At 36.9% G+C, this 121,896-nt stretch overlaps 2 protein-coding genes across 2 annotated transcripts; one reads left to right on the forward strand and one right to left on the reverse strand.

The window, feature by feature from the left end:
• Positions 1 to 33,389: 33,389 nt before the first annotated feature.
• On the forward strand, positions 33,390 to 46,304 carry LOC101739481 (lysyl oxidase homolog 3). Its single transcript, XM_004932990.4, has 9 exons — positions 33,390 to 33,874; positions 35,261 to 35,401; positions 36,616 to 36,872; positions 37,128 to 37,359; positions 40,090 to 40,241; positions 41,130 to 41,266; positions 42,468 to 42,625; positions 43,415 to 43,509; positions 45,005 to 46,304. The coding sequence occupies exons 1-9, from the start codon at positions 33,682 to 33,684 to the stop codon at positions 45,125 to 45,127; spliced, it is 1,488 nt and encodes a 495-aa protein (XP_004933047.1). The 5' UTR covers positions 33,390 to 33,681; the 3' UTR covers positions 45,128 to 46,304.
• On the reverse strand, positions 45,583 to 118,609 carry LOC101739337 (ABC transporter G family member 23). Its single transcript, XM_062676285.1, has 16 exons — positions 118,453 to 118,609; positions 84,248 to 84,508; positions 81,683 to 81,842; positions 75,188 to 75,324; positions 74,251 to 74,376; positions 73,605 to 73,698; positions 69,939 to 70,124; positions 68,827 to 69,071; positions 66,961 to 67,198; positions 65,187 to 65,364; positions 57,449 to 57,564; positions 56,436 to 56,506; positions 56,239 to 56,336; positions 52,740 to 52,907; positions 48,059 to 48,166; positions 45,583 to 47,440 (listed from the first exon to the last, which is right to left on the reverse strand). The coding sequence occupies exons 1-16, from the start codon at positions 118,569 to 118,571 to the stop codon at positions 47,247 to 47,249; spliced, it is 2,499 nt and encodes an 832-aa protein (XP_062532269.1). The 5' UTR covers positions 118,572 to 118,609; the 3' UTR covers positions 45,583 to 47,246.
• Positions 118,610 to 121,896: the final 3,287 nt, after the last annotated feature.

The following is a 121,896-nucleotide window of genomic DNA, read 5'->3' on the forward strand; positions in this document are numbered from 1 at the left end:
ATTAATAAATAAAAATAACGCACAAAGTCACTAAGTTTATTCGAGAACACCAAGACGAAAAATCAAAATAAATAAAAAAATATGTAAATTATTAAAATGTTCTAGTATTATAAACAATATTGAACATTTTTATTACGCTAAAGCTAACTGTTCACAGTCCAAACTAGTTGAGCGGACGAATTCCAAGCGCCACTACGTGACTCACTTTTAGACATAAGATTTAGATCTCTCTAGAAGTCTCAATTGCATTGGTAACTCGCTGTCTCCCCAAACCGAACCGCATAACCGCATGGCGACAATATCACCAGCTACCCTTAAAAATGTGTTTCGGAGCTCGCAAGAGCTAGTACCATTAGCTACTTCTGCCATGAAGCAACAAGCTTTACAGCTTAAATAGCCATTATACCATAATATTGAGATTTAGAACTCATCTCTCAAGACCGGCGAATGGTTTCGCGTTGATGCCTATGGGCTCCAATAACTACCAGTGAGGTCATAAATCCTTCACCGATCGATGCAATAAAGTTATATAAAATGAGAATACCATCAAAAAGACGTTATCTTCAGACAAAAAAAACATTACAATAAGTGTCAATTCAATCAACACTATCATCCAATCACTAGTTGAATTTAATATTAACGATATTTATTTTAAAGAAAATAAAAACCCATGATTTTAACCACCAATCACATTATTTTAAAGTAACAAACCCGAACCAGATTGTTGGCCGATCTTTGGTATGGCTTTCATCCGATCGCTACCAAACTGGGAGAAGGGTTTCAGCCGCTTGACCCGCTCTGAAGATATCCTAAAAGGCTTCAGCGAAGCCAATCCAGCCATTTCATTGTTTTTTTTTATGTTTGAAAGATTACTGGTAGCCCGGAGGCCTTTCCAGTTTTACCAGGGCACGTGAGCGAGCAAGGTCTCAGCCAGGAAGGGTGGGATTTACTAACAGCTACCCGAGTGCCTCCAAAGGAGACCTAAGAACTCAAGAGTAGCTGCTTCGCGAATGAATCTATCGGAATCTATCTACCGGATCGGAATCGCGACCCGCTGAGAAGATTCGGCGAGAAACTCAGCGGGCTGATGTTTAGGTTAGGTTGTACGTCGAACTTTTTGCCGAGTTCGACGAGTACGGTTACCGTAATCCCTACTCCTAGTGTTAGAGCTAAAGGTGTCTAATACAAGGGTTATTGGATCTGATGGATCCGTAAGGACGTGTCTAGGGCGTCGACGGTGACTGGCTCCTACGTGATCAGGATTCGGGAAGTAGTTATATAGTTATACGGAACATTCATACACACACATCGTTTTTAGAGATATAAATTGATAATTCTTGAATGGCGAAACGATACGACGAAATCGCTACGCTATGATGCCACATCCAGGTCAGAATTATATTTTTAGTCCAAATCCGATGTTTTTCTTCATAAATCTAAGCTTAATCGAGTTAAGACGACGAATACATCACACACGTGTGTAAGTGACGTGCAAGAGAATTAGCTTTGTTGTTTTCATAAATTCAGAACAAAGAAATTTAGAAGTCACGCTGGAATCTATTTTGGTATTAATTTCGAAAGTTTTTCTTTTTAATTAAAGCCTTCGTCAAACTGAACGCGTACTTAGCGCCGCGTACTTAACGTCGCGCTCTTTTCATGTCACACCAATTGCTAGATGAGTCTAACGCTCCTTGACGCAACGCATTCGCTAAATCATAGTGCCTTTCGATAGCAGTGTGAAAATTTAAAAATATTAAGAAATCGAGTGATTCAGATGTGGCATTGTATAAGCATGGGTATTTTCTAACTATTTATATCATTTGTTCGGACATTATCTAGTATTTTAATACACATTCACTCGGACGCTAAAATAAAATTTGTAAAAAATTACAACGCCTGACGTCAAAGCGTCCTAACGCCGCGACAGAGCGCTGCGTTCTTATAGCGCTGGGGCTCTGTTTGACGGTATGTTACCATAGTAGTACAACACATCTCGGCGTCATAGCGCGGCGTCAGTTTAGCGCTCTGACGCGCGCTAATTACACGTTCTGTTTGACGAAGGCTTCAGATGTGGACGCGTCCTCGATCCATTGTATCAAAGGACTACCGCGGTCATCGTCTGATCCTAAACTGGTATCAATATTTTTTGTTCAATACAATATTATGAACATAGCCAATACCTATTTGACACCAATACATCTACTATATTATGCCAACATGCCCGAATTACGTACGTATAGTAAAAAAACCATAAACAAATTTAAAACATACAAAAATCTTTATAAATAGCCATATTCAACTATTCACCTTACCAACTCTTTTCACATTAACTCTTGTGAAAGCTTGCGAGTCTTTTTCGGGCCTAGAATCGCGATTACATACATAATATGACCCGGTATAACGTTTAGTGTGTGAATACGGTTAAATTACTGAGGCAATAAAGGATCTGACTCGTCTTCTGTGTAAACTTGCAACGACAGACCACGCCTCGAAATGAAATATCACTGTTAGGGATGAAACGATTTTGAAATAGTGATTTCTTTTAGTGAGATGAGAGATATGACATAATTGTACCGTTATCTGTGGCCTCGACGTTTTTTTTATTATTATTATTAACTGTTGCATAGCTTTTATCGCGGGCTTTGAGCGCGGCGACCGAATCAAGAAATTCCGTAACGAAAATAAAACCTAACACCCTCCCACTCCGCCTACCATGTAGCTCGTATTCAACACAATCACACGTTGCGCTTATGTAGTGTTTGTGAAAAAGCTCGCGGCTTGACGTCGCCCTGCATGCGCATCATTAAAAGTCTGCCCATCTCTCTCTCACGCGGTCTAGCTTATGAGTGTGAAGGGGACAGTTAATGTTTTGCTTTTGTTAATGTTTATAAATATAGCGTGGTCTTATTTTATTATTATTTTAACATTAAATTATTATTGTCGAATTATAATTGCATAAGTTGATAAAAAATGCTACGCATTAGCTTTACAGCGGCAGTCCCCGAGAGCCACACGTGTTTTTTTATTCTATGCACAGTGATATAGCACCAGCCATCTATGCGTTAATGCCGTGAAAAGTGATTTGACTTGATTTCATTCATTGATTGACCGGGAAATAAATAATAAAAGTCTTTATATAGCCAGCAATAGTGATAGTAGGCAGCGCCTTGGCTCTGCCTCTGGCATTGCTGACGTCCATGAGCGACGGTAACCACTTACCATCAGGTGGGCCGCATGCTCGTCTGCCTACAAAGGTAATAAAAGAAGAAAAATCACATTGTATCTCAAAACTTTGTCATATTAAAATATTATACACACAATAAAATTAATTCATGAAGAGGTGTGATCTCCCTTTTTCTAAGCTTTTCCTATTCTTTTTTTATCCTCTACTATCAATTTCATAGTACATGAAAATTATTGAATTTTTGGTTTCTGGTTTGAACTCTGAATTAATTTTACTGTCTATATAAATAGGCAAAGATAAAACTGTTAAGTAGCATACTGTTTGTTAAATATGTCAATATCAGACACAAAATGAAACGAAATCTTGAAGCGTCAGGTTAAATAGTGTCATAATTATTATGCTATCTATGTCTCTCCATATGTATTACAAAGCGTCAGTATAAATAGTCTTTTATTTTTATAACTATTATGCTATATTTTTATTGTTTTTTTTTTAGGATGGAAGGATTACTGGTGGCCCGGAGGCCTTTCCAGTTTCACCAGGACAGGTGGGCGAGCAAAGGCTCAGCCAGGAGAGGTGGGATTTGCTAACACCTGCCCGAGCGCCTCCGAAGGAGACCTAACAGCTCAAGAGCATCTGCTTCGAGAATGAATCTACTACCGGATCGGAATCGCGATCCGCTGAGAAGATCCGGCTAGAAACTCAGCGGGCTGATTCATAGATTAGGTTGCACGTCTCTTTGAGCTTTTTGTCGAGTTCGATGAGTACTGTTACCGGGGTCCCTAAGCCTGCTCCCAGTGTTAGAGCTGAAGGCGTCTAATGCAAAGGTAATTGGATCTAATGGATCCGTAAGGACGTGAATGCCATCTTTGTCACTCCATAAGTATTACAGTTACAAATGCGCATAAGTCTTAAAAACTTCGTGACCCACAACCCTGAAACTTAATATTCGTCGTGGTTTCACGGTAGACAGGTAGCGGGAGCGAAAACGTTTTTATTTCAAATATCTCTTCCGACGTTTTATTTTTTATTATTCACAACGCATATTTACGCGACAGAGTCTCGCAGAGATTTACAGATTAGCATTTATATTGAAATAAAAAATAAACTTTAATTATCTGTGTAATGATTGTTGTTTGTTTACAATTTTATCTTTGTCTGAACGTGGACATTATTGAAAACAATGAGGTTTAAAAAAATATGGAGCTATTTTTAAATTATATAGTTTTATTCACAAAAAAATGGCCGCCCTCAGATATTCTATCACAGTATACCAATCACCCACGGATTTTTCTAAAATTTGTTTTCGCAAATTACCATCTACATATAATTATATCTACTACGACTGTCCTTTACCAGCTCCATCCCGTCCCACATACCCTGCGCACCCCCAGGGATGAGAACCTAGCAGGAGGCCCGAAACGTAAAAGGGGGTGTCTGAACGTGAGGATGGTCTCCCGTAAGGTGGACTGACTATATCAGGGCTGCAATGAATCGAAAGCATCAGGGGCGCACCTGGAAGAAAGGAGTAGGGTCGGGTTGTAAAACTTATCATTGCCACTGCCTAGAGTGTAGCGACAAAAACGAATATATTATATCTATACTAATATATAAATCTACAATGATTTTTACGGATGTTCCGTTATAAGTACTGGACCATGCATCCGATTGACTTGAAACTTGGTATCCATGTAGTAAATACATGTACTTCATGGCTAGGCTAATATTTACATGAGTGCTGGACTCCCTAATAATAATGACAATATAAATAATAGTGTTAATTTTAAATGCCCAGCGAAGCGGGCGAGTACGGCTAGTAAGTATATCTATAAATCTGTCTATTACCTTTTTTTACAACTTTGGTAAGGTAAGGCGTGGCGTTAATAAGAAGAACCTCAATTTAAATTTTATTCCTGGTCTGAAGAAGGGTCAAAGCGATTAGAAAACACAGTGATCGGAATTTTAGAGTCATGCGGCTTTTTTTTTATTGCTTAGATGGGTGGACGAGCTCACAGCCCACCTGGTGTTAAGTGGTTACTGGAGCCCTAAGGTCTCAAGTAAAGTTACAACGGCTGCCCCACCCTTCAAACCGAAACGCATTACTGCTTCACGGCTGAAATAGGCAGGGTGGTGGTACCTACCCATGCGGAATCACAAGAGGTCCTACTACCAGTAATAACGCAAATTATAATTTTGCGGGTTTGATTTTTATTACACGATGTTATTCCCTTCACCGTGGAAGTCAATCGTGGACATTTGTTGAGTACGTATTTCATTAGAAAAATTGGTACCCGCCTGGGATTCGAACACCGGTGCATCGCTCAACACGAATGCACTGGACGTCTCATCGCTTAGGCCACGACGACTTCATAACGATTCCACGATCGCATCGATTTCAAGACATAGGCATGAACTCTGCCTCGGTGGACTATTTCTAGATTCTAGACCATCTCTAGAGTGGTTACGCAACCTTTCGAATTATCTAGCCTAAACTCAACTAAAACGCACAAAAGCCCTTAGCAAATTTCCCCAACAATGCACACAATTTATTCCACGTAATAAGATCCCGTAAATTCGTCCGGATTTACGGCTCTTATTCAACCGCTACGTTTCCTTTTGCGTCCGATGTTACATAGTACTACATTTCCCGTTCCGATAAACGAAGCTCAATGATGAATACAAATAAATATTACGTTAGATAATTTAAGAATTGCGTATTGCCACATAATCTGTTGGCTGATTCGATGAGGCAAAGGATTTATTAAAAATAATAATCGAAAAACAATGTCCGCACTGTATTGTGAGTAACAATAAAAACTAGTTTTACGATTTAAATTCGCGTTTATCATTTCGGTTTTAAAATTAGGTCTTTATTTACAAAATTTGCGTTTAGTATACAGAAAGCAATTTGTTTTTATTAAATATTTTTTTTCTTCATATTGTATATCAAAATTTGCACCCATGGTACCGATGTATGTATATCTGCCAGCACATCTCTAGTTTTTTAATTAAATTTTGTCATAATCAAATTAATTTGTATTTTAAATTTAGTATCAGCCATGCGTTAATTGCGTTTAAGCATTCGTCAAACAGAACGCGTAATTAGCGCGCGTCAGAACGCTAAACTGACGGCGCGCTATGACGCCGAGATGTGTTGTACTACTATGGTAACATACCGTCGAACAGAGCCCCAGCGCTATAAGTACGCAGCGCTCTGTGGCGGCGCTAGGACGCTTTGACGTCAGGCGTTGTAATTTTTTACAAATTTTATTTTAGCGTCCTAGTGAATGTGTATTAAAATACTAGATAATGCACGAAAAATTGATAGAAATAGTTAGAAAATACCCATGATTATACAATGCCACATCTGAATCACTCGACATCTTAATACTTTCAAAGTTTCACACTGCTATCGAAAGGCGCTATGATTGGCGAATGCGTTGCGTCAAGGAGCGTTGGACTCATCTAGTCAATTTGTGTGACATGAAAAGAGCGCGACGTTAAAACGCAGCGCTAAGTACACGTTCTGTTTGATGAAGCCTTCAAAGTTTGAAATTTGCTACTATTGTAAAACGTCAACTTCATAGATAAAGATCTATTATTTGGAACATTTTACCACGTAACAGCACGCTTAACAACGAAAACCGTAAATCATTTGAAAAGCGGGATTAAATCTTAAGAGTGAATTTAATCATTTTAATCATGTCTCTCCGACTCGTAGAGATGGAAGAACATACTAGCTGGTGGTAGGACTTCTTGAGAGTCCGCACGGGTAGGCACCACTGCCGTGCTTATTTCTGCCGTGAAGCAGTAATGGGTTTCGGTTTGAAGGGTGGGGCAGCCGTTGTAATTATACTAAGATCTTAGAACTTATATCTCAAGGTGGGTGGCGTATTTACGTTGTAGCTGTCTATGGGCTCCAGTAACCACTTAACATCAGATAGGCTGTGAGCTCGTCCACCCATCTAAGCAATAAAAAAAAATCCGCCGAGAAACTCATTGAATAGTGTCTATGAGTTAAGTCGCATATCACACTTTGTGTAGCATACGAGGAGTTTGACAGGAACGGTGAGCGGTAGAGAGTCTTATAACTCTTATTGTAAATTAACTCATTTTATTCTTTTATATTTGTGTCTAATAAATACAATCTTGTTAATTTTAATTTGTTTCTTTTATTGGTTCAACTCTCCCAGAGCGGTAAGTGGTGGCGCCCTGAGATCCTCCTCACAGAGTCTCCTGTTCACCGGTTGTCTACCGGTGGTGACGTGTCACGAAGTGGTGAGTCGCCCCGTGTCTCTCGACCCATAGACCACATTTTGGGGAGTGACGCGACTGGGCCTCATGTTACATCGGTATACCCAGGGGAATCCTCAGACACAGACACGTTATACAAGTAAATTGTTGATTCATATTTCTATATACTTATAATATTTTATTGGTTCTTTCCGCTTGACAGCTTCCGGCGCAATAAACCTTTAATGTTATTTATGTTATACAATTCGATATTATTAAATAATAATTAAAGTAAATATTCAAAACAGTAAAGTAAATAATCAACAGAATAATTAAGATAAACAATGTCTTTTTTTTTATTGCTTTAGTGGGTGAACGAGCTCACAGCCCACCTGGTGTTAAGTGGTTACTGGAGCCCATAGACATCCACAACGTAAATGCGCCACCCACCTTGAGATATAAGTTCTAAGGTCTCAAGTATAGTTACAACGGCTGCCCCGCCCTTCGAACCGAAACGCATTACTGCTTCACTGCAGAAATAGGCAAGGTGGTGGTACCCACCCGCGCGGACTCACAAGAAGTCCTACCACTAGTAAATACGCAAATTATAATTTTGCGGGTTTCATTTTTATTACACGATGTTATTCCTTCACCGTGGAAATCAATCGTGAACATTTGTTGAGTACGTATTTCATTAGAAAAATTGGTACCCGCCTGAGATTCGAACACCGGTGCATCGCTCAACACGAATGCACCGGACGTTTTATCCTTTAGGCCACGACGACTTCTGGGTGGATCACGATTTCGGTCCGATAATAGATTATAGACCACCTGATGGTCTGGCGCTACCAAGGGAGCTACTGGAACCCCCGGCTATGGTAAGATAGTCGGCTTAATCGGAGTGATATGGGAGTGCTCATAATGAGTGCCCCCATGGGACTGAGCTGTCCACACTCGTCATTTCCCCCCACATCGTTGGGGTGCCCCCTTATGGGGACCCATTTCCCACCCCCGTTGGGTGGACCACTCCCCCGTCTGGGGAGTGTTTAAATCGGTCCCTCCCCGCGATGGTCTTCCCCTTTTGGGGAGCCCGGAGCGGGTGAGCGCCTTACTAGTGCCGCGGCTCCCCCTCTGATTTGTAGAGGCGGGGCCGCGGCATGGGGCCGGTGGCGGGCCCCACGGTTGCTGACTGTTGTCCTGGCTTATGTATATAGTAGAGTAGTTAGGTTTTAGTTAGTTTAGTTAGTTGTGTAGTTAGTCTTAAGTTCCTTAAGGGAAAAAAAAAATAAAAAAAAAAAAAAAAAAAAAAAAAAAAAAAAAAAAAAAAAAAAAAAAAAAAAAAAAAAAAAAAAAAAAAAAAAAAAATACAATTAGGAAGCAGAGGACAGCGGCCGGCGCCGGGGTGACTTCGCCACGGGCATCGAGCCGTCAGCAGACCAGCCCATCGTATTATGTATAAGTATATATGTTTTGTCGATGTAGTGCAGCCGTGCGCGCTGCGAACAGCGTACCTCTCCCTAGTTCCTCCTGCATCCATACCACCCCTGCCCTATGTGGCAGGGAGCTCGTCCCGGGCAGTGGGGTTTGCCCCGAGGCCCGTTCCGTGCCCCCGAAAGGGGGTACGACGACCCTTCTTCTCTCTAATAGATTCAGCGAAGCACAGATATTAGTGAATCCTCTCAGACTGAGTCCCGTGAGCTCGCCCACAAGTCACAGTAAAACCAGAATAGCCTCACGAGTGTTATCGAGTAATACTTCCGGCCTCACGTAATAAATTATTTACGAACTAGTTAAAGTACATCCTAATGATTAGGCAATAATTATATAGAACTTATTATTGTCTTATAATATAATTAGTAATTTCATTATCAAGTAAATTGTTGATTCATATTTCTTTATACTTATAATATTTTATTGGCGCCTTCCACTTGACAGCTTCCGGGGCAATAAACATTTAATGTTATTTATATTAAAACATTCGATATTATTAAATAATAATCTATATATTAATACGTGAAGCCAAAACTTTGTACCCCTTTTTTCGAAAATAGCGCGGACGGAGGAGTATGATATTTCCCACACTTATAGAGAATATAGAGGAGTGCAGATTGCTAATATTTTTTAAAATTATGCATAAAAAATACATTAAATCAATTAAAAAAACATTACACGCACTACCATGTGTTTGACACACACATGTATGCATACTATTTGCTTATTGTCATCCTTTTCTTATTGCATATAGTCTGTGGTAAAATTGAGAATAGATTAAATATTGTTTGTCTTTATTAATATTTGTCTAAAGTATAATCTTAGCAAAATCCGAGAGTAAAGAAGTATATTAGTCTTTGACCATACCTAATAGTGTACAAGCTTATAATTTCAATTAATTATAGTCTAATTTCGACTACCATGAGACCACTACTTAAAGTAAATAATCAATAGAATAATTAAGATAAGCAATGTTTAATATTACCCACTAAGTTTGTATTAAAATATTCGTGTATATTATTGCGTGTGGATGTAAAGTGTCTCAATTGTCGCTGCCTTATAATCCTTCTACACGAGTCTGACGGCAGATAGGTAGGTGAAAAATAAGCTGTAATTTCAATTTTATTTGCACAAAAGCTGTCCGACCCATCAAACTGAAACGCACGAATGCGGAAACATGCCCGCTAATATAACTTCTTCTGTCAGTTGTATTATGGAAATTTATAAGCCGGTTGTGATTTTACACGCTATATATTAGCTTCACTTGTATGTATGTTTGTAGATTGTAAATATACTAGAGGTCCCGCAGTAGTCGAAATTCGACTATAATTAATTGGAATTGTAAGCTTGTACACTATTATGATTGTATTTTATACTTCTATAATCACAAATTTCGCCAAGACTACACCATAAAAAATATTAACAAAGACAAACAATATTTAATCTCAATTTGACAACAGACGTCAAGAATAAAAGTTTGAAAATAAATAGTATGCATGCGTGTGTGCGTCTAATATATGGGATGTAGTGTGTGTAATGTTTTTTTTATTGATTTAATGTATGTTTTATGCATTATTTTAAAAAAATATTAGCATTGTGCACTTCTTCTCTATATTCTCTATAAGTGTGGAAAATTTCATACTCCTCCGTCCGCGCAAAATTCGTAAAAAGGGATACAAAGTTTTTGCTTCACGTATTAATAAATAGATTTTATTTAAAAAAAAAAAGCGTGGTGTGCTTTTTAACATATTATCGAAATAATAATTCTTCTACTCATATCTGTCAGAAAAAGATTTATAACTAATAACAACATGCACCTGACGCTTTTTTTACAATAAAATAAATTTTAAACTATTTTCAATTTAAATTTATTAAAATTGATTTTCTATTTTGTAGTTGAATTTTATATAAAGCGTGTTTTTTTTTGTTTTTTAAACTATTATTTATTTATAATAATACCATGCTCTTTTATTATTATTGAAGTCATCGCTGGACATGTGTAATGTATTTACAGGTTTATTAAGATAATAGTTACGTGCCCCAGAATTTTTGCATCGAATTAGTGACAGTATTGGATACGATTATACGTCTTATCCTTAAGGTCACATAAAAAAAGTGTGTGTGTCTGCTCCGACGCACGACTGGAGTTTACTGGATATAAAAAATTAAACGAAACAATACGAGAAATAGTTCTATATTACGACAACACGATACACTACAGATTATTAACAAATTAACGAGACACAAAACAAACGACTAACAAATATATGAAAATACAATAATGAGAGAAACGCGCGATCAGTACGAGGCTTTGTGGCGGACTGCCGGCGCAGCAGCCCGGCGTCACCTGCGATAACGCATTTCGTGTGACATGCGCAATCAGGCGCATAACGCATTTCGTGTGACATGCTAGTACGATTTTGGTCCCCATAATTTTCATACCCCGGGCCTATATATGTAAATCGATTCTAAAGGAGTAAACTCCAATAAAATAGTACCATTTTTGTCATATCTGGTGGTCACATTTTACTGGTAGTAAGACCTCTTGTGAGTTCGCTCGGGTAGGTTTTTTTTTATTGCTTAGATGGGTGGACGAGCTCACAGTTCACAGCCCATCTAGTTGATATTAAGTGGTTATTAGAGCCCATAGACATCTACAACGTAAATGCGCTATCTACCTTGAAATTTCTAAGGTCTCAGTATGGTCACCACCGCCCTGCCTATTTCAGACGTGAAACAGTAATGCATTTCGGTTTGAAGGGTGGGAACAACCGTTGTTACTATAAGAACTCATACCTCAAGGTATGAAGAAGAGTAGGTATCAAGAAGGCATTTATGTTATAGACGTCTATGGGCTCCGGTGACCACTTAACACCAGGTGGGATGTGAGCTCGTCCACTCATTTATGCAATAAAAAAAACATCGTCTTTTTTGCTTTAGACAAGTTCGCAACCCCACCTGATGCTACAACGCTATTAAAGTTCCTAGCCATCACAACATGTATGCCATCAATCTTGAGACGTGACACCCAAATCTTGACCGCCCCTTGAAACTAAAAGGCGGCAGTCTGTTATGCGGCAGAAATGCGTTGACATCTATAGAACTGTGCAGTGCGTGCTCTCAATTCGCACTGTAATCATAAATTAGACGTAACATTTGTAATTATAATTAACTAGCGACCCGCTCTCGCTTCGCTTCGGAAACTGTAATTTATTATTGATTTCTCCACTATTTAATGGATGCTATTATAACTAGTCAGGTCATAAGTATTGTCACACAGTAAAAACTTTTCTTTTAGAATGCTGGCCACAAAAAAGTTTATTGAATTCGAATTTCGAATTGTTCATGACAATAAAAATGTATAACTTTTAGAATTTTACTCATTTTTAAATATGGAGTGGACGCTTAAACAAGACCGTGTTGCAGTTATTGCGTTGCATCGTTGCGGTTACGCGCCAATTCAAATTTTTAACATACTGAAAATTTTGAATATAACCAAAAGATTCGTTTATCGTACCATCAAACGATACAATGAAGACTCTAGTGTAGATGACAGGTCAAGAAGTGGTCGCCCTCGGTCTGTTAGGACTCCAGCAGTGATAAAAGCTGTGAAAGCGCGAATTCAAAGAAATCCCAAACGTAAGCAGAAACTGTTGGCCCTTCAGATGGGATTAAGCAGAACCACGATGAAAAGGGTGTTAAATGAAGACTTAGGGCTTCGGGCATATCGAAGAAAAACAGGACATCGTTTGAATGCTCGTCTAATGGACCTGAGACTGAAGAGATGCCGCGCTTTGTTGAAGCGGTACGCGGGAAAAAAATATCGGGAAATTCTTTTTTCGGATGAAAAAATTTTTACCGTAGAAGAGAGCTACAACAAACAAAATGATAAGGTGTACGCACACAGTAGTGAAGAAGCGAGCAACCGTATTCCGCGTGTCCAACGAGGTCATTTTCCATCCTCGCTCATGGTATGGTTGGGAGTTTCTTATTGGGGCTTAACAGAGGTAAATTTTTGTGAGAAAGGTGTAAAAACGAATGCAGTTGTGTATCAAAATACAGTCCTGACGAACCTTGTGGAACCGGTTTCTCATACCATGTTCAATAGCAGGCACTGGGTATTCCAACAAGATTCGGCGCCAGCTCATAGAGCGAAGAGCACACAAGACTGGCTGGCGGCGCGTGAAATCGACTTCATCCGACACGAAGACTGGCCCTCCTCCAGTCCAGATTTGAATCCGTTAGATTACAAGATATGGCAACACTTGGAGGAAAAGGCGTGCCCAGAGCCTCATCCCAATTTGGAGTCACTCAAGACATCCTTGATTAAGGCAGCCGCCGATATTGACATGGACCTCGTTCACGCTGCGATAGACGACTGGCCGCGCAGATTGAAGGCCTGTATTCAAAATCACGGAGGTCATTTTGAATAAACTTTAGTGTCATAAGAATCTATGTTTTGTTAAGTTCATTTTGGTAAATGAATGGTTACATAATGAATAAACTTGTTTCAATTATTTTGCATTAAACATGTGACAGAATTTATGACCTGACTAGGTACATATAAACCTTCCTCTTCAATCACTCTATCTATTAAAAAAAAACGCATCAAAATCCGTTGCGTAGTTTTAAAGATTTAAGCATACATAGGGATAGACAGATATAGGGACAGAGAAAGCGACTTTGTTTTATACTATGCAGTGATTCATGTATTCTAAATAAATATATGGCTATTTTAAGATTAATAAGATTATAAGCAAAACTTAAATTATCCAAAATAAAAGTCGAGACCACAACAAAATAGTTGGAAACAACAAAGGATCAAAGACTTTATCACACTTCTGAATGTCTCGATATTGTACTTGTAATATATGAAAAAGAATTTTTCCAATAATAACAAAACGTGTTACGAAAAATAACTATTTTCTATCTAACAATACATCGTAAAAGAAAACTTGTAACGTAACATTTAACATAGAAAACTATATACAAGGCTCGTACATTCGCTACATGCTCCAAATTGAATTCCATTCAACACCACACATGAAACATTGAAAAGGCATTTCAATGCGAGAAGTCAAGTACAGTTGAAGACAAAAAAATGGTCCACGTTTTCGAAAATAAATCTTTCACCAATTAAAAGACAAATTTTTTTTTAGTTTGACCGCTAAAGTTTTTTTTTTACTTTTAAGCAATACTAATTTACTTTTGCAGTATTCGTCGATGTCCAGAAATTGTAAATAGAGCAAAATAAACACCGAATCAAAAATAGGGCTTTGAATACAAGTCTGGTAGGCAGCGACTTGGATGTGTCCCTGGAGTTACTGACGTTCATAAGCGACGGTAACCACTCACAATCAGGTGGGCCGTGTGCTCGTCTACCTACATATGCAATAAAAAAATCGATGGCACGCGACAGCATTAGAAAAACAAAAAAAAAAACAGAATATTTTATTTATATTTTCATTAATCGTTATTAATAAGCAATTTCCATGTACCAGTAGATATCAAATATAGAACAGAAGATATTTGAAAGATACTTGTATTGGGTCAACAACATTTTCAAGATAACTTTTAATAAGTATAAGTATTTGCAATAACATTCAGACCAATCGGACGAATGGGTCTATCGAGCAATTTCAACCCCTCGGTGGAAAATATTTACTTTGTCGATACGACCTACCAAACCTACTATTTTTTTTCTATTAAACATAATTAAACATTTTTAGAATTAGCTTTAAGCTTGATAAAACAACTGCCAATTGTATAATTATGCCCTAAAAATAAAAGAAAATTCAAAATATATCAAATCCAATTTGTACCATTCTTCGTGTCCTTAAGTGTACCTCATCTCGTGCGTTTAATATTTCATAGCTTACAAACTGATCGTTTGTTCTCTGCACTTTAAGATTCTTCACACAACTTGACTCCCATATCTCGATTCATGTTTTTAGTTTTGACTAGAGGTCCTGCAGTAGTCGAAATTCGACTATAATTAATTGGAATTGTAAGTTTGTACACTATTATCATTGTATTTTATACTTCTATAATCACAAATTTCGCTAAGGCTACTCTATAAAAAAATATTAATAAAGGCAAACAATATTTAATCTATTATCAACTTGACAACAGACGTCAAGAACAAAATGTGTGTAATGTTTTCTTTATTGTTTTAATGTCTCTTTTATGCATTATTTTAAAAAAATATTAGCATTGTGCACTTCTTCTCTATATTCTCTATAAGTGTGGAAAATTTCATACCCCTCCGTCCGCGCAATTTTCGTAAAAAGGGATACAAAGTTTTTGCTTCACGTATTAATATATAGATAAATAATGAATGCGCGCAATACGAGTGCACTTCGATACAAATCTGATTAACGTCATTGCAAAATGTCTTCGCAATAAAAGCTATAAAAGCCTCGAGATGTGAACCGATTTCATTAAATCTCAAGACGTAGCTCCAATTCTGTACTTACAGTGATTAGTTCAGAAATAAAGTGCTCAATTTTATTAGGCTATTAATTCGATGAGCTTTTTAATCTACTAACTGCAGATTTCGATGAGAGTTAATTTTTTGAGAAATCGAAACTAAAGTGACTTTATTTTTAAACTTTGCGTACTTTTTCTAGCTAACGATGACTACACTTACAGCCAATTTGTTGTTAAGTTATATATGTACGTTTAGCAAATATACACTACACTACAACATGAATTCAACTTGACATGTGCAGTCTCATTTATATTGTACCACTCTGTCAAGAAAACATCAGAAAAGGTCATTAATCAAAATAAATAAATGATTGGGAAAAAATCACGCACGGTCAACCGGCCCCAATTCAGGATTCCCCGTGTTATGGGTACCAAAGACTGACAAACTTATATACGTTTAAATGTATAATCCATCGAGCTAAAGCTTATTGTGTAAGATTGGAAGCCCATCCGAATAACCTTGCTAAGCATTTAATGGACAACCAAATGACTACAAGAAGACTCAGAAGAAGAGTGCCTCAAGATCTACTATGATCTACTGTAGATTAATTGATATGGACATGTCAATGGACATTGAGCATGTACCGCCGAAATTGTTTTTCTCAAAACTACGGTTGAATGTCTTACGACAGCTTAAGGTACAGAATAAAAAAAAATGTATATTCGTGTCCCGATCCCACGGCCCTCGGTACAACAGTTAGGAGTGCTAACTACCGCTCCACCGAGTCAATTAAAATGTTAGTAATTCATCCAAATTTATTTTATCACCTTCAAAGTGATACTCCTTCAGAAATGATACACTTACGCCAACGAATAATCCAACACGAAAACCTGTTTTAAGCGCTTTTTCCGGAATTAAGTTCAATTCTCGCCCTGAATTCTCATTCGCGACAAACAAATCATCCATTCCGATTATCTTTTAACTGAATGAACGCCGGCTATCTCACACTTCGAACCGGAACATTGACTGCTTTGTTGCAGAATTTGACAGGATTCCAGTGCCGCCTGCGTACGATACTAAATAAAATCAATAAAAAAGCTTATTTAAAAAAAAAGTACTTAAAAAAACTATTCTAAATTATGTCCAGCTGTCAAGAGTAAAAACATACTTTCGTAATCTTCAAATTAACAAAGAAATTTAATCTATTAAAAAACTTTACCCTCGAAATTCGTGAGAAGAAAAATTCATCTTATTAAAACAGCGGTCGGCAAACACTCCCAATTTATAACTGCCAAGTGCCACCTCCAGACTTGTGTAGATAAAACTAAAATCGATCCGTTGGCCAAGAGTGAGTATCCTGAAACTTTAATGAAAATTTTTTTATTGTATCCGTCTGTTCATTGGATACTTGAGCAGTTTTACCCATGACTGCAGCTGCAAAAATCGTATTGAAAAAATATAACACAGCGCAATTCAGAGGAACTTTAATGAATTTATACTTAATAAATATATAACCGTATTTTCTTCGATTTTCGCGAGTCGCAAAGACAATTAAAACTAACTAGAGGTCCCGCAGTAGTCGAAATTCGACTATAATTAATTGGAATTGTAAGTTTGTACACTATTATGATTATATTTTATACTTCTTTAATCACAAATTTCGCCAAGACTACTAACACTAACACACTAGACTATTAAAAAAGACAAACCATATTCTATTCTATTCTCAATTTGACAACAGACGTCAAGAGCAAAAGTTTGACAATAAATAGTATGCATGCGTGTGTGCGTCAAATCCATGATATTATTATGTAGTGTGTGTAATGTTTTCTTTATTGATTTAATGTATCTTTTATGCATTATTTTAAAAAAATATTAGCATTGTGCACTTCTTCTCTATATTATCTATGAGTGTGGAAAATTTCATACTCTTCCGTCCGCGCAATTTTCCTTAAAAGGGATAAAAAGTTTTTGCTTCACGTATTAATATATAGATATGGTTTTCTCATGGATGCCATTATCAGAACTGCATTAAGTTGCAGTAAAATTTTGCACTAAATTGCACTAAAATGAGACCACACGGGAAGCGTCTAATAAAAAAAGAATCATCAAAATCGATTCACTCAGTCAAAAGTTATGAGGTAACAACAAACATAAAAAAAAACATACAGTCGAATTGAGAACCTCCTCCTTTTTCGAAGTCGGTTAAAAACTTTCATCGCACAACTATTTTCATTCGATCGACCGCCGTCCAAATTTTATTGTTTAAAATTGGTGTGTTATTTATGTCAGCAAATAATTTATTAGTTAAAGAACCGCTAAGATTCAAATAAAGTTAAACTCTACTATTTTATTGACTCTTTTCTAAAAAATATTCTTATTTTAAAATTCCCCCCATAATTATTATTTTTTTAGTTTAACCACAGATATTATCTAAACGACCTAAAAATTGAACGAACTTTTGTATTTGACTGTATTTTTTTATATGCTATTTTAGAACGTATTTCTTGGTGAATCGATTTTGACGATTCTGTTTTAATTAAAAACTCTTTCTTCTCATGTGGTCCCATTTATATTTTATCGAAATCTGTTAAGCAGCCACTATAGTTATCCCCAATAATGCATATATAAATAACTTCAACCACTCTTTCAACATTCACATTGTATTCCATAGAAGCTGGGTTATTTCTTATTAAAAATTTATATCGTCAGATGCTAATACGTAATTATAATAAATATGATGTATAATGATAAATAAAAGCTTACGTTGCTTGGTACACGGTCGTTGGCCCATCTGACTCCATTAAGTACTGACATGTGTAATACATTGTCACATTATTTCTACATGCACCCTTTCAAACCAGTGCTGTAGATACGGCACGTTGTTGATATCTTTACAGACTTTTTTAAGCGAAGCAAGCCTTCACGGCAGACTAAAGTTGATAAAATGATTTCTTTTAAGCGGCCGTGGCCTCAACACTCACGTGCCCAATGTACTCGATTTATCAACTAGTCGGTACTCATGTAAGATTATTATAACAATTCATAGGATACTACCTACCAAGTAGTAAGATTCGCAGTCATTGCCTAGCACCAAAAGTTCCGTTAAGATATCCAAAAATGTGTAAATAAATAGCTTTCAACCACTTCCAAAAAAAAAAATATATATATAGACACGAAATCACAACTCTTTAAAAATTTAAGATTTCAAATATCCAAAGAAAAATTCGTTGCCCCTAAAAAAAAAAAGTTTAACCATAAATTATTTGATATTAAAGTCCTCGAGCTCACCGTATGATCCGACATTAAAATTTCACTGAATTACATCGAAACGCAGAATGAAGAAAATAAAATAAGAAAAAGTTTTTCAATTCCACCGGGGATTGAACTTTTTTAACGGCAGACCGCACCTCCGGGAGGCGTCTACTTGCATTACTTTATACTTTTTTATAAGCTTAAACGAAGCAGACATGATTTTTAATTTGAATTATTGGACAGATCGCATTTTGACCGAGGCACACGTGTTTTTTATTCGTTTTTATTAGCTTCAGACGTATGTACGTTTGTAACGGAATCTTTGAACATGATTTTGATCCCCTTCAAAACGTCGCATTAACTCGAAATTTGGTACACTTATTAAGCACCGATGACAATTCAATATTTAAAAAAAATATGAAAAAATTTAAATTCAACTAAAAAAATAACAATAAATAATAGTTTAAAAAAAACTAACAAAATAAATACGCATTTATAGAAAATCCAACTAAAAAATAGAAAATAAATTTTAATAAATTTGAATTAAAAATAGTTTAAGAAAAAATGATTTTATTGTAAAAAAAGCGTGGGGTGCATGGTATCATTAGTTATAAATATTTTATGAACAGATATGAGTAGAAGGATTATTTTGATAATATCCTGAAAAGCACCCTACGCTTCAAATAAAGACTTGTATGGGTTATTAATTTTTTAGTTTCTGTGTTTAGTTATACAATAATTAAATGCCTTAACTTTAACAACATATAAGTTTAGGGGCATCCGCTACAAGATGTCGCTAGTTTCCATACAAAAAAAAATTGTCTTAAAGTATCACAGTTTCAGATCATAGGTGAGGACCTCTCGCTGCCGCGCGTCGTGGCTACGATGCTCGGCAGCGACGCGTCCTGGAAGGCAATGCTCGACTTCTGCGAGTCCACCATCTCGCAGAAGGAGGCGGCGGAGCGAGAGAGGGAGAGCTCTTCCCTTTCCGCACCGATCCGTCGCCGTCGAGCCGGGGGCCGGAGGCGGGAATACGCCCGCACGTCCCGGCCCCTGTAGGTGGCGGCCTCCCCCCGGTGAAGGTCAAGGGGCGACCTGAGGGGGTGAGACGGCCGACGTTTCAGAGCCTTCGATTCGCCTCGAAGGCTCCGTCGGCTGGGCGTCCTTGGGGTGAGCCGCGCCGTCTGGTTGTAGTGTTGACCGCGGTAGCCCCCCTACCTCATCCGGGTTCTGACCTCGGAGGGGATCGGACGTCGGGTGTAAGAGTGCAGAGGAGTCGTTTAGTGGGTGGGCTCTAAAATCCTTGGGCCCGCGGTCTGCTCACAACACCATGCAGATCGTTGAGTCTCACATACCCCGCGCGCCCCTTTTGCGCCGGGACCTCGTAGGAGGTTCGGCCCTCTACCCGAAAAAAAAAAAAAAAATAAATCACAGTTTCAGAGCCCTGACCTACGGGCCAATATTATTGTCTATTCGTTTTTGAATATAAGCGCGTGTGGTGATCATATTCATTCAGCGTGCTTTATAAAATTGACCTGACCAATACAATTAATAAAAACCTCGCCATTGTTTGTCTTCCGTGCACTGCTTCACGTCCGATTTGTTTTGAATATTATGCAAAACAATAAATTGCAAGTGACAGTTAGCTTAATACAGACAGCCCCTTCAATGCTACAAAACAACACAGAACCAAAGCTTCTTATAATATAAGATTCAAAAAAGCCTCTCTCTCTTTTTTTGTATCAACTAGACGTCTATTATATCTCGATCTCAACTCTGTTAGCATTGTTGAACAACTGAAACAAGTCTTGTGCTGTAAGAAATATTTTACCACATAAACAAATATACATTTATCAATGCCAGAATAAAACATTTATTCTATCGAGAGCACCTAACTTTTTGCCTTCCGAATAACCATTACTGAAGCTTTTGGTGCTGTCAAGTTCAATTGGCTGAGTGCTTTTGGAAGACAACTTTATTTAGTTACACTGTGCGGGATAGCGTAGAATAATTTCTTGCTGAAAACAAACACTTTTTTTTGTTCGTTGTTGAAAGAGAAACAGCTAGTTAATTATTAAGGTCGCATTAAGATTATATTTTTCTGTCTACAAGTTGTGATATTTGAGACGGTATCTTCTCCTACCTCAACGGCTTTCTCCAAACGTCAAAGCAGACAGCGGCTGCACCCCAGACATTGTTGATGTCCATTAGCACCGGTAATCACTTAGTATCTCAATCATATACCTCGCCATTCATATATAGGTATATGTACCTCGTTATTAATATACATACATGTTTTTCTATTCTATTGAAAGAGGATTTTTTTTTATTGCTTAGATGGGTGGGGTGGACGAGCTCACAGCCCACCTGGTGTTAAATGGTTACTGGAGCCCATAGACATCTACGACGTAAATGCGCCATCCACCTTGGGATATAAGTTCTAAGGTCTCAGTATAGCTACAACGGTTGCCCCACCCTTCACACCGAAACGCATTACTGCTTCACGGCAGAAATAGCGAGGTGGTGGTACCTACCCGCGCAGACTCACAAGAGGTCCTACCACCAGTAAAAAACTCAATGGACTCGCATTATGTTATACTACTATGAAGTTGTCGTGGCCTAAAGGATAAGACGTCCGGTGCGTTCGTGTCGAGCGATGCATCGGTGTTCGAATCTCAGGCAGGTACCAATTTTTCTAATGAAATACGCACTCAACAAATGTTCACGGTTGACTTCCACGTTGAAAGAATAACATCGTGTAATAAAAGTCAAACCCGGAAAATTATAATTTGAGTAATTACTTGTGGTAGGACCTCTTGTGAGTCCGCGCGGGTAGGTACCACCACCCTGCCTATTTCTGCCGTGAAGCAGTTTCATTCAGAAAAATACTCTCCTTTCCGTACTGTCTTCTAAATCAAATCAAATCAAATCAAATCAAATCAAATCATCATCATCTTCTAGTCCCATATCACAGGGTTTCGCACAAAACGGGACTTTCTAGGAACATATCTATATTGAACCTGAAAATTTGCCCGTTCGCCAACATCCCATAGTATTTCTACCATAATTTGAGACAGTCGCTATTCAATACAACAAGACTTAGCACTAGATGAAGTAATATCAAACGTGTTTTATTTTCAATGTTATATATGCCTTCCTTATAAATTACAAGTGTTTTAGAATGGAGTTCCTTATGAGACGATGCGGAGGGGTACCCTAACCGGGAAAAAACGTCCGTAACGTAAGATTTTTGTTAATAATGCACACAGTGTACGACTTAACTTTGTAATAACGTACAAAAAATAACATTGTAACGTGCGGAACCAAAATATAATAAAAAAATCCTCGCACGCTAAGCGGAACCCTAAAGTGTCGACCAACGCCGCGCGACCGACACCTGCGCAGGATTCGTAAAAATGCAGTCAGTGAGTTTCGAAAAATTTGAATAACGCGCATGCGCCGGTCGCTGCACAAAATTATTAATTTAAAAACTATCTTGTTATACCTTGTTGTACCTTAAGTTGTAACGATTAAATAAAGGATTAACATTAAAACATATTTTTTTATCATTCATTGACCACGATCTCAGAGCGTTCGTTTGCACAATACACTAACTCTTATATAAACAACCGTGAATGAAGTGTACCACAATAAGTTCGCACGTTACCGAATGACCTTGGGTTGTTGCGAAACCTCCAGTTTTATTTTCTATATACCTCGAATAGAACTTAAAATAAATATTTTTATAATAAGGACCTTTTTATTTTATTACTTAGATGGTTGGACGAGCTCACAGCCCACCTGTTAAGTGGTTACTGGAGCCCAGAGACATCTACAACGTAAATGCGCCACCCACCTTGCGATATAAGTTCTAAGATCTCAGTATAGTTACAACGGCTGCCCCACCCTCCAAACTGAAACGCATTACTGCTTCACGGCAGAAACAGGCAGGGCGGTGGTACCTACCCGCGCGGACTCACAAGAGGTCCTACCACCAGTAAAAAAACTTCGTTCCTATCCGGTATCCCACGACACCACACATCCTTTTTAAATGCCTTTTTAGTGTAGAAAAAAGTAATAATGTGAGAGCACGTTCCAGGTCTTTTGTTTGGTACGCAGTAATTCCACGCACCGACGCCGGCGTGTTTCCTTTTCGCAAACCTTTTTTCGATTCCCCCCCTAAGTGGTCAAATTGCGAAATACCAAATCGACGACCGGAAACTTTGATCTGCGTGATCGATATTTCTGACACACGGCCCTATTTTACCCCAAGATTAAATTATTACAATTATTAGCCTATATTTTTTGTTGATGTTCTCATAAATATATAAATAAATACATATGTTGATTTTAATAATTTAATTGCATTATGACGCAGAGTAAATAATGTTTTTGCACGTGAGTGTACCATGCGCAAACTTACCCCCACTACGTCAACAAATGCTCAAGAAGTTTGCCGGCTATTATACTACCCGATATTTTGGTACTGTTCCAAATTCCTTGATAACGGAAGTATGAAAATCGTGCTAAGAAGACGCCATAGTGTAACATAAATATCCACAAGATCTTAAAGCAATTAGGAACAATATTTTATTTTTAAAGGAACAAACATAATTATTGCATTAGTTCGTTCAAATTTCGTGGAGGCCCAATGGAACGAAAAATTCAGTAAGTCGACGCTGTCACGTGTCGCATGATCGACCATTCGCTGGGTCCCCAGAACGGACTTAGCACGTTTACTTATCACAAGGGCGAATTTCAAAAATGGCAGCCTGATACTAAGCCAGATCAGTCCTGTTGTTTAGAACATTTAACTATATTAAAAACGGTAAGCAATATCGAATTTACTAGTGTAATTCAATCTATACAAGCTCTATGGCAGAATTCGACTAAAACTTTAGTTTTTTTTCCCTAGCTAAGCTAGTAAAACCTTTTAGAGGTCTTGACAGCGTAATCAAGCAAGTAAGTAAGTGAACTCGCGGGGCTCTAACCTGAGGTCGTTGCTAACACTAGCTCTAGCAAGAGCAGTGCTTCGCAGAATCTACCACCGGATCGGAAACGCGACTCACTGAAAAGATCCGGCGAGAAACTCAGTGGGCTGTGTCTGTAGGTTAATTTACTCGCCCAGCCCTTCGTCGCAAACGACGGGTTCGACGAGGACGCTAAGCAGTGATTGAGATAAATATTAACAAAAGTGTTTCTGTTTATATACGTCGTGCACAAATATTAAGACTTCATCCATAGTTTACAACACCTGAAATAAATACATAAACATTAAAAATGATCACGTCGTATGGCGGCCACACAAGACCCCGAAAAACGCTCCCGTCACCGCCTTCGTCGCCGTGCTTTTCCGATCCTTTCATAAAAACGTTGACACAAAAAGAAAATATTTACTCAGTCTCCGAATTGAAAGTCTGTGAGTCGCAATCACACAAATCTCAAACTTTCCTCATATGCGACAGTACAATAAAACTAAGAAATAAAAGAAAACTATTTCCAACCGCTATGGCTTATATTTTCATCGAAGTCAAACAAACAACTTTTATCTCTATTACAGAAACTGTTCGGTTTAAAATGTTAAATGCTTAGTCGTTTCACCGACAGTTTTAAATACAGTTTCCTCCAAAAATATCACATTTATAATGCATTATGCTTGCGTTTAATTAAAGTACGTAGAATGAAAAAAAAATAAACACAGAACACATTCCTATTATTGTAACCCATACAATTATCTATACGGACGTTTAACGTACGGAATATATAGTAAATGCGGTTGGGATGTAATCTCCAAAGCCAGATTTCCTATTTGCGATCAGGCCTAGCACGTATCCGACATAAACACGTAAAGTTATATCATACTTCTGACCCTATTCTTGATATTGGCTAAAGTTCAGCAAGAACAATAGACTGGGTATAATCTGAAAATAAGGCAGCGGATTCGCGTATCCTTTTAAGTGATTAATAGGTTGATAAGTTTCTGAGGAACCATTACACACAATCACCCCGTAACTATAAACGAACTGGATCTGAATAAATAAAAATAAAAAACAAATTGGAGAAGAGAAGTAGCCCCCTCGACAAACAAAGAAAAAAGAAGATAAGTGAAGAAGTAGAATCCCACCCGCCATCAGCTCAGACCCAACGAGCTCAATCCCATAGCTCATCACCCCTGCTTTAATAGGCAGAGAGTTAAAAGCCCGGGCAGAGGGGCTTATCCGAGGTCCTTCCCGCGCCCCCTTAAGTGGACGCGACAACCCGATAGAGATAGAGGAAAACTTTTCGATGCTACTTAGGGACTTTTAATGCTAAGCAGTGGACCTCATGGACAACGTACAACGTGAACTCGACCTTACCTTGAGACATAATATCGGACTGTGCATCATAATATATTATATCACGACTGTTCCTCCCTTTTATCGAGCATGTGTTTAGTAATAAAGCTGGATATAGATGTTTGCATTATATTTCTTCATTTATTAACGAATTCACGGTCCACCTAGTGTTAATAACCAGAACTCATAGACATGCCGCCGCCCGTCTTGAGATAAGAGTTCTGAGTATAAGGCTTATAATTCAACGGCTGCTCCACCCTTCAATCGAAACGCTTCAGGGCTTCGTGACAAAAGTACGCACGGTGATGATACCTACGCTCGCAGGCACACAAGACGCCCTACCACCAGTAAAAAACCCATCCTTAATATTATAAATACAAAGGTCTATTTCTTGAGGCGTTTCCTAACTCAATGAAGCAATTTTGATCCAAATTCGATACGGTTTTAATTTCAGGGTTAAAACTTTCGTTTGAATGTTAGCCCGGCGTTTCATTTCACTGCCGGCCCGGGTCTTCTCCGCCCGCGAAATACAAGTTATGGTTCACGTTAATGAAGCTGCTGATCCGAAAGCTAGTATAGTGTTACGCGCTGGGGTTCGGGATAAATAAAATTCCACCAAAGTACCACTAAAACTGTATTCAACACTTAAAACATTTAAACACTTCACAAACACTTTAAATTCTCAATTCGGTTCTTCCGCTTCGCTTCAGGTGATCCGTTCGCTGTTTCGCTTCTAGTAGTTCCGATTACTGACTGACTGCGTTCCATTCTTGCAACGCTTTTTTAGTCGATACCACATCCCTAGAATTATCGAGAATATTCCACACATCTCTAGTAGTAGTTTCCGCTGTCTGACAATAGATGGCGTTGTACTTATCGAGCGTTGTAGTTTGCTACCAGATCCTTCGATATTCGTTCGACTATTCGGCGATAGATGGCGCTACTCTCACCGGCGTAACAATCGTATACTTTTTAAATTACTTAAATGAACAGATCAGCTCTGGGGTGCTTCATAGTAAATACATAGTTACAATAAGTCTGGTTAGTGAAATATTTTATGATGGTATTCGAGTTATTAATCACGAAAACGTTTGAGCTTCGATTGATTCATTTTTGCTATCATCGAAGCAAGATGTTGTTAAAATGAGTATTGAAAGCAGAGCAAAGGTCGCTCGTATACATGAAGAAATCCACAAACCTTCACTATTACGCACTTTCACATTAATTTATAAAAAAATAATCAAATGCATGATTTGTTGAACTCGTGGCGCAACTAGAAACTATATAAAAGGTTAATTAAACAAGCCACTAGCGTTTGTTAATCTAGATCTAAATGAATTATTATACATTCGGAGTTCGGCTTTTCCTTAACGCGAATCCGTGTTGAGAAAGGACTGTTGTTGTTTTGTGTTGTTCGTGTGCCTTGAGATGGACTTATACTTATTTTTTTTATTATCTTTGCTGAAAGACTTTTTTGTTCGTTGAGAACGTACTTCAAACAAAATCTAAATAGACTAAATACTTATTAGGACCGCTCATTGTGTACCATATAAATAGATTATAATATATAGTTTGATATTATATATTTAGTTTGATTTTCTAATCTAAACTTGTTTATAGATACACTAGCTGGCACGGCAAACGTTGTTTTGCCATATAAATTATTTCTAGAAAAGATAAATAACCTAGATGCCGACTGCAGCGCCATCTGCCGGGCTGATTTGTAAATCTAAACCATTCTCGAATCCACTTGAAGGTTCACAGAAAATTTCATTAAAATCGGTCCTAGCCGTTTAGGAGGAGCTCAGTGACAAACACACGCACAGAAATATATAAAAGAAAAACTAGCCGAAAAATAGTCACCGTATTAGTGTGTACAAACTATTTGATTCTCAACGTTCAATCTAGTCACGTATTTTATTACCACTTATACTAAGAATCATATAATTGGATCTCCAATGAATAAAACGCTGTTTGAGGGTTTATCTTATTGTTCATTTGCAAATTATAAATGATCACTGCTGTGAACTCTATTGAACTTATTTTCTTGAAACTTCGACTTATGATATTCTAGTAACATTGTATTTCAAATTAATATTCTATAAATGAATTCTATATTAAATTTTCTAATTTATATTCTAAACTAGTATAATATTGTATTCTAAATAAAATAAAATGTGACGAAATAAAATGAGGCTTGAAAATCTTTTCTGCGATTTTGTGGCAATAATTTATTATCGAATAAAACGATTTTGCTGTCACATAAATTATTTAAAGAGACTATGAAATGAAGACCTCATGTGCAACTTTAGAGTTCCGCCTATTATCGGCTTCAAAATGTTAAATTACGAGCTTAGGTTCCAGATAGAATATAGACATATTTTAGAAGACATATCTATTGATAGTTCTCATAGAATAAACAAAAACACGTCTGGCACTCGGAGACTGCCGCGGTAAAGCTATTGCATAGCATTTTTTATCAACTTATGCAATTATAAATCGACAATAATAATTTAATATTAAAACAACAATAAAACAAGACCACGCTATATTTATAAACATTAATAAAAGCAAAACATTAACTGTCCTCTTCACACTCATAAGCTAGACCGCGCGAGAGAGAGATGGGCAGACTTTTCATGATGTGCATGCGGCAGTGCGACGTCACGCCGCGCGCTTATTCACAAACACTACACAAGCGCAACGTGTGAACGTGTTGAACGCGAGCTACATAATAGGCGTACTGGGGTGTCAGGTTATTTTCGTTACGGAATTTCTTGATTCAGTCGCCGCGCTCAAGGCCCGTGATAGAAGCTATGCAATAGCTTAAACAGGACATAAAATCGCAAGTTCACAATCATATCGTTTCGTACTCACTAATATCTGATACGCACTAGTATTCACTATACTACACTAGGTTGCACTGCACTTCGCAACTTCCGCGTTCCTATAATGTTAGATGAATAGTTGCTGTTGGCCCGAAGGCTTTGCCACATAACTAGGACAGACCTACTTTCTTAATTTACTGTCTACGAAATTGCGGGGCCGATCAGAACGAAACTGAGTCGGCTGAAGGGGCTCGCGCAGGCGCTTGGTATGGAAAGTTTACTGATTCCATTGAAAAATTCGAAGATTATAATTATTTAATTATCGACCAAAAATGAAGTTTCGATTGAAAATTGTTTCTTAGGGATGAAAATTAGGTGTTTTTGCAACGGAATCATCTGTTTCAGGATCGATGGCATGCGTTAAGCTGGTAAATAAACAAAATAAAATAAAAACCATTTGATTATTAACATTTGTTTGACTTTTGCTCAGAGTTACAAAAATATTACTACGTAGTTTTCCGTGGTAATCTGAATCCGTTCATCTCGAATCTCGTTTCTGTCGCAGCATCGAGGCTTAATTCCAGTCGTAATAAGGATACTAAGTAGAACAAAGTGTTGAGGAAACTAACAATGATGCAATTAAGAATCTGTTAGCGAATTCTTGTGCAGCATTATTTTTTTTATTTTTTTTATTGCCTAGATGTGTGGACGAGCTCACAGCCCACCTGGTGTTAAGTGGTTAGTGGAACCCATAGACATCTACAACGTAACTGCGCCACACGCCTTGAGATATAAGTTCTAAGGTCTCAGTATAGTTACAACGGCTGCTCCACCCTTCAAACCGAAACGCATTACTGCTTCACGGCAGAAATAGGCGGGGCGGTGGTACCTACCCGTGCGGACTCACAAGAGGTCCTACCACCAGTAATATAATAAAATATGTTATAGTATCAGTAATTCAGAGCAAAGACTCCTAGTCGAAGTATATCTGTATTTAATAAAACAATTACATTTTGAACCCTGTTTTGTGACTATACTTCTCGGCATTAGTTCGACCATAAATACACCAGAGGACCAAATTTATTCGGATGGTAATAAAACTTTTGCTGGGCGTATAAATTTCGCCCAGAATCTATAGAGCGACATTTTTATTACAGTTTGCGGGTACCAGGAATGCGTCCTCTGTAGCATCATTACCTCAGGGTAATTTAGGGTCTGAATAAGTTGAAGGTGAACCTGCCAACTCCGCGTTTGTATTGCATACAATTGTTCCCTAAATAAGGGAACAATTGTATAATATTAATGTTATTGTGGTTTTATAAATACTAGTGATCCCGCAGTAGTCGAAATTCGACTATAATTAACTGAAATTATAAGTTTGAATATTATTATGGTCCAATTGTCAAAAACTTATTATACTTCTTTAATCAGAGATCTCGCCAAGACTACACTTTAGACAAATATTAATAAAAACAAACATATTAATCTATTCTCAATTTTACCATAGACTTTATGCAATAAGAAAATTTTGACAATAAACAAATAGTATGCATGCGTATGTGTGTCAAATACATGGTAGTGTGTGTAATGTTTTCTTTATTGATTTAAAGTATATTTTATGCATTATTTAAAAAAAAAGTCGCATTGTGCACTCCTTCTCTATATTCTTTATAAGTGTGAGAAATTTCATAGTCCTCCGTCCGCGCAATTTTCGTAAAAAGGGGTACAAAAGCTTTTGCTTCACGTATTAATATATAGAAGTCCTTATTAACTATTCGAGATGATACCAGCATCTCGTTTTTACCATCGCACCGCCCGCCACCGGAGTAGAGTTCATCCATACTACCTGGAGCCACTGCGGTCATCCACAGTGCGTTTCCAGATATCTTTTCTGCCACGTAACATCCGGCTATGGAATGAGCTCCCCTCCACGGTGTTTCCCGAGCGCTATGACATGTCCTTCTTCAAACGAGGCTTGTGGAGAGTATTAAGCGGTAGGCAGCGGCTTGGCTCTGCCCCTGGCATTGCTGAAGTCCATGGGCGACGGTAACCACTCACCATCAGGTGGGCCGTATGCCCGTCTGCATACAAAGGCAATAAAAAAAAATCGTTTTGTTTTTTGGTTGTTGATGATTTACCTTGTGTTTATTACTGCTTATATTGCGCCTCTGAAATTTTGTACTGAATTCCTATCCTGGTGAGCGAGTAACGGAAAATAGACTTCCTAAGTTATTCTTGTCATTGGACTTATTGCACCTTGTTCTTTTTTTTTCTTTTTTTCCTACCTATGCTGATAGCCTTGAGAGGCTATTGTGCACCTTCGATGCGTCAATTCCTATATAAATACTAGCGGCCTGGTCCGGCTCCACTCGGATCTTTAACAAAAATTTCAACGATATTTGACGTTGTTTTATTTTTTTAAACAAAAGAACACTTAATGCGGCATAACTATAATAGTTAGACATACGCTGTTGCGACACTTTTTGTAAATAATAATGTGTTCTACAAAGTCGTAGTACATTATTTTATTCTATCATCAATAGTTTTCGCAGGGCACGCGATATAAATAATATTTTAGGTAATTTTTTTACACCTTAGGTTACATTATTGGAGTAGCCTATGTCACTCGGGGATAGTGTAGCTTCCAAATAGTGAAAGAATTTTTCAAATCGGTTCAGTAGTTTCGGAGCCTATTCAATACAAACAAACAAACAAATCTTTCCTTTTTATAATATAAAAATAATTAATTAATATTAATATTAGTATAGATGAAATAATTGTGGCTTCGACCTCATGTCTCAAGACGGATGATGGCATTCACGTTGATAATGTCTACGGGCTCCGGTAGCACTCACATCACTAATTACTTTAAGTCAAACCAAAATAAACATATTCTAAAATCACGGAATATATATATTTTATAGAGAAGTTTGACTCCAGCGCCTCTGGCATTGATTTGCTAAAGTCACAGTATGCACAAAAATGACTGGTGCTTAGAGATAATTTTTTTACAAAATACAAATAAGTTTGATCAGTTTTTCCATACGCAAATCTGTGATTTTTAGAACATAAACAAATATATGTTAGACTAACTACTTTGTAAATAAATATTATTAGCACATAAAACGTTACATAGAATATTTACATGTTTAGAATAGACTAAAGTTAATAGAGGGGATGCCTTTTAGAAGGATATCATAAAGAGGGGATACGATATTGGGACAGTCGAAGAAAATGAATATTATATGAAAAGGTGTAACATTCTTTTTCATTTCTAATTCGCTTATTCAATTAGAACTATTTTTCCGACTGCTTAAATTTTATTCAGTACATATGTAACTTTATTATGAGATGTATGTTAAGAGACCATGACGACCCTACATAATATAGTCTAAGGGCAAGAAGATATGTAAGTTCACCTACAAAGAAAGATATAAAATTTCTTCATATTTAATTTCGGAATAAATTATACCATTTACTGGTGGTAGGACCTCTTGTGAATCCGCGCGGGTAGGTACCACCGCCCTGCCTATTTCTGCCGTGAAGCAGTAATGCGTTCCGGTTTGAAGGGTGGGGCAGCCGTTGTGACTATACTTGAGAACTTAGAACTTATATCTCAAGGTGGGTGGCGCATATACGTTGTAGATGTCCATGGGCTCCAGTAACCACTTAACACCAGGTGGGCTGTGAGCTCGTCCACCCATCTTAACAATAAAAAAATAAAAATAAAAACCATAAAAGAAATTAAATAAATAAATATTCCACCCTGCTCCATCAATCAACTAATGCACCGCCTTAAATAAAATCTTACGTCATATTTTCTTGAAATCTTCACTCGCGTATTTTTTTTACTGAAATGCGCGTTCTTTATTATTATTTTTTCTGCTTTCTACACTGTAACATCAACTCTATTGTTCTAGATGTTGATGCGTTTTTTGTTTGCAACGTAACAAATAAACAATCCGATCCCGTACATTCATACGCGACAGAACGTAAATTAGGTCAAATGGAATAAGTTTCTTAAATTGTTCCGCGTGCCTGTTGTTACAATTAAGGGGACGCTGTTGATACAATAAAGCGTGATAGTTTCACAAACAGAATTAATTTCGCATTATTTCTTCTTTGAGTTTTTTTTTTATTGCTTAGATTGGTGGACGGGCTCACAGCCCACCTGGTGTTAAGTGATTACTGGACCCCATAGACATCTACAACGTAAATGCGCCACCCACCTTGAGATATAAGTTCTAAGATCTCAGTATAGTTACAACGGCTGCCCCACCCTTCAAACCGAAACGCATCACTGCTTCACGGCAGAAACAGGCAGGGCGGTGGTACTCACCCGCGCGGACTCACAAGAGGTCCTACCACCAGTAAAGTTGAGTTGAGTTCTTGAAAATCGAAAATTCTTGGCTATATTAAATGCATTCAAACCATTCTCATAGACGAAGTGAGCTAAGCTAATACATAAAAACGTAAAACATCATTCATTTATTAAAATAATGACTGGTTATTAAAAATTTTACTGGTGGTAGGACCTCTGGTGAGTCCGCGCGGTTAGGTACCACCACCCCGCCTGTTTCTGCCGTGAAGCAGTAATGCGTTTCGGTTTGAAGGGTGGGGCAGCCGTTGTAGCTTTATTTGAGACCTTAGAACTTATATCTCAAGGTGGGTAGTGCATTTACGTAGATGCCTATGGGCTCCAGTAACCACTTAACACCAGGTGGGCTGTGAGCTCGTCCACCCATCTACCAATAAAAACAAAAAAACACAATCTTCTGTGACCGAATATTTTATGTTTTTCCGTTTATCTAATTGGAATAATCTCTAATAATCGTCCATGGGCTCCAGAATAGTAAGCATACCACGTGAAATATAAGTTATTCCTTCCTTTTAGAAGATTAAAATAACTTTACGAGAATTAAGGTACTAAAAATATTTAGATTCGAGTTTTTGAATTTTTCAATAATCAGCCTATATTAAATTACTGAAACTGATAAGAATATAGAAAGTACTGTTACAATTTTCGACGGAGTTAATAAAGTGACGAATAATAATAATTTTAACATCTAAGATAAAAAGAAAACGCAAAAGCCTTGCTTTTATTATTATTATATTTTGTTTGAAGTAGAGAACAAACAATACTATGTGTCTACAATAATCTATATCGTACAAAACATATCCGAGATAGCGTATCTATACATAATAATGAGGTTTAAAAATATAAGAAAATAGAAAACTCCTTAGTATGCGTGCGTTTGAAACACTTTTGATACTCTTACTGTTACAATTTTCGACTGAGTTACGATAGTGACGAAAAATGCCAATTTTAACATCTAAGAAAAAAATAATACACAAATTCCCAGCTTTTTTTTTTACGTGGAGAACAAACAATACCATGTGTCTACAATAATCTATACCTTACAAATATGCGAGACAGCGTATCTATACATAATAATGAGGCTTAAAAATATAAGCAAATAGCAAACTCATTAGTATGGGTGCGTTTGAAACACTTTTGATACTGCAGCTGACATCTTGATATAAAACTGCATGAAAATAAATTTCCCCTGAAACATACTACTACTCCTTAATGAGCCAGTGCGACCCAAATACGTCATCATTATCTTGACATTGAAATTGTATTGTGAACACGGTTCAAAACATTTAAAACTAAGGCGCGTCCGAAGCAGTCGCCCCAGGCCTTACTGAGAAGCAACATTACAATATCTGAATTAAATTTTACCGTGAAAGGAATACTTATCCTGTTTTGCTGTCCTGTTTTTGTATTTTGCAAGACAACGCGAAATTTAATATTAATTAAAAACTTGTTTGATACAGTTTCCAGTTTCAAACACTCCAAAATTTCCACATGAACGACAAAACTAAACTGAATTTTCTATAATTATCACGTTCAGAAATACAATTATGAAAATGAAAAAGCATCTAGTGTTTAATTCCACATTGCTGTTTGTAATGTTGATCGAATCTATTGGAGTTTCGGGCAAAGATTTGAGTGAAAATGAGCGGGCTGGCCGAGCGGCATTTGTTCAAAGACTATTGAATAAAAAAAAGTATTTGGAAGGGAGAGTGAAATTAGTTGGCGGGAATAAATATGAAGGTAAGATTGTCTATATCTATACTATAATATAATATTATAAAGAGGAAAGATTTGTTTGTTTGTTTGTTTCGAATAGGCTCCGAAACTAATGGACCGATTTGAAAAATAATTTTTCCATTAGAAGCCGACATTGTCCCTGATGAACATAGGCTACTTTTTTTATTATTTTTTTATTTATTATTTTTGGTTTCATGTGTGTTTTAATGTTTCCGAAGCGAGGGCGGGTCGCTAGTAATATTATAAAGAGGAAAGATTTGTTTGTTTGTATTGATTAGGCTCCGAAACTACTGAACCGATTTGAAAAAGTCTTTCACTGTTTGGAAGCAACACTATTCTCGAGTGACATACGCTATAATCTTTTTTGAAAAAAAATAGGGATCCTTACTTAACTCCAATAATGTAACCCAAGGTGTAAATAATTATCTAAAATATTATTTACATCGCGTGCCCTGAGAAAACTAGTAATGATAGAATAAAATAATGTACTACGACTTTGTAGAACACATTATTATTTACAAAAAGTGTCGCGACAGCATATGTGTGACTATTATAGTTTTGCCGCAATAAGTGCTCTTTTATTTCAAAAAAATAAAACAACGTCAAATATCGTTGAAAATTTTGTTAAAGACCCGAGCGAAGCCGATACGGGCCGGTAGTATTTTATATTCCTAATTCAAGTTGGTATAACGTCTTGTACCTTTAATCTCAGCAATCCGATGTCAGTCAATCATTTGGTCTGAGAAAATGTGGCTTGTCCTTTTTCTGAATCACTAACTTATTTATTTACTTTTTGTTGCTCGTTCAGGTGAATGAACTTACGAGTCACGGAGCCTATAGACATCATCAACTAAGCAATAAAGGAATAATAATCCTTTTTGTCTTTTATCGTTTCAGCGGTACCACCACTCCTTATAATATCTTGTCCATATGAAGTCGTCGTGGCCTAAAGGATAAGACGTCCGATGCATACGTATGTAGCGATGCACCGGTGTTCGAATCCCGCAGGCGGGTACCAATTTTTCTAATGAAATACGTACTTAACAAATGTTCACGATTGACTTCCAAGGTGAAGGAATAACATCGCGTAATAAAAATCAAACTCGCAAAATTATAATTTGCGTAATTACTGGTGGTAGGACCTCTTGTGAGTCCGCAGGGGTAGATACCACAATCCTGCCTATTTCTACCTTCGGTTTAAAGTGTGGGGCAGCCGTTGTAACTATACTTGAGACCTTAGAACTTATATCTCAAGATGGGTGGCGCATTCACGTTGTAGATGTCTATGAGCTCCAGTAACCACTTAACACCAGGTGGGCTGTGAGCTCGTCCACCCATCTAGGCAATAAAAAAAACATACCATTAACTTCTACGATTACATGATTCAAGGCAACGTGTACATCTATCACGCCGGTCGTTGGGGAGCTATTTGTGACGACAGCTGGGATGATGCGGCAGCTCAAATCGTATGTCGCGTGTTCAACAGGACTGGTTTTGCTACTCACGGAGGGCAATACGGTGAAGCAAAAGGTTTGTTTTATTCATACGCTTTTATTAGCTTCAGACGTAGGTATGTATGTTTGTAACGGAATCTTTGAACATGATTTTGACCCCCTTCAAAACGTCGGATTAACTCGAAATTTGGTATACTTATTAAGGACCGATGACAATTCAATACTAAAAAAAAATATTGACAAAAAAATATATTGAAAAAATTTAAAGTCAACTATAAAATGAAAAATAAATAATAGTTTAAAAAAACTAACAAAATACGCTTTTATAAAAAATCCAACTAAAATATAGAGAATAATGAATATATAGAAAATAAATTTTAATAAATTTAAATTAAAAATAGTGTAAGAAAAAATGATTTTATTGTAAAAAAAAGCGTGGGCTGCGTAAAAAAAGCGTTATTTCTTCTTCTCAGTCGCTTGCACTCTTGGCAGAGTGGTCTTGGTCATCATTTCGGATGGTGGTGCGATTCACAAGACGTCGTGCATCTTGCATTTTTTGTGTATCTTACCTAATTTATATTTCTAATACTTATTCACGTATATTTATCTGATGCTAGGTAACAACTTCTATCATTTATTTAACTCTCCAGAACGTGTTATTAGCATTTTACCACAGGTCCCATTCTGGTCCAGATTTGTCTATATCCACTTCCATATCAACTACCAAAATCTTTCCGAAAAACTCAACTCTGTCAGCCATGATGGCCCTGAATTCACTTTAGAATAAGTCTATGAATACAAATGTGGAGAGGGCGTATGGTAAAGCCCGCCAGGCTAGCTATCACCATCCTGTCTATTTTTATCGCAAAGCAACCATGCGTTCTGGTTTGGAATGTGATGCAGCTGTTACACAATACAATTGAGGCCTCGTGCCTCAAGACGGGTGCCAATATTTAACTTGTTAGGTCTATGGACCCCGGTAACCACTTAACCCAAGATGGACCGTGAGTTTTGGTTAAACACCCACACCCAGGAAACTCCATCCACTCTTTTATAAAGCAATACACATATGACGTCTCATCGGCTAGTCTCTAGATTCCCATTTCAACCAGCTAATCAGCGTCGAGGATAATATTATCGCTATAGTTTCGGTAATTGAAAATAAGCTTTAAATGCGAACGACATACACCGGCAATGATCATAACAACATTCACAGCCCTCCATTTATTTACTCTACAAAAAAGCCACATCTACTAAAACACTTATATTTGCTCTCCACTTTTTTTATAGAACAATTTTGGATGGATGACATGGTTTGTCAGGGTGATGAATCTTCACTGACCCAGTGCATATTCTCTGGCTGGGGTTCTTCAGACTGCACGCCTACTGAAGCAGCTGGAGTCAAATGCCGCAAACAAGAGACACATGTGCCATTAAATCTTTCCTCAAAGAAAAAAGCAGGAGTCCCACTACATGAAGTCTTAGATATTAGGTATACTAGTTTGAGACTAGTTGGCGGAAGAAATGCTCTGGAGGGCAGAGTGGAGGTACGACATTACTATATATCTGAAATCTTGCATTTCTCGAACTATTTGAGTGATAATATGAGTGATAATGTTGACTAATCCTAAAATCTAAACTAATCATTGACTAGCAGTAAAGCATTAGTAGCCACTAAAGAAGGTAGATAGAAATGGAGCATGCTTGGTTAGTTTAGTGTTTAGAACCAAATCAAAATGGCGGAGCGGTTTGAGGTTATTTTAACGCGAGGTTTTAAACTAATATTAGAACTCAATCTCCAGATCTATCACAATAATTACTGGGGAAGCCTATGCCCAGACGGCTGGACGATCTATGAAGCTGCAGCTACCTGTCGCCATTTAGGCCTAGGATATGCGGAGCAAGCCCTACAGACGGATTATTTCGGAAGCTCAAAGATTGTTCTTAGCGGAGTGGAATGTCAAGGCAACGAGACGAACCTATTAATGTGTCGACATCAGAAATATGGCAACGTTACGTGCCCAGGGACAGTTGGTAAGTCAAAAATAGATTTCGATAAACTTAATTTGAAATGAGAAGAGCGGCTTATGGAAAACATTATATAAAAACCAGCGAATAATCTACCTTACTACAAACTTCTCAATTCTTTGTTTATTTTTTCATAATAGATGAGATGACACATCCCATGAGATAAAGCAGCACCTGATTTTGGGTGATTACGGAACCCATAAATATCACTACATAAATACCGCATGGTCATGAGGTGTCGTAAAAGGCGACTAAAGGATTTCACTGAAAACTTTATTTCTCTAAGTATTATAACAGCGGATTGCGATAACCAAACGACTTTTAAATGGTAAGCGCGGACGGTTAATTATCACCATCCTGGGTATTTCTGCCACAAAGCAGTCAATCATTTCGGTTGGAAGGGTGTGTCAGCTGTTATACAACACAGTTGAGACTTAGACCTCAAGGCGGGTGGTGGTATTCATGAGGTGGCACCAGTAGTAGCACTTAGATTTAAATTGAAAGAAAGTCTGCAGCAATTAAACTACTTTTCTAATGTTTGAAAATGTTTTAATCGCATTGTACGGATTAATTCACATATTCACACATGTATTGACATAAAATATATAAAAGCATAAAGATTTAAAGAAAACCTTTTTTTTTTCAACATTTAACTAATTATCTTTTACGAAATGATTTGATACGATCGTTAATTGTAATCGTTTATCAAAATTTGCAACGATGGGCACGTTAGAACCATTTTAATTACTGAATAGATCATGGACGTAATATTGTTTTTCTAGTATTTTTTAATTTTTTATTTATTACTTAGATGGATGGACGAGCTCACAGCCCACCTGGTGTTAAGTGGTTACTGCAGCCCATACACATCTACAACGTAAATGCGCCACCCACCTCGAGATTAAGTTCTAAGGTCTCAGTATAGTTACAACGGCTACCCCACCCTTCGAACCGAAACGCATTACTGCTTCACGACGGAAATAGGCGGGGTGGTGGTACCTACCCGTGCGGACTCCCAAGAGGTCCTACCACCAGTGAGTATCTAATCAATTTATGATTCACGGCTTATACATGATTAAAATCTTCAAACTATGTATATATAATTGGCTTATTTAAGACCACACTTATTACCACTTTGCCTGATTCTGCCGCCAAGTAGTACTGCCTTCCGGTCTTAAGGATGTCAAGCTCGTTATACTAAACAATTTAAACTTAGAACTCATTTTTCATGGTTAGTGCGGGCATTTATGTACATTATTTCATGTATGGTTTCTGATATGTCCTGAACATCAGATGGAATGTAAGTCCGTTTAGCGCTCTTGCCAATAAAAAAAGTATACGCGCCGAGATTTCTGAAACCTTATTTTCCTTATCATCAAGTAAGCCGAAAGATCTTTTATACCTCAGTTTAAAAGCGTCCAAACTAAATTAATAGCATAAAATGATATTGAACACGATTATTAAGACCGAATTGGCAGATTGCAACATCCCCCATTATTGGCACGAACTAGCGTCTATTATTATATAATTAGATTAAGACTCAAACCGACAGCCTCAAGGTAGCCAGCGACATTTAGGCTATATGTGTATATATGTATGTCTAGTATCAAATAAGCACCACGGTTTTATAAGCAGAAAAATATTCATCAAATTTAACAGAATTTATAAGAATTATATATCGTCAATGCTCAATGTAATAAATAAAATTAATCTGAAAACATTAATCTGTGCATCGTCTCGTGAACTCTGTGAGCACAGAACTATTATTAAATACTACGATAAGTTTTATTAATGTATATTTTTAGCAAACAATGCACGGATTTAATTGTGTATTATAACAAAAACTTTAACAAATAGGGCCCGAATTTTTTGTTTCTCGTAGCTCATTTACTTTTCTTAGAACTTTGGGTAATGCCTCTGTAGTTGTTACTTGTGAGAACTGAAGATTTAGACAGCTCTAACCAAACTATAAGCAAAAATACCATTTATCCTACTATTATTTCTCCTTGTTGACTGTTTTTCAATGTTAATTGTGTTTGCAATAAAGTATACACACACTATCTCTGTTCAAAAATGGGTTATAATTTATAATAAGTTATAATTTATCTTATTTTTTTATTGCATAGATGGGTGGGCGAGCTCATACCCCACCTGGTGTTAAGTGGTTACCTACCTACCTTGAAATATGAGTTCTAAGGTCTCAGTATAGTTACAGGTATGTACGAATATATGTGTATGCATAAAAGTATAGTTTTCGACAGGATATTCATGTGGCATAATGAAATATAAAATATTAATATTAAGAATCAGTCGCTAGCGCATGGCGACGCGTCGCCACACCGTACACACTAATACATATAGACTGTATAATCGTACACCAAATAGCGTGGCGTCACGTCGCCACAGCATGCGTCGCCAGGCCAGCAATCGGCTTTACGTGCGGCTATAGATGAATTAGATGAATCAATGATAGATGAATGAAGCTCATAATTTTGGGTCGCATAGATTGCAACCGCGCCGTAGACAGAACACCAGCCAGACGGGGTCAAATCCGGTTAAGAAGCGGTTGGTGATATTCTATAGGTACCATGTGGTCTATGCCACCCATGACCGAACACCATAGAGGAAAGTCACATATGATCGCAATCCTCAGCAGTGAAGAAACGATGAAGAAGAGAGATGCTTCACATTAACAAGGGATACAAAAGTTCAACGACTAACAAAATCTCTCGGTAGGTCACGTCGCAGCGGTAATATGTACCCAAAAATTGGCCGATTTGGAGCTTGACACTGCAGCCATAGAACACACCGCCCATTTACAAGACGTTCCAATGTACCAGCTCACTTGCGCTATGGAAGAAAACTGCTTGACGAAGTCAGCCTATGAGGTACTGCGTCCAATGCAAAAGGGATTTTTTGCCCTACCTATTCGCTGGTAGCCTTAAGAGCTATTACAGCTTAGTAAGATATAACTGTTACTGTAAATATTAAAATCTTTATATGAAATCAATTGGCTTGGATATACTCAAAAAAATTTTTCGGAATATTTTTGTCCGTAATAATTCGTACTATAAATTTAATAAGCCTTCCAAGTCAGGCGATATGAAATGCTTATAGCATTTGTCAAGTCATCAATTATCAAGTATGTTAAAGAAAAGGTGCCTTTGATCTTTTTAAGATTTTTACACGCTTTATATTAGCTTCACTTGTATGTATGTCTGTATGTTTGTAACTGACTCCTTTAGACGCGATTTTGACCCACTTTAAGCGGCCAGATTTTATTCAAACTTTGTAGATTTATCGAGGACCGATGACAATACACTAATTTGATAAGATTATTCCATTATTCAATTTGCAAAATAAGATTTTTGCCAATTTATATAATTATTATCTTTAGTCGATAAGGCAGGAATTGATGTTAAAGTACTTAATAGTTTTAAAAATACGCTTTTATAGAAAATTGAACTAAAAAATGAAAAAAGAAAAATAGTTTAAAAAAACTAAGATATTATTGAAATAATAATTCTTCTACTCATATCTGTCAGAAAAATATTTATAACTAATAAGACCATGCACCTCACGCTTTTTTTTTAATAAAATATATTGTACACTATTTTCAATTTAAATTTATTAAAGTTTATTTTCTATTTTTTACTTGAATTTTATACCTACATATAAAGCGTGTTTATATTTTTTTAAACTATTATTTATTTCTTAAAGTTCTAGATTTTTATAACTGCGTCTTAGATGTTTAATCTTTTTATTCATTTAATTAGACGCAAAAAACCAACCCAAATTGGCAATATGAAAGCAGAAGGCTATTGCGTTTCACAGCAGCCTCTCTCAACATCGGAAACGATGAATTCAGGCCGTATTTACCGAAGCATTTGTGGCAATGGCATCTTTGTCATATGTAAGTTGAAAGTTAAGTAATATTATTATACGGTAGACTCACTGGGCTGTTATATATATCATATCAATCAAGAAACTTGTGGTAATTTTTGTATATTTATCGATAAAACTCGAATCATTTTAGAATAAAAGGATAAACTGATTAAAGGATAAACTTTTTACTTCTTCTTCTTTTGCCACACTATGAACAGTATGAACAAATTAAGCCCAATGCGTATCCATATTGTATTGTCGCCTATCTGACCTCATCTCTCTTTCGGAACGATATGCTTGGGATTGACGAGATTCTAATTCTATTAAATAAACATCAGAGTTCACGATCCACCTAGTGAAGTTACCACACTTCATTGACAAAATAAAGTGGATAGGGCCACCTATACTGATACAAGAGATTAAAATATCTATAGTATTCTAATACGGGGATAGCCGAATGGAACACACCAAATTGATGGACTCGGTGACGAAGTTGTTGATGCATCGGACTTCAGGGCCATTAGTCGTGGGTTCGATTCCCAAATTTAATAGATTCCTTACAGCAAAGAATAAATGTTCGCGTGCAACGGAATTAGCAGAAATTCGACTACGGTACATCTATAGTGCGCATATTATCATCTCTGATGTGTGTTTTTATACCATTCTTAGAAGAAAAGTCTCTAAGTAAACTCTTACTTTGTATAAATAAATAAATAACTGGAACAAATCACCCACGATCATCCTGCTCCAACTTAGGATTCCCTGTGTTATGGGTACCAGAGATTGATAAATATACATATATATATTTTAAATACATAAATAATAGACACCCAAAGATAAAGAGCAAATGAACCTGTTCATCACACAATGTTTGCCCGATGTGAGAATCAAACTCTCGGCGCAAAGTCAGGACGCTACTTACTGTCCCACCGAGTCAGTCATATCTATCTATAAATGAATTGCTGTTCGTTAGTCTCGCTAAAACTCGAAAACGGCTGCTCCCGATTTGGTCTTGAATTATTTGTGGAAGTCCAGAGAAGGTTTAAAAGGTAAATAAAAATAACAATTTTGTTTTTCCTTTGATGTGTCCCCCGTCGGACGGATTAGTTTTGTTTGTTTTAAGTTTATTTTAAACAAAAGTTTAGGTCTCTTATTTATCGATTGAGGCACTACGAAGTCTGCAGGGTCAGCTAGTAAAACAATAAAATTCATTCATCATCAAATTCTAGGCACTACCACAGTATGGAAGTGTTTGCTACTTTCGATGTCTTCGATGCGTCAGGCCGAAGAGTCGCAGAAGGCCATAAAGCTTCGTTCTGCTTAGAGGATAACACGTGCATGCCTGGAGTGGAAAAAAAGTATTCCTGCAAGAACTATGGAGATCAAGGTAGCTTGATTTTTTTATTTTTTGATTGAAAGCCTACAGGCTTTTATGATCTATTCGCGGATCCCTTTCCATGAAGAAATAAGGTCGTGTAATAAAAATCACACCACCAACATTTTGTACTATAATTTACAATAAAACTATTCTTATTAGAAAAACTAGCGACCCGCCCTCGCTTCGCTTCGGAAACATTAAAACACACATGAAACCAAAAAAATAAATAAAAAAAAATTAAAAAAGTAGCCTATGTTCATCAGGGACAATGTCGGCTTCTAATGGAAAAAGAATTTTTCAAATCGGTCCAGTAGTTTCGGAGCCTATTCGAAACAAACAAACAAACAAATCTTTCCTCTTTATAATATTATAGTATAGATATAGATTGGTACCTATTTTCTTCATAAGCAGGAGCCCGAACGATGTAAGAGATATCCGCGCCTAGGGAGTACGCGGGATTCACGGTCTGCAGATGTTCCGAGAAGACCGCTGGCCCAAGCATGAATTCACAAAACCTTCGCACTCTAACCGTTCCCTCGCCAGGCGCTGCGCCCCAAAAAAATTATACCCTACTACTGGATACAAACATTGGCGCAGTCCCATCACTCGATACGAATACGTCAGGCGTTTTTTTATACGTCAATTTAATATAATTATGTATGTTGCAAATTATCGTGTACCTAAATTGGAAAAGAACAAACCCTGAGTTTAGCTGCATCTCGTATCGTTGGTAAAACTATAACGAATTAAATTAGCTCTACAACTACTCATTAAATTAGAGTTTGTTATGTTTTTCAGGTGTTTCAGTGAACTGTTCGGATGTTTATCATTACAATATTGACTGTCAGTGGGTGGATGTGAGTGATGTGGAGCCAGGCGATTACACGTTAAAGGTATAAATCGCACCTTTATAGAGACCCAACTCAAAATATGTGTTTTTTTGGAAAACATCGAATAAAGTTTTCAAACCGAAAAGACGTAGAGGAGGGGGACGGAGTGAAAGAGACCGATAGATAAGTTTGTCCCTTTATAAGCTACTTTGGTCATTTGATTATTAACAGTCGCTGAAAAAGTTCTTTCTAGGTCAATTTTTGAATTAAAGTCGAAATCCAGAAATTTCGAAATAGGTCTTTATAATTCTTCTTCTTCTTCTTATTTGTCGTTGCCTCATTACTGAGGGTCGTGACCACCTTGGTCCAGTTTTTGCACCAGCTTCCTCCAGTGTTGCCTGCATTCGGCCTGCTTAATGGCGCCCGGGACGCTGGTGTTTGTGGTCTCCTTGATAATGTCCACCTGGTTGGCAATCTTCCTCGACTTCTCTTTCCTTCCACGTGACCTACAACTATTAGTTTTTCCAAGTTCTCAGGATTTTGTCGGGCCACGTGTCCGAAGTAAAGGTATTATTTATTATAAATTTCTAAAAGTACGAAATGTTTTGTCCTATTGGTGAGCATCATAGATATAAATTGGGGTCTTCTACATATTTGCAGAAAACCATTTCGCATGAATTCGGATACAGCGTTTATTTTTAGGTCACACGAAATATTACTTCACAAATGTATCGTAGTGTAGTATCACTATCGAATCGAAAAATTGGGTATTTTTGTGTCTCTAATGACCTAATATCCGCACATAGATCAAATCGTCATTATGTTACATAATACGGTTTTTTTTTTGTTATATTGTATCTTGTAATCTTTTTTTTGTAATCCTTTTTGTAAATGTAATTTTGAAAAACATTATACAAATCTATAGAGGATCTTGAAGCACTCTTCTTCCAAAGCTTCTTGTATTCACTTGGTTGTGATCCATTAGATGCTTAGCAAAATTATTTGGGTGGAATTCTAATCTTTCAAGGCTCTATAGATTATTTCATCTTTCACTTTTATGACTGATTCTTTCATTTGTAACAATCATAGCGCGCTCAACACCGTCCAGAGCGTTTTTACTGAAAACAATTCTATCATAGCAATTTGTTTTTGAATTCCCAAAAAAATGTGACGCCTGGCAGATGTGAAACATCGACATTATTTTGTAAAAGTAATATACAGAAAAGAACAGATTGTGACAGGAACTAAATATGTCATAATGATAAAATAAAATATTACGAAAAAATAATTTGTTTTCAAGTAAAACACATGTTATGTTTACTGTACTAAACAAAAAAACAACACTGTATACACTACGGAGTATACACTATAGGTATCCGTGCTCAGTGTAGCGAGAGAGATGGCTTAACGCCGGATCGAGTGGGAGAGAATCGCACAGTCGATTGGGCATGGCGACGCGTCGCCACGGCATGCGTCGCCACGCCAGAAATCGGTTTTACGTGTGGCTATAGATGTTTCACATCAAAATCCGTTAATATGATGAAACGTTTTCAAACAGGTGGCAGTGAACCCTCACGCGCGAATAGCAGAACAAAATTACCACAATAACGCGGCGTCTTGCAGACTGCGTCTTTCTGAACTCTATGCTGCAGTATACGGATGTAAACGCGAAAGGCCTTAGCTTGTAATCGTCACTGTAAGAACAGAATGTTTGTAACAGATTTAAAACTGCCCTGCTAACCGACAAAAATCGTTCGAAATCTAACCTATGACGTCATTTGGGGCCAAAAAAACGACATAACGTCCAGCCACATAATTTATCATTATTTATTAAAACTCAAACTCTTTATAAGACAATCAACTAATTATTTAACAGAAATAATGATTGGATGATCGCTTAAATATAAATAATGTCTAAAGACTAGTTGTTAGATTGTTTTGTGATTGCTATCCCCCTTCGTACTAACTGTAAATTATTATTGTAAATTAATGCCTGCTGGGGTTAAGCCTTTTGTTATTTCTGGAGCGAAACAATTATGTGATATAGCCTGTAGGTCGGCTTAGTAGTCGTTCTCATGACTATAACCTCAAAGCTGGCAGACATATTGAGGCATTACAATTAAAAAAAAAACTAAATGAATTTTGAATCTTTATTAACTAATTCTTATAAATTACGTATCACAATTGGTCATTGCAAAAAAATATTTTAAATATAACATTTTTAGTCTTAAATTGATGTCCGTTTTTTGTACCATTAATTAAACCTTAGCGATATTGATAAGTTTATTGTACTTATTGTGTAACAGTAACAAATTGTAGAACAATTATTGTAAGCGGTATTCGAACCTTTCCCAGAAATAAAAATAAATGGTAGCATCGCTGAGGCGATAAACCGCATGTAAATCCTTTTTTGGTATTTGATAGCTACCCCCACCACCAGATATGAAAGACATCCAAATGACTCGACATATTTCTGGACATAAATTCGGATATCCACGATTTAAACCCTCCAAATTGAACTTTTGAAATTTTAATTGATGATAACTGCATATTGCTTAAACCACTATTTTTAGTGAAGACAGTTTTAGTACATAATTGATCTAAAGGTTATATAAATCGAGACCTCATTAAGACAAATAAATTTTACAGGAATGAGAGTTAAGGCAAAAAAGTAGTCCGGTCCAGACCTTAACTTTAAAAGTTCGGATTTATCAAAATATTTCTCAGAAGTGTCTCATTTAACTATTCATTCAATTATTAAATGTATCTTTTGTTAAGAAAGGTTTTCAGTGACTTTATATAATGTCGATTTGGTTGAAAAATAAAAGAAATAAAATTGAATTGAAATTAAATAAAAATGATATTTTTTTTTCCATTTTTAAATCAATATTTAAAGCTTAAATTTGAATTAAAAATATCCCATCAGTGATATTAAACAGTCGCTTCTAAAATGATATTTTTTATCTTGTAATATTGGAAAATTTTTACCCCATCAAAAGCTTAAGGAATAAATATACTAACTAAACCCCCTAAGACAATAAGCGTACATCAATAACACTATTCACAATTCATATTATATAAAAACCACAGACGAAATGTATTTTCAGTACGTATACATTTAGAAAATTCGATTCTTATTGATTCATGTTAATCTATCTAACTCTTAAGGCTTCGTTAAACAGAACGCGTAATTAACGCGCGTCAGAACGCTAAACTGACGGCGCGCTATGACGCCGAGATGTGTTGTATGGTAACATACGTCAAACAGAGGCCCAGCGCTAGCAGTACGCAACGCTCTGTCGTGGCGTTAGGACGCTTTGACGTTAGGCGTTGTAATTTTTAAAGTTTTTTTTATTTTAGCGTCCGAGTGAATGTGTATTAAAATACTGGATAATGCCCGAAAAATTGATACAAATTGTTAGAAAATCCCATGCTTATACAATGCCACATCTGAATCACTCGACATCATGAAAAGAGCGCGACGTTAAAACGCAGCGCTAAGTACGCATTCTGTTTGACGAAGCCTTTAAGTTTTATCAATTTGAAAAGTAATTTTGATTAACTTATTTTTTGTCATCCCATTAATAGAATTTTCATCATACATTATCTCAAAAAATGTAGGTGGATCTGATTAAACAGACATTTTCATACAACACCCTAGAAATCTATTACAACATTTCAAAATCGAACTTATAACAATTAAAAATAGGTTTCAAATTTATTCCACAGGTCTAATTAGAAACATGACCGCCTTCCGTGATAATATTAACACTGAATATAAGGTATGTTCAGACCTCAGATTAGCCTTTCTTAAATTTAAGTAGTAAAATACTTGTGGTCAAATAAATAGCTATCCAAATTCCGGTTGATATGAATCCAGAGTAGACAGTGGGTACATTGATAGTCCAACCTCTCTGTAGCATCGATCTGAGAGACTCTGTAGATTTCGTAAGCGGAAGAATGTAGCTGATCCACTGTAGAATCAGGTGCATACCTGTAAGATTATTTTTACTATTACATACTTTATAATTAGGTATTTGTATGGGACGATTGACAAAGAAAATTTCATCTCTCTAAACTCTAAAATACTCAACTCTAAAATTGATTATTTTATCAATTTGTTATCTAATAAATAAAAGTGCTTATGACTGAAATCTTAAAATCATAATAGGGTAGTTTGAATTTCAGCTACGCAATACTAACTGCTACAAATAATAACAACTGGTAAATGAAATGGTTGGAAATAGTGGAGACTTTGAAAATCAATGTAAGACTTTTTTATTACTTAGATGGGTGGACGAGCTCACAGCCCACCTGGTGTTAAGTGGTTACTGGAGCCCATAGACATCTACAACGTAAATGCGCCACCCACCTTGAGATATAAGTTCTAAGGTCTCAGTATAGTTACAACGGCTGCCCCACCCTTCAAACCGAAACGCATTACTGCTTCACGGCAGAAATAGGCGGGGTGGTGGTACCTACCCGTGCGGACTCCCAAGAGGTCCTAACACCGGAAAACCTACCACCTACCACCACCTTTAGCAGTAACCTTAATTCTGGAATGAAATAAAATGAAGTGAAGAAATACTATTTGATATTTCATAATAAATACCTTCAACGGGCCATATGATGCCGCAAAGTAACACCATCGGCAGGAACGAGCCAAGAGCCAGGTAAGTAGCTGTTCTGTCGGTGTCACAAACACAGGACACGACGAAACCTTAACAAATAATCAGAATTATTAGTTAGGAACGAACGATTCAAGCAGCTGGCAGTAACTGGAGGCTGTAGAACCGAAGATCGGGTTAAATGGCGAGCTTTGGGGGAGGCTTATGCGCAGCAGTGGACTGCCGCAGGCTGATGATGATGATAATTTTTTTTATTGCTTAGTTGGGTGGACGAGCTCACAGCCCAGCTGATCTTAAGTGGTTACTGGAGCCTAAAGACATCTACAACATAAATGCGCCACACATCTTGAGATATAAGTTCTAAGGTCTCAGTATAGTTATAACGGCTGCCCCACCCTTCAAGCCGAAACGCATTACTGCTTCACGGCAGAAATAGGCGTGGTGGTGGTACCTACCCGTGCCGACTCATAAAAGGTCCTACCACCTGATGACCACATGATGATGAGCGATACAATATTTACAATTACTATACGTGTCGAGAAATGTATGGCTATTTGGTTTTAAACGACACTTTTGCAACTTTACAGGAGAGTCATTTAAAATTTAGAAAAAATATCATAACCAAAAAACCTCCTCGGCTATTTGAAGTAAGCTTAATTGAAGTTTTTTCTTTTTATTGCCCTTGTAGGCAGACGAGCGTACAGCCCACCTGATGGTGAGTGGTTACCGTCGCCCATGGACTTCAGCAATGCCAGGGGCAGAGCCAAACCGCTGCCTACCGAAAAGTACGATTAAAAGCGTCGAATTGTTGATACTAATACTAAACAAAACGGCTTTTAATTAGAAAGATAAATGTCGTTAAACCAAATAGCCTTTCTCCCTCGATATCTAGTAACTATATCTTATTATATATAAATTATTTGATATTATTGGATATTCTGTCATCATTATCCTGCCCTTCTCCCAGTCGCCTCTGGTCGACGCAAAATGTTCTCTCCTTCCATACTCTTCTATCATATACAATTTCTTCGCTCACTCCCCTCTTAACCATATCGTCTTTCACACAATCCATCAATTTCTTCTTAGGTCTACCTTTTCCTCTATATCCTTCCACATTCATAGTTAACATTAATTTACCAACCTCATTTATTGGATATTCTATATTAACTGATTTATTGATTACTGGTAGTAGGACCTCTTGGGAGTCCACACGGGTAGGTACCACCACCCCGCCTATTTCCGCCGTGAAGCAGTAATGCGTTTCGGTTCGAAGGGTGGGGTAGCCGTTGTAACTATACTGAAACCTTAGAACTTATATCTCGAGGTGGGTGGCGCATTTACGTTGTAGATGTCTATGGGTTTCAGTAACCACTTAACATCAGGTGGGCTGTGAGCTCGTCCATCCATATAAGCAATAAAAAAAAAATAAAAAAATCTGAAAAATGTTAAGCTAGGTAACCTTAATTTGTTATTCTATATTAGGTTTAGCACAATTAGTTTCCAGTTTAAAGACGAAACGAACCATGGCTCAAGTTGCTCAAACAATGTTTTTGCTTAACTATGAGTCTCTGCTATTTCGTTTTGTATTTATATTTTTGTTATCAGCTTCTCGCCATAACATAGTCCTTAATGGGGTTTTTGCTAACGAAGGCAAAGAGCGTCTGATCTTGTGTTAGTTGAGTAATTAATGATCACATTCCCTAAAGAAATATTTCTAGCTAACTGTATTCGTACCGCCTCCTATAGATACTAAAGTATTAAGCTGCGTTCATACTCCGCTATACTATAGTGCCATATAGTATAGCATATATGCCATATACTATAGTGCCATATAGTATAGCAGCGTATACTGCCAATAATATTTTTTTTATTGCTTAGATGGTTGGACGAGCTCACAGCCCACCTGGTGTTAAATGGTTACTGGAGCCCATAGACATCCACGACATAAATGCGCCACCCACCTTGAGATACAACTTCTAAGGTCTCAAGTATAGTTACAACGGGTGCCCCACCCTTCAAACCGAAACGCATAACTGCTTCACGGCAGAAATAGGCAGGGTGGTGGTACCTACCCGCGCGGACTCACAAGAGGTCCTACCACCAGTAATTACGCAAATTATAATTTTGCGGGTTTCATTTTTATTACACGATGTTATTCCTTCGCCGTGGAAGTCAATCGTGAACATTTTTTGAGTACGTATTTCATTAGAAAAATTGGTACCCGCCTGCGGGATTAGAACACCGGTGCATCACTTCAACATGAATGCACCGGACCTCTTATCCGTTAGGCCACGACGACTACCACACTTACTTACTGACTTACTTAAATGTAATTTTAGTGAAAAGTAATTTCATCATTGACTATGGTATTTTTGTTCCTATACTTAATGCCAAAAAAAATTTTAAAGGCGATTGCATGCAGCAGAGATGCGAATGTTGCGATGGATGTGTGGAGTAACGAGAATGCATAGAATACGGAATGAATATGTTAGAGGAAGTCTGAAAGTGGCAACTGTGACAGAGAAACTGAGGAGTGCGCGTTTGGGATGGTATGGACATGTGATGAGACGAAATGAAAATGAGGTTGTTAAGAGAGTGTTAACTATGAATGTGGAAGGATTTAGAGGAAGAGGTAGACCTAAGAAGAAATGGATGGATTGTGTGAAAGACGATATGGGTAGGAGGGGAGTGAGCGAAGAAATGGTATATGATAGAAGAGTATGAAAGGAGCAAACATGTTGCGCCGACCCCAGGTGACTGGGAGCAGGGCAGGATAATGATGATGATGACTTAAAGCCAAAAAAAAATTAAAAAAAAAAAGTACATTTTCAAATGTTTTCAATGAAATTACTGCTCATTCGAAATCCAAACATAGCACCGTCCAATCTATACCATGATACAATTAATCCAATCATTTAACTCGCTACAAGGGAAACCTTTTACTGAGGGGTACGTCCGTGCCTTACGCCGCCCGCAACACTACGTGTTCTGTTTGTGTGAAATCAATCAATCAAGCTTTGAGCGTTCAAAACTACATTGTCGGGACAAGCGGTGGAACGAAGGTCAAAAGAACATCAGGCCAAAGTCTATTGGTTAAATTCACGATACTGCTGTTTGTATCGAATAATTACCATCCGATTTAGCTTCATATTTGGATGAAGTATTCATGTTAAATGAATGGTAAATTAACGAAATATTAATTGCATTAGAATACCAAATATAGTCACGTAAAGTATGGCCCAATGCGGGAAAATCGTTCATTGTCTTTACTGATGTTAGGACCAGTTATGAGTCCGCACGGGTAGGTAACACCACCCCGCCTATTTCTGCCGTGAAGCAGCAATGCGTTTGGGTTGAAGGGTGGGGCAGCCGTTGTAACTATACTTGAGACCTTAGAACTTATATCTCAAGGTGGGTGGCGCATTTACGTCGTAGATGTCTATGGGCTCCAGTAGCCTCTTAATACAAGGTGGGCTGTGAGCTCGTTCATTCATCTAAGCAATAAAAAAAAATCTAAAATAAAGAGTTATAAGCGAAAATCAACAAATCATGATGATATGTGACTTTTCTACAATTTGTCATTTAACAATCATCTTTACTTGAGTCTGCTTTTATCCACAATGTGAGATTGGTATAACATTCATTGGGACCCCAATCTGCTCTATTAGCGATAGTACGGTATCTTTCATACATTCCTAGTCACATGCTTAATTCTCGTTAAACCGTGCTACAATATTTCTTTCTTGTCTGATAATTACTCATTCCCAGTATTGTCTATTTTAGTTACATATTACATCTATCTATATTCGCAACACAAATACCAGCAGTTTTCATTCATCGTTTTTGAAGATGGCCTAATACCAGTCCCATAAAGGTACATTAGATTGGAGTTCATCTTGAAAATCTATATATCGTCTTTTCGCATTAAAACTGTATAATCTCAAAACTTACAAATTTTACAGGACGGTGTCTTAAAGGTTTAACTTTTTTTTTTTATTGCTTAGATGAGTGGACGAGCTCACAGCTCACCCGGTGTTAAGTGGTTACTGGAGCCCATAGAGATCTACAACGTAAATGCGCCACCCACCCTGAGATACAAGTTCCAAGGTCTCAATTATAGTTACAACGGCTGCCCCACCCTTCAAACCGAAACGCATTACTGCTTCACGGCAGAAATAGGCAGGGTGGTGGTACCTACCTGTGCGGACTCACAAGAGGTCCTACCACCAGTAAAACTCACAAGAGGTCCTACCACCAGTAACATGTAATATTTTTAATATTAATCATCTTTGCAACATTTTATTTTTTATTTTTTACCAGTTACATTATCTGTCTTTTAAAGTAAGATAAAATTATCTATTAATTTTGTTAATAGTAGTCAAAACATAAGTAAACTAACAAAAAAACTAAAACCAAACTACGCTCTTTTGACAGTATTTATAAGAAAAATACTGGCGATACCAAATGTTTCCGCACATTAAGTCAATTTCGAATATTTTTGGAAATTGTACACTTTTAATGCGAAAAGGTGATATTATTATAGATGAATTGAATCTGAAATTTGAGCATGCCCCATTAGAGCTCATTACATTATTCTTATACAATATCGTTGGGTGACGAATCACTTAACAAAACTACATAAAAAATGCCAAAAATCTTGCTCACCAAAAGTCATTCCACACAATCCAGTGATCAGTGTGAGGAATGTGACCCATCCAATAGGACCTCTCATCGTGAGTCCAAAGAACACGAAGCCGATGACCAAGACAATGACCGACTGGGCTATCATCACCAGCATTTGTACCGTGACGTGTGAGAACAGAATCTCTGTACCTGTAATAAAAACATAAAAAAGTAGTTTAATTATTTTTCATTTTCTAAATACAAAAGTATAATATCAATTATTAGAACATCCCAGTTCAAAACCAATGCAAAATCGATTCAAAAAAGTTCCGAATTCTTTCAATCGGGCTTATCGTTGGATTTGATTTGAACCTCATTTTATTTTTATATTTGATTGCTGTTTAAATAAAAATACAACTTCACGCACGACGCAGATATACCCAACACTTTAAACAATGCGCGATTTTCACTACCCATCTTGATACTTGAAACAGTAGACAAGATATAAAAATCTTAGACTGAATCCTCCCTTTCATGTAAGACTGCGTACATAGCAACATTATGATTGACCCTACGCACCCAGTTCTCTAGTCACTGCACAAAGTTATATGTTAGTTTGGTTTTTAAAGCACCTCACATCACATATTTAATCAATAAAAGGAAATCCTTTTTCATTTTCCATTCCATTCCATTTTAACCAATAAAAAGCTTTTTACAAATGTGAAAAGCTTTTATAAAACCTGTCCACATGATTTGAAGCCCTACGGTGGTTGCTTCACTTTGTATGCTCATCTAACCAATCCAATCATCTAACCATTCAAACTAAACTGACGCTATATCAGAGCAATTCTGTCTATCAGGCTAACTTTAGGATCTCGATCAATATTTATTTTACGCTACTCCTCTTAACACACATATTTAAACACAAAGTTTATACGGCGAAGTTATTCGCTACACTAGCACTTGCTTTACTTTGACAAACAAGAGGAATAGTAGGAATATGTTCAGTCCAGTTTTCAGATTTTATTGCACATCAGAAGACTTTAAAAAGGCAAATATTTGCATCAGCCGTCCGGACTCGGTTGGTTTAGTAGCGCGTAAGTATTTATTTACAAGTGAAGAATTAGGTCATTTGTAATAGGAAAGATCATCCCCCGCTGCTTTGTTTACCTAAGTCTTGTAGTTTGGTATTTATGGGATACGTATGGTTTTTTTTTGGTTTTTTGATTGGATGACCTCTCAGCCCAACTGTTGTTTAGTGGTTACCGGAATCAGTGGGTCATAGGCATCACAACGCGTCATTTCAACATCTGCCTTCGGCCACATAAGGTCGTAATCTCCATGGTATTATAACCACCTCACAGCTTGGACACCTAACCTTCTTTATTCGAAGTTGGGGTAAAAATGTTAATGCATAATTATCAAGCGAAATAACCTTATAAAAACGTAATTAGGTGCGTATCGTAATTAAGAGGGCCCTTGTACTCGTCCGCCCTCAGCGCAGATTAACTACGGTCTAAACGTTAAGCCGAGGGCTTTTTAAATAAAGCTGCGGCTTCATTATGAAAAAGCTCCACTTTGACACGCAATTGATAAGCTTTCGTGCTGTGATTTCATTAGAAAGTTAATTCATCAATTTAATTGTTTCTTACTAATCAAATAAATAGTAGGTAAAAAAATTAGATTGGTATGGAATACATAAAAAATCTACTAAATCGCACAAAAAGAATCTAGTCTTTATGAACTTATTATTCAACTTTAATTCTTTAGAATTTCTTATTCAACCGAATTTCAGTATACATACATATAAAGATTTGCGAAAATTGTCCATTTGTGAGCTTTTTCCACGAAGCTTTTCTTGAGCGTTCTTGGAGCGTTATTTATTAGATACAAATTTCGGCCTTTAAATTTGTACTCTCAAACTCCACTACTCAAACTTTATAACAAGATATACAAAAAAACTATGCAGACGTAGCCAGCGTATGAATAAAAATAAAAAAATCAAATAACAAACAACTTTAATAGAATGAATTTTACTGGTTAAATTTATTTTAAATTTTTACTTGTGATTCCGCACGGGTAGGTACCACCGCCCCGCCTATTTCTGCCGTGAAGCAGTAGTGCGTTTCGGTCTGAAGGGTGGGGTAGCCGTTGTAACTACTGATACTACTGATACTGAGACCTTAGAACTTATATCTCAAGGTGGGTTGCGCATTTACGTTGTACATGTCTATGGGCTCCAGTAACCACTTAACACCAGGTGGACTGTGAGCTCGTCCACCCATCTAAGCAATAAAAAAAAGAATTAAATTATGAATACATATTATGGATATTTCAATAAATGGATGGATAGCATATCAAGTACGAACAGTTAATTGCTCCAGCAATTAGCAAATATTTCAAGTTACTTTTGTTCTTACTACAATAGTTGATGATCCTCAAATCAGATACCTCGGTCCAACAAAACAGATAATTCCAAAAAATAACCTAACTATGACAATTTGTGCATGCAACCGTTAGCCGGTAATTATTATAACTAGCGACCCGCCCTCGCTTCGCTTCGGAAACATTAAAACACACATGAAACTAAAAAAATTAAATAAAAAAAATTAAAAAAAAGTAGCCTATGTTCATCAGGGACAATGTCGGCTTCTAATGGAAAAAGAATTTTTCAAATCGGTCCAGTAGTTTCGGAGCCTATTCGAAACAAACAAACAAACAAATCTTTCCTCTTTATAATATTAAGTATAGATATAGATATGATCGGATTCAAATTAAAATTAGGTTTTTGGTAAATTGTCACGATGTACTGGCATCAACGATTATAACAGAATTGCCTTATTTAATTAAATGTCGAGTTCCCCTTTAATCCGCGTTAGAGCAGGCAGTCCAACACATTTAATTACATTTATTAAAGGTTGGCCCTTACAGAGGAGCTTTGTTTTTTATTCCTTTTTTTTTGTATCGACTTAATTTTACAAGCATTTTTTTTTTCTTAGCGGATATCAAAATATAGATCGAACAAATTTCAAGTATAAAAATATCAAAAAACGATTCAAAAAACTAAGACCGCTAACTAATCTATAGAGTATTCCTGTAAACCAGTTTATATAATTTATAATAAATAAGAATATCAATATGGCAGTCTTTGAATTGGTGAAGTCACCAATAATAAATATCGACAAGGCAAAATCAGACCATTGCCAAGGTACAAAGTTTTTTAATTTCAAAAGTAGTAACATAACATTTTTTACTGGTGGTAGGACCTCTTGTGAGTCCGCGCGGGTGGGTACCATCACCCTGCCTATTTCTGCCGTGAAGCAATAATGCGTTTCGGTATGAAGGGTAGGGCAGCCGTTGTAACTTACTTGAGACCTTAGAACTTATATCTCTAGGTGGGTGGCGCATTTACATTGTGGATGTCTATGGGCTACAGTAACCACTTAACACCAGGTGGGCTGTGAGCTCGTCCACCCATCTAAACAATAAAAAAAAAATTAATTGTATTAGTTTATTCGTAATTTTTTTGAAGGCAACTCACCAGTGATTCCTGAAACTAGAGTCCTTTCAAGGATGCCTTCATTTCTTTCAGCCAGCATAGACCCTGAAGTCAAAGCCACCGCCAAGAAAAATATGATACTGCAAAAAATAGTTCATTGTATTCATTCGCATTATTTAGAATCCTGTAAATTCAGTATATGTTGCTATTCCACTTACTAAAATTAATTTTTGACTTACGTTAATATTACTCCCGGTCCAGCAAAATCGGTGAAGTTGGCCTCATCTAGACCATAGATAGGCTCATTGAACTGGGAAACAGAGAAAGTGCATTGTGCAAAAATATGATATGATTTACTTATAGACAATAAGTATACTTTGCTCCGAATTTACTTTGCTGACAAATAAGCTGCATTTAAATTTTAGTTTCGAAAGAGAATTAAATGCAGTTTTCATTTTAAAACGAAATTAGCTTATTATACGTGTAATTTATGTGAATCAAGCAAGCGGCAAGGCCTAAACTTGGCATTGGCCAAACTGTGGTATTTGCCCTGCACGGCCCCAAACAACCGTTCTTAGATTAGATATAGTTAGGATTGGTACCTATACAAATAGGATAGGTATACAAATAGGATCGGTACCTATGTAGTAGACGAGAGTTTCACATCAGTGCTATCAAATTATAAGCTTCTTTTTCTTTATTACTTAGATGGGTAGACGAGCTCACAGCCCACCTGGTGTTAAGTGGTTACTGGAGCCCATAGACATCTACGACGTAAATGCGCCACCCACTTTGAGATATAAGTTCTAAGGTCTCAAGTATAATTACAGCGGCTGCCCCACCTTTCAAACTGAAATGCATTGCTGCTTCACGGCAGAAATAGATAGGGTGGTGGTACCTACCCGCGCGGACTCACAAGAGGTCCTACCACCAGTAAATTAATTGAATCGATATAATTACTGATGATTTGTTTCTCTTATGAGCCAGGGCATAGCATTATCATATCTACGCCATTTTTTTTAAATAGCTATTATAATACCATTCACGCTTCCACCTCTATGTTTTATCTATGGCTATGGCTATGGTTTTATCTATGTTGTTTCTATGGCTACAACCGAGCTAAGCCCCGAGCTTGCCTGCCCAACCATAGCAATAAAAACCTTAATTCACGTAAAATCCTATGACCTCAATGAACCTTAAGACTTGAAGTATATCAGAACCTAGAAGTGTATTTTATCCACATGCTACTCACGTGCACCGGAATGGACATCATTCTCGAGGGTAGCTGACAGATCTTCGCCAGCTCCTGTGTAGCGTCCATGAACGCAAGCTGCAGATCGCGACTCAACATCCATTCGACTTGTTTATCTGGAAGACAGAGCTGTTGTTACACTCATATAAAATTAACAGATCTCCATTTTTTTTTTAAGGATTAAAATCGTGTAATAAAAACCAAACCCGTAAAATTAATAAATAACAAATCAAAATAATTTAACATAAATCAATTCATACAGTAGAACAAATCTTCCAATGCGCTTAAAAGACACGCACAGTTCCCAAGATACTGGCTGCGTTACCTCGTTGGATAGCCAGACTCACTCTCTGTGCAAAGTACCAGCCAGCATCACGTGTAGCCTCCTTCAAGCTTTTGGATCTCCATATTAATTTGTTTTAAAATATCGTGGTGAGAAAGACGACTGCTACACTCGTATCTACTATGTACTATTTCGGGTTCAAATACGACTAGTAAATGTACTACTATGTACGTAGTATGCCGGGTTCCAAACCTCCGGCTGCTTTCTGTGTAAATAAGTACGGAACTCTTCATTTCCAACGGAATCATTAATGAGGGAATATTTTCGTGTAATTAAAATCAAACTCGTAAAACTCATAGATTTACACAATTCCTGATATTTGTTTAGTCTTGTGCTCCGATTTGAAGGGCAGAATGGCCATCCTTAGAAACAAAATAACTTAAGCTTTGATCTAATACTTTAAATTGTGTGACGGCCACCACTTACAACCAGGTGATACAGTGAGAATGTTTCAATAGTTTTACTACAAAATAAAAAAGGTTAAGATCAAAAACAACAAATGTTATTACGTCGAAAAATTCTCTTTGAACCTTCAAAATAATAATACATAGTAATTAATCGTAACACGTTTACGGATTGATCAAAATGACAGTTCCCTGATGACCGGGTCACAACTTTGATTGGCTTTCATTGAAGGTGACCAAGTTTGTTACGTGTTAAACATATTTACATAGAACGGGCACGTTTGAATACATTTAATGACAATTTATATAGGTGACATCGTAATTTGTGAGCCCACAATTAGTTATGCCTTTCACCTGGATATTTTCATCAAAATGACATTTTAAATGTCATTAAAAACGGACAAAATGTGATAATTTTGTTCTTTTGGCATCTAATTATCTAAATTTTAGTGTTAATACTTAAAATAATAAAATGGAAATGACAAAACTAAAATCGGATGTAATAAAAGAAAGACGAAAAGAAAAAATCAGAAAGCACCTCCCTATGGCACGCTGTAATGGATATGCTATTGAAAATATAACCCAAGGAGGATTGAGATTGGGCAAGTGGCCGGTCTTATAGCTTTTGCCTAGTTTCGGTGCAGCATGATAAGAGAACACGTTGCGCTAATCACACATGATGTGAGATAAAACAAAGAAGAAGAAGATCACGTATGAAGATCAGAATACCTCTGCGACGAAACAGTCTTCGGTAGTGATTCGAAAGGAAGAAATACTATTATTGTAATCGAAACTGCGGCTTCATGAGCTCGCCTGGTAATTTTAACAACGTTATAAAAATCATTCGTGCTAATCAGCATGCCCAAGCTGAAATAAGGTTAGCTGAAGCAGCTATTGCTACAGATGGATAATGAGTATTTAATAGGAGTAACTTCAAAAATACTTCCTCGTATAAATTTCATCCTCTTTGTATATCTCTGCATTAATATCCCAAAACACTTTTACCATCTGGGTACGTTTTTAAAAAAAAAATATGTGCCTTCTAAATTTTATAAAAATGATTTAGGTAAGCCCAATATTTGACAATATCAAAAATTTTGACATGAACTAATAGAAAATCAAATTTTATAATATTAATATGTCTAAGGTAATCCTTTCATCGTTTTAATGAGTATTCGAAAAACTTATATGAATTTCTGTGATTAATTTGAAGTATATTATAATTAACATGCCAAATACATCTCTTTCGAAAATTTAACTTTTTAATAGAAAATTATTAAATTTTGCGTTAAGAGCAGCGTTTAATGGACACGAGGCTCTCATAAAAATAGCTTTTTTTTATTGCCCTTGTAGGCAGACGAACACGCAGCCCACCTGACGGTGAGTGGTTACCGTCGCCCATGGACCTCAGCCCTGCCAGGCGCAGAGCCGAGCCGCTGCCTACCGCTGAAATATAGCTCTGTCTTCTGAAATAATATATTAGTAACTGTAGGGCCTAGTATAGCGAAGGGCAGTAGGTCAACAGACCCACGTGACAATCTACTACGATTTATTTTTATTTTTTATTGCTTAGATGGGTGGACGAACTCACAGCCCAACTGGTGTAAAGTGGTTACTGGAGCCTACAGACATCTACAAAGTAAATGCGCCACCCACCTTGAGATATAAGTTCTAAGGTCTCAGTATAGTTACAACGGCTACCCCACCCTTCAAACCGAAACGCATTGCTGCTTCACGACAGAAATAGGCGGGGTGGTGGTACCTACCCGTGCGAACTCACAAGAGATTCTACCACCAGTAAAAACATCTAATCTAAACATAGCATTGCCATAAATATAGATATTAAAATACAAAGGTCATCCAAATTTACGAATGCTATTCAATTTTATTTTCTAATAGTTTTATGATGTACATAATAATAATATGTAAAATGTCGTGAATGAAATGGAGATATCTCGAAATACACAATCCGATTAAGAAGATATTTTAGGGACTAATGCTAATTTCAAAACCATAACAAAAATTATCAGAAAAATTCACACTTTCGGAAAGTTAAAAGCATAAAAATAATCAAAGTTTGCTAATCAGTGAAACCCTTCCTTTTTTGGGAAATGGAATTTTAAATTTGGTTAATGGAATGAAGTGGTGCCATTAAAAGTATCCAAGAATATATAGACCCAACACAGCTACAAAGATGATAATTTCTTTGTTCAAGTGGGCTTAACGTTGTACGACAAGCTATACATTAGAGCTGCCTATCCGTACCTTTTATGCAGTATCATTGCTTATACTCATATCCACCACCGATATGTATATCAAAAATCATCCATAGACAATAATGTGTTTAGATTTTTTTTTTCTGAATGTCCCAAAATTACAACCGCAACTCTGTCTTCCAAAAAGATAGGTGTTATCAAAAGGCTTCAAGGAAATAGTTTTTAAATGCACGCTTTCAATTTTCGATAGTTATCCCGCAGTAAAGCTAGGCTACCGAATAAAATCGCGCTCAAACTAAGCAAAGTAGTTTGTTAACGAAAACGTTGACCTCATTTTTACGAACACGATTTGGAATGTGGCAACTTGTTAATTGAAAATACCGCCATGCAAATTTTCGCTAAATATAATGTACTTAATTTTAATTGTAATGACTTTCGGGAAAGCCGCGAATGCATTTGTGTTAATGGATCTTTGGTGTTATTTATTGTAATAACAAAAAAAGACGTATGGTGTCGTGGGACACCGGCTAGGAACGAAGTTTCTTATTATAAAAATATTAATTTTGAGTTCTATTCGAGGTATAAAGAAAATAAAACTGGAGTTTTCGCAACAACCCACGGTCATTCAGTAACGTGCGAACTTATTGTGGTACTCTTCATTCACGGTTGTTTGCATAAGTGTTAGTGTATTGCGCAAACCAACGCTCTGACATCCTGGTCAATGAATGATAAAAAAATATGTTATTTTTTGTACGTTATTTGTAATAACGTACAAAAAATAACATATTTTTTTATAACATATTTTTTTAGTAATGCACATTGTACGACTTAACTTTGTAAGTTAAGTCGTACAATGTGCATTACTAACAAAAATCTTACGTTACGGACGTTTTTTTTCTGGTTAGGGTACCCCTCCGCATCGTCCCATAAGGAACTTCGTTCCAAAATATACTAGAAACTAGAGAATTTTACCGTGTGTTCCATCCATAGGAATTTTCATGGAAACACTGAATATCAAATTGGTCTAACATTTAATATTCGTTCACGGCAAAGTTTTATCGCGAGGCACTTGGAGAACCATTCATTTTTACGTTTGCCCTTAACAAGAGAATTTGCCTTCCAATTATTAAAGTTCAAAATTATTAGCCAAATTTAAATTTGGTATAGATAGGACAAGTTATTTCCGCGACCTATTTTCAAGTGAGATATTTTTAAATAGATTATACTTTATATATTTTTTATTTCCATTAACAATTTAGTTTTCTTTTCCTACATCTTTACTTGCGAGATAATTATTTGCATTATATTCATAGTAACTGTTAACGAAATAAAAGCGGAAAAGAGCAACTTCTACATTTATATTTGCTTCCAAAAACATATCACTAATATATGATCCAAAAAAGAGGCGTTGCTATAAAGTCCATTATTGTATAACAGAAAAGGTGAATATGATGTAGTCTAAGAGAAGTGGTCAATAAATACTTGTGTCAGTATGTTACGTGTTTGACATGTCGGAATATGCAGTACGGGGCTACGATTTTTGAGAATTTTTTTGAGGCATTTTGAGTTTTGATTATGATTTAAATTTTAATTAAAGATCATTAATTAATAAAAATAGAAAAAGCTAAACGTGTGAATACGAATTGAATGTCTAAATAATAAGCCCAGCATAAGAGTCTATATCATAAGGTGACTTGTATAACTCGTTAAGTGTGGTTAGATGGTTAGGTGATTCTTTAGTTCACCTTAGCACATAAGTTCTAAGTCTCAATATATAGTACAGTATATATTATTTTGAAAATAAATGAATACAAACTATCCGTTACTCTTAGTGAAAAAACAAACCAACAAAAACATTTATAACATTGTTCGAATTATAATTTAGAAAAAAATATTAGACATTAATATTAATTTCCGAAGAAACACGAAAAAACATCAACAAGTCAAATTAAAAATTAAAATTATTAAAAGCATTCGTTACAATAATTTAACCAAATATCAAACAAAAATAAATTATACAAGAACAAACAAAATTTTGTCTTCTGTGGATAAAGTCAAAGTAAAAATGAATTAAAGTAATGTCAAACCTTGTAAATTCTACCGATCCTGTCGGATGTTTTAAATCTAATTTGTATGCAAATTATGCAAGTCCTTCGCGCGCCAATCTGACTCTGGTACAAGCCTAGTGAGACCCTTTAGAAGACGATGTAATACCACATAACACCAAGTATAAACTGATAATGCTTTGAGTCGAACTCATGACTTTTGAAAAAATTTCCATTACCTCGGTAAGACATATTGTGTGATTCGGTTACAACGACGATTAGATCCTGTGACAGATACAGCTTCTCAAAATCATTACGCGTCAAACATTTGATCAAGAATTAGATCTACGATGAAAGAACAATATGATTTAATCAAGCCAAGCCGTCGCACCCCCGGTTGACTTATTCCTATCGCGAAAAAATCACTTTTTTCAATTTGAAGTGTACGATAGATGTGAGTCTGATGCAATAGAAGATTATCACTCATGACTCAAGTTAGCCGATAAAATTGCTGTCGCAACGACAGCGTTGCTTTGCTTTTTAATCTAATGTATAAAGACATCCATGAAACCCTAAAATAAGGGTTTACACCAGTATTCAGTGCAATTATCTGTGTTGTGAATAAAAAACACGCAGACAATGGGTCAGCAAAAACTTTGGACTGGTTAACGTTAACGACCACTAAGCGTTTCGGGTCAACTTACAACACTAAAAAATAACATCTACACGTGAATGCATACTACGCATTGAAATTGTGTTTTAAATTGGGACTTTGATTAGAGGCTTTACTACGAGTATATCATGATATTAACCACGACTGCTACTACTGCGAAGCACATGACTGTCCCGAATGCTTAGTGACCTGATTACGAACTTTGATAACGAATTATTACTGGTGCATTATTATATCATCTCATACTACCACACAACTGTAATGTATTACTGTGCCAAAACAATTATGGCTTCTTTCTTTTTTCATTATTGCTACCTGACGGTAAGTAATTACGGTTGTTTATGGCCATCAGCAATGCGAGGGGTCAAGGGTGAAGCTGTTGCCTGCCGTTGGGGACTCCCCTCAAGCCTCGTTTGAAGAAGGACATATTAGAGCACTCTCGGAAACACCGTGGAGGGTAGATCGTATCCAAGACGCATGGTACGCCATGTTTTATCGATAAATTCAAGGGCGCTTTTCTATATTAAAGTGATTTAAACCACGTTCGACTCCTGGCCACAAACTATTTTTTTTTTTTATTGCTTGGATGGGTGAACGAGCTCACAGCCCATCTGGTATTAAGTGGTTACTGGAGCCCATAGACATCCACAACGTAAGTGCGCCACCCACCTTGAGATACAAGTTCTAAGGCCTCAAGTATAGTTACAACCGCTGCCCCACCCTTCAAACCGAAACGCATTACTGCTTCACGGCAGAAATAGGCAGGGTGGTGGTACCCACCCGCGCGGACTCACAAGAGGTCCTACCAACAGTAATTACGCAAATTATAATTTTGCGGGTTTCATTTTTATTACACGATGTTATTCCTTTACCGTGGAAGTCAATCGTGAACATTTTGTTGAGTACGTATTTCATTAGAAAAATTGGTACCCGCCTGCGGGATTCGAACACCGGTGCATCGCTTCAACACGAATGCACCGGACGTCTTATCCGTTAGGCCACGACGACTATCTACATAAACTACATAAAATATCGCTGTTTGAAATACAAAATACAAATAAACATGTTAATAAAACATTCTAATAAACGTTGGACCTATGATACTTTGTGTTTATGCTGCATTACTTTTCACTCCCGCACGTTCTGACGGTGAATTATTATCATTCTTTGTTTTACATAACAACCCTTTTGTCAAAATTCGGGTGTAATTTTGATAGGACACGGAAAAATATAGCCGTGAGTCGCGACCCAGTCGGCAGATATGAACTGGTATTATGAAGACGAAGCTACGACGTGTTATACAAAAATCGGTGACGACTTCGCGCGTGCGATGTGCCAGATCTTTCAAAATACCAGACTATTGTTTTAATAATTAATTTCTAACTGCGCTCATCTAAGCAGAGATACGAGCCGACTTTTAATACGCCCTTTCACCTTTACTTAAGATAATTAAGAAGATTTACATTAAGATGCAAACACTAATAGCAATATGTATGCAGGTCGTTTACCTGATATGACTGAATGAACTATATACGAGTTATAGTTACATATACAATATACGACAGCTTAATTAAAGCAATCATTAGGCTCTTACTCTTGTTTTTATTACTAAGAAGTATTACGAACAGTTTTTTTTTTGCTTAGATGGGTGGACGAGCTCACAGCCCACCTGGTGTTATGTGGTTACTGGAGCCCATAGACATCTACAACGTAAATGCGCCACCCACCTTGAGATATAAGTTCTAAGGTCTCAAGTTTAGTTACAACGGCTGCCCCACCCTTCAAACCGAAACGCATTACTGCTTCACGGCAGAAATAAGCAGGGTGGTGGTACCCACCCGCTCGGACTCACAAGAGGTCCTACCACCAGCAATGTCCATAATTATACATACACACACAAAACCCAAATTTACGGATTTAAATAATTTAAAGAATAATTTAGCATGTCTTGAACGACAATGGAACAGCGCCAGAATCAATAAATGTCAATAATAATAAATAATAATACCTGTCAATTAATAAATCAGTCAATCAATTTACTGGGTCAATAAACATACCTGTATTATCCATGTGGATCTCTACATCGGAATTCATAATAGTGTAGTCATCTGTGCGGCGTGGATTCGTGATTCTTTCTTGAAGACAAGTTGAGAAATTGGCAGGGAACACCAGAACGACCCTGGCTTTGCCGTGGGCTGCTTCCGACATGGCTTCTTCAGTGTTGGGGTACAGGATCTATGAGAGGAAAAATTCATTAAAATCCGCTGATATATAGACAGATTGCTTAACGAGACTTACAAACCGAACAATAATTGTTCCACACTGGTGGTAGTACAATAAGCTGGTGGTAGGACCTCTTGTGAGTCCGCGCGGGTAGGTACCACCACCCTGCCTATTTCTGCCGTGAAGCAGTAATGCGTTTCGGTTTGAAGGGTAGGGCAGCCGTTGTAACTTTACTTCAGACCTTAGAACTTGTATCTCAAGATGGGTAGCGCATTTACGTTGTAGATGTCTATGGGCTCCAGTAAAGGTAGGCTGTGAGCTCGTCCACGCATATAAGCAATTAAAAAAAACAAGATTTACGATTTTCTGTTCTCACCGACCCGAGTTACAATTCGCGTTATTGTGAATTAAAACATCGCGATCGGCAACAAAAGATGTATCTAATTTTAACTTCACTTAACCTAATTTCGTTTGTAACAATTAAGACTCTAATTCATCACTACAGACTATCGTGCCGGCTCCGATAATAGGCGAAAAGGAAAACAGCCGATTTATCAAGTGATAAATGATTGTAGTTTCTATTTCTTCACGATCTTTTTCGAAAAATCGATATACCTATCGCTTCGGAATCGTTCAGAAACCCGAGGATTCATAATGTCTGTACCCGTCACTGTTTCTGATGAAGAAAAATCGTTGCAAAACCTCAATTCGGTTTTTAAGTGTATTGGAATTATTTGATGATTTTGTAGGAGAAACCAGGGTCATACAATAATACATAATTATAACATTATTTGAAATATATATATATATATATTTTTATTGCTTAGATTGGTGGACGAACTCACGGCTCACCTGATGTTGATAGGTCGCCGGATACCATAGACATCTATAACGAAAATGCCGCCACCTACCTTGAGATGTGAGTTGTAAGGTCTCAGTATAGTTACAACGGCTGCCCCGCCCTTCATACGCATACTGCTTCGCGGCAGAAATAGGCAGGATGGTGGTACCTACCCGTTTGAACTCACAAGACGTCCTACCACCAGTAATTACGCAAATTTATGCGGGTTTAATTTTTATTTACACGATATTATTCCTTCACCGTGGAAGTCAATCGTGAACATTTGTTGAGTACGTATTTAACGGCCGTCTGGTGTAGTGGTAAGTGACATGGTCACTACACAAGGGGGTCGCGGGTTCGAATCCCGCCAAGGAAGATATTTGTATGATAAATATAAATGTCTTTTCCAGGGTTATGGATGTATATTAAATATATGTATGTGTATAATAAAAATCTTACATTTATTTCCAGTATCTGGTACCTGTAACACAAGTTCTGTACGAACTTATCACGGGACCAGTTAACGTGGCGTGATTGTTAGTAAATATTTAAATATTGTTATCGCTCACTTCTTCATTTAAATATTGTTATCGCTCACTTTTTTCATTAAAAAAAGAGGTACTCCACCACATACATATGTACTTTCAAAACAGCCACTCACTCCAGTCTGAAATGTAGTAAGTAAGTCTATTCTACATCCTAAATGTATTGAGAGCTTTTTCGTCTCAATATCGACAGCGGTCACGTTAAACAACGAATCAACTCACCAGATTGCTCTGCCGCTTCGATAGGAAATCCAAATAACGGCAGCTAAAGTTCGTCAAATGCCAATCGTACGTGCTGCGGTCTTGAGGGCATTTCTTCTGGTCATAATAACACAACGGATCGCTGCTGTGAGACTCGTAATTCACAACCGCTATGGGAAGACCAACAGGATAATGACCGATAGCGAGGCAGAATAAGACCATTTGCGATATCGGTAAGCCCATTATGAACGCTAATACACTGAAATATAAAAAAAGATAACAATTAAACTAGGTATGCATTCGTCTCAATATTTCCAATAATCGGGTCCTAATAGCTAAACTTTGCGATATCAGCGTGGTATTATCTTATCTTATACCTTTAAACGAGCAATTTTTGTAGATTAATATATATACAATCTGAATCTCGGAAACGGCTCCAACGATTTTCATAAAATTTAGTATACAGGGGATTTCGAGGGCGATAAATCAAGCTACGATTTATTTTCAGAAAATCTTGTTTTATTCGTGTTTTCAATAATCAACTCTTCCCGACATCTATTGGCGAATAATAATACTATTTTTTTGATTGAGGGCAACTAACCGCTTTAAAGACACAACAAGATGGCGTTATCAAAAAAAAAGCAAAGCAAAGCTCGGTCATCATCTAGTATCGTTTAATCAAGCCCATTATCAATAATTCGGGGTGCTTCAAAGCTTTTATGTTCTTTGATGGCTTCGACGACGAAGTAATGGTGTGTAAAAACAACCCAGAGAAAATGAAATTTATAACATAGCTTAACCAATTGTATTATGGCTCGTTCTGGTGACCAATAAAGTGCTCCATATATTAGCGTAAATAAATACTGGTCATAAGGTACTTTGTGAAATCACGTAAGTTAGTACTATCTGCATTTGTACATATATCTGATGTGACACATCATGTGTACAGCTTTGATAGATTGGATAGTTATTACTCCATTGCAGTTGAGATTATCACCGCAATCATTATGATGGATAGCCATATTCCTTCTGGTGTCTGTGGGCTCTGATATCCCCTAATCCAAGGTCTTACCTGTGCAGACTAACACAAAGCCCTTCCAATAGTCCTGAATGAAGATTCAGAAGAGTATAATTTATTAGGAATAAGATACAGTGCCCAGCGTTAAATGTTGTTGGATAGAGGCGGCGTTAAATATTGTACATCGACATTTGGATAGAGGCAATCGGCAATTTCGACTTTTCGTCAATAGACTTTAACAATGTTGAATATAACATAATATAATAAAAAAGATTAAGCCGTAAAAGTAGATTTAATTATTATGATAATAACAGCAGACAAGCCACATCCGTCATCTTGTCTCAAACTAGGATTTCCTATTCTATGGGAACCAGAAATTAATATAGACATATGTATACGTTTACATAGACACATCGTATAAAGAAACTAAGCACCCAGACAAAGAGAAAACAAATCTGTTCTGCACAAGAATATTTGAACGATGTGAGATTCCGACCAACGACCCTGTGCCTAGCAATCCGGGCCACTAATTACTAAGCCACCAAGTAGGTCATCAAAAAAATTTTTTATTATCTTATATGTTAAATCTTGTATCGCATGTTTTTGAGCGTAATAATTATTAATAATAGTGATGTCGTTTTGAGGTCAATTATATATATAGTAAATCGGATTTTGGTCCTCACGGTACAGGCTATGCCTAGTGTGAGGATCATTGGTTAATTTTATATTGTTGATGCCATCTGCGTAATCTCTCAGTTTGTTAAATATGTAAATAGTATTCTAGGTCATGATTTAAGAGTTTATGTAGTAAATAAAGAAATTATTATTATTATTATTATTATATTAAATACTCCATTCAAAAATCTCACCCAAAGTTCCTAAATAGACTCCAGAAGTTCTTCCATATTAGAGCTTTCATGTGATGCCATTTCATTGGCATGATCATTTCCATTTTTGTCCTCTTCGGTTTCTCTTCAGGGGGTATAGCTTCTACTGGAATTGGTAGGTCCGGTGCCACTACAACCCTTCCTTTACTGCTCATCGAGACGTTGTCACCGAACTCTCCGGAAATCTCTCCTACTTCTGCTTCCTCCAAATCTATGGCTGATGGATCCTGAAGAATTATTTGCAACTTCAAATTTTCGATCGTTTTTACAATATGTAATATGCACATATACACGCTAGTAAACAAATACGTAAAAGGAACTATGTATGAGAAATAACGTTAATGTTGAAAAAATTATTAATAACAAAACTCACTTCAGAAAATAAAACAAAGATAAATTTGCAATGTCGAATAAATGACTTAGGTACAGAATCAGCACAGATGATACAGTTGGTCTAAGCTTTTCTTAAACATTTGGTGGGTGGCGCATTTACGTTGTAGATGTCTATGGGCTCCGGTAACCACTAAACACCAGGAGGGCTGTGAACTCGTCCACCCATCTAAGCAATAAAAAAAAAGTCTAAAAAAAAAAAAAAACAATGTGTATTAGAAAAAATTCCAAAAAACATAAACGTTGATAGAGTCTGAGATTCCTAGCACGGCGATACAAAAATATTTAAAACTAGCGACCCACCCTCGCTTCGCTTCGGAAACATTAAATTCTATTATTGATAATAGCTGAGTCGCGCGATGTTACCCGCGGTTATTGTCGTACCGCGGGTGACGCTACGGGGCGAAGCTAGTCTTAAAAAGTAGCCTAAGTTACTCCTTATATCATCAGCTACCTATCAGTGAAAGTCTCGTCAAAATCGGTCCATCCGTTCCAGAGATTAGCCGGAACAAACAGACAGACAGACAGACAGACAGACAAAAATTGTAAAAAATGTTATTTTGGTGTATGTACCGTATATAATAATATATTCATATGCATGTAGTAAAAAGCGGTTATTTCAATATTACAAAGAAACACAGAAACTCCAATTTTATTTATATGTATAGATTCGATTTTCCAACATCATACATGCTTCAACTTACAGGCATAGTAGGAAGCTCAACTTTTTCAACGACATCAGCGAGAATGCTAGATCTTCGGCGCTTGCCTAGATTCTGTAGCACTGACAGCTTCAGGAACACTTCTTCAAGGCTTTCGGCGTTGTAGCGGCTGATCAACTCGCTCGGAGACTCTTCAGCCAAAAATCTACCGCCTCGCATAAGGCCAATCTGGAAAACAAAAAGTTGTGTATATGAATGAATAATCTCATGGCTTATAGTTTCACGCGTTTACAGATGCCTCCAGGTATCCACAATATGAATGCTACCACTCAATTTGAGATACGAGAGTCTCCAGAACGCATGTCTGTTCAAAGCCAGCAAGTTGTTTTCTTCCTACCCGTGTAGGCTATACGCTGTAGTAGCAAGCGTTCTTTTAAGTAGTGGAAGTAAAAAGCAGTAGTAAAAAGGAGATGATAGAAGAATCCCAAATGAAGGCTCGATGTAGGGCATTGAAATAAAAACGATTGTTCTCGAACACACATAAGAAGATTTCACAAAAAAAACAGAAACGGTATACCACAATGCGGCAATATAGCGATATCGACCATCTAAAGAAAAATTATTGTCTGTTCGTTAATTAAAAAAAGACTAATATCAAACAATATTTGCCGACTGTATGTAACCTTTGAATTCGCTGATATTTAATTAATAACCTCATTTTAAATCTCCATTGCCAACATCTATACATTTGACACAAAAAGGTTGAATTAAAATAAATACATATATTAATTAAGAAGAATAATAATAAAATCTTGCTAAAACGAAGCCAATAATCAACGTATCTTTTTAACCGTACTTTTTTTGTTAAACATTGTTTCAGAAAAACCTGTTTAAAGAATAAATGTATACAATACTCAAATCTTGCCTATCGAGGTTTTTGCCTGTACATTTTATGACCGGAAGACGTTACTGCTCGCTGGAGTTCTGAATAAATTATATAATATATTTTGAATAGTAATGCAATTCTCGCCCAAACTGATTTTCAAATAAAAATTCTTGAGCATTTTAGACGCGATTTAAATTTGTTTTATGGTTTCCAATACGACAGGCGAAATAACGATATCATTAAATCAGGACGTACGCCTTAAAAAACCTTTATATATAACTAGCGGCCCGCCCCGGCTTCGCTTGGGTAGTAGTGCATGCGATGTAAAGATTTTTAAGTAATTTTTTTTACACATTGGGTTACATTATTGGAGTTTCAGTAAGGATCCCTAATTTTTTTGAAAATATAATAAATATAGCCTATGTCACCCGGGGATAGCGTAGCTTACCAACAGTGAAAGAATTTTTCAAATCGATTCAGTAGTTTCGGAGCCTATTCAATACAAACAAACAAACAAATCTTTCCTCTTTATAATATTAGTATATGCGATGTAAAGATTTTTAAGTAATTTTTTTACACATTGGGTTACATTATTGGAGTTTCAGTAAGGATCCCTAATTTTTTTGAAAATATAATAAATATAGCCTATGTCACCCGGGGATAGCGTAGCTTTCCAATAGTGAAAGAATTTTTCAAATCGATTCAGTAGTTTCGGAGCCTATTCAATACAAACAAACAAACAAATCTTTCCTCTTTGTAATATTAGTATAAATACCGGTTTAATTAATTTTATTATACGATAAATTACTACAAACATTTTTGATGATGGAAGAACTGTCGGTTGATTTATTGAATGATGTAGAACTAAAACGTAAAAAATTCGATTCTCGTCTAAGTCATATCGTACAAAGGCGATAAAATAAAATAAATAAATATCTGATATCAGATTTAATACCACTCTCAAATTGTCAGATTAGTGAAATATACACTTTTTAGCATGTTTTTAGCATGAAGCTAATATATAGACTTTCTTTTTTGTTTTGTTTTTTTATTGCTTAGATGGTTGGAAGAGCTCACAGCCCACCTGATGTTAAGTGATTACTGGAGCCCATGGACATCTACAACGTAAATGCGCCACCCACCTTGAGATATAAGTTCTAAGATCTTAGTATAGTTACAACGGCTGCCCACCCTTCAAACCGAAACGCATTACTGCTTCACGGCAGAAATAGGCAGGGTGGCGGTACCTACCCGCGCGGACTCACAAGAGGTCCTACCACTAGTAAAAGACTGAATATATAGAAACCCTACCTAAATCTGAGGCGCTCGAGAATTTCTGATGATCAATTTTTTTTTACTAATCTGATCCTTTATCCTGGACGCGCGGCCTTATTTACGAAGTTCATATTTGGTGGAGGTACTTAACCGGGTACAAGGTATCCCCCTGTATATTAATATGCCGCGCTTTAGTAAATCCCGAAATCCCCACTTGGGCTCCCCTACTACAAGTACGGTCATCCGACTCCAAATTAGCATTTCCCGTGTTATGGTACCAGTGATTAACGTATGTAAGGTTATATGCAACTAAATATATACATAAATACACAATAAACACCTAGCCAATGAGCAAATAAACCGTCATCACAGGAATGTTTGTCTGAATTGGAAATCCAACCCACCGAGTCACACAGTCAAAAACATTACTCAACTACAAAAGTTTTTGCTTAAATTATATAATAACTTTGTATTATAATCCAACAATGAGATTCTCACGCTGAAAACAAAAATTCAATAAAGAAACCGAAGCTAAATTAATGTAATATTAAAATGTAAAACTAAAAATGTTTTTTGGTGAGTGATGGTAATCATTATGGTAAATCTGTGTACTCCGGTAAAATTGGAAGTCAATTTTTATTTTTTGCTTTTATGGGAAGACGGCCCGGCCCACCTTGTCATGAATTGATACCGTCACTCAAGGACATAAACAATGTCAGGGGCGCAACCTAGTCGCTGTTTCCCGCAAATTTACATACAAACGCTACCTACTCGCCATTTTATTATTATGAAAATACAACAAAAAAAGAAACAAAGAAAACGTGACATTTAGATTTTTTGGTATTTGAAAAACTAAATTTTAATACAAATATGTAAATTAAGATGCAAATCATAGAAACGAAAATAGATAAAGTAAAAGAAAAATCAATTGTAGAAATAGAAAAGTCGTTCACTATGGACCTTATTTTTCCTACTTATGTCGGTCGGTAGCTTAGGGGATTATGCCAACGTAACTGAACGAGTAGGTGAGCTCACGGAGCTCTAACCAGCGTCTCTAAGCTAGGACGTTGCTAGCACTTGCCCTAGCAAGAGCAGTGCTTCACAGAATCTACCACCGGATCGGCATCGCAGTGGCTGGTGGTAGGACCTCTTGGGAGTCCGCACGGGTAGGTACCACCACCCCGCCTATTTCTGGCGTAAAGCAGTAATGCGTTTCGGTTTGAAGGGTGGGGCAGCCGTTGCAACTATACTAAGACCTTAGAACTTATATCTCAAGGTAGGTGGCGCATTTACGTTGCAGATATCTATGGGCTCCAGTAACCATTTAACACCAGGTGGGCTGTGAGATAGTCCACTGATCTAAGCAATAAAAAAAAGAATAAAAAAATACTACTGAAAATATAACCCAAGGAAAGCAAGCATGACATGAGATTAGGCATGCGGCCGGTCGTACAACCCAGACCATATCCCCATGCACCATAATAAAGGAACATGCTGCGCCGACCCCACATAATGTAGGACAAAGAGAAGCTGAAGAAGCTACTCACCATGTTAGCTTGTTTTGTTTCGTCGATGTAATGAGTAGTTATGATCACTGTTGTCCGACCTTCCTTTGTTATATCCACGAGATGATCCCAGATGCTGCAAAATAAATTCCCAAATCATTCCTAGTTTTTGTATAAATCGACAAAAATGTCTGGACAAAAAGTTGGTCAACAGATAATGCTAATATATTTGTAACTCGATTTTTTATTTTTCCGGGCTGCGGACATTCGGCCCGTCTTAAGGTGAATAATTGAGGTCGTCAGCGCAAAAGTGGCTTAAACTTACCATAGTTAGTATGGAGATAACGAGGCTTGAATTTACTTTTACACTGCTTCGCAGGGAAAAACAATACGCGCAAAAATAATGCCTACAAAGCCATCTGTTATCTATGGTTGAAACTAGGTATAGGCCAGTTTTGCATCACAATTTATTATGTTTTAAATAATGAAATACATAAGCACGAATATGAAAAATTGTGGGCTAAACCACTTTTCTGCTGACGGCCTCAGTTATCGATTAAATACAAATATCATAAATGAAATATTTTAAGCATAATATGGTCAAATTCAAACGTTTTCTTCTCACAAGCTCCAACCCTGCCATTTAAATACATGTCTTCTCGGTCTTCGATAAACAGCAAAGTCGTACCTTTGTCTGAGCACAGGATCCACTCCAACTGTAGGCTCGTCCAGGATAAGCAGCTCAGGATCGTGAATAAGGGCAGCGGCTAAAGAAGTCCTTCTTTGTTGTCCCCCAGATAAATTTTTGACTTGTCTGTCGAAAGGATTTCAATTATACCAACTGTAATTGTAGTTCTATGTCAAAACCAACAAAAAACTGTTTAACAGATATAACTACTTTTAGACTTATCATTTAATCTCTTCATAATTTTATGTTTATTATTTCCGTTGTTTCGAATAGTCTACAAGTTTTTGTGTTCAAGAACGAGGGAGTTTTGTGCATCGATATGAATATTCTGCTAATTACAGTTTTATAAAAAAAAAAATAATAGCATTTAAGTTTCTTCACACGCATTAGGAACTAACAATATGTTAGGATTTGGTACATTTTCAGCTAGATTAAGCCGTAAAAGCAGTCTTAACCAAACCGGAATGGATTCGCCCTCTTAAAAGAATTATTTAGTCTAGAATACGGTATATGAGTTCAACATTATATGTATCCAACCTAGCAATTATCATTAAGAAGACATGGAATCCCGCAGCTACTAAAACTGTTTAAGCCCCAGGATATTTCTAATATGGAGGATATCCTCAATCGGTTAGTGTACCTAACTTCCTCTGCTCCACTCTTTATTATATTTGGAAAGAATTGTTATCGGAGCACATAACATTCCTGTGAATGGCCACCCGCTCATCTTGAGATTATGAGGTGGAAATCTCCAGTGTATGTCACAAAGACTGGCCTACGCCCCAAGCCGGAACGCTTAATTGTCTCATAACATATGTCAAGATGGTGGTATTTATTCGTGCAGACTTCGAATACCACAACCACACCAGCAGAAAAGGTCTAAGATGTGAATAACACCTCCCTTTATTTTTATCGTGATCTTAGTATCAACTCTTACCTTGTAGGATTAGGTAACTGCAATAACTTGATGAGGAAGTCTATTCGTTCTTCTACTTGTGGAGTGGACATGTTCGCGATCCAACCGAAATATATTAGTGTTTCTCTGATCGAAAATTCGCCGAAGAGCGCGACTTCCTGTGCAAAGAAATTTCTACTTTACAAATATACTATTTAAAGCATGGTATTTACTTGATATTAGATATTGAAGGTATCGCTACTAATAATTAAATGTAATGTTTGATCAGGGCGGTCTATCTCGTACACTGAAATCTGGATCTGGTCTGACCCACTGAGAAGATCCGGCGAGAAACTCAGTGGGCTGTGTCTGTGGGTTAATTCGCTCGTCGAGCCCTTCGTCGCAAGCGACGGGCTCGACGAGGACGGTGACCGGTGCTTGTGGTATCTAAAAGCACCGTTAATTGATCGGGAAAGAGTCCTCAATAGAAGACAATGGCGTAGCTATGCCCTTGTATTTGCTTAATTCAATGGTCTTATAGCTACAACCAGAAATTATCGTCAGCATACGATAGCAATCCAAAATGTTTATACGCAATTACAACCTCGTCACCTACAATACTTTCCAATCAAACAAAGTCCTTAAACCATTTTTATTTTGACTTTATACTGTCTACAAGATATAAGTTTGACTCATAAATAAATATCGAATTAGTGAGCATCAGCTGATAGACCTGGAAACAATTTTAATAATTTAAATTTGTTGCGTTCTTATACATAGTCAGTTTTAATTTGTTTACGGTGACAATATAGCACGTTCATTCTCGGTACTAGATAAAAATCAATATTGGTTGTTATTCATGCATTGGTTGCATCATGCTAAGTCTGGATCGGATATGTGGTAAAGGACGAACGTATTCTTTATATATTTATATAATTTTAAATGTTTTATATCTTTTATAAATAGATCCAGTGGTTGACCCAAGAAACGCCGGTCAAATGTAGTAATGGCGGATATGGAGGAGAATAACCTCACCCAGAAGGATGCCGAAGAACAGGCAAAGTGGAGGAGTTTAAGTAGGAATGAGGTCCCTGGCATTAGACTAGACCAGAAAAACGCTAGAAAGAAGAAGATATCCTTTATAAATAGAGTTGCTGGTCTAGAGACTTCCCAAAGATTACCAATGCCTTTGGTCCCATAGAATCCAATTTGAATTTGATTAATTCGAAAAAGGAATTTCGTTTAAATATCGAATTCCAAAATAATTTGATTAAAAACAATTCTGAATTACTTTAATGACACAATTAATAGGGTAATCGATTTGATAATTAACTATATCGTTAATTTGTATCAAATTACGTATGATTAGTTAAGCGCGGTCACGATTGTCTGAATATAACGTCACTAATGTTCGTCCAATTCACGAAATTCGACCAAATTAACTGAGGTCTCAAATTGTACATCCATTTTATCTAGCTACCATATTTCCTCTAATGCTTTTGCCTCTACCTCTATCTATAAAAAAAAAAGATTTTAAAAAAAATTCTTGGCAAAATTTAACCTCCGTTTACAGCTTGTTAACAATTAATATATATAGCTTAAAATAGAAAAGCTAGAATAGCTTAAAATAAAAAAGCTTAAATTATAGCTTAAAAAAAACACTTTCAAATAGTAAACCGAAATAACAATTAATTCCATTTTTGTTTTTCATCATCGATACCAATGCAGATCATTCAATCGAAATTATAAAATTATTGTATCGTCACCGGTTCTTGGTGGGTGTGGAAATTTTCAAGATAATCGGTGTCAAGTTTCAAGATAATTGAAGTCGGTCGAAATGACGCTTATAAATTCAGTTATATTCAAACACGTGAAGATAATTAAAGCATGTCGAAAGAAGGATTTGTGAGTCCGCACGAGTAAGTACCACTACCCTGCCTGTTTCTGCCGTGAAACAGTTCTGGGTTTCGGTTTGAAGGATGGGGCAGCCGTTGTACAACATCTACAACGTAAATGCGCCACCCCCCTTGAGATATAAGTTCTAAGATCTCAGTATAGTTACAACGGCTACAACACCCTTCAAACCGAAACGCATTACTGCTTCACGGCAGAAATAAGTGGGGCGGTGGTACCTACCCGTGCGGACTCACAAGAGGGCCTACCACCAGTAAATGCAATATTGCCGACAAGGATGACGAAGACAGAGCGAAGTGGAGGAGTAAAAGTGAGAAAAGCTGACCCCACCACCATGTGGGATAAATAGCTGGGAAGTGAGAGAGAAAGAGAAACTAATTTCCGCCAGCTCATAAGCCTGCACGGATTCCTTCTCCACTACGTTGCTTGCTTCTGCGGCGAAGCAGTCATTCGCCACATTTGGAACAACCCTTATGCTATAATTGAGGCTTAGACTCTTGTCGTAAGATAGGCGGACGACATTCACAATATGACATCTGTGGGTTCCCGGTACCATTTAAGACCACATAGACCGTGAGCCCATTGCTATTGACGTCGGCACAGCCAATTTTTCTCTTTCATTGTCTTCTATCAGCTGTCATCTCAACACTCACTCTTCTCTCTCTCATATCGTCATTCACACACTCCATCCACATCTTCTTCAGTCGACTTCTTCCCCCTCTACCTTGCACCTTTCTCTCTACGCATCACATGTCCATACCACGCTAACCGTCCGCTCTTTAAATATTTACTTACTTCATTATTTAAATACTATAAACTTAATTGTAAAACATCCGATATTCGGCTTAGGTAGGTCAGCAGGTGTTGTGACCCATAGGACTCTCGGTTTTTTCCAAAAAAAACTGTGGTTGGCCTTACACAAAATGGGCGATAACATCCCTTTGTGGGCGCTGCAAGCCTAAACGGGGAAAGAGATCCACAAAAAAATGGGGGCTTGAGAGGCGATTTGTTATTTCAACTAGGAGGACTGTTATACACCGAGTGAGCTCTCGCTATAATGGTTATGGAATGGGTGAAGAAATGGGGGCGTTAAAAAGGAATTTATTCTCAACTCTTACTGGTGGTAGGACCTCTTGTGAGTCCGCACGGGTAGGTACCACCACCCCGCCTATTTCTGCCATGAAGCAGTAATACGTTTCGGTTTGAAAGGCGGGGCAGCCGTTGTAACTATACTTGAGACCTTAGAAATTATATCTCAAGGTGGGTGGCGCATTTACGTTGTAGATGTCTATGGGCTCCAGTCACCACATAACACCAGGTGGGCTGTGAGCTCGTCCACACATCTAAGCAATTAAATAAAAAAAAAGTGGGCATTAAACAAAAATGTTTGGGAACCCCTGATCTAAATAAATAAAGTTGTGACTCAAAGAAAAGAACCAGCGAGTAAACACCTCCCGTGATGTCTTTCGGTCATAAAATACAAAAAAGACAGCTGTTAGATTTTCTCTCCAAAGCTTTAGATTATTCAGGAATAATTCCGAACACCCTGTAGATATAGATAATCCCGATACGTCCGGAAAATACCGGCTTATTAGGTTTATTGTTATGTCGATAATGTTCATCGAGTGAACAATGGCTGACGGGAGAAACGAATTATGATACTTACGGGAACTAAAGTCGTTTATCGAGATTGTAGGTCCGCTATTGTAAGTCACATTTGCTATAAGATTGCTCATAGAATGAATTATGAGTTTTTGTTTTCATTTCGCTTATATGGGCTTTTCATTATAAACACAATTGTAACTTAGACTAGATATTTCTTGTGTTTTAAAACCAGGTCAGCCTTCGAAACTTTACGGCGTTGAAGTAATGTTACGCCGGTAAGAGCAATGCCATCTATCATCGAATAGCAGAAACGAATATCGAAATCACTAGTAAAATCGAGAACGCTCGAGAAGAACAAAGCCTTCTATTGTCAAATAGCGGAAACGCATATCGAAAATATTCGACTTGTGAGGAATTTTCTCGATAATTCTAGGGATGTCGTATTGGCTTTAACAGCGTTACAGGGATGTCACAAAGGCAGTTAGTAATCGGATCTACTCGAAGCGAAACAGCGAATGGATCACCTGAAGCAAAGCGGAAGAAGTGAATTACGAAGTGTTAAGTGTTCTGTGACTGTTTTAGGTGTTAAATAGAGTTTTAACTTGTACTTCGCTTCGGTAGAATTTTATCCCGAACCCCAGCGCGTAACAGTATTTATATTGTTACTCGCTGGCCATGCTCGATCAAAAGATGGCAAATATCAGGATGGTGGTGGTACCTATGCGTGTTGTCAGTACCATCAGTTTACGTTTAAGTAAATTCATGTAATTATTCGGGTTCGCTTTTATAACATAATGTTATTGCTTCAAGGTCCATAGAGAAGAAAACTGCGTACGATATCCGTATATGAACATAAGACGTATAGATTCTACTAGATGTTTAATATCAATGGTAAAATAATACCGTGCTCACTGAATCACAACCGATTAGTGACGTTGTTTAAAACTTATAAAGTGTAGTAGTTATTGAATTGACTCATAATGCAAATGGGATCAAGAAATCTTGATTTCTATGTCAGATACTGTGCACAGTGTTACAATTTTACAACAATCATGTTCTGAAATTGGACTTTTCAAGATTCAAGGAGCCTTTTTCGATAGACATTGACACGATCATTACTTTACAAATTAGTAACTACTTACTATCAACGCATCTCTATACAACATAGATTTGCAAAATAGAAATGCTTATTAATGTTATCAAACAGAATTGGACTTACTAATTAGGTATGTCAAAAAAACATGACCTCTTAATTTTTTTTGTTCTATGTTATATGAGTTAAGAGATGTGACAATTTAAAAAAAAACTGCTGGTACCAGGCTAGCTATGAAGAAGAAGACCCAGAGGCAGAAGTTCAACACACTGGTCAGATGAGATACACTCTACTCTCAACACCTCAGTCCACGACACCATCCACAAAGCCGAAGATAGGCAAGGCTGGCGTAGGATAGTCCAGAAAAATGGAGGCCACGACCTTCAGCATTGAGGATTACTAACTGATTTCCTTCTTTTTTTTCGTAAACTTAATTGACCGCCTTTAGTGTTATCAACGAAACGTTTTGAAGACAACTTTTTCACCTTTACAAGAAAAAAAGTCAATTACAAAACAAACGAGAAAATGTTGCTAAAACGAATCTCGATCTTGAGGCGTCAGTGACTATGGTCGCATTTCGACCACTCGGCCAATACCGGTTATTACTATTCCACTATATATGTCGAGTTATGATATATTGCGATGTTTACGAGCATTTTAAAATCAATTTTACGGCCTTATTTAGTAACCGTGATGTGCATGCAGGGATTGGTAACCTGTCTTTACGTATTGAAGGTCAGTTTCAAACTTGATTTATTGAGAAAATTCGCTGTGATCTACAATAAGTTACATTAAAAAAAAAACAGGTCTGCAATATAATCTCGCCTCTGATTGATACACTTTTACGTTATGTCAAAATTAAGCTGGAGTCATGGTCCAGGCGGCTGGCCTATCCTTCGGCTGGTCGTAGGACCGTCGAGGCGATTCGCCCGATTCTTGTGGATTGGGTGAATCGTGACAGAGGACGCCTCACTTTCCGGCTCACGCAGGTGCTCACTGGGCATGATTGTTTCGGTGAGTTCCTGCACCGGATCGGAGCGGAGCCGACGGCAGAGTGTTACCATTGTGGTTGCGACTTGGACACGGCGGAGCACACGCTCGTTGCCTGCCCCGCATGGGAGGAGTGGCGCCGTGTCCTCGTCGCAAAAATAGGAAACGACTTGTCGTTGCCGAGTGTTGTGGCATCGATGCTCGGCGACAACGAGTCGTGGAAGGCGATGCTCGACTTCTGCGAGTGCACCATCTCGCAGAAGGAGGCGGCGGGGCGCGTGAGAGACGCACAAGCCCGCCGCCGTCGAGCGGGGGCCAGGGAGGCGGATCTCGCCCAAGCCCTGGCCCTCTAAGTGTTTCGGGTCCCCTCATATGTCGGTCTGGGGCCCGGCGAAGGGGGCCTAAGAAGACGACGTGCAAGCTGCTCTGCACGCGTTTTACGCAAGAGCATCCGGGTGATGGAAGGCCGGCTATCCTCGACCACGCTAGTTCTGACCCAACGGGGTATTTCGTAGGATAACCTATTCAAACCGGCGCCATCTAGGCAGGCTTCGGACAGCCTGCCGACCGAGAGGGCTGGTGGTCGTGGCGCCAACGATTGCGTGCCCGGCGTCCCGAGGGGGAGGGTGATGGGAGAGATGTGCTCCGCACTAAACGCTTCACTTTCCTCCTTTTGCCTCTTCATGAGTTCTGTCTCATGCGAGGTTTGGACGTTGGTTGTTGAGCGACAGGAGGTTTTAGTCGGTTCGACTCCGACATGCCCCACCCTCCATCCCCAGTGGAGGGTGGGAGTCCGGCGATTTCCTCACGACCAAAAAAAAAAATTTCAAAATTAAGACAAATTTCAATCAAACGTGACGGCAACAAATAATATTGGGCCAAAGAGAAGGAAGTTCGGAATATCAGTTAGCTATAAGTCCCTTCTAAGTACCCACCTGTGGCATATATCCTATTCTAGGCCCAGGGACTCCACTGCCAGGGCTTCCGGGCTTTCCACCCAGCACCCAGATCTCACCAGAATTTAGTCTTCGTCTGCCGACTATACACGACAGCAGTGTGGTCTTGCCGCAGCCAGAAGCACCCAAAAGGCCATATCTGGAAAAATAATTTTGACTTTTATCACAAAGACATTAAAGAATCCATTTCTTAGCAGCTAACAGATTCTGCCGCTAAAGCAGTTCTGCTTTTCCATTTAAAGCGTGGAACCGTAGCGTTATAGAATAGAGACTTTAACCTCATGTTAGGCTTGCAAATATCCCAAGGTGGCAGTAATCACATTTGAATGTTTTTTTTTTGCCATTGGAGACAGACGAGCATATACCCACCTGATGGTGAGTAGTTTTTTTTTATTTTTTTTTATTGCTTAGATGTGTGGTCGAGCTCACAGCCCACCTGGTGTTAAGTGATTACTGGAGCCCATAGACATCTACAACGTAAATGCGCCACACACCTTGAGATATAAGTTCTAAGGTCTCAGTATAGTTACAACGGCTGCCCCACCCTTCAAACCGAAACGCATTACTGCTTCACGGCAGAAATATGCGGGGCGGTGGTACCTACCCGTCCGGACTCACAAGAGGTCCTAGCACCAGTAAAAATATAAATGTCTTTTCCAGGGTTATGGATGTATATTAAATATATGTATGTGTATAATAAAAATCTTACATTTATTTCCGTTATCTGGTACTAGTAACACAAGTTCTTTACGAACCTATCACGGGACCAGTTAAGGTGGCGTGATTGTTAGTAAGTATTTATTATTTATTTATTTATTTATTTATTTATTTAGGCTTGCAAATATCCCAAGGTGGCACTAATCACATTTGAATGTGTTTTTTTTTTGCCATTGGAGACAGACGAGCATATACCTACCTGATGGTGAGTAGTTACCCTCACCCATGCACTTCAGCAAAGCCAGGGGCAAAGCCAAGCCGCTGCCTACCGTTAATGTGTTTGTTGTCTCCGCTTTCTGGCTCCTATAGACTCAAGTAATCACCTAGCAGCAGGTGAAACGTAACCTCGTTCGTCGGTTCATCGTTTACGCAAAAAGTTAAAAGCAAACTGATAATTACATAGCGTTCAGGTGCTCGCGTTATAAATTTTTCCAAATATGTATAATTCGACGCTTGAAAGGCAAACGTGACTAAGCGACAATGCGTGAACTTTACAGTAGACTAATCTAAGTTGAAATAACTGAAAAAATATATATTTTAACGAATCTAGCTGCAGGATTGAAATGATTTTAATAGACCTAGAAATATATTTTTTTTTTGCACATCGAATATGGTTATTGCCTATCATTTAGGTGTAAAGCAGTTATTGTCGCTTAGTCACTTTTGCCTTTCAAGCGTCGATATGATTTTTAGAGTTGAACCAAATTAATGTGACAAAACTGAAAACTTATGATTTAACTATGTTACAGCAAACGGATCCTTCATCTATATCAGGGTTATCCAGACAACGGCCCACGGCTTATTTTCTTGCGGCCCGCGACGCATGTTTTAATCAGAAACTAGTTTTGGATATAAATAGTTTTGATAAGTAGAATTCTTTGTCAAAACAAATAATATAATAGTTGGCATAATTTATCTTTATTCTTTTAAAATTCCATTCCCATGACAAGTTAAGCTATATTATTGGGGGAATTCCCGGAAAGTATTTATTGCCTTGTATTTTTTTATTTGAAAACTGATTTTTTTTTCTACAGCCTAGTAAATTTAGTTAGCCCACAAAAGCATGTACTTTGGACAGCCCTAGTTTATATCACGCAAGTATCAAAAGGACTTTTTGCGGAACAGGAATGGGAGGAGTGAAGTTGTGCGATTTGTTTTATTTTGTCTATTTAGTGTTTCTTTAGGTTTAAATGTATAATAACGGTGGTTTATTTGTGAAAGTGCACAAATGTGGGAAAATGAAACAAAACCGCTGGACGTAGCTTCTCAGGATCCTCCAAAAAATCCACTAAAAAATCTCCGTAAATGACCACCAATTAACTGTGACTATATTTCATCCCATATCATCTCGTCTAATTTCATTTAATTTTATCCCAGTTGATTAATGTCTCAAATGAATTATCTTTTTTTTTTCCACAGGATAAAATCGCCGGATCCCCACCCGCGCGGCAGGTGGGGTATGTGGGAGTTGAACCTCACTAAAAACTCCTGCCGCTCACAACCGGCGCCCTACCTCGGACCGGGCCGGAGCCCAGTCGGGGCTATTGAAACGGCGGGACAGGGTTGACGCAGAGCACATTACATCCATCCCACCATCCCACGGACGCCGGACCGGTGGCCGCCAGCGACACGACCACCGGTTTCCTCATTCAAATGAATTATCTTAATTTCATTTCAATCCATATTATCATTTTTCATAAAAATAAGAATATAAATTAAGTAAGTAATAAGACATGACCTAAAGGTCGTAGTTACCAGGTCATAAAATCCCTTTAAAAAAATCAAGTATCAAAACAAAGCAGCAAAATTAAAGAAAAATAAACTCACATAGATCCTTTAGCAACAGTCATATTCAGACCATCCAAAATAACGTTAGGGTTTTTAGCTGTTCCATATCTTTTGTGCGCTCGTCTGACACACACCGCTTGCTGCCTCCTAGAAGCAACTGTGGACTTTTGAGTTTTGAACATTCTGTTTCTTCTGGCTATTAGCTCTTCTTCTATGGTGCTAATGGTGATTGGACGGTCGATTTCCCGGACGTCCTCCATGGATATCGTGGCTCCTTCATTGTCGTAAGCTGGCATTTTGCTGCGAACAATAAAACTTAACTTAATTTATCTTAACAAGAAACTTATCATTTAGTTCTTTTTTATTATTGCTTAGATGGGTGGACGAGCCCACCTGGTGTTAAGTGGTTACTGGAGCTAATAGACATTAGACATCCACAACGTAAAAGCGCCACCCACCTTGAGATATAAGTTCTAAGGTCTCAAGTATAGTTATAACGGCTGCCCTACCCTTCAAACCGAAACGCATTACTGCTTCACGGCAGAAATAGGCGGGGTGGTGGTACCCACCCGCACGGACTCACCAAAGGTCCTACCACCAGTAAAATCCCCCAGTCTTATAATTTAGTTATAAATCATTTAGTTCTGAATCAAAGTTTTTGCTGTTTTGAATTATCTTCGTTTTATACCTTTCGTATACTTTGGCTCACTGATTTCAGGTAAGTGGTAGATGACATAAGATTAATAGGTCACCACCTTTTCGTTCGTTCGAAATAGTATTTCCTGTAATACCCTCTTTTTTTTAAAGTAATATTACTTCATTGACATCGACAAAAGCTATCTGCAAATATCTCTCGAGTCAACTAAAATTGCATTCTCGAATGACAAACGCAAGGTATTTGCAAAATTTCCTTAGGTACCTATACTTCCACTACCTACATTTTATTCACAAACCGATCTCTATTGCTATGTTTGTACACTTAAATTACGTTGGACTTCAGTCGAGGCTATCAAGCGAAGAACAAATACAACGGTAAGGTTAAAAGGTCATTTTATCGTCATTCGGTATTTATCTAAAACCACATATAACATTATTCACACGTTCGTGCGATGCATGATTGTTCAGTAAATGAAAAAAGATTAAGAGAAAGACGGCTTATTTTGGAAACTTTTGTGATTTTCTTTATAGCACGACTAAAGACCCGACTTTAGATAATTAGAAGCCCCTAATGACATCACTAATGGCAAATGATGGTAGATTACCTAATCTGTAATCACTATTACGCTCATCAATTTGTAAAATAAGTCTTATTTACATTGGAGAATGTTGATAACTGGCTAGGACTGATGAGTTTAAGTTGTTTACTAGTCTTTTTATATCTATATCATATATGCTATACGGATTGGCGAGAGTGTTCTAATCTGTCATCCTAACAATTATTTTAATGTACTTATCATTTAAATATTGCTCTAATGCCAAGGACACAAAGTGTCCGCTGCCTAACGACTTTTCAAACATACTTACAATATATAATAACTTATTGAAAGTCGGTAAGAAAAAGCGAGGGCTCATTTTACCAACTTTCCAATTCTTACTAAACTTATTTAAGCATGGATTCCCAATGAGAACCACCCAATACCTTAACTTGCAAATTGGTTAATTTGAGACTTTGGAATCTTGTGCATTAAGAAAGATATGATTCAAACATTTTTTTAAATCATTTAGACTATCTGATCATTCAGAATATAGTTTGTATCAATCATTGGTAAGGATCTGGTGTTGTTTTCAATTTTTTGCAGAAACGATTGCATAAGCATCACAATGTAAATGCCATCACCCACTCTCAGACCAGATTCAACAGGTCAATCTAACCGTCACCATGCCGCTTGGTCATTGACATGACCAAAATAAGGAGATCTTTTTAAAATATTGATAGTGTCAAGAATCCTCTGGTGGAAGGTCATCTTAAGAGTTCGCACGGTTAGGTACCACCACCCTACCTAACTGGTGTGAAGCAGTAACGCGTTTCGGTTTGAAGGGTGGAGCAGCTGTTATACTGTAAAAACTGAGACCTTAGAACTCATGTATCAAAATGGTTGGCGGCATTCACGTAGTAGATGTGTATGGACTCCAGTAACCACTTGCCACCATATGGGCCGTAAGCTCGTCCACCCATCTAAGCTATAGAAAATAAGCCCCTTAAATTATAGGGTTTATAATTAGGTCCAAGTCCTAATTCAATAATAGTACAGGCTATCCCGGCTAATGAAACTGAAACGCAGACTTGCTTTACGGCAAATAAAGTCTGGTTGATGGTACCTACTCATGCGAGCTTACAATACCCTGTCACTTGTATGAACATATCCAAAGTATATCCATGATTGTGATGAAAATGGATGAAAAAAGGTGACAATAAGTATGTGTATAGCAAAAAAACTCAAACGTCTGATCTGAGCTAACGAATTCTGAGCTACTTTGGATTAAATTGATGTTGCAGATTCCAATAGCTTAAGAAAAGCGTAAGGTTACCATGGTTAATGGGAAAGACGTGGTCGATTGTCTAAATGCTGAGCAGACCAAATAAAATCTTTTATAAGTCTGCTTATGCGTTTGGCCTTAAAAAGCCACAGAAAAATGAGGAAGTCTCGATGGAGGAAACAATCCTATGGACCTACAGCAAAGTTCATGACAAATAGTATCTTAGAGTCGAGACATGGAGGGTGGATATAAACTCAGAGTACTACAATAAGAACTACGTCATGAATACAGCATATCCTTCACCTAATCATTATTTGATGGATAATTTCATCATTGACAATTAACTGTAGACAATTAAGCCATTAGCTATATCCCTATATCATTAAAGGTGCTACTTCATTATTGTTGGAAACCCAACAAATTGGTATAAAACCTTTTTTTATTGTTGTGGTTGTGGTTTCTGACATTACATTTGAATTTTGAATTTTGGAATGTGTTAGATTTGTCATTCTCTTTTTTCCGTGCTATTGTACGCGAATTATAAAATTTCAAAAATATATACAAATTTTATACGTGCAATCCTCGCGAGTTTATTAAGTTCCTTGCCAATCCTAATACTACAGTCCACTACATAAATTGGTCCGTTACGGCCGAAGAAAAGAAATTCTATAAAGATAATAAACACGCCGAGGCGAAGCCAGCGAGCGACATTGAAAGAGCGAAAACTTACTTCAAAAAATTTATATCGGCAAGCCAGGAAGCAGTGCAAACTGCAGCGAAGAGGAACTTGGACAGGCAAACTAAATCAGAGATTTGGCGAGAAGACAAGAGGGCGATACCATTCGCGTCCATAGAAGTCGTCGTCGTCTAACGAACGGATAAGACGTCCGGTGCATTCGCGTTGAGCACCAGTTGATGCACCGGTGTTCGAATCCCGCTGGCGGGTACCAATTTTTCTAATGAAATACGTACTCAACAAATGTTCACGATTGACTTCCACGGTGAAGGAATAACATCGTGTAATAAAAGTGAAACCCGCAAAATTATAATTTGCGTAATTACTGGTGGTAGGACCTGTTGTGAGTCCGCGCGGGTAGGTACCACCGCCCTGTCTATTTCTGCCGTGAAGCAGTAATGCGTTTCGGTTTGAAGGGTGGGGCAGCCGTTGTAACTATACTGAGACCTTACAACTTATATCTCAAGGTGGGTGGCGCATTTACGTTGTAGATGTCTATGGGCTCCAGTAACCACTTAACACCAGGTGGGCTGTGAGCTCGTGCACACATCTAAGCAATAAAAAAAAATAAAAAAAATACCATCTACAATTATTACATTAGCAACATTCTGCTATCAAGTTAATTTGTAAAACGATATTATCTTAGTAAATTAATTGGTATAGATATTTTTGCATGATTTTATCAACAACAGAATGTGTTTTTTTTTTTTTAATTCACTCGTTTTTCTGAACCCTCAGCACTTTTTGCTTTTTATAAAATCTCGTTGCGTAGATCAAATTCATTTTTTGTTAGGTTGTTTTTAAAACTTATTAACTAGTAGCAATTAGTACCAAGTGTCCGCAAAAAACAGAAACCTGATTTCGAACTACTTATAAAATGGTTGTAAGGGCGTCAACGTCATTTCATATTACATCAAATGACACGTGTGTACTAATCTATATATTAATACGTGAAGCAAAAACTTTGTACCCCTTTTTACGAAAATTGCGCGGACGGAGGAGTATGAAATTTTCCACACTTATAGAGAATACAGAGAAGAAGTGCACAATGCTAATATTCTTTTTAAATTATGCATTAAAAATACATTAAATCAATAAAGAAAACATTACACACACTACCATGTATTTGATGTGCACACGCATGCATACTCTTTATTTATTGTCAAACTTTTGTTCTTGACGTCTGTGGTCAAATTGAGAATAGATTAAATATTATTTGTCTTTATTAATATTTTTTTATAGTGTAGTCTTGGCGAAATTTGTGATTATTGAAGTATAATAGTCTTTGAAAATAGAATCATAATAGTGTACAAACTTACAATTTCAATCAATTATAGTCTAATTTCGACTACTGCGGGACCACTAGTATATTAAAAAGCGCATCGTAAAGACGACCTCACAGTATACTTGGTGTTAACAAGATACCACAAGTCACCCGCTGAATATAAAGTTGAGCCTTGTAGTCGGAAAAGCTACTAAGTCACGGTGGTCAGTTAAGTGACTAAAGTATATTCGGATTATAATGATTACAATTAAAACGCAACGTGGTAGCGACAGCCTGACAATCTCAACACTGACTAAAGCATCGCTGTAATATAATTATCGCTTATATATTATAGATCGGTACGTAATATAAGTGCATATGTGGTCCTTACATATCTATAACTTCCCTTTTTAATTAGATAGGTGAGCTCAACTGTAACCCCTTCCAACTAAAAACCAATTGACTCTAAGATACTATTTGGCTAAAAATCTGCAAGTAATCAACATCTGATTTTTGTTTTTTATAAGGAAGTCAACAAGAAGACAGACAGACAGAAATGAAAATGGCGATTCAGAAGAAGAAAAATCAAGGTTTATCACAGCTCCCGCATTTCTTGGGTCTGGCTCACGCACCGGCACCATCCCGGTCTCACCAGTCGACCCCTAAATCACTCGGTTGAAATAAACGTTATCGTTATTTACTGGTGGTAGGACCTCTTGTGAGTCCGCACGGGTAGGTACCACCACCCTGCCTATTTATGCCATGAAGCAGTAATGCGTTTCGGTTTGAAGGGTGGGCAGCCGTTGTAACTATATGAGACCTTAGAACTTATATCTCAAGGTGTGTGGCGCATTTACGTTGTAGATGTCTATGGTTTCCAGTAACCACTTACCACCAGGTGGGCTGTGAGCTAGTCCATACATCTGGGCAATAAAAAAATAATATTACAATGAACTTGCGAATAATAAACGAACATCTATAATATTAAGCGATAACTACACTCCATGTAACCAGACAAATTAATTTTAATTATATTTACGGTTTAATCTCGGGTTTTCCATTGTCATTAAATTATTTCGACCGACTAGAATACTTTACAGCTTTCTTGAACACGTTCAGTCGTCTGTACAATCTTATATCTTTAAACGAGCAATTAAACGAGCAATTCTTGTATATAAATATATAATCTGAATCTAGGAAACGGCTAGAATGATTTGCTCCAATGATTGTTATAAAATTTAGTATACAGCGATAAATCGATCTAGCTACGATTTATTTTCAGAAAATGTTGTTTTATTCGTGTTTTCAATAATCAACTTTATCGATAATCAACTTAAACAATTTTTTTATTTTTGTTTTTTGAAAGAAAATAACGAATAATATAATATAATTAATATCAATATGTAATTCGTATATAACATAATTTCTAAAAAAACAGAATTTATCAAAAAAAAAAAATACGAGCAAAGCTCGGTCATCTTCTAGTGATATTGAAAAGCGAATGGCCACCGTCGCCCTTGGATGTCAGCAATGCCGGGGCACATGGCCAGGTCGCTGCCAACTTGCATACCAAAAAGGAATGGTGCGCGGCGAAAAAAAAAGATGTGTGTTTTTTTTATGATTGAAAGATTACTGGTGGCCCGGAGGCCTTTCCAGCTTCACCAGGTGGGCGAGCAAAGGCTCAGCCAGTGATGTGTACATCACACAAGTGGGACACCGGATAGGAACGAAGTTCCTTATTATAAAATTATTATTTTTAAGTTCTATTCGAGGTATAAAGAAAATTATAATTCGGGTATACATTTTTAATTATGATTTTTTTATTGATAAAAAATAAAAAGAAACTACTTTACAAAGTTATCAACTTTATTTTATTCACAATGATTTATAAAAAATATATAATAATAATATACAAAGAAACAGATATTTATATGAATATAATAACCGTCATCACGTAGTCTATACATTAGACACTGTATAGCCATCATACTAAGAGTATACATAAATAATAAAAATCTTACGTTACGGACGTTTTTTCATGGTTAGGGTACCCCTCCGCATCGTCGCATAAGGAACTTCGTTCCAAAACTGTCTAGAAACACACTGTGGATGAACGCAGTTCTATGTAACATGGTAGAAAGTTGACGTAAAAACCGATCGATGCTAAAATAAAAACAAGCTAACGGGATCACCCCAAACAATTCCTCAGAACACTGTCTAGTCTGAGATTTAATTAAAATTACTTTTTCATGATCACCGTGTACTGAACTGAACCACGCATTCGCTAAAATACTCGGAACTTTGGCAATAATATAACGACAATAAAATACGCGATATTAAACAGTTTTAAATTAGTTAGTAGTAACTCCTTTTTCTCCACCTTATCCCACTAGGTGGGGTCGGCACAGCTAATTTTTCTCTTCCATTCTCTTCTATCAGCCGTCATCTCAACACTTACTCCTCTCTCTCTCATATCGTCATTCCACACTCCATCCATGTCTTCTTCGGTCGACCTCTTCCCCCTGTACCTTGCACTACCATTTCCATACATCTCCTAGTAACATGCATCTTCTCTCTACGCATCACATATCCATACCACGCTAACCGTCCGCTCCTTAATTTGTTGCTTACCGGGGCCACTTGTACACTTCCTCTGATATACTCATTCTTTATCTTGTCCATTCTTGTCACTCCACACATCCATCTCAACATTCGCATCTCTGCCGCATGCACTCTTCATTCATGCTTTACTTTCGTCGCCCGACACTCAGATCCATACAGTAGTTTTAAATTATGATTAGAAGAACAGAGAAATTAATTTTGGTATTCAAACAAAAAGTACTACTTTTGTATACTAATCCTTATGGTTTCATTTTGAATGTGTAAATATATCAAATGATTGATTAATCAATGTATCGAGTTCTTGTTAAAGTGGTGGCCTTTTGCGGGTAATAGGTATTTATTGCTAGACTCGTGGGCGATCCCATGACCCACATGTTTTAAAGGGGCTCCTATAAACGATAAGTATGATGACATTAATACTACCGTATTCAGACGTAATTCGAAGTAGCTATAAACAGTGTAACCTAATAAACACATATCATCGACCTATTTTCGGTGCGATATAAATATCGACTTTATTGCCAAAGAAGTTTATATAGGCAAAACAAATATACCTCAATTGTGTATTAACAATTTATAGTCACCATTTTCAAACGCACTACGTTATCCACGATTTATTCAAAGACTTTTTTTAATAATCTTCCCATAAAAGTTATTTAGTTCATTGTTAAGATCTCGACGAAACGCACACTTGTCTTGGTCCAGTGGCGCCTTCGAATGTTATTGACTTAGAGCTCAAGAAGGTCGGCCTCCACCTGCTCCGGCGATACCTGAGACCGTGGACCGGTCAATGTCCGGGTGGCTGACTCGGATACGCTCACATAACACAACGATAGTGGTTAAAGCTTCGTCAGCTAATTGCACATGCGCGAAGGTTATAAGCATAGTATAATTAACTTTGAATTGATGGCTAGCGAGTAGTTCAACATAGTATTACATCTTTATATGTATATTTCTTCTGTGCGTGTGTTTGTCACTGAACTACTCCGAAGCGGCAGGACTTTTTACCTATACTAATAGCCTTGAGAGGCTATTTCAGCTTCACCCTAACGTTTGTAAGTGAGCTCACGGGGCTCAAACCGAAGAGTTGCTAACATTGACCCTAGCAAGAGCAGTGTTTCGCAGAATCTATCACCGGATCGGAAACGCGACCCACTTAGAAGATCCGGCGAGAAACTCAGTGGGTTGTGTCTATGGGTTAAAGGACGGTGACCGGTCGGCAGGACGGATTTGAATGATTTTTTTATGCGTTTGGGTGGCACCCTGGATGGCTTAGATTCACAAATCGGCCCGACAGATGGCGCTGCAGTCGGTATCTAGGTTATTTATTGAAGTGAAACTTCCTTATCGGCGTTGGAAAAAAATTTACCGTCACATTTTTCGGTTACGCGTCACATTTTTCCGTTACGCGCCATCTGTTTTGTATTCATGTCTATGATAATAAAATCCTTTTGTTTAAACTTTATCTAATTTAACTTTTTTGTATTCATGTCTATGATAATAAAATCCTTTTGTTTAAACTTTATCTAATTTAACTTTATTTAACCAATTTCTAGAAAGTTGCATGTAGATCATTTTTCGAAAAATAAGGCCATAAACAAGTTTCACTTCTTACGTGTGTACACTAGTACACGCACACATTTTTTTATCTATACTACAACTAAACGGCTGGATCGACTTGAATGAATTTTTGCAGAACGTATGTCGGGTCCGCTAGTATTATATAATTTTATCCTCAAAATAGTAACGATGAGGCAAAAAGCTAAACAAAATACAACACGCTTTCGTTTTTTTCTATATTCCTCCGACTCGCATCCAGTCGCTTAGGTCATTCACACCACACTGGACTTTCAACTCTTTTTTTTCCCCCACAAAACACAAATAAAACCTAAAAATCGCTCTAGAATTAAAAATTGAACTGGTTTTCGTTCCTCACAAACTAATTGAATATTGTGTCTGAAAACAAATTAAGAGTGATGTTTTATAACATAATATTATTATGATGATAAATGGGAAGTTTAAATTAATTAAAAATTCTTAAACCTTAAAAGTCGCTCTTGAATGAAAGCAGCAGAATGACCTCGAACAGAGAGAGATGGTGGGAAAAAATGAAAGATCACGACCACTCTGTCAATAGTAAGAAAAAGAGGAAACCCTAAAAAGGCCAAACTAATATTACTCAAAGAACTAGACGTATATACTTAAGTACATAGTGCGGAAGGTAGCTGTCCCTAAACAAACAGAAGACCACTAATAATTATCGGCTACGATACCAAAATACAGCACGCAATACAAAACGTTTAAAATCAGACAATAGGCAGGGTCAATGACATCGAACGACGCGGGGAGCGTCTACCCACACTCTTCATTGTGTCTTTAATATACGGGATAATTACATTATAAAAAGCAAATATTCATAGGTAATTTAAATTTCGAATAAGAGTAGTGTTACAGTAGTTGCAGTACAGTGTTAGTTTTATAATAACACACCATTTAGCCCACTGAGTTTCTCGTCGGATCTTCTCAGTGGGTCGCGATTCCGATCCGGTGGTAGATTCTGCGAAGCACTGCTCTTGCTAGGGCTAGTGTCAGCAAATTCTCTTAGGTTGAACACGTGAGCTCGAACCTACCCATCCGGGCGTAGCTGGCAGAGCCTCTTAGTTTACCAGCAAATAGGTAGAGAAAAAAATACACCATATACACTCTAGAAGTTATCCGTGGGGGTCGTCGCGTCCCCTACGACTAAATCGGGTTAAATCTCCCTGCCTATTGAGGCAGGGGTGATGAGCTGCAGGTTGGTATATGGCAGGCATGAAATCATGATGGGTGGGACGGCCTCTTCTTTCTTCTCTTCATTCTTCACCCTTTCTTACTTCTTCTTCACTTCTTTCTTCGGGACGGAGTTATAGAAAACATCGTCAATCTACACTCTGTTTACACAAATCATTTCTCCTGTTTCCCGAGCGCTGTGACATGTCCTTCTTCGAATCATACTTATGGAGTCCCGAAAACTATAGGCCGAATCGCTTACCATCGATGTCATTAAAAAGGGTGCGTGTACTTATGTACGCGCGTAAGAAGTTATACTTCATTTTATTAAATTTATTTCTTTTTTTTTTATTTAATTTTTAATCAATTTGAAAAAAAATCGATTAATCAACATCCTCAAACACGCATATTGGACATCCCTTTTCTTGACATCTTATAAATTCGGTAATTCTCGGTACAGTTCGGAAAGTTCCCCCGCGGCTATATTCAGACTCGCCAAGTTACGTCGGTCGTATTGTAATGAGCGATTTAGTGGGCAACTTCATTCTGTTAATTTTGTGTCACGGTGCGCGCGCATCGTAAAATTTCACTCTAATCAATTTTTCATAACGCGCCTAAAGAAGTATAACTTTAAAAAGTAATTTTAACGCTTTAGTTATTTAGTAACGTGAATCGTTTACGTCACGAATGTAATAAACTAAAGTAATTATCTAAACATAAATACGTTTAACTGCCTCATAAAAACACAATAGGTAAGAACTTTACGGTGATTATAAGTCAAAGGTTTATCGCTTGAACCTGAACATGACACTGAGAGTATAAGAAAATTTAATAATCATAATATAAGAAGGTAGTATCAATAAAATACATTGTGTGATTTTTGTTTTCCTACCAAAGCTGATAGTCTTGAGAGGCTATTTCAACGTAACCTTAACTAGTAGGTGAGCTCACGGGGCTCAAACCTGACGACGTTGCTAACACGAACCCTAGCAAGAGCCGTGCTTCACGGAATCTACCACCGGATCGGAAACGCGACTCACTGAGAAGATCCGGCGAGAAACTCAGTAGGCTGTGTCTGAGGGTTAATTTACTCGTCGAGCCCTTCGTCACAAGCGACGGGTTCGACGAGAACGATGACCGGTGCTTGAGGTACCTAAAAGCACCGTTAGTGGATCGGGAGGATCCGAAATGACGTGTAATTGTGTGAGCAAAGGTGTTATAAAAAAAAATACAAAGTGTTGTTAGTTTATTTATAGCGTAGATATGTTTACTGGCGTATCCTATATTTGTACAAATCGATGTTCGTTAATTTGTCTATATTTCGAACTCAAACGTGAGGTCACAGTATCAATTGTATTATACAAAGGCTGTCCCAAGCTGAAACCTTCTCTTCAAATCAAACTTTTCAATTTGAAAAGAAATTGATCAGGTGGATTGATGATATCTACTAGTGCGGGCTTACGGCTTAGCCCCATTAAATATTGTCGAACAACGATCGCACGGTACTGATACAATAATAATTATACCGAAAAGAAAATATAGTGCTATTCTAGATAGAAACTAACCAGCGGTGGTCTTGGTAGAAATACCATAAGAGTCACAATTTAGAAATTATATTATATGATACGATTTACTATAATTTAATATTATCGTAAAGATAAGAAACCTACGATAATCATTTGCAAGAAACAATTTTAAAAACAAAAAGCGTTAGTTTTTTAATTGATGATTGAACACCAGCTATTTGTTCACTTGAACCGGATATTCTTAGTTTTGAGAGGTTTTTACGATTTTATATTTAGTTAGATCCCAGTGCGGTCTACATTAGGCCCGGTTCGTCGAATTCCAGTCGTAATATTAAAAATGAAATAGAGGGTAGACAGAGTTTTCTGCTCCTAACATAGCACACAACTGCTCATCTTTCAGTCTACCCGCGATCACGGCGTTTCACGCTCAACAAATGTCAAAAACCTTTCATAAAAACTCGTCAAAATTAAACATTTCTAATTTTTATTTATTTATTGCTTAGTGGTTAATGAAGCTCATAGACATCTACAACGTAAATGCGCCACCCACCTTGAGATATAGGTTCTAAAATCTCAGGATAGTTACGACGGCTACCCCACCCTTCGAACCGAAACGCATTACTGCTTCTCGGCAGAAATAGGTAGGGTGATGATACCTAACCCGTGCGGACTCACAAGAGGTCCTACCACCAGTAGGTAAGTGTATTATGATATTTAGTTTTCTCTGTCCAGATGTCTGTCTCCTCTGTGTTTCGGCTATCTTACTACTCTTGGACGCTAAACTTAAACCACCTTAATTATTCTGAGCTGGATGATTCTCCCTTTCTAGTGACTATGTCATATAGTATTAACATCAACACATTTTCCTACCTATTTTCCTCTACGCATGCCCACATAGGCATTTATCATTGACCAGTCTATAGTCGTCACGAAGCAATGAAGCTCGTCAATACATTTAATTAGTGATCTGAAGTAAAAAAAATGAAACATTGAAAAAAGCTGTTTTAATTGGACCTCTTGACGTAGACGTGACGTCATTCAAACTAGTGACCAGTGGCGAGTCGACGCAAGAACCGGTTCGCGATCGACTTAACATTGAGTGATGCTAAATCGGTACGTTCCACTCAGTCAAGATACCTTTGTGATGTCTTATAAATATCTGCATACGGTGTTTAATGTCTTATGGCTTTTTTTATTACGCTTTTATTAGCTTCAGTCTGGAGTCTTGAAGCCTTCAGACGTCACGTTTGTCGATGACGATGTATGTTTGTAACGGAATCTTTGATTATGATTTTGACCCCCTTGAAAACGTCGGATTAACTAACGAAATTTGGTATACTTATTATGGACCGATAACAATACAATATTTAAAAAAATTCAAAAAAAAATTAAAATTCACCTAAAAAATGAAAAAAAATTATATTTTCTATTTTTTAGTTGGATTCTCTATAAAAGCGTATTTTGGTAGCTTTTTTAAACTATTATTTTAATTCTTGATTTAATGAAAACGAAATTTGAATCGACTAAAATATTGGTTTTGGACTTGCCCACCCATTACTTACTAGTTGAGGAGAGTCGGATGAGAACTCGATATCATTTTTTTAAAGCAAATGCAACCTACTTTTAATATGTTAAGATCTGAAATTTAAATAGGAACGAAGGGTACCAGTTTATTGATACTGGCTGCACAGTTAGGTGAACTAGCTTCACAGATCTACATGTCTGTGGTGGGTTTATCGATTCATATTCAGATCAGTGGTCTTCAAGGAGTTTTTAAACCATAAAGCTGAATTAAGCACAGTTACTTTCACACTAAAACAAAAAATCAACATTGAAAATCAGCCGAAAGACATATATGTAATTTGTAATTTTGCTTTTCCAGACAACGGTTGAGACCAAGAAAAGTTCGAGAAAAGTATTCAAAGAGATCTTGAAAAATGAAAATGGACTAAACCTTTAAGTATGTTATTAAATAATGAATTTTTTTTATATAATTTAATATAAGATGTTTATAATTAAAAATTAAATGTGTTTTATCCGTTTCTGATCCGATACTCAACAGCTTTTCAGCTGTATCTGTGTCGTTACCATACTGGCAAATACCAGGCAGCCTCATTCTGACGTTAAGCTATGCTCTTCGATTTACGTAATACAATGCTTGTGACGTCTATGAGCCCCCGCATCTCCTTAATACCAGAAGAGTACCTCTCCTATTTCTCAAGGCTAGAAAAATCTCCTTCTCAATAAACATTTTCACAAAAAAAAAAACATAATAATACCTACAAAAATACAACGCGCATTTTAATGAAACTTTTTGCTTGGTTAAAAAAAAAAAGAACGAAGTCCGTTTCCTACTAAAATTAATGTATTCTACGTAATTAAAAAAGTGTGCAAGATAAACGAAAAAAGAATTACTGTAATTTTTAAATGAATTACAATAACATTTAGAGATTAACTAGATGATGACCAAGCTTTGCTCGTTGTTTTTTTTTTTTTGGATAACGCCCTCTTCTTGTGTCTTTAAAGCGGTTAGTTGCCCTCAATTAAGAAAAATAGTATTATTATTCGGCAATAGATGTCGGGAAGGGGTGATTATTGAAAACACGAATAAAACAACATTTTCTGAAAATAAATCGTAGCTAGATCGATTTATCGCCCCCGAAATCCCCCCTGTATATTAAATTTTATCAAAATCGTTGGAGCCGTTTCCGAGATTCAGATTATATATAATTATGTATATAACGGCCGTCTGGTGTAGTGGTAAGTGACATGGTCACTACACAAGGGGGTCGCGGGTTCGAATCCCGCCAAGGGAAGATATTTGTATTGTATATATAAATGTATTTTCCAGGGTTATGGATGTATATTAAATATGTGTATGTGTATAATAAAAATCTTATATTTATTTTCGTTATCTGGTACCTGTAACACAAGTTCATTACGAACTTATCACGGGAACAGTTAACGTGGCGTGACTGTTAGTAAATATTTATTATTATTATTTATTTATATATATATACAAGAATTGCTCGTTTAAAGGTATAAGATATTCGTTCGTGTTTTAATGGAAAAGTACACGCGTATTTCTATCCGATCGGGTCGAAACTTTGTACAAATCTGATTGGTACATTTTGGAAGGTTTCGTCACATTTTAACGGGATTTGAACTCTCCAATATAGTCGCACCGTTTGAGACAAATAAATTGAGCCTCTTATTCTTAAGGCCACTGTGAGCTTAACATCTTCTCCAAAACTATTATTGTGATTTACAGCATACAGCTTACTGTAGTACTATGATTTATTTTTACAAGGACAACAAAAAAAAATGTCAAAGTTCTGAGTTTTTATTAGCTCTATTGTTATCGTAAAATTTCTACAAAGCTTGTTATTTTGTTTATCGTGAATTAAATGTAATTTGACACACGGATCTTTGTAAAAAATCTATCGAACGATTACAAGGCAATCGTTGTATATTCAATTACATCGACAGTCAGAAGTTTTAATTTTCTTATTTTAAATTTTGAATAACAACAAAAAAAAAACTGAACTCGTCAATGCATTGAAGCCATAATGGGACACGATTGCTACCACTGACGTCTAGACGCCGAAAAAGGTCCTTTTAATAAGCAAGAAACGGATCCATCTGTTAAAATAATTGATCATAAAAATTGAACGGAAAAACCACTTAAAACAAAAAACTCTGTTCACCTCGATGATGACACGCTGTAATTAATTCTATGGACGAGATGTCTATAAGTTAGTATGCGTCTCGCGATTTCACTCCAATAAATAAAATGAAGATACTAAGGATGTTTTAATTAATAAAAAAATTTGGATAAACATGTACACCTGTAAACTTGAATTTCCTTCAGTATTAATGGGAAATGTATAAAAATTACGTTTGGTTTTTTGTCTTCTATGCATTCTTTTTAGCGGGAACGCGAGGAGTGAAGTTGTGTGATTTGTTTTAATTTTGTCTATTTAGTGTTTCTTCAGGTTTAAATGTGTAGTAACAGTGGTTTATTAATTGCTTAATATCTGTGAAAGTGCACAAATGCGGGAAAATGAAACTGGACGTAACTTCTCGCGACCCTCCAAAAAGTCGACTGAAAAAATCTCAGTAAATGACCACAATTTTACTGAGATTATATTTCATCCTATATCACATCATTTCATTTCATTTCATTTCACTCCATATTATCATTTTTCATTAATTAAAAACATAAATTAAAATAACACATGACTTAAAGCTCTTAGTTACCAAGTCAAAAAATCCCTTAAAAATATCCCTTAAAAAATATCATGCGATTGTGATGAAACTTAGTACACCTATTGCTTTGTATGGTAAGTTTATGTTATAGTATCATAAATGAGCAAGAGGTGACGCGCGAGTCATTTTTAAATAATCACTTTTTACATACAATTAACAACAGTCTCAGCTGATTTATCTTCGACATAGATACTGACTCCAACCGGCTAATAAACCAATGGCACATAAGCCACGGATCACAAACTATTAAGCCAACGAAGTATTTTCGTTGCTTTGAAGACGGACACGTACATATTCCCATAGTCAACAATGATCGTGAACATCAGAAATGCTATGGTTAAAGTGTTTTACCACTGTTTTAGTACTAACGGGACTCATTCCAGAGCCGAAAAAACGAACTGTACTTTGAGTTATTTTACCAAAATCTGTCCAGCCAGGCGTATTTAAAAATTCATAATGTTAAAAAAAAATTACAAATCACGCACGGTGATGCGGCGGAACTTAGGATTCCTTGTGTTATGGGTCTTCGTTGAGATTTGAATATTGTTTCTGACTACCGTCTATTTCTCTATAAAAATATTTTTCCCTGTTGTATCACTCTCGTCAGAACGGTCGTGGCCGTCATTCAGCATCATTGCTGTGGGCATATTTTATGTGCCTCACGGGCAATCGCCACTTCTCCCGGTTTGTTGTGAGCCTGGTACACTCATGTAGACAACCGCCAATTGACCATTTGACTTGGTCGGTCCATCGCATGGGTAATCATCCACGCGGTCTGGTGCCTTCTACTTTGCCCAAAAAAAAAGTATTAAGATACTTTCTTTACATATTAGTTGACATAGAACTTACTAATAATATATTGAGGTCTATCTGTTCGACTACGGTTTTCATCTTCACGATAAGTGGATATCAAGTGTTGGATAAGTGCCAAGCGTTTTCTCTATTAAAGTTAGGTTGTTTTTATTTATTTATTTCAGTGCCTCGCGCACTATGAGCGAAATTAATCGATTTCTTTTGGCGGGCATTTTGTGTTTCTGTTCTAGTATATCATAAATATATGTGACCATAATAGCAATAAAATTTAAGAACAAAAACTTCGGATTCTATAATAATATGTTCTACTATCTATACATACAATCTATACCTACAATCTATACTAATATATAAATCTACAGTGGTTTTTACGGATGTTCCGTTATAACTACTGAACCGTGCATCCGATTGACTTGAAACTTGGTATCCGTGCAGAAAATACATGTACTTAATGGATAGGCTAATATTTATATGAGTGTTGGACTCCCTACACCAGTTGTGGCGGCGTTAATGATGAGAATCTTTGTGGGAGTGAAAAATAATAATGTTAATTTTAAATGCCCAGTAAAGCGGACGGGTACAGCTAGTATTTTATAAGATTCGATTATTTGCCTCTAAGCACAATTATTTCTGTTAAAATCATCCATACAAAGACAGTTCTGTTGGTTATGTAATACTATAGATGAACACATGTGGAACCTGTTCGTAGCATATTGCACAATTTACGTCAATTCGGGTCAAGGTAAATTTCATACAGATATTCTCAGCAAAGGCCAATGACAAAGCGACTTCCGATTACTATAAAACTATAAACATTTAATATATACAAAGATTTTCTGAGAATACAAGGTATTATTAGCGGAAGAACCACTAAATTAATTAAATACTATTGCATACAATTTTAATACTGTGCTACCAATTCTTCTCCCTTTTCCAAACCTCCCGTGGGGGGAGTGTGTTTAGCCCCCCAGTGTTTATACTCGGGGTACACGTGTTAATACATGGGATGCTCTTATTAATTACTAGCAGCCCGCTCCAGCTTCGCTCGGGACTTTAATAAAAATTAAACAATCATTAATTAACAATCATAATACACACACATCAAGCCTTCTATTTCCGTCGGCTTACTAAAAAAAGAAAATTATAAAGATAGTTTTGAATAACGTTGGGTTACATTATTGGAGTTTTAGCAAGGATCCCTATTTAAAAAAAAAATAAGATTATACCCTATGTCACTCGGGAATAGTGTAGCTTTCAAACAGTGAAAGAATTTTTCAAATCGGTTCAGTAGTTTCGGAGCCTATTCAATACAAACAAACAAACAAATCTTTCCTCTTTATAATATTAGTATAGATTGGGTAATTATACTAGGCAACCGCTAGGCAGCGTCCATGAACGATGGTAACCACTCACCATCAGGTGGGCCGTATCCTCGTATGCCTACACGGGTAATAAACAAAAATTGAGATCGCCATTACGCATTTCCAGGTATGGCGTATATTAAGCCCGCACGGGTAGATACCATCAGTCTCACTTGATTGTTCCACGAATCAATCATGTTTTTTTTTTATTATAATATAAACTATATCTATACTAGTCCTTCTTCTTTTTTTTATTGCAATCGGTTGAGTTGTCAGTATAGAGCTTATAAAAAAAAAACTAAGCAATTATAACCAAAAATACCTAGATAAATCTTCAGTGATGTGAAAAATAATATGTATTGGAACGAAGCGAAGTTGATTTATTTGAAATTGTAATAACTCGACATGAAATTAAAGATGAAGTAGTCTTTTTTTTTAACGCTGGGTAATCCATTTACGGGTACCCGGTCGAGGGGGGTAAGAGACCGGGTTATGTCGGACTCCGGCGCCTCCAAAGAAGAACAGGGAGAAGAAGAAGACAGGAGTCCTCTTCTTCTTCCAATTCCTGCCGGGAGACAACGCCTTGAGTAAGACGCGCGAGGCACTGCACGGCTTCAGCCACTAAAGAGCTACCCCGCAAAACCGACTACCGACTAAACCCCATCGAGCCCCACCACTCCGACTCCACGAAACCCACGGTACTGCACAGTGCGCGCCGAAAAGATGAAGTAGCCTAAGCAAAATGTTGAGAATTCACCCAGGAATACGGGCCTAATGCGTGTGACGTCATATAGGCATTCACACTAACAAACAAATGTACTCTCTAACATCAACATTGCCATCTCCTCATATGGCTATGTAATTTCCAGCTCTAATCCATTAGTTCACAAGCGACTCACAAAGTCATTAATGCGTGTAATATACATCTAAATTGTTTCTTGGAATCTCGTTTGAAATATTCTAAGTAGTTATATCGAAGGAACATCATGTTTTTCTTGACATTTTCAACATTAAAGTTATACGAATGTTGCTAATGTATCAATGACACACATAAACATATACGCATCAAGGTTCAATCCTTTTTTATCTTACTACAGTGGCATATTTGGTGGATAGGCCTGTGGTCAGCTTAGACGTGTGTGTACCGACATCTTGGCTATTTCCGCCGTGAAGCAGTCACGAGTCATCGGCCTTCAGATCAGTGAGAGCTAGTCACCATAACCATATTCTAAATATATTTATGATTTATATTATATATGTCGTGGTTAACGACTTTTAGTAATATTAAGACGTTGTTTTGACTATTATTTTAAATGATGAAATGTTGTTTTGATAAATATCACAAAATGTAGGGTAGACTCCGTAACGCCACAGTATAAAATGGCGGTACGTGGACAGAGTCGTGGCATTCCGTGTCAGACAGTCATTCAGTCCGTATCGGGCGGTTCATCCGTCTCAGTCAGTGAGTCTCTGGCAGTCAGTCAGTCGGACTGTCGGTATGTGGAACGAAACTGTCGGCTTACCCTGTCATTGTGAAAGTTGTGTGTGTTGAGTCTCAATAATTATTATTCAAAAGGTTTTATTGACTTTTTATAAACTGAGTTCAACCAAATACGAGTGATGACAGAAACTACCGCTTAGCCATCCCTGGCGCCGCGCCGACATTTATAACCTGAATTTACTTAATACAAAACAGCTCAGTCGCCATTTCCCCGAAATAATCAACTTGTTTAATTAAAATTACTTTTACGGTTTAATCTCGCATTTGTCCTACAAAAACTTCGGAAATAATGTAATTTTAATTCATTATATTGTTTCTGGTGTTTGGAATACATTACAGTCCTAATCACGGACAATTTAAATTATACTAGTGGTCCCGCAGTAGTCGAAATTCGACTATAATTAATTGGAATTGTAAGTTTATACACTATTATGATTGTATTTTATACTTCTATAATCACAAATTTCGCCAAGACTACACTATAAAAAATATTAACAAAGACAAACAATATTTAATCTATTCTCAATTTGACAACAGACGTCAAAAACAAAAGTTTGACAATAAATAGTATGCATGCGTGTGTGCGTCAAATACATGGTATGTAGTGTGTGTAATGTTTTCTTTATTGATTTAATGTATCTTTTATGCATTATTTTAAAAAAATATGTGGAAAATTTCATACTCCTCCGTCCGCGCAATTTTCGTAAAAAGGGATACAAAGTTTTTGCTTCACGTATTAATATATAGATAATTAGATTAAAAAACAACAAGAATAAACCGTAAAAGTATTTTTAATTAAGTGTACGACTCACGAGAACCGAAGGATTGAAATATGCAGTTGATAGGTGTCAGTGCTATCAATTAAAAAAAAAACCTTGGCAACAGCATCTTTACCAAGCTTTACAATAAAAAAATTAATTAATTACGATACAAAAGATAAATTCGAATATTAACAAATGAATATAAGTCTTGAAGTAACACTGATTATGGTTGAATTTCGGCCACGAAGCACGATCACTTTAATCGTACAAACAAAATTTTGTATTTATTTAACATCTAACATTTTAAAATAAAACTAAAGACTTTTAAATTACCCATAAATAGCGAGTACAAAAAAAATGTAAAGTGCTTTGAAAACATTAAAATAGAATTTGATCGATGTTGAAATTATATTTATTTTTTGCTGTAGGTATCTCGTGGTTATGATTTGTGGTACGTACATGGATTCACTCATGTTTATCACAAATTTTGTATCGTGATGTTTGTTCATTTCATCAATGTTCTTTTTTTTCCTACGTAAGCCTTGAGAGGCTATTTCAGCGTAACCTTAACTAGTAGGTGAGCTCACGGGGCTCAAACCTGATGACGTTGCTAACACGAACTCTAGCAAGAGCCGTGCTTCGCAGAATCTACCACCGGATCGGAAATGTGACCCACTGAGAAGATCCGGCGAGAAACTCAGTGGGCTGTGTCTGTGGGTTAATTTTCACGTCGAGCCCTTCGTCGCAAGCGTTACGCGACGGGTTCGACAAGAACGATGACCGGTGCTTGAGGTACCTAAAGGCACCGTTAATGGATCGGGAGGATCCGTAATGACGTGCTTTGGGCGACGTCAACTGCTTTCCATTCTGTCCGCAGAAAGCACAGAATCATAGGAACGCAGGAAGCGTTTGAAATCTAGAAAAGATATATTTATGCACGTGTTATCTTTCACTGAATAAGTGACCGATAAGACTGGATTTGTTTGTATGCAACATTAAATTTTATTTACATTAGAAAGATTCAAGCGTTCTTACACGCTTTATATTAGCTTCATTTGTATGTTTGTATGTTTGTAACTGACTCCTTTAAACGCGATTTTGACCCACTTTAAACGGCCAGATTTCATTCAAACTTTGTAGATTTATCGAGGACCGATGACAATATACTAATCTGATAAGATTATTCCATTCAATTTGCAAAATAAGATTTTTGCCAATTTATATAATTTTTATCTATAGTCGATAAGGCAGGAATTGATGTTAAAGTACTGAATAGTTTTTATAAATACGCTTTTTTAGAAAATTTTACTAAAAAATGAAAAAAGAAAAATAGTTTAAAAAACTAAGATATTACTGAAATAATAATTCTTCTATACATATCTGTCAGAAAAATATTTATAACTACTAACACCATGCACCCCACGTTTTTTTTTTAAATAAAAATTTATTTTACACTATTTTCAATTTAAATTTATTTTCTATTTTTTAGTTGAATTTTATATGAAGCGTGTTTTTTAGTTTTTTTTAACAATTCTTTTTTATATTATTTATTATATTTATATTATTTATTATATATTTTTTTCTTGACTTCAACAGCTACATTACATTTAAATCAGAAGAATTGAAACGCCATTTGAACGGACACATGAGAATGTCTGATAAGAATCGAAGACCCAAGCCGATGCTACGATAGACCATTCCTACCCATCCTACCCGTTTCTGCCGCGTTCTTCAAAAGCGATATCAAAAAAATCGATATCAGCTAACTACTACTAAAGAAAAAAGACAGGAGTGCGCCGCGGTCTGTAATCCATGCGATCGTGTTGCAAAGGGAGGCTTTTTTAAACTAAATTGAAAAGAAGCAAATGATAGAGTACGCTGCACCAACGAAAACTAGGTTAGTGTACAAAAAGAGCACCACGACTGACGTAACGGTATGGTGTTGCGAGATTTTAAATAAAAACACTAAAAAGTTACTTCAAAGATTATTAAATTATTAAGGTCTCTTGAATTATTAAATAAGCTACAATAGTTATTATGAGGATAGAAAATCAAAATAATAAAATCAATAAAAATATATTAATAAAATTATCTTTAATACTGATGGTAGGATCTCTGTCGGTCCTCACGTAGATACCACCACTCTGCCTATTTCTGCCATGAAGCAGTAATGCGTTTTGGTATGAAGTCCACCCATCTAAGCAATAAATAAAGTGCTTACAATCCGATTCACTTGCGACGTATAATTTATATATATACCGCCGATAACTTAGCTGATTGTTAATTATATATAAATTTGATGTTTTCAGATAAATTTTCAGTTTTTAGTTTATTTTGAGAAGAAAGCAAATCTTGAGCACTTGAAAACGTAATTTACGTTATGTCAATTTTACTTTTTAGCTAGTAATCTACTGCACACACTATTATGTTATATAAATATATAGACTTTAACGATCGCATTTGGTAAAAACCCGATAAACAATAAGAGTGTGTCTTTTCGGTTTTAGTTTAAGATAGTTCTAGTTTAAAAGTTATTTATTTCTAGTAATAAATTATGAATTGATGTTACTATTTTTCGGAATTGCCTCGGAAGTTTCTCTTTATTGGCAACACTCAACTGCCATTCAGAGCGCATCCATGTATTAGGTAATGGATTGCTAATATTTAGTACCTGTTACAAGATATCATGAATCCGCGAATGTTTTTTTTTTCGTGTCGAAATGTAAAGGGTATATGAGTCGACTATTATCAAAGCCGGCAATCTGACTTTTGGACAATGATTGGTAAATCAGAAAAACGAATTATTGACTTTGTATTCCATTGGCAGTCACAAAACTCTTCGGAACGACATCTTAGATAAATAACAGGTTAACTATTAACCTTTATTTAATGCAGGTTTTGAACCGTATTCTTTGAAGGAGACGATTATATTCAAATCAATCTGTATTGACATATCAATAATTTTTTTGTGTCCAAATGCACAGATTGCCACCTTTGATAATAGACGACTCATATCTGCTGTATTGAAGGAAAAAGCATAATTTAGCATAAAATAAAAGTACCCACGAAACAAGAGGACTTTATTGCTATTTATTTATTAAGTACAGTCTTCTTGATCGGTGTGCTTGCGGCAGAGATGCGAATGTTGGAGAGGGATGGGTGGAATGACAAGAATGGACAAGATAAGGAATGAACATATCAGAGGAAGTGTCCAGTGATCTATAAATTAAAGAGCGGACGGTTAGCATGGTATGGACATGTAATGCGTAGAGAGGAGATGTATGTGACTAGGAGATGTACGGAAATGATAGTGCAAGGTAGTGGGGGAAGAGGTCGACCAAATAAGACATGGATGGAGTATACGAATGACGATTTTGGAGAAAGAGGAGTGAGTGTTGAGATAACGGCCGATATAGGAGAATGCAATAGAAAAATCCCCACCTAGTGGGATAAGGGGGAGACAAAGAAGAAGAAGGCTTCTTGATCGATAGACCAATGACCTGCTAAGCTTCGCGGATGCAGGCTGCCGGTTATTGGGGTGAACCTTCGAACCTTCGGGCAGTAACCGGGAACCCGCTTGGGTAGGAACTACCACCCTGACTATTTCTGCCGTGAAGCAGTAATGCGTTCGTTGTACTGTAAAACTGAGAATTGTGTCTCATGACTCAAGGTGAAGACGACATCTATGTCGTTCATATCTATGGACTCCGTTAAGCACTTAATACCAACTTGACTGTCAGCTCGTAAATCCTTCGAAGCAATAAAAAAACCCGTGAAAAAATCGATTCGCTTGGCTTAGTCGAGATTAACGGAGAAAAATTCCGGCCGCTCCAAATTTTATCGTGTTTATTTTATATCTATCAAAATTTTGTTTTAATTTAATAATTTACTACCAATGAATGAATTAATGATTCCTTTGTCTCTTGAAATGGACAATTATATTTATTCTCATAATAATTGAGACTCAAATACTTAGTTGATATTCAATTGTAAATAGCTTAGCACACATTTTAGCATAAATAATAATATATCTAAATAATGAAACAAAGGAACTCTTGTTAAGTCGTTCTTTATCCTCTTACTTCATAATTTATTTCAGCCTTAATACGGTAAATCTGTTAATGCCGACATATTTCTTAATCAATGATTATCCTTCTGTAATAACATTTACCAGTCCTCGTTTCGTAGCGAAGCTGTTTTAAGTCTGTCAATCCACTTACTAAGAAATGCTACGTAGTGAGATGATGAGAGATAATTTAAAATAATCGAAATATTTAAAAGACGACATGTATGTATAAATAATATGTTCCCTATACATCCAATAAGGACGTATGGTCCATGGTAATAAAGTTTTAACCATGAATGTGGAGGCTTTAGAGGAAGAGGTAGACCTAAGAAGAAATGAATGGATTGCATGAAAAACAACACGTGTAAGAGAGGAGTGAGCAAAGTGATGTTGCGCCGACCCCAGGTGACTGGAAGAGAGGCAGGAGAATGATGATGAGATTCCAAAAGGACGGTTTTCAATTAAATTATTAGGAACTCTTCGGGCTAGCGGCTATTGACACTGTTCAGTAGAGACTGGATCAAAGTCAAGTCACAGATTGGTTAACAAAGAAGGCCGGGTTTGATTACTATAACTATAAAACCCATAGACACAGCCCACTGAGTTTCTCGCCGGATCAGTGGGTCGCGTTTCCGATCCGGTGGTAGATTCTGCGAAGCATTGCTCTTGCTAGGGTCAGTGTTAGCACCACTCCGGTTTGAGCTCCGTGAGCTCGCCCACTAGTTAAGGTTACGCTAAAATAGCCTCTCAAGACTATCAGCTTAGGTAGCAAAAAAAATTTTGAAAATTGCTCCTATATTCATATAATTTCCATTTCCTACACTAGCCCTATTTCAACTGATTTCAGCGCTGAGTCTTCCAACAATAACTTGCTGTTTACAGGTGGACGATTTTTCAACTTGTCCCCTATACAAGATGATACTCCTTACCTCTACCTTCCATAAGATAAATGTCAAATCTAGATTCGTTCACGTCACGTTATATTTTTCCAAAAATAATGTTCAAATATAAATTATAATATTTAAGGTTATAATTTATATTTGAACATTATTTTTTGATATTACATAAATCAATTAAAAAAATAATATAATTTAAATGGAACAATCTTTGGGCGACGAGTTAAACTTCCAATAAAATAATTATCGAGGCATTAATTCGTTTCTACATGCGAAAAACTAACATTTAAACAAAACTGGGTTTTTCCGACCGCCGAAATGAAGCGTTTCCAGCGAATCGCGATGGAAAGGCTTCTGCAACATGACGTTTTATTTGCTATGAAAACAAGTTTCGTTATTTATCTGCCCTGCTAACTAATTATCATCATGGTGAAATAAATCATTGTGTAAACGGTGTGATTTTGGCTCTACTTTTTTTTTACTGGTGTGAAGTGGTCACTGGAGCCCATAGACAACTACAACGTAAATGCACCACCCACCTTGAGATATAAGTTCTAAGGTCTCAGTATAGTTACAGCGGCTACCCCACCCTTCAATCCGAAACGCATTACTGCTTCCCGACAGAAGTGGGCGGGGTGGTGGTACCTACCCGTGCGGACTCACAAGAGGTCCTACAACCAGTAAACTAAGTTTATATTTGAATCAATGCTATTCCCTCGACGACCGAATAATAAATTATGCGAACAAATAAACATTCTCCTGATATAGTAATGTGGATCATTAAGTTCCGTAGTCTTATTGTACTGGATGGATAGATTAACTCACAGCCTAGTTCTTAAGCGATTACTGGAGCCCATATAAATCACAACGTAAAACCCACCACAAGACATGAAATCGAAGTCTCAACTGTGTTGTATAATGCTTGTTCCGCCCTTTAAAGCAGAATGCGTGGTTACTACGCAGACAGATTGTGGTACCGATTCTTATGGGCTCATAATACGTTGTACTGCTAGTGAATAGCCGACGGCAGTCAATATCTATACTAAGTATATAAATCTACAGTGGTTTTTACGAATGTTCCGTTATAACTACTGAACCATGCATCCGATTGACTTAAAACTTGGTATCTATGTAGAAAATACATGTATATGATAGGCTAATATTTATATGAGTGTCGGACTCCCTAATGATAATAACAATAAATAATAAAGTTAATTTTAAATGCCCAGCGAAGCGGGCGAGTACGGCTAGCTGTGTATAAGTATGTATAATAATGTTATTCTAGACTACATTGAAGTTAATTCTTCAAACTATTTACACCAGCCCGTACCATCATGTACCGCGTACATTAAAATAACTTATTCAACTCATCATATTATACTATGTTTTAAATATTGGATATGTTATAAAAAAAACTAACCTTTGCCTTAATTGCGTTTTTTGAGATAACCATCGCTCAATGTGTAACTTTTTACGCATAGTAATTGTTTTGTTAATAGATGGATACATAATTTGGTTATCTGAAGGCCTTTAATGTCCCACAGCCAGTTGTAGGCTTGCCTGCAAATTTTAATGCTCAACTCACTTTAATTAATCTTTAAAAGCTTCTCATTGCCAAAATTTGGAAACAAGGTCAAACGACTGATCGTCAGTTAAGCTGTTTATGGACATTGTCTTTGTCACGTGCTGCCAGAATCCCATATTAAATAAATAGTAATTTATTTTCTTAACTAATTGCACAATTGTCTTATTTTATTACCGCTTCGTAGATATTTTTAAATTTATTTTAGTTATTTTTGTTCACTATCTACTCATGTGGTGTGCTAATGGTGGAGACTTGTTTGGTCTTTGTTTACCTATCTTTAATATGCTACATGGATGTAATATACTGTTTCGTAACAGGTAGTTAGATTATAAATAAATAACAATAGAATATAACCTCATAATTCGTATATGCTATGACTTAATGTTCACGATTGACTACCACGGTGTAGGAATAACATCGTGTAATAAAAAAAACCCGCTAAATTATAATGTGCGTAATCACTGGTGGTAGGACCTCTTGTAAATCCGCACGGGTAGGTACCACCACCCCGCCTGTTTCTGCCGTGAAGCAGTAATGCGTTTCGATTTGAAGAATGGGGCAGCCATTGTAACTATACTGAGACCTTAGAACTTATATCTCAAGGTTGGTGGCGCATTTACGTTGTAGATGTCTATGGGCTCCAGTATCCAATTAATACCAGGGGGGCTGTGAGTTCGTCCACCCATCTAAGCAATAAAAAATAAATAAATAAAAACTTAATATGTTACAAATACGAAAGGTTAATTACTACGAAATACGAAAGAGGTTTTAATCTTCAAAGAAATTATTCAAACTAAAAAATAGAATGGAACATGTATACTATACATATTTTATGTAGGCTTCTTTGGCTGTTCGTTTTTTATGCCTTTGCATGTTTTTTTTTACCGTGTAGGTCGGTGAACTATTTGACGTCTCTCCAGTATTTAGTATATTCTCAGTGGGTTGCGTTTCCGATCCGGTGGTAGATTCTGCGAAGCACTGCTTTTACTAGGGCTAGTGTTAGCAACGTCCCCACGTTTGAGCCCCGTGAGCTCACCTACACGTTAGAATACGTTGGCATAGCCTATCAAGGCTACCACCTTAAGTAAAAAAGGTGTTTACCTCAAAACCTTACATCACAACGTTTCGTTAATTGTTGGCGATCCCAATATTACCAGGTTACCAGAGCCCTATACCTGCTCCAAATGCTAGAGCCGCAGGCGTCTACTGAAAATGTTACTGGATCGGATGGATACGTAAGGACGTATCTATGACGTCACCGGTTATGTCCTTTTATGTGACCATAACAATTCCCATTTAAATTATCAAAAACTGACTAATAGCTTTTGAGTTATGCCTAATAATGCATATAAAATTTACATCGATTACATACTTAATGATACTCTCATTTTATTTTGTTAAAATTGGTTTTGTGTTTGTTTGTTAATAAAATTTTGTATTGTATAACATTATCAAATGCACACAGCAGGATTGGGAAATCACACTTTAATCCCTTGAACACGTTAATGACGAAGGTAACAAAATGAACAACGCAAATTCTAATTTACCTACGTATTATTTTATTTTACATTCTAATTCCAAATCCGCTACATCTGACCTCAAGCGTTCTGTTTTAACAAAATATCCCAATGCCAGATTGTCTGTTTAAGTTTATTATAATTTATTGATTCAATATCAGAGCTTGCAACCAAATAGATTTGTTTTAACTCGCGACCTTCAATCGATTGTTTGATTATTCATAAATGATGTATAAAATTTGGCAATATTGTTGAGTATTATTGTATAATTCACGATATCAGCCCGCTGAGTTTCTCGCCGGATCTTCTCAGCGGTATTAGATTCATTCGCGAAGCAGCTACTCTTGAGTTGTTAGGTCTCCTTTGGAGGCGCTCGGGTAGCTGTTAGCAAATCCCACCCTTCCTGGCTGAGTCCTTGCTCGCCCACCTGTCCTGGTAAGCATGGAAAGGCCTCCGGGCCACCAGTAATCTCTCAAATATAAAAAAAATAAGTCAGGCACGTCGGAACGGATTTTGATGTCTTCAATCAAGATCAATGCTCGCTGACTCTCTCTTAGTGTGGTGGACTCATCTAGTATTAATCGCATATCGCAATCATTTGATTTGCATCGTGAATGTTGTGTTGTGACATTAGAAATAAGTCACAATTCAATTCTACTGTCGCTTATTCGATTAAGAAAGTGGTATAACAAAAATTGCCACCAGTACAGTAGGTACGTGACCTAATTCAACTATTTGGTATGTTTCGCATACAGTTCTTAACACAAACTCAAAAATAATTTTCGTTTCCAAAGGTTTAATAATAGTTTTATTCGGAAGTTTAGAGAACTCGCGTCTAGGGTTGATGGTAGTAAAAAATAGTACCCTGTATTTATAAATATTCACCTTAAGCTGCGGCTTCCATTAAAAACTACATTAAATAAATTTAATTTTAGCTTAGCGAATCTAAAACAGTGGACGATTCACCTAAAGGGCAACCCTAACAAAGGCCAAAACAACAATGGCCCAGGCTTTGGCAAGTTTCTAATAACATTAATTTAATTAGAAATAAATATTAGGCAAACTGATATTTTGAATTTTGAATGTACCAAAATATACTCAAACATGCATACTGGAGTGAACCGGCTTCAATTTTTTGAAGTCTTAGTACATTGATGCTTCACCACGACGGAACCTCCTTGATAAATAATGCGAAATCATAAAAAAAGCCCTTGATTCTGAACAGTCTGTAGGATAAGAAGTCAAAGCGAAATAACTCCGATTCTTGATATTCTTAATAATAAAGAACACGCTAGCGTGAGTGGCACTGAAGTGAAACTCACTTTGAAATATATATTTTTATTTATTGCGTAGATGGGTGGACGAGCTCACAGCCCACCTGGTGTTAAGTAGTTACTGGAGCCCATAGACATCTAGGACGTAAATGCGCCACCCACCTTGAGATATAAGTTCTAAGGTCTCAAGTATAGTTACAACGGCTACTCCACACTTCAAACCGAAACTCATTACTGCTTAACGGCCGAAATTGACAGTGATTCGCTGATTAATAGTGACAGTGACGGTGACTCACTGATTGACAGTGACAACTTAATGACAGTGTTGTCCACCGTGCAACGGCTGTTCCGCCCCTTCGTCCTAAATGGCTAACTTACGAGACGGTAGTAGTTCCCACAAAGGGAATTTGGTTAGTTTTTGAACTTAGGACCGGAGCTACAACTTTCCTGCGTCCAACGGGGCGCGTGAGGTATATGGGACTTGGTGGCCGAAAATGTTAAACGCCGGGCCGAAATTGATAATTAGACCCAGCCAGTAAATTACTTGTCTGCACTTTGATGCCCGAACCTCGGCTAAGACGGAACTCGACCAGAGTGAGCAACCTCAACGCGACTATACTTCACTTCGCTTCGTTGGTTTGGAACTGAATATGGGGCTCTATGGAGTAGTACGGAGCATCTCAATGTTCCAGGAAAAATAATATGTGTATTTTTTGTTTCGTTCTTCTTTTTCTGTTGCCTTTGTAGGCGGATGAGCATACGGCGCATCTGATGGTAAGTGGTCATCGTCGCTCATGGACGTCAGCAATGCCAGGGCCAGAGCTAAGCCGCTGCCTACCATTAAGTACTCTCCGCAAGCCTCGTTTGAAGAAAGACATGTCATAGCGCTCGGAAAACACCGTGGTGGGGAGTTCATTCCAAAGCCGGATGGTGCGTGGCAAAAAAGATCTTTCTTTAGAAACGCACTGTCGATGAACGCAGCTGATTCCAACAGCGCAGCGATTGCAAAACGCTTATCGTGAATTTTGGTCATTATAATTATATTTTTTTGTTTTCGCTTGCCGCTTATTCACAAGCATTGACAATTGTTAATATTAATTCCAATTAATAAAATACAAACTTCCTAATACGTCACAAGTTTTCGTGATTTTTAGCTGTATTCACAATCTAATTGAGTTTTTTTTTTTACCAAAACTAATATGATTTTATAGACAACGATCAATCAAATTTTAACATTAACACACGAAGTAATGGCGGCAAAAAACATGTTATTTTAGTTTGTTTGTTTTTTTCCATCACGGTACGTTCTTGGCTTCGTTGCTTTTGAATGTGATAGCAACACAGTTTAATCACGTAATTTAGAAGAAATAGAGTTTTCAAAGAAGCATAATCCATTACATTTTCTGGATTGTCAACAACTGTACCTACCGAAGTTCGTTACAATCGAATCAAATGGTTTAGGAACGCATAAAGAACTTCCTTGCGATAAATTAACTTGAAGTAATAGAAGATGACAGAGCGAATCGCCAATACTCAGCCCCTGCGGTACCTTGAAGACCGCCAGTCGGACCTCGAGTACCGCTTCAGCGACCTGGCGATAACATTGACACTTATAGGTACTTGAACGACGGAAACCATTTTTAGACAAACATCGCATAGCTAGTGTGCGACAGAGATAACATGATGAGTTCCGCCATTAAAGACTCACTAGAGGATTTTTTGTTTGATAAATTGTGTTTTTTAGAAATTATATTTAAATACAAATTACATATTGATACTATATTATATTATTTGGTGTTATCTTTTAATAAAAAAAATATATGTTTAAGTTGATTATCGATAAAGTTGATTATTGAAAACACGAATAAAACAACATTTTCTGAAAATAAATCGTAGCTAGATCGATTTATCGCCCCCGAAATCCCCTGTATACTAAATAAATATATATATATATATATATATATATATATATATATATATATATAAGAATGCTCGTCTAAAGATATAAGATTGCGAGACAAGAAGAGTTTACTTTCTGATAGCTATAAATAGCTGAATACCGCCATCATATTTCTTGGAAGTAATAATATATAGTATAAAGTCCCATATTATAATACCATCAAGTCAGCGAAACGTCTTCTACCGAACCGCGTAATGTTTCACTGATATTAGACAAAGTAAATGATTGATTGATAATATAATTAATTGATAATATTTGTTTATATATGTTTTTATATGTATATATTTATGATATGTATATGTATATATTTATGCATATGTATTTATTTAAGTACCAGTATTTGTATCTATACATATTATGTATGTTACATATACACATATGTTTAAGTAATATCACCTTCACACTACACCTACCAAGCTTCATCTCTGCACTCCCCTAAGGTAGACTGTTAGAGAATGCCTATGGCATTAAGTCCGCCTTTATACTTTCTAGTATATGAAGTTATAAAGTTTACTGGTGGTAGGACCACTTGTGAGTCCGCGCGGATAGGTACCACCGCCCTGCCTATTTCTGCCGTGAAGCAGTAATGCGTTTCGGTTTGAAGGGTGGGGCAGCAGTTGTAACTATACTGAGACTTTAGAACTTGTATCTCAAGGTGGGTGGCGCGTCTACGTTGTAGATGTCTATGGGCTCCAGTAACCACTTAACACCAGGTGGGCTGTGAGCTCGTCTACCCATCTAAGCAATAAAAAAAATAAAAAAAAGCTTTATCGGTACTGTAATATTCAATAATCAACCTTAATTTCACTCTTAATGGCATAGTACTTAATATATTGTAATTATATGTAGGTTTGGCAATACGTTACAGTTTTGAAGTTGCAAAACGTACCAAGAATCCTACGTTACGTCGTAATTCTGAAAGTATACGAGTAACCTTCGGGTTTCTTCGAGTGTAGCTCGCGAAGTATGAACGCCACTCATAAATCAATGGTTAGATATGAGTCGTCTATTATCAAAGGTGGCAATCTGTGTATTTGGACAAAAAAATGTTATTGATATGGCGATACAGATTGATTTGAATATAATCGTCTCCTTCAAAGAATACGGTTCAAAACCTGCATTAAATAAAGGTTAATAGTTAACCTGTTATTTATCTAAGATGTCGTTCAGAAGAGTTTTGTGACGACCAATGGAATACGAAGTCAATAATTCGTTTTTCTGATTTACCAATAATTGTCCAAAAGTCACATTGCCGGCTTTGATAATAGACGACTCATATTAATATTTTTATTCAATCGTTTTTTTTGCTACCTATGCTGATAGCCTTGAGAGGCTATATCAGCGTTACTCTAGCGTGTAGATGAGTTCTCGGGGCTCAAACCAGAAGTGTTGCTAACACTGGCCCTAGCAAGAGCAGTGCTTCGCAGAATCTACTGCCGGATCGGAAACGCGACCCACTGAGAAGATCCGGCGAGAAACTCAGTGGAATGTGTCTGTGGGTTAATTTACTTGCCGAGCCCTTCGTCGCAAGCGACGGGTTCGGTGAAGACGGTGACCGTTAGTGGATCGTGAGGATCCGAAATGATAAGGATAAGAAATCCGGTGAGCTCGTATCGAGCGATACGACTGTACCGCTTGCAAGCTCGATCTACCCCCGATCTACGTCTAAGTAAGTTACATTGTGTACGCGCATTTAGGTGCGTGTTGCTTAAGTTTTTAGATTACGCCTTGAAGTTAAAGATGTTTCGAAAATTGAAAATTTGACTTCAATAAGAAAACTTTAAAAAAATAGGCCATTAAAGACTAAAATATCCTTTTCGATGAAAAATTTTCGTAAAGAGATTTAATAGACCTAAGATAACGAACATAAAATCGATTTGAGTATGTACAGGGGAAGGCCCTGCTTAAGTCAGTTAAAAACTCGCTTAATAACTAAACACGGATTCGCGTTTACATTGCTCACTTATATTTCTTGATGTTGATTAGAATAATATTTAAATTTGATTATAAAAAAAATATTCTCTGAGCGGTGACTAAATAAAAACACTTCTAGAACACGTGCTTCAATCTAATTAATAATTCATAACAAAAAAAAAAACAAGACGGAGTAATAACATTCCACCGACAAAATGAAAAGCTAAACGATTTAACGTACTTAAAACGTTCGTGCTTATAAATTAAACAACTTGAATTACACAAAAACCTTTACTCTAAAAATATCTCTGTGAAAACACGTTCACATCAAACGCGATTAAGTTTAATTCTTAAAATAATAATAATAACGTGACAAAGTCACATCTCGCCATGCGCGTCACCCGCAATTCGCAGACTCATGCAAATTACGCAAATCGCATTATGTAATTCAACTACTAGGAAACATTTAACCTTTGGATTCGCGAATGGAAAAATTGTGAACGTTTTTTTTTTTCATTTTTCATTTTGCCCGAAATGGGTTGGTGAAGGTTTTGTGGTAACCGGGGCGCTTAGACATCATCACATGAATGCTTTTACCCATCTTGAACACTAATGTTGAAACAATTATACGACACGACACGACATAATAGACATTTCACGATAAATCGTAATGTAAATTGCAATTTTGGAACGTTTATGTTTTCTGAACTAATTTTCAATAGCCTTAATTCTGTTTTTATTTTAAATAATAATAGTATTGATCGTAACCATGATCGGTAAGTGATAATCATTTCGTATCTACCTAAGCCGACAAAAAGGAAGTCGTGCTAACTAACAGTCACTAATACAATCTACATCCTTATATACTGTACTAATATAAATGTCGGTAGTCGATAGCGATAGAGAACATTCAATATTTCAAGTTTGCTCACCGATTTTCCATTTGAACTGTCTTGCAATTAATTATTAGTCGAGGGCCCACCACTAGACTGGTGTTAAATGGTCGATGGAGCATGTAGATAGCCACAACCAGAGTTATCCATGATAGCATCGTGGCAGAGAAGCACAATATTCCAGGAACATTTATACAAACTAGAGACAAATATTAACCTTTTTTTTTTAAGGAATTTTCTGACCTGGTAACTGAGACCTTTAAGTCATGTCTTATTTTAATTTATATTTTTATGAAAAATGATATTATGGAGTGAAATGAAATGAAGATGATTAATTTGAGACATTAATCAACTGGGATGAAATTAAATGAAATGAAATGAGAAAATACGGGATGAAACATAATCTCAGTAAAATGGTGGTCATTTACTAAAAATTTTTCAGTGGACTTTTTGGAAGATCCCGAGAAGTTACGTTCAGCGGCTTTATTTCATTTTCCCACATTTGTGCACTTTCACAGATATTAAACAGTTAATAAACCACCATTATTACACATTTAAACCCGAAGAAACACTAAATAGACAAAATAAAATAAATCACACAACTTCACTTCTCGCGTTCCCGCCAAAAAGCCCAATATTAACCTATTCTCAATTTGACCACAGACTAACAGAGCAACAAAAGTTTAATAATAAGCATAGAGTATATATATACATGGTACTGTGTGTTATGTTTTTTTTATTGATTTACTGCATAATTTCCAAAATAATTACTATATTGCACTCCTTCGCTATATTATCTATAAGTATGGACAATTTCATGTTCCTCCGTCCGCGCAATTTTCGTAAAAAGGGATACAAAGTTTTTGCCTCACGTATTAATATATAGATACCCCAAATACGCCGTCCAATAGGTCAAGTACCTTTGCTTTAAGAAGCACACGAATCACGGTTCATTATAATGTTTTAGTACCTCACCTCATTAGAAATGGTTTGGAAAAACCTGTTTATATGTATTACTATTCAGAAATGGCACATAAACGAGTTTGAGGAGCGAATTTTAAAAGACTTATTCTCTATTACCTTAAAAGCGTTCAATATTTAAATCGACTATAGGCGTGCCGTATGAACACCATGAAGAATGTCAGATTGACAGTGATTTTAACCGAAGATGTGTTATGGCCAAATAAAAATTCAAACCCGTCCAGATGAAATAGGTTTCTGATATCGAAATTCAAACATCAAAACTAATATTAGGTCTCTTGAACTGTGAATGCTGAGGTGATAAGTTCAATACCCAGAGTGAACCCGAAGTTCAATGACGGTTTCTTGGAATTTTTACGCTAAGGAATTTTCCTAAGTTTTCTTTAAAATATTAATTACCATTACAATAGCTTAGCGAAGGTTTCGACAAACTTTATTCTGAGTTTATCAAATAGATAATTCAATTACTTTTATTGATGACTCCTTAACAATCGAAGATGCTTGTTTTGAATGAAACCGAGAAGTATTTTGTGTTTTATTTAGTCTCCGAGGCAATGCCAAGGCCCTACTGATGATAAGATGCTGATAATACCTTTGCCACTAAATAATAATGTAATACGATTTACTGGTGGTAGGACCTCTTCTGAGTCCCCACGGGTAGGTACTACCATCCTGCCTATTTCTACCGTGAAGCAGTAATGCGATTCGGTTTGAAGGGTGGGGCGTTGTAACTATACTTGAGACCTTAGAACTTATATTGCTCATTTACGTTGTAGATGTCTATGGGCTCCATTAACCACTTAACACCAGGTTGGCCGTGAGCTCCTCCACCCATCTAAGCAAAAAAAGAAAAATCTATACTAAACAACAAATACCGTGAATTTCATTTTAAATCGTCGCTACTAAACGATATATGAGTCGACTATTATCAAAGCCGGCAATGTGACTTTTGGACAATTATTGGTAAATCAGAAAAACGAATTATTGACTTTGTATTCCATTGGCAGTCACAAAACTCTTCTGAACGACATCTTAGATAAATAACAGGTTAAGTATTAACCTTTATTTAATGCAGGTTTTGAACCGTATTCTTTGAAGGAGACGATTATATTCAAATCAATCTGTATTGACATATCAATAACATTTTTTTGTCCAAATGCACAGATTGCCACCTTTGATAATAGACGACTCAATTATGTTCTGCTCAATTGTTAGATTGCGTGTTGACGGGTCAAAAATATGTATATATATTTCAAATAAAATTCAAACGTCTCTATGTGATACGTAACACTCACTCAGTAGACATTTTTTTCATCAATTGTATGTGTGCTATCGGTTCATATTTATTTTTGTTTCACCCGGTTTGTCGTTGTCAAATTATTGTTTCATTGATGGTTTAGTAAGTTGCTTGTTATTGTTATTGTTATTCTTGTTAGTGAATAAATTATTTACCAAAGGCGATAAGTCGCCGTAAAAAAATTGCCTACTTCCCCTGCCTTTGATATAATAGCAGCTGAATGACATTTATTTAAGGAAAGTTTACAGCCAAAGTTCAAATGAGGGCGTTAACTTTGTACGAACAATTATAATTGTATATCGAATACGATTCCCGGAAAAAGCCAAGAGAATTAATGTACTTTTTATTACTTATTTAAGATCAATCAGTTTAAAAGAATTAAGAAAAATGCCTCGAAAACCTTGAGTCTGGTATAAAAGGCTCCTGTGCGTATTTCAACTTCCCATTATTAATTGTACATCTGTTGTTCAAGTTATAATTGGCTATTTTTATGATTTATTCAGATCATTTATCTACTATAGTCTAAAATGGAAATATTAAGATAATTAACTCATTTTTTTTTAATATTCATAAGTCAGGGCCGGTCTAGGCGATGCAAATTAAAATACGGTAGGCAGCGGCTTGGCTCTGCCCCTGGCATTGTTGAAGTCCATGGGCGACGGTAACCACTCACCATCAGGTGGGCCGTATGCTCGTCTGGCTACAAGGGCAATAAAAAAATCCAGTTTTTATTCATTTTATTAGTGTATACAGACAGGTCAATCGTGAAACTGCATTATGTTGCTGTCATTTGCTGCGACCAGAACAAAATTTGAATTGTTCGCGGGTGTCTATTATGTTATTGATTTTAAACATTTACATATTTTAGGCTAAGAATAAGAACAAATATTCGAATATAATTAAATCGGCATTTATAGGCTGTGTATACATGATCTGACGTTAATAGATTTTAGATTTGTTTTCATTTGTTTTCATTTGTGTACACTGGTGGACAACCTCACTACCCATTTTGCTTTAAGCCGCTACGCCCATAGAGATCACAGTGTGAATACCTTGACATGAAGTCTATGTTTAAATTTTTATACTATTTTTGGCGGGATTGATTTTTACTACACGATCTTATTACTTAATTATTATTACACAGACCCCCAGACAGCCAGACGTCGGATACCCAAGAAACACTGTTTGGATGCGGTAAAGGCGGA

The sequence above is a fragment of the Bombyx mori genome, chromosome 26 (genome assembly GCF_030269925.1).
Source record: "Bombyx mori chromosome 26, ASM3026992v2".
NCBI lineage: Eukaryota > Metazoa > Arthropoda > Insecta > Lepidoptera > Bombycidae > Bombyx > Bombyx mori.

What these genes read in the sequence shown, in the direction of transcription:
- LOC101739337 (XM_062676285.1), bottom strand. Translation starts at nt 118,571, where the DNA reads ATGCTATCATGGATAACTCTGGTTGTGGCTATCTACATGCTCCATCGA. An exon ending in ACTGTTGCTAAAGGATCTAT is followed by an intron (nt 81,843 to 84,247) that starts GTGAGTTTATTT and finishes TTATTTTTCCAG; the next exon opens with ATATGGCCTTTTGGGTGCTT. An exon ending in AGTCTATTTAGGAACTTTGG is followed by an intron (nt 67,199 to 68,826) that starts GTGAGATTTTTG and finishes TTTATATTTCAG; the next exon opens with TGTATTAGCGTTCATAATGG.
- LOC101739481 (XM_004932990.4), top strand. Translation starts at nt 33,682, where the DNA reads ATGAAAATGAAAAAGCATCTAGTGTTTAATTCCACATTGCTGTTTGTA. An exon ending in CAAGAACTATGGAGATCAAG is followed by an intron (nt 42,626 to 43,414) that starts GTAGCTTGATTT and finishes TATGTTTTTCAG; the next exon opens with GTGTTTCAGTGAACTGTTCG. An exon ending in CAGGCGATTACACGTTAAAG is followed by an intron (nt 43,510 to 45,004) that starts GTATAAATCGCA and finishes GTTTTCAAACAG; the next exon opens with GTGGCAGTGAACCCTCACGC.